Source organism: Jaculus jaculus, chromosome 5 (assembly GCF_020740685.1).
Source record: "Jaculus jaculus isolate mJacJac1 chromosome 5, mJacJac1.mat.Y.cur, whole genome shotgun sequence".
NCBI classification, from domain to species: Eukaryota; Metazoa; Chordata; class Mammalia; order Rodentia; family Dipodidae; genus Jaculus; species Jaculus jaculus.
Genome location: NC_059106.1, coordinates 69,091,681 through 69,234,583, shown reverse-complemented (window position 1 = coordinate 69,234,583; position 142,903 = coordinate 69,091,681). Strand labels below are relative to the sequence as shown.

Here is a 142,903-nt window from a genome sequence, read left to right as displayed (position 1 = left end):
AGCTTGATGGACTATTCTGGTCAGAGATGAAAGACCTGAATGCAGTAAAAACTATGGACTGAGAGGTTTGGCTTACGAGGGTGAGAAAGAGCTTTGCTTGGACTGGGATGGCAGTTTTGTGGGAAACTTGTTATTATGCCCATGTCTTGAGAAGCTGTGCAGGGATGCTTTGCGTAGAAATGAAATGGTGTGAGCAGAAGGCTATGGCACAGAAAAAAAAAAAAAAATCTTTAGGTAAACTGCTGCCCATTCAGCTGCAACTGAGAGATTACAACCTTTGAGATTAGCCCAGGTGACCTGTAGTGGGGCAACAGGAAGAATGTAGACTCTTTTGAAGGGGCCTGAGTGCTCAAGGAGCGTCCTGTTCTTCAAAGTCTGCTTTATTCCCCCCTGGATTAACAATTGGCACCCTACCTGGTATTGTGGAGTATAAGAAATGCAGGAAAGAGAGGGTCATTGAGTTTGCAACATGGTCTTGTGTTTTGGACATGGCCATGGGCAGTGTGAAGCAAGTTTGCTGGATGCCTGCATGGAGACCCAATGGAGCTGTGAGGATGAACCGTGGTTTGCAATGGAGACCCAGTGGAGATGCCAGGACCTCGAGATGGCTGCTAAGTAGCTGCCGGCCCCAAAGAAGTTTTCCAGGACAGTGAGTAGCCTGGCTGGAGGGACGGAAATGGAACTCCAGAGACTTGTTGCTGGTTAGAATTATTGGACTTGGAGATTTGTCACTGGCTAGAGTTGTTGGACTTGGAGCTACAGAGTTTGATGTTTGCCTTGGTTGTTTTAAATCTTGTATTGGTTGAATATTTTTTTGCTATGCCTAATGCCATATTTTGCAGTGTGGATGTTTATTCTGTGCCATGATGGGTTTGGGGGGATTTGGGGGTATTATGGCTCAGTTGAAAGACCTTGGACTATGGGGAGGTATAAATATCATTGGAACTGATTAAAAACTATGGGGACTTTTAAAGTTGGACTGAATGCAGTGTTTTATATCATGTATAGATATCAGTTTATGGAATCCAGGGGTGGAATGTGGTGGTTTGATGCGGGTGACCCCATAAACTTTGGCGTTCTGAATGCTAGGTTCCCAGATGATGGAGATTTGGGAATTAATGTCTCCTGGAGGGAGTGTATTGTTGGGGGCGGGCTTATGGGTGTTATATCCAGTTTCCCCTTGAAAGTGTTTGGCACACTCTCCTGTTGCTATTGTCCACCTTGTATTGGCCAGGGGGTGATGTCTACCCTCTGCTCATGCCATTGTGGAGCTTCCCCTCAAGTCTGTAAGCCAAAATAAACCTCTTTTTCCCAAGCTCCTCTTGGCTGGGTGATTTCACCAGCAATGCACACCAGACTACAACACTCTGCAAGCTGCTTCTGACATAAAATCCAAAAAATAATGAGTGAACCCTAGTCAAAACACTATATTAGGCTCCCTTTCTGCCTCCACTGCCACCATGGCACCCATGAAAAAGCTGTGGTGAAGGGGGGCAAAACAAAGAAGCAGGTTCTGAAGTTTGCCCTCGACTGCACCCACCCTGTAGACGATGGAATCATGGATGCTGCCAACTTCGAGCAGTTCTTCCAAGAGAATCAAAATGAACAGAAAGGCTGGGAACCTTGGTGGAAGGACTGTATTAACCATCAAGAGGAGCAAGGGCAAGATCACTATAACATCTGAGGTACCTTTTTTCCAAAAGGTATTTGAAATATCTCACCCAAATCGTAGATCATTGCTAGAAAATTTTCAGTGCCAGGGATGGGATACCTCCCAGTGAGTTGTTGGCCAGGGAGCTCCCAGATGCCCCCAAAACATTATAGGTTATTGCCGAGGCCCTTGGTTTCCCACCAGGAATCGATGGTAAGACCCTATTGCTGAAGACTCCACATATGTGGGCTGCAAGGCCACTGAGAAATCCTGCTGGAACTGAGCTGATAAGCTCCTCCATGTAGACTAGCTGACAGAAAGCTGGAAGAAGCCATTCTACGTGCAGTTCAATGGGAGAAAGAGATACCACCAGTGAAATACTTAACAGTGGACACTGCACGCCTTATGATTGGCCAGCCATGCCAAATGAGCCAACGGGTGCAACAGTGGCATGTCTGTCATGGTGGAAACCAACTGCCCTCCAATTGGACTGGAGGCCCACTCCCAAGGGAGGGAATACATCCCTGATACTGAAAACTTAAAACAGGGGTTGTCATGAGCCCTAGGGGTGTAACATCTGCTGATGTCTGGATAAGTGTATATACTATGCTTATCAAACTGCCCAGTAAGCACTTCTCTTAATATTCATACCCTTATATTAATGCTACTCTCACTTTGGGTAGAGAATCTTCTCTTTTCAGATGGCAGTGACCTTGGGACGACTCAGAAGGTATCATGGTGCTGCTGGAAAGAAGTGACTAGAGTACCGAGTAACATCTCGATCACACCTTCCAAGGTGGCGGAAAGAATGTAAGAGCCAAAGGAAGGGTAGGACTCCTTACAACATGCTCCCTCCAGACACAAAATAGCCTGGATATCCATGACCTCATAGTGCCTGACACTACCTACACAAGACCATCAAAAGAGGAGGGAAAGATCACGATATCAAAATAAAGAGACTTGAGATGGGGAGGGGATATGATGGAGAATGGAATTTCAAAGAGGAAAAAGGGGGGAGGGTGGGTATTACCATGGGACATTTGTTATAATCATGGAAAATGTTTTAAAAAATTGAGAAAAAATAAAAAATAAAATAAAAATATTTGAAGAATAGTTACATGTAGTTGCTAACAGCAAAGTGAGTTATGAATTGTGTTACTTCCAGATTAATCAGGATGAAGAAGAGGAGGAAGATGAGGATTAAAACAATAGTCTGGAATTTTTTTTATGAATTCATGAATAAAAGTTAGAAAAAAACCCCACTATCTTAGCCAGTGTTGTGGGGCACACCTTTAATCCCAGCACTAGGGAGGCAGAGGTAGGATGACTGCTGTGAGTTCATGGCCACCCTGAAACTACACAGAGAATTCCACATTAGCCTGGCCTAGAGTGAGACCCTATCTTGAAAACCAACCAAACAAAAAAAATTTTAAAACCTACAATCCTGACCAAAAGACAGAGCCAACCTGGCTTGGCACAGGATTTTGCCAAGTGTGGGCACACCATCTCATTGAGGGAAATGAACCAGGGAAGGGGGTAAGGTGATGTTCCGGAGAACATCCAAAGGAAAAGTTTCCTTAACCAGAAGAAAAACAAGTGACCCTCATGCTCCTTGGTGCCCGTTACAACCATTCTCTCATGAGCTTCTATCACTGTCAACCTGTCCAGAGGTCATTTCTCTGACAATGCAGTAAGGCTAGTCCTAGTATCATTCCTGTAGTTAGGACTGAGAGCTCATTGGACAGAGATGTGAGAAGCCAAAGAGAACTCAGACCTACTGCTGCTAGGTCATTCTAAAATTAAACATGACTTTCACCAAACTGAATCTCATGCTATCATATTTAATAACTTGCTAGCATTTATTGAATTTTATGTGAACCTAGAAGTACACTGAGTTTCTCTTTACCCCCTATTTTTTTTTTTTTTCTTTTTTTGAGATAGGGTCTTGCTTTAGCTCAGGCTGATCTGGAATTTACTATGTAGTCTCAGGGTGGCCTCAAGCTCATGGGGATCCTCCTACCTCTGCCTCCCAAGTGCTGGGATTAAAGGCGTGCACCACCACGCCTGGCTCACCCCCTATTTTTTGAGACAGGGTTTCGTGTAGCCCAGCCTGGTCTCAAACTATGTCATCTTGCTATGTTACCTTGATCTTCTGATCCTCCTGCCTCCACCTCCCAAGTACTAAGATTAATAGTATATATACTACTACACTCAGTTTATGCAGTGCTGGGGATTGAACCCAGGGCTGCCTACATGCTAGGCAAGCACTCTGTCAACTGAAAAATATTCCAGTAGGCTGAGCTCTTTGCATGAATATGTTCTTTACTCCACAGTATTTTTTAAAGGATGTTTAAGCAACAGACAATGACTTTGCTTCATTGGGAGAGAGGCTAACTGCAGGAATTCTGACTGGTCTTACTTATGTCAAGTTGTGATATAACAAGATTCTGTAGACTTGCTCCATGCTAGCTAAATTTTAGAATTCAAAAGCTTGCATGGTTTGTGTTAACAGCCAGAACTCTACCTCCCCACAGCTGCCATGTACTCAAGTCATTATCCTACAATCTGAGAAGACAGATTTAGGATTAATAATTTATTACCTTCCTGTACTGCAGTGTAGTTAAGAATATAGGACAGTTTGGCAGGAGAAAGTTCCTGATGAAGGCTCACTGCTGTAAAATACACTCCATTAGTCATCTACCTTAAATTAGGTGCCCAATACTTACAAGAGGAGAGGGGTATGATGCCACCTAAAAGGTCTCCCAAAAGTGCTTTCCCCTGAAGAGCAGTTCAAACTATATCATTTTCTTTAAAAAAAAAAAAAATATTTGCAAGCAGAGAGAGAGAGAGAGAGAGAGAGAAGGGAAACAGAGAAAATGGGTGTGCCAGGGCCTCTAGCCACTGCAAACAAACTCCAGATGCATGTATCTCCTTGTGCATCTGGCTTTATGTGAGTACCAGGGAATCAAACCTGAGTCCTTTTGGCTTTGCTGGCAAACATCTTAACCACTAAGCAATCTCTCTAGCCCAAAGCCCAAATTATATTATTTTGTTTGTTTGTTTTGCTTTCTGAGGTAGGGTCTCACTCTGGCTCAGGCTGACCTGGAATTCACTATGTAATTTCAGGGTAGCCTCAAATTTACAGTGATCCTCCTACCTCTGCTTCCCACGTGCTGGGACTAAAGGTGTACACTACCAGCTCAAGCTATATCATTTTCTTAAAGAAAATAGGATACTACTTCATATGACCAGTGTAAGAGGAGCTACAGACCACAGAAAGCAGCAGAAAGGATAAAGAGGGAAGTGGGGTCAAGGGTCACAAGTGCTTTCTGGCACTTGTGTCAGGTGTCATGGATGCCACAGGTACTATGGACACTTACCGGAGCTCATGAATGCAAGCAGGAATGAGAACAAAAGAGAATGGCTGAGCTGGAGAGAGAGCTTAGCAGTTAAAGCACATGCCTGCAAAGGCTAAGGAGTACCCACATAAGCCAGGTGCACAAGGTGGTGAATGCTTCTAGAGTTCGTTTGCAGGGGTTAGAGTGCAAGGCATGCCCATTCTTTCTCCTCCTTCCTCTCTCAAATAAATAAATAAATAAACTTAGAAAAAAAAAAAAAAAGGAATGGCAACTAGTGAGGACAAGCCTTCGTGCTAAGTCTGGAACCAGCTGCTGTCTTTGTGGGTTCTGAAAGTGATAACTCACCTCTCCATCCAGAGTTGGCAACACTGTAGTCAGAGATGATGGAAACCAAAGTCTCACTTTGGTACTCTGTGATGGTGCCAAGGGTGACTAAAGAACAGGGCAGAGATGTGTGATCACAACTGTCCTTTCTTCTATTTTCCATGGCAGGTAAAGTTACCCAATTGGGAAAATTCAGGCTGTCCTGGCCAGGGAAGACCAGCTAGAGCATGGCAGGGCAAGAACACATGCAAATCCTCAAAACTGACCACTTCACACAATAGAATTCGTTTCTAACCTCATGAGTCAGAAAAATATCACTTCCATTTGCGGAGTGAATCAGACAGAGAAAAGGTAAAGAACAGAAGAAAGGTTATGTACCACGTACTCTTCCCTCCTAGGACATGAAGTGCCCACAAAATGGGTTTAGATTGAAAAATAGAACAGAAAACAATAGCTCTCCCAGACATATATATCCCAAGGTGGTTACTCCCACTTGTTACCTACTATGTGCTAGATACCACAGCTTTATTTTTCAGGAAGTTTTGTGGAGCAGATAGACACAAACTCAAAAAACCACAGTAAGGGCTGGAGAGATGGCTTAGTGGTTAAGACACTTGCCTGTGAAGCCTGAAGATCCAGGTTCGATTCTCCAGGTTTGATTCTCCAGGTCCCACGTAAGCCAGATGCACATGGTGGTGCAAGCATCTGGAGTTTGTCTGCAGTGACTAGAGGCCCTGGCATGTACCACCAACCCCCCTTTGTCTGTCTCTCTCTCTCAAATAAAAAATAAATCAGAAAAAAAAACACAGTAAGCTTCTCTTTTCAGATGGCAGTGACCTTGGGATGACTCAGAAGGCATCATGATGCTGAGAAGTGACAGAGGAATGCTCAGCACTGAAATATCTCTATCACACCTTCCAAGGTTCAGGGTCCATTGTGGAAGAGGTAGTAGAAAGAATGTAAGAGCCAAAGGAAGGGTAGGAATCCTTACAATGTGCTCCTCCAGACACAAAATGGGCTGGATACCCATGGCCTCACAGTGTCTGATACTACCTACACAAAACCATCATAATAGGAGGAAAAGATGATAACATCAAAATAAAAGAGACTGACTGAGAGGGGGAGGGGATATGATAGAGAGTGAGTTTCAAAGGGGAAAGTGGAGGAGGGAAGAAATTACCATGGGTTATTGTTTACAATTATGGAAGTTGTCAATAAAAAAATTAATTAAAATTTAAAACCACAGTAGACTTATTCTCCTAGTCACCATAAGCAACCATCCAACCAAACAGAATATACAAAACTTTTTTTTTTTCCTTTTTGGTTTTTCAAGGTAGGGTCCCACTCTAGCCCAGGCTGACCTGGAATTCACTATGGAGTCTCAGGGTAGCCTTGAACTCACAGAGATCCTCCTACCTCCCCAAGTGCTGGGATTAAAGGCGTGCACCACCATGCCCAGCTTTTTTTGTTGCTTTTTGAGGTAGGGCCTCACTCTAGCCCAGGCTGACCTGGAATTCACTCTGTAATCTCAGGGTGGCCTCGAACTCATGGCAATCCTCCTACCTCTGCCTCCCAAGTGCTGGGATTAAAGGCACCACCACGCCTGGCTACCATCTGACATTTTAAAAAACATTTTATTTATTTATTTGATAGAGAAAAAGAGGCAGAGAGGGAGGGAGAGAGAGCAAGTGAGAGAGAGTGAGAGAGCATGCCAGGACATCTACCCATTGCAAATGAACTCCAGATGCATGGGCCACCTTGTTCATCTGGCTTATGTGGGTCCTGGAGAATTGAACTGGGATCCTTTGGCTTTGTGGGAAAATGCCTTAACCACTAAGCCATCTGACATTTCTTTAGCTGCTACAGGAGTAAGAGGGAAACAGAATAACTGGAGGTCAAGCATTGCTTGGGGTAGGAGGTAGAAGCATGTAGGACTCTGAACCTGCCAGAGTGAAGAAACCTCATGAGCACCAATCGCTAGGGGAGACACCACAGAGACCTTGCCTAAGGGGTAGGATCTACCCTCACGCTCTCCTCTCAAAGCCTAAACTTTACACAGCATCACACAGTGCACAACAGAGAGGTGTGCAGACATCATGGGCATGTAACAAAGGAGCTCAGACCAGAGGCTTCAGAGCAACCAGAAAGGAGCTTCTGTTTCCATGATGCAGACAACATCAGGCAGAGTGGTAATGACACATGCCACAGAACAAAGCATGAAAACATGGCATGAATGGTGAAGTTTGGGTATGGAGGTGGAAAAGAAATAGAAAATGACTCAGATTTCTACCTCAGAATATGGGTGGGGATAGTCTTTTTATGTTTACAGGGAATAAAGGAAAAGAAATGAGCAAAAGCTCTGGCTTCCGTTTTGACACATTAACTCAAGAATAGCTATGAGACATTCAGGTAGAGAGGTGTGACATGCAGATGGCTAGGTGGTTTATTACTCGGGAACAGTGAGTGGGAATGAATGAAACTACCCAGGGAGCACATACAAGAGTAGGACAAGAAAGATTTGAAACAGAACACTGGAAAACAAAATGTTTAAGAGACAAGCTGAGGAGTGAGGGAACAATAATTAGAAGAGTACATTGGTTAGGAGAAGAACAAGATAAGCTTAGCGAACTTAAGAGAAGTGTGGACATGTTCCTAAGAAGACAGAGGTATCAAAAGAAGCACAGATTTTTGTTTGTTTTTTTGAGGTCAGCTCTCACTCTAGCCCAGGGTGACCTGGAATTCAATCACAGTTGTAATTTCAGGGTGGCCTCGAACTCACAGAGATCCTCCTGCCTCTGTCTCCCGAGTGCTGGGATCAAAGGTGTGTACCACCATGCCCAACTACAGATTTTAAGTAAGGTAATATATGAAAGTCTTCAACTAGAAAGTCATTGTCACTTTAGCAAAACCCAAAGTTTGTTGGGCATGATGGCATACATCTTTAATCCCAATACTTGAATTGGAATTAGTAAATAATTGAAAAAATGAAACTGAACATGGGAGAGCATGCCTGCAATCCTGGCACTCAGGAGGTATAGGCAGGAAAAGGAGAAGTTCAGGGTCTTCCTTGGGTATACAGCAACTTCAGGCCACCCTGTGCTATATAAGACCCTGTCTCCAAAAGAAGAAAAAACAAACAAACAAACAAAAAACAAAACACCAGGCATGATGACTCAGGTCCATAATCCCAGCACTCAGTAGGCTGAGGTATGAGGATAGCTATGAGTTCAAGGTCAGCCTGGGCTACAGGAGACTCTGCCTCAAAAGGAAGGTGAGGGGAAGGGAGGAAGAGAGGAGAGGAAAGGAGAGGAAGGGAGAGGAGGGGGGGAGGGGAGGGGAGGGGAGAGGGAGGGGGAGGGGAGGGGAGGGGAGGGGAGAGGGGAAGGGAGAGGAGAGGAGAGAAAAGGAAAAGAAAGAACGGAGTAAGAAACTGCTATCCATCTGGTTGTTTCCACATTCCTTCTCATTCACTGTGGTTATTTTGTCTATCTCTGCAAACTAGATATATACTAGGTCCAAAACAAGTTCCATTTCTTCCATGAAGCCTTCCTTGATTTCCTAGCTTTCAGGAACTTACTGTACTACAAAAATAAAAAATAACAAAACAAGGGTTGGTGATGTGAGAGATCCTGGGTTTCATCCTCAGCACTGAAACAAAAAAGAGAAGCAAGCAGGGCGTGGTGGCGCACGCCTTTAATCCTTGCACTCGGGAGGCAGAGGTAGGAGGATCACTGTAAGTTTGAGGCCACCCTGAGACTACATAGTGAATTCCAGGTAAGCCTGGGCTAGTATGAGACCCTACCTTGCAAAACCAAAAAGAAGAGGAGGAGGAGAAGGAGGAGGAGGAAGAAGAAGAAAATGAAAGACGTGTTCATACAAAATCTTGTATACAAATATTCAGAGCACCATTACTTATAATAGTCAGAAAGTAGAAACACCCCATCCTCTCCCAATTGATGAGTAGAGGAATAAAATATAGCATATCCACATATTAGAATACTCTTCAACTATAAGTGAAGGAAATACTGATACTGATACAACATAGATAAACTCTGAAGATACTATACTTAGTAAAAGAAGCCAGACACAGAAGAAATGATTCCCTTCACATGAATGTACAAATTAAGCAAATCTAGTCAGTAGATTAGTAGTTCCCAGATGGGGAGTGAGGCAAAGGGAACAAAACTAATGAGTTAAAGAAAATGACTTATAAATAAATAATAGTATTTCTCGATTAAAACAAATAGCCTCCTCTTTCTACACAACACCTGAATTCTACAACTTACTTAGGCCTACATCTGCTGTTCTGAGTGACATTATTCTCCTCAGTAAAAGAGATTTCTTAAAAACAGATGGACTGTTTCACTAGCTTCCTAGCTAATCTCTAGCCCTCCCCTTTCTTCCTCCTACCATTTCCACCATTATCATTCTTTTATACTCCAGTAAAATGATATAGAAATCTAATAATATTACCAAATAATATTACCAAAATTAATACAAAACCAATACAGTATATTTAATGGCAGTTATTTTTAGAAAGACAATCAGTTTATGGGAGGGGAAAAGGGATGGTAGTGGGAGGAGATTATGATCATGGCATATTTTTTATATTTATAAAAGTTGTCAATATTTTTTTTTGTTTTTGTTTTCTCGAGGTAAGGTCTCACTCTAGCCCAGGCTGACCTGAAATTCACTATGTAGTTCTGAGCTGGCCTTGAACTCAGAGATCCTCCTACCTCTCTGTCTCCTGAGTATTGGGATTAAAGAGAGAAGTTTATTTAGCACCCTGCAAAGAGAGCAGCAGGCCAGGCAGTGACAGGCCAACTGTCTGGTTTTAAACAGTTAGCGTATTTGACTAGAAGTTGTGCACAGACAGGTCACAGGGACATGAAAGGAAAACATCACCAGATCTCTGGTTAGAATCTGCCTCTATATGACGTGGTGAAGGAGAAAAGTCAGAATAAGAATAAAGAGATTGTTGGGCTGGAGAGATGGCTTAGCAGTTAAGCACTTGCCTGTGAAGCCTAAGGACCCTGGTTCAAGGCTTGATTCCCCAGGACCCACGTTAGCCAGATGCACAAGGGGGCGCACACGTCTGGAGTTCGTTTTCAGTGGCTGGAGGCCCTGGAGTGCCCATTCTCTCCCTCTCTATCTGCCTCTTTCTCTCAAATAAATAAATAAAAAATAAAAAATAAAATAAAATAAAAAGAATAAAGAGATTGCATTCCAAGGAGAAGAGAGGACGAGCCTGGGGAAGTAGGAACAACATGCAGGATAGCTGGCCATGTAGAGAAAGGGACAGGCAGCAAGGCAGCCAAGCCCCACCCACCTGTAGCTGTGCAGCTCTGCAAGGGGGGACAGGAGCAGAAGCCACATGCAAACAGTGACACTCGGCCAGGTCAGTCTCTGATCCAGAAAAAAAGTGGAGAGGGAATGCAAGTCGATTTATCAAGCAAATCAAGGCCCCAAACAGCCCAGTATTGCTGTTCTGATAATAGATAAGTAGACTTAATACCAAAATTAGTCAGATGAGATAAAGCAGCCACTCCATGTTAATAAATGGAACGATCCACTCAAAGATATAAAAACTGTAAACATGGGGAGCACCAGACATTGGGGATCCCCATATCATAAAATAAGCACTAATGGACACAAAAGGACAGACAGGTCTGATACAATAATGGTGCGTGTAGTGCATTGACTATAAAATGTCCCCCATCACCTCATGTGTTTATGATTAAGCCTCATACTTAATTCCAGCTGGAGTAGCCTTTATGAGGTGAAGCCTTGCTGGAAGTGTGTCCTTGGGAGGTGGGCCTTGGGATTTTTAGAGCCCAGTTGCACTTGCCAGTGCTAGCTAGCTTATTCCCTCTACTTCCTTCCTGTCATTGTGGAGATGTGATACCCAGCTGTCTGTTTCTGCTATGCTTTCCCCACCATGATGAAACTTCTCAAAACTAACCAGAAATAAACTCTTTCCTTCCATAAGATACCTTCTGTCTAGGTATTCTGTCCCAGCCACAAGAAGGTAACTGCTACAGAAAATTGGTAAACCTAAGTGGCTTTTGGTCTTTTGCAGAATTATGGAAAGATTTGGAGCTATGGACTAAAGCTTTGCAGTGCTATGAGCAGAAGTTAATAGACCATTCTGGTGAGTCCAAAATGCAGAAACAAGTGTGGATTGTGGGGGCTTGGCTTATGATGTTTCAGAGGTAAAAATAATAATAATAATAATAATAATAATAATAATAATAATAATTTCATTAGGAACTGGGCTAGAGGAAATCTGTGTAATAATTTGGCAAGGAAGATGTCTGCATTCTGTCCCAGTCCTGAGAAATTGAGCAAAGTTAAATGTAAAAATAATGGACTAATGTGTTGGTGGAAGAAAATACAGAGAAGTATATGGAAAATATAAGGTTGAAAAAATATACATTGGGTTGAAAAAAAAAAAGGCTGGAGAGATGGTTTAGTGGTTAAGGCACTTACCTGCAAAGCCTAAGGACCTATGTTCAACTCTCCAGGCCCCACGTAAGCCGGATGCACAAGCTGACACAAGCGCACAAGGTTGCACATGCACACAAGGGGGCGCACGTCTGGAGTTCAATTACAGTGGCTGGACGCCCTGGTACGCCAATTTTCTCTCTCTCATAAAAAAAGGCCAATCTGTTAGGCTTGCCTCAAAATATATATATAGGGGCTGGAGAGATGGCTTAGCGGTTAAGGCATTTGCCTGTAAAGCCAAAGGACCCAGGTTCGATTCCTCAGGACCCACATAAACCAGATGACCAAAGGAATATGCATCTGGAGTTCATTTGCAGTGGCTACAGGCCCTGGAGCGCTCATACGTTCTCTGTTTCACCTCTCTCTCTCTCTCTCTCCTTGCAAATAGATAGATAGATAGATAGATAGATAGATAGATAGATAGATAGATAGATAGATAAAAAGTTGGGCATGGTGGCTCACGCCTTTAATCCCAGCACTCGGGAGGCAGAGGTAGGAGGATTGCCATGAGTTCAAGGCCACCCTGAGATGACAGAGTTAATTCCAGGTCAGCCTGGACCAGAGTGAGACCCTACCTCGAAAAACCAAAAAATATATATACATATATATATATATATACATATATACATATATATATATATATATATATATATATATATATATATATATGAGAGAGAGAGAGAGACACAGAGGGGGGAGAGAGAGAGAGAGAAGCCTGGTGAGATGACTCAGTGATTAAGGCACTTGCCTGTGAAGCCTAAGGATCCAGGTTCAATTTCCCAGACCCACATAAGCCAAATGTACAAGGTGGTACATACATCTAGCATTCATTTGCAGTGGATAAAGGCCCTGGCACGCCCATTCTCACTCACACTCTCTCCTCCCTCCTTCTGTCTTGTCTGTATCACTCAGATTGCAAACAAATAAAATAAGTTTAAAAGATATAGGAAATAGTCATGACGTGAACATAATTCTGGGTTTGGCTGATAAGGTGGGTGATGAGAGGCTGTGCTCATGTTCCTGTAAGGAGGTCCTATGAGGCCGCTGTGTGAAGCTGAGAAGAGGAACGATAGGTTACAGTGAAGAGTCAAGTAGTTGGAAATGCCAGGACTTATGGTGGAATGGCCACCAAAGAAAGGTGGGTTCTGCCCAGGAAGTAAGCAGCACAGATGGAGTGGTTGAGTTGCCAAAGCTTTTTGGAGCACAGTTGATTTTGTCACTAGTTCCAAGTGCCAGACACAGAGCTGTAGGATTTGATGTTTGCTCTACTGGCTTTCCATCTTGCATTGGTCCATTCTTTCTTTGCTATATTCTTATTCATCCTTTATGAAATAAGAATGTTCACTCTGTGCCATTATGTGTTGGAAGGATATAACTTGTTTCTTTGTGGTGGTACTGGGGACTGAACCTGGGGCCTCGTGCATGCTAGGCAAACACTCTACTACTGAGCTATCACCCCAGCCCTATCTTGTGTTTTGATTTTATAGGGCTCACAGTTGCAGACTGTCTTGAGTCTCAGATGCAACTTTGGACTTTTGTACAGTGTTGGGACTGGTACAGTGTTGTGGACTTTTAAAGTTGGACTGAATGTATTTTGAATCATGGGATGGCCATGAATCTATGGGGCCCTGGAACAGAAGGTGATAATTTGAATTTAAATGTCCCCCATTGCCTCATTTGTTGGTGATTAAGAAACCTTGAAGTTGCCAGCTGTGGTGGCGCACACCTTTAATCCCTGCACTTGGGAGGCAGAGGTAGGTAGATTGCTGTGAGTTCGAGGCCACCCTGAGATTACATGAGTTCCAGGTCAGCCTGGGCTAGAGTGAGACCCTACCTTGAAAAAAAAAAAAAAGAAAAGAAAGAAAGAAAGAAGGAAACTTTGAAGTTAATCAGCACCACAGATCAAGTGGACTTAACAGACTTTTGCAGCATGTTTCATCCAATAGTTAAGAAATAGAAAAATCTTCTCAAGAATGGAACTTTCTCTAAAATAGGCCATAAAAAGTCTCTCTCTCTTTCTTTGTAAACATTTTTGTTCTTAGGTTATTTTTAAAATATATTTATTTAATTTATTTATTGTTTATTTGAATGCAAGTATAAACATATCAGGGCCTCTTGCCACTGCAAACAAACTCCAGATACATGTGCTACACTGTGCATCTGGCTTTAAATGGGTACTGGGAAATTGAACCCAGGCCAGCCGACCTTGCTAACAAGCGCCTGTAACTGCTGAGCCATTTCCCAAGCCTAGTTTGTTTGTTTTGTTTTTAATATTTTTATTTATTTATTTATTTGAGAGAGAGAGGAAAGAGAATGGATGCACCAGGACCTCCAGCCACTGCAAATGAAATCCAGATGCATGTAACCCCTTGTGCATCTGGCTTACATGGGTTCTTGAACTGGAGAATCAAGCCTTGAACTGGGGTCCTTAGGCTTCACAGGCAAGTGCTTAACCACTAAGCCGTCTCTCCAGCTCATTGTTTTGTTTTTTGAGGTAGGGTCTCATTCTAGCCCAGGCTGACCTGGAATTCACTATGTAGTCTTTGGCTGGCGTCAAAGTCACAGCAATTCTCCTACCTCTGCCCCCCCTGTGGTGGGATTAACAGACTGGCATATCCATATATATATGAATACATACATACATATATATATATTAGGCAAGAGAGAGAACTGGGATGCCAGGACCTCAGCTACTGAAATCAAACTCCACACATGTATTCCCCCTTGTGTGCACATGTGACCTTGCACACTTATGTTACTTTGTGTGTCTGGCTTACATGGAACCTGGAGAGTTGAACATGAGTCCTTAGGCTTCGTAGGCAAGAGCCTTAACTGCTAAACCATCTTTCCAGCCCTTCGTTTTTTGAAGCAGGGTCTCACGCTCACCCTGGTTGACCTGAAACTCATTCTGTAACCAGTGACATACGTATAATAAAATGTCATAATGAAATATATTATTTTGTACACTAAAATAATTAATAAACATTTTATTACTTCATATTTGCTTTTTAGTTGATTCCTTTAAATTTTTGTCTTGGGCATTCATACAATGTTGTTTGACACAGTGTGTAAATACATACATATATCCACACATATATGAGCACATCTTCAACTTTTTCTGGACTGTAGTGAATAATCAAGAAAATTTGAGCAAGGTATGGTGGCTTATGCCTATAATCTTAGCATTTGGGAGACTGAGGCAGGAGGACTGTCCTGGGCTACACAGTGAGTTCCAGGCTGTCTCAAAAGCACCAGAAGACAAGAGCTCAGTGGTAGAGCACTTGCCTAACTTGCCACAAGGCCCTGGGATTCATCACCACCACTGCCAAAGAAAAGAAGAAGAGGGAAAAAGAAAATTTTGAGCCAAGCCTAGTTATATAAGCAACAGGTACTCAAGGGTTGCAAATTCAAGGACTGCCTGGGCTACAAAGCAGAAAATGTATAGACTATCTCCCTAAAAAGATCAAAACTGAGCTGGGTGTGGTGGCACATACCTTTAATCCCAGCACTTGGGAGGCAGAGGTAGGAGGATTGCCGTGAGTTCAAGGCTACTCTGAGACTACAAAGTAAATTCCAGGTCAGCCTGAGATACAGTGAGACCCTACTTTGGAAAAAAAAAAAATAAAAACTGAGGCTCCTTAGTAGGGCCAACAAGATTCTTTGTAACCTGACCACTACCTCCCTCCATGACCTGCCCTTCCAGCTTGGCTCTTCCTAGTTGAGCAGCACTGAAGGGTGTGGAGTTCTATCTACATCTCAGGCCATTCCATACTCTGTGCCTTTGCTCTTGCATTCCTATTGCCTGGGACGAGTTTCTGAATCCTTCAAGTCCAACTTTCAAAACTGCTTCTCTAGAAAAGGTTCCCCAGATCTCTCCTGCACCTCTATGCTAAGCATGTCTTCTCAAACTCCAAGAGCACTCTGCCTGCATCCATTATTTTTTCACTACCATATAATGTATTTATTTATCTAGTTTCCTCATAAAACTGGACATTGTTCTAGGGCAGGGGTTGTGTTGTACACGTGTTCATTATCCTCTTGCCTTGCCCAGAGTCCTAGTAAGTTCTCTAAGAATGGTTCGAAGTTGACTAATCTCTTTCTATACCCTAAATACTTATTAACCAACTGTATAATCTCCTTCCCAGAAGGTCAAGAAGTTTATTTCCAGAGCCAATTATTAGCTTTAGTGTTATATTAGCCTCTTTTTTAGGATTCCAGTGCCAATTAGGTTCTTGCAGTTCCCAAACACACACAGCTCCTCAAATGTTTCACTTGTTCTTGGATATGCTAATGTATTTAGGATTTTAGTTCCATCTGTTGGCTTCAGAGGCATGTGTTTCCTTCAGGTGCCTTGGTAAACATCTGCTCTAATTATGTTGACTTTACAGTTTAATCCTAAAAGGATAATTCCCTTATTGATAAATGTACTATTAAGTCAACAAATATTTTATGGTACAGCTATGTGTCAAATCCTTGTACCTAAAAAAAAAAATTCCTGTACTTGCTTAGAATACCAAGGATAAGCGAAAAGACAAGATTCTTGCTATCAAAAAGTTGGTGAGGGGGCTGGAGAGATGGCTTAGCGGTTAAGTGCTTGCCTGTGAAGCCTAAGGACCCCGGTTCGAGGCTCGGTTCCCCAGGTCCCACGTTAGCCAGATGCACAAGGGGGCGCACACGTCTGGAGTTTGTTTGCAGAGGCTGGAAGCCCTGGAGCGCCCATTCTCTCTCTCTCCCGCTATCTGTTGCTCTCAAATAAATAAATAAAAAATTTAAAAAAAAAGTTGGTGAGGGCTAGAGAGCTAGCTTAGCAGTTAAGACACTTGCCTGCAAAGCCTGATGACCTGGGTTTGATTCCCATGTAAACCACATGCGCAAAGTGGCACATGCATCTAAAGTTCATTTGTAGTGGCTGGAGGCCCTGGCATGCCCATTCTGTCTGTCTGTCTCTCTCTCTTCTATCTCTTGCTACTTGCAAATAAATACACAAATAAATTTTATATAATTTTTTAAGTTGATAAATTACTGCAGGAAATTTCTAAGTTCTTAGAGTCATCTCACATTTTCAAACTATTTAATAGTAAAGTTATACAGATAAATAGTGACTAAATGGCTCATAAGGAAGACAGGGTGTCTTCTATCAGACAAATTATAATCACTGCTTTTTTTTTTTTCTTTTTTGGTTTTTTTCAAGGTAGGGTCTCACTCTAGGCCAGGCTGACCTGGAATTCACTACGGAGTCTCAGGGTGGCCTCAAACTCACAGTGATCTGATCCTCCTACTTCTGCTTCCCGAGTGCTGGGATTAAAGGTATGCGCCACCAAGCCTAGCAATCACTGCTTTTTAGCACTGGGTTTTGCTCACTTATCTTAAAAGTAGAAAAGAAAATGTAACCAACTAGATGTATAACAGTATACACCCAGGTCTCTACTAAATATGGAGTTAACTGGTAAGTGATAACTAGGAATGGGGATAACTGAAGACTTTCCTCATTTTGGTTAGTTTCCTAGGAATAATACAGAATAATTCAGAAGCTACATGACAACACAAACAAGAATGTATTTTGAGCTGGGCATCTTGGCACTTGGGAGGCAGAGGTAGGAGAATCGCTATGAGTTGGAGGCCAGCCTGAGACTACATAGTAAATTCCAGGTCAGCATAGGCTAGAGCGAAACACTACCTCAATAACAACCACCACAAAAAAGAACGTATTTTGTCAGAAAAAACAAACAAACAAACACATAAGCTCAGGTAAAAATGGAATGAACCTAAGTAGATAAATACTGACTTGGGGTACCACAAATAGGTTTCACTGCTATTATTTTGTTGTTTAATAGGTGCTGTCCTGCTAATTTAAATAAAAAAGGAAGTTATCCAAAAATACTAAGAGAAAAATCTAGAAAACACAGAAGAATATGGAAATCATAATAGCTACTGCCCAAAATATATAAAGGTATGTTTCTTATTTTAGGTTGCTTTATATGATATCTATTCATTTCTATTACTATGGTACTTCCATTTTTATTTTTTTCTACTTCTATTACTATGGTACTATGGTACCACAGTAAATATGCAACTATTCTTTTTATATTTTTTTGTTGTTTTTTTCAAGGTAGGGTCTCACTCTAGCCCAGGCTGACCTGGAATTCACTATGTAATCTCAGGGTGGCCTCAAACTTATGGTGATCCTCCTACCTCTGCCTCCCAAATGCTGGGATTAAAGGTGTGTACCACCATGCCCAGCTTTTAAAAGGATTTCTAAAGAATATTTTATTGATTGATTGATTTATTTGAGAAAGAGAGGGGGCAAAGAGAGAGAAAATGGACATGTCAGGGCCTCTAGCCACTGCAAATGAACTCTGGACACATGAGCCACCTTGTGCATCTGGCTTATATGGATACTGGGGAATTAAATTTGGGTCCTTAAGAGTTTGCAGGCAAATGCTTTAGCCACTAAGCCATCTCTCCACCCTTATACTTTTTTATTTCTTTTTTTTGTTTGTTTGTTTAAAGAGAGAAAGAGGGAGAGAGAGAGAATACGTGTGCCAGGGCCTCAACCATTGCAAACAAACTCCAGATGCATGCAGCACTTTGTGCATCTGGCTATATGTGGATACTGGGGAATCAAACCAACGTTATTAGGCATTGCTGGCAAGTGCCTTAGCCACTGAGCCATCTCACCAGGCCCCCTACAGTTTTTTAAAAATTTTTATTTATATGCAAGTAGAGAGAGAGAGACTGGGTACACCGGGTCTTCTAGCAACTGCAAACTCCAGATGCATGTTCCACTTTGTGCATCTGGCTTTATGTGGGCACTGGGAAACTGAACTGGGGTTTCTAGGCTTTTCAGGCAAGTGCCTTAACTATTGAGCCATCTCTCCAGCCCAATACACTTTTTGTTTTGTTTTTTCCAGGTAGGTTCTCACTCTGATCCAGGCCGACGTGGAATTAACCATTTAGTCTCATGGTGGCCTCAAACTCACAGCAATCCTCCTACCTCTGCCTCCTGAGTGCTGGGATTACAGGTGCGCACCACCATACCCAGCTCTAGTACACTTTTAAAATAAATATTTTATTTATTTATTAAAGAGAGAGAATGGGTGTGCCAGGCCCTCCAGTCACTACAAATGAACTCCAGACATACATGTCACCTTGTGCATCTGGCTTTCATGGGTACTGGGGAACTGAACCTGGGTAACTGCTAAGCCATCTCTCCAGTCTCCCAATGCACTTTTTTTTTTTTTTTCCTATCAGTATGTTGCCTTTCTAAAAAACTGATGTTATCAGGCATGATGGCTCACACCTTAATTCCAGCACTTGGAATTCCAGCACTGAGGTAGAAGGATCACAGTGAATTTGAAACTAGCTAGCCTGGACTACAAAGTCAGTTCCAGGTCGTCCTAGTTTAGAGTGAGATTCGGCCTCAACAAAACAAAGCAAAAGAAAACACAATTGAAGCTGGGTGTGGTGGCACATGCCTTTAATCCCAGCGCTTGAAGGCAGAGATAGGATTGCATGAGTTTGAGGTCAGCCTGAACTAGAATGAAACCCTACCTCAAAAACAAGCAAACCTCTCACATAGTTGATATTAAAGAGTCCCAATGCCTTACCCCTACATGTATGCCATGCGTTGCTTGATGTTCCACAGTTTGAATGCACATTGCTTCTGATTTTATTTCTTCTAAACTATTCAAAAATTGAAATGATCCAATCTAAATCCACCAAAATTACTCCTGACAACACCACCTTAACATCTACATACACATACATCTCGTGGGAATGTTGTTTTTAACCACCAAGCCCAAAGGGTACTAAAGGCATGGCCAGGGAGCTCACCAGGCATTATTGACATATACAAAAACACTCAGAATTGCTTTTGCCTCCTATTGTACTTTGAATACTTCTAAGAGATAGCTCCATATCATAGTTTTGGGTGAACACAATTGTCTTTGGCCCTCCAAAAAAGACATAAGCCTAGGCTAGGTGTGGTGGCGCACACCTTTAATCCCAGCACTCCGAAGGCAGAAGTAGGAAGATTGCTGTGAGTTCAAAACTACACAGTGAATTCCAGGTCAGCCTGAGCTACAGTGAGACCCTACCTCAAAAACAATAATAACAACAAAAACAACAAACCCTAAGACTAGGGTAATGGCTCAGTCAGTACAGCCCTTGCCACTAAGCATAGGACCTAAATGCAGATACTCAAAACCCACATAAAAATGCCAGACTTGGGCTGGAGGGAAGGCTTAGCGGTTAAGGCACTTGCCTGTGAAGCCTGAGGATCCAGGTTCAATTCTCCAGGTCCCACATAAACCAGATGCACATGGTGGCACATGCATCTGGAGTTCATTTGCAGTGGCAAGAGGCCCTGACATGCCTATTCTCACTCTTTCTCTCTCTCTCTCTGTCAAATAATTAAAAAAAAAAATCTTTAAAATGGGGCTGGAGGGATGGCTTAGTGGTTAAGGCGTTTGCCTGCAAAGCCAAAGGACCTTGGTTCAATTCCCCAGTACCCACGTAATCCAGATGCACAAGGGGGCGCACACATCTGGAGTTCTTTTGCAGTGGCTGGAGGCCCTGGTGCACCCCCCCTCTCTGGATCTCTCTCTCTAATAAATAAAAATAAAGTTTTAAAAAAATCTTTAAAATAAATAATTTTTTTAAAAATGCCAGACTTGGTGATGTGCACAAACAATCCCAGTGCTGAGGGCAGAGACGGGAGTCTTGGGGTTCAATGGCTGGTGAGACTAGCCAAATTAGTAAGCTCCAGGCTCAGTGAGAGACCTTGATTTAGAGACTAGGATGCAGAGTGATTAAGGAAGATACTCAACAGCAACCTTTGGCCCTCCACATGCAACTGCACTAACACATGTGCCCACACACATGAACATGCATACATACGTGCACAGACACAAGACACATACACACATACAAAAATTGCATAAACTATTTGTTTTAGGGTTATCATAAAAATCAGATGAGAAGGTATGCAATGCTTCTAGCCAGAAACCTGGTATATACTTGGTATATTTCAGAAAAACAAAAGTGATTTTCTTAATTTAATAGTATTAAATCATTCAATTATTTAATTCAAATTCTCTTACAAGAAATGTTGCCCAGAAATAGTCAACAAAGCATTTGGATCAGCTTTCTATCAACTGCAATTTCCTCCATTATAATCATGCAATCACCAATCACCGCTGTGAGACAACAGCCTCAGAGCTGATGCTACTAAAATTGCTAAACACAGTAATAACTTGGTTTTCAGGATCATGACCACCAATTGTTTTAGGAAAGTAGCAGAAATCTTTTTAAGTGCCAGAGGCTAATGCACTATCCCTAACAGTGGTCTTTCTACAGTGGAAGGCTTTGGTCACTGTCCACAATGAGGGCATACACCAAAATCTTTCTCAAATTGCTATTTTCCCATACTCCCTACTTTGAAAGGAAACATCAACAAAAGAACTGAAGGAAAAATAAGGACAAAAGACAGAATGGGTATTTTGACATTTAGCCTTCTTAGCATTGATTCCTGGCAAGAGACTCTAGCTGGGTGAAATATTCTTGAGGAAGAAAGCATACTCTATAAAATGAAAATATAATCTATCAACACAGCTTTCTATACAAGAAAAGAAAAGAAATACATCCTTTCTGCCAGTGTAAATTCCCCTAGGAAGGGAAAGGAAGTATCATTCACTAAGCAGGTATGTTCAGAGAGCTGTATTACATGCTTTTATTATTTTACTTCTCAAGACAACCTTAGAAATAAGTCTTAGCCTTACTCAAAGACATTAAGTAAGGCAGGTGTGGCAACACACAACTTTGATCCCAGCTCCCAGGAGCCTGAGACAGTAGACTCATGATTAAGGCCAGCTGGAGCTACATAACGAGACCCTGCCCCCCCAAAAAAAGAGGGAGGGAGGGAAGGAGAAAGGGATAGGCAGAGGGGATGAGGAAATGGCTCACTGAGGAACTTCAGTTTGACTCCCAGCACCAACATAAGAAGCCTGTAACCCTGGCACTGAGTGGGGCAGAGGCACGACTGTTGGAGTTCACTGGTCAGCCAATCTAACTGAAAAATGACACAAGCTCCAGGCTCACTGAGAGACTCTGTCTCAAGAAAATCAGGTGGAAGAGCAATAGAGGAGGACATCAGACATCTTTCTCTGGCTTCAGCACATGTGTGCGCGTGCGCGTGCACACACACACACACACACACACACACACACACACACACACACAAAACAGAAGATATTAGGAAATATACCCAAGGTCCCAGTCATTAAGTGAAATGAACCAAGATCTGTTCAAATTCAAAAACTTTTCCTTGTCAATATATCTTTACAAAAAATATATATCTCAAAATGACCGTACCAGTTCTACAAAATCTCAAATGATTTTACCAACTCCAAAAATACAATTTAAATCTTGATTCCAAAACAAAACAAACCCAACTAAACGTCCACCAAGAGGATGATGACAGTTTGTCAGTCAGCAGATCACCTTTCTGCCTCCTGGGAGTCTTTAAAACAAACAGAGGGAGTTAAATCTATAAGAAAATGGTACCTGTTGTCAGCCACAGAGCACTGAAGCAGAAGCAAATAGAAAACAGGTACAAGCTTCTCAACTGTCTCACTGATGTCTGCCAACAAGATCCTGAGAGAATCCAGGAAGCAGGACTTGGCTTGACTCCCAGTCTCTTCTCCATGGCCTTCCAGAGAGATGGAACCAGTACACTAGAAAGACAGAAAGAAATTATATGCCAAGTAATTAATAATTGATTCCTGGAAATGTAGAATGCTAGAAAATGTGACAGATTGGGAGAAAGAGAAATTTCAAGTTTGTCTTTCAGTGCTCATCCCTGCCAGTAAATTTTAAAGCTGAATTTTGACATAGCCTGTAATTATCAGTATAACAACACAGCAAGAGATATAAAATGCATCCACTGTTAAGAGCGAAACATTTTTATATTCCACTATTGTCTAATCTAACAGTAAATCATCAGTGTGACAGAATGGCAAGAGCACCAACCTGGGGGGAAAAAGTAATACTTTTAGTTATCAATTCCAGTTCTACTAGCACCTTTGACCAAACCCATTTTCTTATCTATGCAGATTGGACTTCCTTTAACTACATTAACCAAGAGCATTTTCTGGTCCCCTGTTGCTATAAATTTCCAATGTTATTCAGACAGGGCACTGGTCCAGTTTGCAAATATTCCTGCCACTACTTCTTTACAAATCCACCCTGTTTACCCTTCTACATACACTCTTCCTGGTCATTCATAATTCCTGGCTTAAATTTAGTGTATACGTTATGCACTGTGCTGGCTACTCTAGGTTTGAGTGGCTATACCCTTTCTTTTTTATTTTTTTCTATTTTTCAACACAGGGTTTCACTCTAGTCCAGGCTGGCCTTGAACTCATGGTGATCTTTTTATCTCAACCTCCAGAATGCTGGAATGAAAGGCATGAGCCACCAGACTAAGGTCCTAAATCGGGGGGTGGGGGGGCACGACACTGATTTTTAAAAAGCTTCTTCACACTTAAATAAATAAATTTTGAAAACGGTATGAGAGTTGACAAAATCCTGAAGAAGCAATTCAAGTATCTGTTGGCTGGGCACAGTGTTTCTTACTTGAAGTTCCAGCTACTTTGGGAAGCTAAGGAAGAGGACTGCAAAGGCCAGCCTGAGCAAAATACTGAGACACACCCTCAACAAAAACATCTTCCATTTGGGCTGGAGAAATGGCACAATGGTTAAGGTGCTTGCCTTCAGGGCCTAATGACTGGAGTTCAATTCTACAGGACCCACACATGGAGTCAGATGCACAAAGTGGCACATGCATCTGGAGTCCATTTACAGTGGCTGCAGGCCCTGGTACAACTGTTCATATTCTCTCTCACTTCTTCTCTCTGCTTGCAAATATATAAAAATAAAAATAGGGCTAGAGAAATGGCTTAGCAGTTAAGGCGTTTGTCTGCAAAGCCAAAGGACCCAGGTTTGAGTCCCTAGGACCCTAGTAAGCCAGATGCACAGGTGGTACATGCGTCTGGAGTTTGCAGCAGCTGAAGGCCCTGGTGTGACCATTCTCTCTCTCTCTCAAATTAAAACAAAACAAAACAAAACAAAACAAAAACTTCCTTAGTATGTACCTGTCATCCACATATGGCAAGTGGCACAGAGTGACACCCTTAACCTTCACCTCCAGGTGGCATATAGGGAGCCAGTACCACATGAGTTAGCTTCCAATACTAAAGCCAGGAAACAACCAGATACATACATACCACTGCAAAACTGAGGAACTAGAGAGATGACTTAGTGGTTAAAGGCATTTTCCTGAGAAGCCTAAGGACCCAAGTTTGATTTCCCAGAACCCACTTAAACCAGATGCTTATGGTAGCACATGTCTGGAGTTCATTTGCAGTGGCTAGAGGCCCTGGTGTTCCCATTCTCTCTCTCTCTCTCTCTCTTGAATAAATAAATAAGGGCTGGAGGAATGGCTTAGCAGTTAAGGTGCATGCCTGCAAAGCCAAAGGATCCAGGTTTGATTCCTCAGGACCCACGCAAGCCATATGCACAGGGTGGTACATGTGTCTGGTGTTCATTTGCAGTGGCTGGAGGCTCTGGTGCACCCATTCTCTTTCCTCTCACACTCTCTCTCCTTCTCTCTGTCAAATAAATATGAAATATTTAAAACAAATTAAAAAATATTTTTTTAAACTGGGGTGCTGCATATGCCAGAAAAGGCTTTCACTGAGCTACAGGCATCTGAAAGACTTTATCTTTCTTATTCCTTTTCATCTATTCCTATTTCTAGTTGTTTTGTAATTACGTTAGAGGGTTGGGGGGCAAAAAGGAGGTGTGAGGGCCACAAACATCTTCAGATTATGAAATGGAGTCTAAGAAAGTATGCCAAGAAAGTTCTCCAGCCTTCCAGGATGGAATGTAGAATGTATGTGAGTGTGTGTGTGTATCTTACCCAACACATTTCTGCCTACCACAAAAGGATTTAAAATGCAAGGTGACTCAATACCTGTCATCAATATCCTGGCAGGTGGGTGGGAAAAGCAGAAAAGAAATGAATAGGCTTTGAAAACAGGAGTAATAAACACCATTGGACTAGCGAGCTGATTAGAAGTGCCATGTCTTACAAAGCGTGCTCATGAGAGGCAAGGCTAATTTCATTTTCAGTCCCAACCAGTCATTCTGCTAAAACCTACAATTGCCTGTAGGCACAAATCCCTGGTAGGGTCCAGTTAAATGCTTGCTGACCAGAGGAACAACAAAACATCACTAAGATCCAGGGGTTTGTTATCAAATCAAGGGGTAACAACCCAGGGAGAGAACACACACCCCCACAGTACTTGACAAATGAAAATCTAGAAAAGCTCCCTATAGTTCTGGCATTTAGGGCGTTACAAGTACACCCGAAATAAAAGCACTCTGTGTTGTAGCAGCTGTTCAGACAGAGCAGGGGGTAATGTTTACTTAGTACTTCAGGTCGATGGGGGATGGATCATAGTTCAGTCTGTCAACTACATACGTGGAACTCCATTTATGTACACAGCGATAAGATATGTTTGAATAATGACAGAGCCCGTCTATTCAGCGGGTGTGAGTAAACCAAGAATAAAGCTTTAAGGTTGGGGTGGGGAGAGGGAGTCTTAGATACTCGGGAAAGTTACAGAACAGACTGCCATGAATAGCTTTGCTTATATTTGCAGACACTGTTTTCCAAATAGCTGGAAAGACGAACAGATTGTTCCAGGAGGTCGTCTTTCCAATTTGTTCCTAGTTTCCAGTCTGTTAATCACAAGAAAGCACAAGGAGACTGGCTAACACGCTTCATGAACAGCAATCCCATGGTCGGCTGGGGCACAGACCACCAGGAGGTGAGGGAAGGCAAAGCATTCCCGAGTTTTGTTTTTGTTTTTGTTTTTTTTTCTATTTTAGCTTCCTTCGGTTCGCCTTAGCGATCACGGGAAGCCACCGCAGGACCCGCTAAAGAGGCATGGTTTTTCAAAATTCCGAAATGTGGCAGGTTTCCGTCCACGTGCCCGCCCCCGCCCCGCCCCCTCCACCCCTCTGCTGTTATCAACTCTTTTCTCTCGGTGGCGAGATCCACCGCACCGGCAGCAGCTGAGGGCGAGGCTGCAGAGGTCGAGGATGTCAGGAGGACGGCAGCACACGGTCTGTCTGTCTGTCTGTCTGTCGCTTTGCCAAGGGAAGGAAGGGAGTTTGCCTGACCGGACCCGGGACCCAAAAAGAAAACAGGTTTCAGTCTCTGGGAATCGAGCTCCGCACCTGCAAGGCCAGACGCAGCTGACTACCCCGGCCGAGCCAGGAGCTTCCAACCTCCGGGGTGCCAACACCCCTGTCGGCGCACCCCCCAACAAGGCATCGTCCGTCCCTCCTGCGGCCCCCTCTCCCCCGAGCTCATGGTCCTCGGGCCTCGGCCGTCAGAGCCTCCCCGGCCACCTTACCGGGGGCTCAGGGCCACATAGCGGGGCCCCAGCTCTCGGCGGACTCCGCCTCCTCCCGGTCCATGGGCCCTGGGCGGGGGATAGAGGGGGACGGGGGTCCCACCTACTGTCCCCCCCCTCTCTCCCCTCGCGCAGTGGACGAGGAAGTGCAAGAACATTTAAGTGTTCGCTTCCCACCCGGACAGCTCCCTCTTGCCTCAGCCTCCCTGGACAGCGACCGCGGCCGGAAACGCCACCTTCCCCTCCCACCTCCCCGGGGCGCGACCCGGAAGCACATTCTTCACGCTCATCAAGCCCGCCCGCGCCCCCGCCCCCCAATCCGGAAGCGCAGTCCCAGCCGCGAGGTCCCCAGGGAGGAGGAGCGGAGCTGACAGTAGACCTACGCACAAGCCAAGAAGGCGTCTGGGCCTCTCAAGCCTTCCGCCTCGTGCCCTCGCGGGCCGCTCTGCCCACTAAGCTTCCTTGGGCACGAGCCTCACGCCCCGCACTCCGGCTGGACCCACAAGGAAAATGGCCGCAGCGGCTACACGCCCTCCCTACGGTTTAGCGCCCTGGCGTGTCATTGGCCAGAGCCCCGAGTGAAGTCGCCGCGGATTGGTCGAGAGCCATGCGTGGGTGGGGGTGGAGCTGCAGCAACCTGGAGCCAAGAGTGGGCAACGCGGCGGCGTGAGCAGCGGCCCCAGGCTCGCGGAGCATCGCGCCCAGAGAAGACTTCGCAGCTCGGGGGCCGCAGCCTGGTGAGCTCAGCCCTCCCCCCCCAACATACACTTCAGGTCCTTCCCTGCATCCCAGCCGGAGCCTCTCCGAGCCGGCGCTGATCGATGCTGACTTATCCCCTGGGACCCTATCGCGACTCCATCGTGCCATATCGCGACACCATCGTGCTCTGTCGAGACTCCCATTTTGTCACAGCCCTTTTTCAATATTTATATAGTTTTTAAATTTTGCCCTGTCATCTTTGGGGGGGCCTTCTCCCCTCCATGTCGTGATTTTGCTGTGATCTCTTCCGTGACATCACCGCGCCATCGTGAAGTGTGATCTCATCGTCGCCCTGTCGTGACTTCATCAATGTCGTGTTGTGACCTGGCCGCGGTGGGACAGGTGGTGACCGCCAGGATCCCTTCTTCCCCTTCTCATCTCCCCATCTCAGCAGCTCTGCTTCGATTATCCGGTTTTTGCATTCTCTGTTATCCCGGGAGCTACTTGACCCCTTCTTGCCTCTCTAGCCCACTGCCGGCACTCAGGCTGGTAGTGGGACGGGGAGGGCGAGGACAGGGAGCCCAAGGGGTTAATTCTGCTGCTGCTGCTGCTGCTGCCGCCGCCGCCGCCGCCGCCGCCGCCGCCGCCGCCGCTGCCGCTGCTTTTGCAGCCTCTACACGAGGGAGGGGAAGGAGAGAAGGCAAGGAGTCTGCGGGGGCGACTGAGAGCCTTGGCTGGAGGGGTGGGGTCCTCAAGAGGGTCTTCCAAAGCCTTCCCTGGTGAGCTTGTCCTCCCACTTCTGCTGAGGCTTATGTTCTCCCTCTTCTGAAGAAGAGAGGGCAAAGGAAGCCTAGGATGCCCTTTTCTCCCTTGGCAGCCCGAGAGTCCGGATAATCGAACTTCACCCATGTATGTTTCCATTCCTCCCTGTCTGTCCTCACCACTCCTGCCCCATGTGCTGAGCAGCAGGGCCAGCCCCCTCACACCTCTAGATTAGTGAGGAGAGCTGTCCAGCTAAACCGCAGGATGCATGGTCCTGTTCTCCCACTTTTCTGGAGGTGACCTTGGACTAGGGTCCCTTCATCCCAAAAGATTTCCAAGTCCAGCCTCTTAAAGGGGCTCCCCCAAGGGAGGTCAGTTACGAGGAAGCCACCCTTCCAAATCCTCCCTCCCCTCCTTCTGTGCTAACCCCTCCCTCCATCCTCCACTTCCACCCCCGCCCCCGCCCCCGCCCCTCCTCTGCAGAGGGATGCTCAGTCCCTCTTGTGTTCACAGTTGGGCAAGGCGGGCATCATGGCCTCGGATTGTGAGCCAGCTCTGAACCAGGCAGAGAGCCGAAACCCCACCCTGGAGCGCTACCTGGGAGCCCTCCGTGAGGCCAAGAATGACAGCGAGCAGTTTGCAGCCCTGCTGCTAGTAAGGAACTGGCTGATAATTGGGGGTTGGAAACTGCTGGGTGGTTGGGTCCCTAAAAGGAATGTGGGGGTCATCAAGTCCTCAAAGATATCTAGTGCTGACAACCCTGTAGGCACCAAAAAGGCCCTAATATCTCTCTAGCTTTGTATCCTTTATGCTTCCCTGGGAATAGGGGCAAGAGGAGAAGAATGGGGGTGAATAAGGCTGTGGCACTGGGGCTGTGGAGGAGGCTGCCTGGGTTTGCTTTCTGGGGCGTCCCAGAGCAGATGGGAGCTGACTCATGTGGTAACAGCAGCAGGTTGTAACTAGTGCAGAGTACTTGAGGGCTGGGTGCTTTTTTTTTTTTTTTTTCCTGCGACCCAAGAGAGTAGCAAGCCTGGAAGTGACTGAGGAAGGGGCTTAGGAGATGGCCAGGATGGCAGCAGGTAAGTTAAAAGTAAGGGAGCTGGGTCAGGTCTTAGCCCTGTTTGGAGGAACTCAAGCTGGGGACAGCAGAGCAGAAGCTGCAGTGCTGGGGGGGGGGGGCTGGTGTGTGGGGGGTAAGGGGAGGAGGGAGTACAGCTTGTTTGCCATGGTAACAGGGAGAAGGCTCTGGAGTCAAGGGCTCACACTGCAGCAGAGGAGGTGTTTAGGTGAAATGTAAGGGGAAATGTTTTGACATACAGAAAGGCAAGACACAGGAGCCACTTCCCATGAGAAGGTGGCGGAAATGGATCAGAGACTTCTCTAGAGACGAGCAGTTTAGAAAAGGACCCTGAATCCTTGGGGGTTTTGACACCAAGTTCTAAGCCCCTTCCATCCCAGGTTGTGGGCATCTAGATTAGATATCAGGAAGAACTTCTCAACTGGCCAGGTGACCAACTGTCCAAATGAGTGGTTGAGGAGGACGGGACCTCCCTTCCCCAGGGTAATCATAGATAAGAGGGATCCCAGAGGTCACACGTGTCTGTCAAGGAGAAAGAAGGAGCTGGAAGAAATGACCCCAGAGTGAGTCCTGTTGCATAACCTGTTCCTTCTGGTCCTCGATGCCCAGGGTGCAGGGAAGGGACAGACTTTGCCACCTTTTCCTTTCATCCTGCTAATAGCACATTACCCCTCCCCCCCATAGGTGACCAAGGCAGTCAAAGCAGGTGACATCGATGCCAAAACTCGGAGGCGGATCTTTGATGCTGTTGGCTTCACTTTTCCCAATCGTCTCCTGACCACCAAGGAGGCACCTGATGGCTGCCCTGACCATGTTCTCCGGGCCCTGGGTGTGGCCTTGCTGGCTTGTTTCTGCAGCGACCCTGAACTGGCCACCCATCCCCAGGTCCTGAACAAGATCCCCATCCTTAGCACCTTCCTTACAGCCCGGGGAGACCCTGACGATGCTGCCCGCCGCTCCATGATCGATGACACCTACCAGTGCCTGACGGCGGTAGCAGGCACACCTCGTGGGCCCCGGCACCTCATTGCCGGTGGCACAGTGTCTGCTTTGTGCCAGGCATACCTGGGTCATGGCTATGGCTTTGACCAGGCCCTGGCGCTCCTGGTGGGGCTGCTGGCTGCTGCAGAGACGCAGTGCTGGAAGGAGGCGGAGCCCGACCTCCTTGCTGTCTTGCGGGGCCTCAGCGAGGATTTCCAGAAAGCCGAGGATGCCAGCAAGTTTGAGCTCTGCCAGCTGCTGCCCCTTTTTCTCCCCCCAGCCACTGTGCCCCCTGAATGCTACCGGGATCTACAGGCTGGGCTGGCACGCATACTAGGAAGCAAGTTGAGCTCCTGGCAGCGCAACCCTGCCCTGAAGCTGGCAGCCCGTCTGGCTCACGCCTGCGGCTCCGACTGGATACCAGTGGGCAGCTCCGGGAGCAAGTTCCTGGCCCTGCTGGTGAATCTGGCATGTGTGGAGGTGCGGCTGGCCCTGGAGGAGACTGGCACCGAGGTGAAGGAGGATGTGGTGACCGCCTGTTATGCCCTCATGGAGTTGGGGATCCAGGAGTGTACCCGCTGTGAGCAGTCACTACTTAAGGAGCCTCAGAAAGTACAGCTCGTGAGCATCATGAAAGAGGCCATTGGCGCAGTCATCCACTACTTGCTGCAGGTGAGCGTCCAGCGATCCCCAGAGGGGCCCCGGTGGTGGTGATGGGGTTAGCCAGTGCAGTAGCTGGGAAAAGCGTAACGGGAGACAGACAGCATGTGAACTCAGGCTGCTGCTGCAGCAAGCACTCCAGGAGTAGTGTGTGGCCGAGCTTCCCTTTCTCACCCTCCCTCTTTGGGCCTCCACACGAGCACCATACCACACACCATATGTGCACTCCTATCACAGCACGCACACACACACACACACACACATACAACACAGTAACCACCCACTCGCACACACTGTGCAGTACACACGTACTACACGCCACACACAAAGTTGGAAGCAGGCTGCTCCGCTCACTCTGCAGCATTGCCTTACATATATACGCACACAAACTGGCACGGTGCCTGCGCCCTGGCCTCTGTACGGGTTTGGCTGAATCTGTGTTGCTCCACCACCCTCTCCAGTTCCTATCTGAAGGCCGCCTCTCCTGTCCCACAGGGATTTAGACATGACTCGTTTCTTTAATGGCTCGCTCTGGCCACTGAACTCACCAGCTACATATTCAGCAAACCATGCCAAGTTCTGCTGTTATCTTCCTGATTCAACACCAAAGGACATTCCCCTCTATTTACATGGCATACCTGCTCTTACCCCAGTTCAGAGCCTCTGTAGAGGAATGCTACTTAACTGTAGATCTGTAGGAGTCCCTTGGTCCCCTGGCTACCAGGGAGCTGAAGAGTTGGGGGACTATGGCTTGACTCTCAGTGAGTGCCAGGCATGCTGTCTGAGATCCATTCAACTTAGTATCAGGCCCTGTGCGGTGTGTCCCATCCGTGTGCTAGGTTCTGGGTAGAATAAGGCTTAGTGCCCACCTTTGAAGGGTTCACAGGCCAGAATTCCCTTTGAGTTGTGTTATCCCCAGACTGGCCAACAGGCTGGAGAAGCAGAGAAGGGTTTCTGGTCCTGCACCACTTCAGTGGGGTCCTGTGGCAACAGGTGGGGCCAGAGAAGCAGAAGGAGCCCTTTGTGTTTGCCTCGGTGCGGATCCTGGGTGCCTGGCTGGCTGAAGAGACTTCATCCCTGCGTAAGGAGGTGTGCCAACTGCTGCCCTTCCTCGTTCGCTATGCCAAGACCCTCTACGAGGAGGCTGAGGAGGCCAATGACCTTTCACAGCAGGTGGCCACTTTGGCCATCTCTCCCACCACTCCAGGGTCCACCTGGCCCGGGGATGCTCTCCGGTGAGTGTGTAGCTATAGGCTGTCCAGCTAGACCATTCCTAAGAAATGAGTTGCCAGGAGTTGTGGCTTATGACTGTACTTTCAGCACTCAAGAGGCTGAGGCAAGAGATCATGAGTTGAAGGCCAGCTTGGGCTACATGGTGAGTACCAGTCATCAAGGGCTATAAATAGCAAGACCCTGTTTCAAAAAAGAAAGAGACAGTAAAAAGAAAAATGAAAAAGGGGCCGGGCATGGTGGCACGTACCTTTAATCCCAGCACTTGGGAGGCAGAGGTAGGTGGATCACCATGAGTTTGAGGCCACCCTGAGGCTACATTGTGAATTCCAGGTCAGCCTGGACTAGAAAAACCAAAAAAGAAAGAAAAAGAGAGAAAGGGTCACTCAGGGATACACTGTCTTCCTCAAATGAGATTGTCTGGCTCCATGTTTGGGCTGTGAGAGCCCTCATGATTGTTGCTGTTTGTTTTGGGCGGTTGGTCCCCATAGGGCTGCTTCATTGTCATGGATTACTTAACCATCTCCAGTTTTATTTATTTATTTATTTATTTTGCTTTTCAAGGTGAGGGTCTCACTTTGGTCCAGGCTGACCTGGAATTCACTATGTAGTGTCAGGATGGCCTTGAACTCACGACGATCCTCCTACCTCTGCCTCCCAAGTGCTGGGATTAAGGATGTGCAACACCATGCCAGGCCAAGTTTTTCAATAAAAAAAAAACTTAGGATGACTGAGCTTCTTGCCACAAGCCAAATGTTTTTCCATACCAGAACAAACTCATTTGGTCCACATAGCAAATCTGACCAAAAAAAAACTTCTTTCTTCCATGTTTTAAAGATGAGAAAAATAGCTGGGTTTGGTGGCTCACAGTCTGTAATCTCAGTTTAGGCAGGAGAATTGTTGCAAGTTTGAGGTCAATCTGGGTGACAAAGTGAGACCTTGTGTAAAAAACAACACAAAACAAAACAAGCAAACAAAAAAAAAACCATAAAGGGCATGAGGCTCAAAGAGGTTAAATTAGACCTTCTTGTCATTACACTGTGTGGCAAATCCTGAGCTCAAGACTGTGTGATTCCAAAGCTAGTCTTTTTCTGCAGTCCTTATAAAGATATGTCCTCCCCTACTCCTACTTTTTTTTTTTTTTTTTTTTTTTTTTTTTTGGTTTTCCGAGGTAGGTTGACCTGGAATTTACTCTGTAGTCTCAGGGTGGCCTCGAACTCACAGCAGTCCTCCTACCTCTGCCTCCTGAGAGCTGGGATTAAAGGCGTGCGCCACCACGCCCAGCTTTCCTACTTTTTCTTTTTTTGAGGTAGGGTCTCACTCTAGTCCAGGCTGACCTGGAATTCACTATGGAGTCTCAGGGTGGCCTCGAACTCATAGTGATCCTCCTACCTCTGCCTCCCAAGTGCTGAGATTACCACCACGCATGGCAAGAGAAGACATTTTTCGTGCCTTCATTTCTCCCAGCCCCACATACATCTGTCTTTCCCACATCCCCAGGCTGCTCCTGCCTGGCTGGTGCCACCTGACAGTTGAGGATGGACCTCGGGAGATCCTGATCAAGGAAGGAGCGCCCTCACTTCTGTGCAAGTACTTCCTGCAGCAGTGGGAGCTCACATCCCCTGGGCACGACACCTCGGTGCTGCCCGACAGCGTGGAGATCGGCTTGCAGACCTGCTGCCACATCTTCCTCAACCTGGTGGTCACTGCACCAGGGCTGATCAAGTGAGGGGCTTGGGAAAGGTTGGGAGGAGACCTAAGGAGCACAGGACTCTGCCCCATTATACCAAATCTCAACTCTTCCTTTGCTTCCTAACATCTGTAGGTTTCTTTTAGTGTTGGAGTGAAAGGGTTTTCAGAGTAGACAGAGCCAGTCCCACTCAAGGATTGGGCATATCTAGACCCTTCCCTGCCCAGTTCATGCCCATCTGCTCCAGCCATAACTCAGCTCTGCTAGTTGGCGTCTAACCCATCCCAGATGCTAGGCTTGAGACTCAAAGTTAACACTTCACCCTGCTGCCAAACCCTGGCCTGTCTGGATAAGTCGGAAGCCCCCGAAGCCAGATTTTCCAAAGGGCATGTTGTAGGCCACTAACTTCTCTCTGCCTGCCCTATCTACCCCTTCTTTCTCATCAGGCGGGACGCCTGCTTCACATCTCTTATGAACACACTGATGGCATCACTGCCCTCGCTAGTGCAGCAGCAAGGAAGGCTACTTCTGGCTGCCAATGTGGCCACCCTGGGCCTCCTCATGGCCAGACTCCTTAGCACCTCTCCAGGTAAGCCCTCGGGGCCCAAGCCTCCTAGGGGAACATAGAAGGCCAGGGTGGACCTATTGTATTCAGAGCCCAAGGTTCCCATTTTCAAAACATGGTTTTGCAGAATTTTCCAGTCTAGAGGAAATCTCTACGGTATTGTCTCTATCCGCTACCCCCTCTCTTCTTCCCAAGATGATAACATTCTCTCCTTTTGAAGACTTTTAAGGCAAAGTCTGGTGGGTGTGCAGTACAGGCCTGCTCAAAGGCACAAGCATAGGCACCTGGAATCCCTGGCAGCCAGGGCCTCTGAATCCAGTGTTGGCAAGGTAGAGCCGCCCCCATGGGGCGTTGAGTCAGAAACCTGACTTCCTCCATTGAGGTTTTAACCGCCCAGCGCCTCACACTCTCCATTGACAGCCGTCAACCCTGCCTCTCGGTACATTCTCCCCACCCTGCTGCTGACTATGTGCCCCCTCCAGCCCCTGGCAGCCCTCATTGTCTCCCACTTTGGCTGTGGGTGTCTGCTTGGGTCCCTCTGTCCCCGCCTATTGGGTCCCATCTGTCAGGTTGGAGGAACTGAGCAGATGCCTGGGAACAGGGTGTAACATGCCCGTACCCTCAGCTGCCTCTATTTTCTTTTCTGTGTGGGGATCCTAGCAGAGTATCCTGCTGTGGCAAGGGGAGCATGTTTCTGTGGGCCAGAAGCCCTTTTAGCCTACAAGTAGAGCCACTATGCAATGGTCCCAGTGCTGGCTCACCTACAAATGCCACCACCTTGAGTGAATAGTTTCCTGGAGAGCTCCCTGTGTAGCAAGTATGCCAAAGCTGGGTCACTGCGAACTTTTCTCTCTGGCGCCCTCTTCTGGCCTAGGAACCCAAGTCTGCATCTTCATTTTCAGCCTGGTGAAGGGCTCCCCACCACTAGCTGCTAGGGTCTCTGTTGTGAACTTTTTTTTTTTTTCCAAGGTAGGATCTCCCTCTAGTCCAGACTGATCTGGAATTCATTATGTGGTCTCAGGCTGGCCTTGAACTCACAGCGATCCTCCTACCTCTGCCTCCCAAGTGTTGGGATTAAATGTGTATGCACCACACCCAGCTGCTGTGAAAACTTTCTCTCACATCTGACATGGTGATGGAATGGACCAAGATTTTTAAAATATTTTTATTTATTTGCAAGCAAAGGGAGAGCAAGAATGTGGGTGCACCATGGCCCCCTGCCACTGCAAAGGAACTCCAGATGGATATGCTACTTTGTGCATCTGGGGCTTTTTTTTTTGTTTGCTTGTTTTTTGAGGTAGGGTCTCACTCTTAGCCCAGGCTGACCTGGAACTCACTCTGTAGTTTCAGGATGGCCTCAAGCTCATGGCGATCCTCCTACCTCTGTCTCCCAAGTACTAGGATTAAAGGAGTGCACCACCACGCCTGGCTTTTGCATCTGGTTTTATCTGGCTACTAGAGAATTGAACCCAGGCCATCAGGCTTTGCAAGCAAGTGCCTTTAACCACTGAGCCATCTCTCCAGCCCCCCTCTCCCTTCCCCTCCCATGTACCAGGATTATTTAATTCACAACAAATTGCTCAAATTAGGACACTAGTGGCCCCTTTTTACTACGAGGAAGCAGACCCGACAAAGTTAACTACCCAAGGTCAAACAGACATGTCAAAGACAGGAGCCTGAACTCAGGCAGTTTGAATCCCAGGAAGTTTCTGCTTTCTGAGCACGTCCTCCCAGGAGGGACTGTGAGGGGCCGGCTCAGCGCTGGCCCGTCTGATTCATGCCACTGCTCTCTCTGTTCTTTCCAGCTCTTCAGGGAACCCCAGCTTCACGAGGTTTCTTTGCTGCTGCCATCCTCTTCTTGTCACAGTCCCATGTGGCGCGGCCCACCTCTGGCTCCGACCAGGCAGTGCTGGCCCTGTCCCCTGACTATGAGGGCATCTGGGCTGACCTGCAGGAGCTCTGGTTCCTGGGCATGCAGGCCTTCACGGGCTGTGTGCCACTGCTGCCCTGGCTGGCCCCTGCCGCCCTGCGCTCCCGCTGGCCACAGGAGCTGCTACAGCTGCTTGGCAGTGTCAGCCCCAACTCCGTCAAGCCTGAAATGGTGGCCGCCTACCAGGGTGTCTTGGTGGAGTTGGCCCGTGCCAACCGGCTGTGCCGGGAGGCCATGAGGCTGCAGGCTGGTGAGGAAACGGCCAGCCATTACCGCATGGCTGCCTTAGAGCAGTGCCTGTCAGAGCCCTGAGGGGCATCCACTGGGGACAGACCTGGGGGCAGGCAGCGAGGGAAGAAGGGAGGAGGCATCTTCCCTGAAGCCCCCAAACTGGACCCCTTCCTCAGACTTCCCCCACAAACACCCCAGCTTTCTGGCTTTCCTGAGGGCAAAGGGCATGGTGCCCACCTCTCAAGTGTAAGGAGCAGCGTCCCACCTCCCAGCCCCCACAGGGGTAGGGGTAGGCTTGGAAATCACCATGGTTGGCCCCGCCAGGCCGGGGAATGTTGGAGTAGCCCCCAGGGAGGGGGGCAGCAGGTGTCATTATACCCAGTGTCTGGCTCCCCGACAGGAGGGAGGCCCCAGGGTAGGACAGGGCTGGCAGGCACTGACTGCCTCAGCCCGTGGGCCCTGCCGGCCAGGGCGTGGCCTTCCCTAGACTGTGGTGCCCCTTCTGGCTCCCCCAGGTCCACGCCCTTTAAATTGGCCATTCAGCTCTTGCCCTTGTGCAGAGAGCAGGCTCAGGCCATTGACATCGCAGTTCTTCCTTTCAACCTCAGTGACCCAGGGTCTGAGCTGCCCCCGTCCTTCAAGGGCATCCTGGAGCAGACAGGCCATAGGGGGGGGTGGGGAACCTCCTTCCACCTGAGCTTCCTCGAGGAGACCCAAGAGCCCTTAGGTTTGGGTCTCTTAAGCTTTTGTGTCATGTTGCAGCAGAGTGACAGTGGGAGTTGGGGTGGGTATTTATTTTGCTTATTATCCTTGCTTGGTCACCTGAGCATCTGATCCCTTTCCCCTAGTGCCACCTGGCCTGGCTGGAGCCAGGAGCAGGAGGTCACACCGCCCCAGAATCCGCATGTTTCCCCAGTGACTGCACCCTACCGCCACCACGGTGCCTGGCTTCACCTCCCCCTCCCTCCCCTCTATGACTCCTCTCTGCAGCGAGATGCGACTGGCAGCTCCAGCAGGGACCTTTCTTCAGAACCCACACACCCGATCCCTCGCTACCCCCACCCAGCCTCCCCCAGTGTGTTCTGTGACCGCCAAGTTCAAAGCTGTGCACATGTGGACACTCAATAAATGTTCATTGGTGATGAGGAGACTCCTGTGTGATCTGCCCTGCACCTGCCCTCTGCTTTCTAGGTTCCATTCTCACTACTGTGCTGATTGCAGCCTTCTAAACACGCTTCAGAAATGTTACCCCATTCGGCCCTTCAGAAGGGACCTGGATTCTGATTACACACATAGCTTTAGGTGCACCCTGTGCCTAGTAAGTTTGTAGACCCTAGATGCTTGGACTAGCTGGGGCTCAGGAGATAATGAATAATGTCCCCTCCCTTCTCAGCAACATGTTACCAACAGCCTCTGCTTCATCCTACAACTGTTTTTTTAGAGGGTGATGTGTTTGAAGGTAGAGTCTCCATCTGTAGCCCCATGGCCTCAAACTCATGGCAGTCTTCCTACCTCTGCTTCCCAAGTATTGGGATTAAAGGCATGTGCCACCACATCCAGCTAGATGACTGGAATTTTATTTATTTTCGTTTATAAGACCCCTTCCCCTGAGGTAGGGTCTGTCTGTAGCCTAGGCTGACCTGGAACTCATTCTGTAGTCCCATGCTGGCCTCTAACCCACAGTGACCCTTCTACCTCTACCTCCTGAGTGTAGGGATTAAAGACATGTGCCACCAAACCCAGCTACCTTACAACTTTTAAAGAGGCCAGAAATCCTAATTTTTATTGGAAATTGAATGTTGCATTCTCCCCGCCCCCCAATAGGTTACTATTGGACTAACAAAACATGCTTTCAGGCTACCAGTTGATCTCTGTCCTGTCAAATAAGGGGAAGGACCTGTGTGCCTCAGTAGAGTCGAGCCAAGCACCCTCTTGCTTGGTGCTGTGCGTGGAGACAGGATCATTGTTGGGGCTCCATGACCAACCAGTCCAGCCAAAAAATGGGGTTCTCCAGGTGCAGTGAGAGACCCTAACCCGGAAAAATACAGCAGAAGAGCAACAGAGGACACGCAATGGCTTCCCCTGATCTCCGCATGTGTGCACATGCACTTACACATGTACACACTGCACACACACACCACATAGTACACCAAAACATAAATAAGACAGCCGGGCGTGTTGGTGCACGCCTTTAATCCCAGCACTCAGGAGTCAGAGGTCGGAGGATCGCTGTGAGTTTGAGGCCACCCTGAGATTACATAGTGAATTCTAGGTCAGCCTGGGCTAGAGTGAGATCCTACCTCGAGAATCCAAAATAAGTAAGACATGGAAGCATGTCTTAGAAGATGAGGTCACACTACATCATAGTGTACAGTGCTCAGGAGCTTAAATATGGATACGTGCTGAAGGAACGATTTTGAGCATATTAGAATGGAATCCAGTTTGCATTTTACGAAGTGACAGCTGAAGCCAGGTGTGGTGGCACATACCTGTGACCCTAACCCCAGCACTCAGGAGGCTGAATGAAAGTTCAGAGCCAGCTTGGGCTACATATCAAGACCCTGACTGAGGCAAGGAGCACAGAGAGGAAGTGATTCTGAACTTAGCCAGTGGCAATGAGAATGGAGACGGTACGGACTGGAGTTGCGTAAAAGAACTTGAAGGCTAATTGGAAGTGAGGAGGGACAGAGAAAGGGGAGCCAGGGATGATCTAGATTCGTGACTGGGGTCACTGCATGGATAATGGGACCCCCTCTGCCGTGGGAGACACCCCGAGGAAAGTAGTCTTGGAAAGGGCTTTCCGTGCTTCCTGTGGCACATCTGTGAGGTAGTTGCTTCCCATCGTCCGGAGCTTGCAGAGAAGTCTGAAAGGCTGACACGTTTTGAGCTGTCAGTGTTGAAGCATCTCAGAGTCATGGGAATCACAGATCAATCATGTGGAGAAGTGGAAAGAAAAGAGGAGGGCCCAGCTGGGCCTGATGGCGTACACCTTTAATCCCAGCACTCAGGAGACTGAGGCAGGATCACTGAGATCGAGGCCAGCCTGAGAGACTACATAGTGAGTTCCAGGTCGGCCTGGGCTAGAAACCCTACTTGGCTGGGAGGGGGAGGAGAGGAGCAAGTGACGCCTGCCCATGGTCCCTTGTCGCTGAGTTCTTCCTCAAGCAACGAGAGCGCCTAACCTGGAAAGACCTGGTAATACAAGGCAGACTGAATTCTGCGCCTCCGTCGGAGTATAGTGAAAGAGTTCTGGCTTCCAGAGTGGGGAAGAGAGCTAGGCTTAACTTGCTTAGACCGCGTTTGGTTCCTGGGTGATTCAGCTGAGGAGGAAAGGTGAGCTCTGAACTGCAGTTGCGAGCTCGCACCACCAGGTGGAGCCCCGGCATCTTCCTGTGCCAAATTCCCCCTCCCACACCACAGCAGGTGGCTGTCAAGGCTGGGAGGCTGAGGGTGGCAGCCCAGTTCCCATATAACGTGGGAACACAGGCTCAGTTGTTGAGGAGAGAGGAGAAAAGGTGAGCCTAGGAAAAGAGCAACATGCCAAGCGCGTCACGGAGAGTCCATGTACGCGTGAGTACACGTGTCAGTGTGTTTCCCAGGGGCGTCTGAATATGCATCCCTGTGCACACCCCAGGCCTCCATGTGTGTGCATGTATCTCAGAGCAGGCAATGAGATTTCCCGGCCCGCAGGCTTCAGAAGGTGAAGGGTCCATGGTCCCTGAAACAGAACGGGTTTCAGAGTCCCAAACCACGAGACTTTGTAGCTCTAGGGAGCTGCGGCAGACCATGGCTCCCCAGCAGACAGCAAAATCGCTCGTTTTCAGATGATCACCTTAGATGTTGCCTGGGTTCTATGTGCAACTACCCAGGAGCGTGTCTTAAGGATCCTTGAGACTGGGGAACTTGTAGTTATCCATTCATTCATCATTGATTTAATAGGCACTCACTGGCCACACACCAAGGGAAGTGCTAGATACATCTTTCCATTTCTCCTGTAGACTTTTCTGTTTTCTCACAAAATGGGAAAGGAAAGTTAGTCACAACTGCAAACAATCTGGAATGCCAGCTAGAGTGAGTTTTTTTTTTTTTTTTTTTTTTTAATTTTTCAAGGTAGGGTCTCACTGTGGCCCAGGCTGACCTGGAATTCACTATGTAGTCTCAGGGTGGCCCCAAACTCATGGTGATCCTCCTACCTCTGCCTCCCGAGTACTGGGATTAAAGGCGTGCGCCACCACGCCTGGCTAGAGTGAGTTTTAAAAAATATTTTATTTATTTATTCGCAAGCAGGGACAGTGAGAGTATGGGCACGGCAGAGACTAGCCACTGCAAACTCCAGACTCATGTGCCACTTTGTGTTTCTGGCCTATGTGGATAGTGGGGAATCAAAGCCAGATTGTTAGGCTTTGCAGGCTAGCACCCGAACTGCTGAGCCATCTCTCAAGCCCTAGAATAAGTTGTTTGTTTTTTCCTTAGAATGGGCCAGGCCATGGGAATGCATCCCAGAAGCATTTTCAGCAGGGGAGACACATCGTCCACCCATCCCTATTGCTGAATGGAATTGGATGTGGATGACAAGAGATGGGAAGTCAGAATGCCACTTAAGAGATTCTTACCATGTCCTACACTGTGGCTCCCAAACTTTTGTGTGCTCTGGGTCACTTTAAGGATTAATAAAACAGATCAGGCCAGGTATAGTGGTTCATGCCTTCAATCTAGCACTCAGGAAGCTGAGGTAGGAGGATCGCTGTGAGTTCGAGGCCAGCCTGAGAATACAGAGTGAATTCCAGGTCAGCCTGGGCTGGAGTGAGGCTCTACCTTGAAAAACTAAAATAAATAAATAAATAAATAAATAAATAAATAAAAACAGATTGCTGGCCTCTGTGCCACAGTTGCTGACTCGGTAGCCCAAGATAGAGTTCAAGAACTGGCACTTCTACAGGTTTCCAGATGCTGTTGGTGATGATGGTCCAAGGACCACACTTTGAGCCCTTCAGGTCTATGGAGAAAGCATAAGGCAGTTTCAGGCTCTGAGAGAAACATTCCATGCACTTTCCTGGGTGCCTGCCTCAAGTCTCTTCCATGCAGGCCACATGTAAGGATAATAAATGACAATACTGCTACATGCCTGTAACTTCAGCTCCTGGGATAATGAGGCAGAGGGATCATGAGTTCAATGCCAACCTGCTACATGATGAAACCCTGTGTCAAAATGAATGAATTAATAAATAATTCAATAAATAAATGTTATCACTCTGAAGATTGGCTGGTGCAGGTAGGAAGAATGGCAAGTTTTTTCTTTTTTTTTTAATTTTTATTAACATTTTCCATGATTATAAAATATATCCCATGGTAATTCCCTCCCTCCCCACCCCCAGCAAATTTTTTCTTTAATATTTTTAAATTTTTATTTATTTGAGAGAGAGAGAGAGAGAAAATGGGCACACCAGGGCCTCTAGCCACTGCAAATGAACTCTGGATGCATGTGCCACCTTGTGCATCTGGCTTTACATGGGTACTGGGATACCAAACCCAGGTCCCTAGGCTTCACAGGCCTTAACTGTTAATCCCTATCTCCAGCCCCCTTTTAATGTTTTTATTTATTTGCAAGCACAAAGAGAAAGAAAGAGAGAGAAGGGAAGGGGAGAAGAGCAATTGATGCACCAGGGCCTCTTGCAAACAAACTCTAGATGTATGTACCACTTTGTGCATCTGGCTGTACACGAATACTGGAGAACTGAACCTGGGCCTGCAGGCTTTGCAAGTAAGCACCTTTAACCACTGAGCCATCTCCCCAGCTCAGACTGGCAAATTTTGAACTTGATGGGTATGGTGTCAGTTATGGGAGTAAAGGCCCAGGAGAAGTAAATGGGAGTCGGCAGGGTGAAGGAGATATTGGGTCCAGTTTCAACTTACAGACTTGTATGGCTGCAAGATGTCTGAAGGAAACATCTTTGCTGGCAGTTGCCTGTAGGGTTCTGGATCTCCTTTAATCCCAGCACTCAGGAGGTAGTGGTAGGAGGACCACCATGAGTTCAAGGCCACTCTGAGAGTACATAGTGAATTCCAGGTCAGCCAGGGCTTGAGCAAGATCCTACCTTGAAAAAACAAAAACAAGGAAAAAAAAAAAAAAAGAATTATAGATAAGGACTGGAGAGATGGCTTAGTGGTTAAGGTGTTTCATCTGCAAAGCTCAAGGACCCAGGATCAATCCCCCAGTATCCACAAAAGCCAGATGTGCAGGGTGGCACTTGCTTCTGGAGTTTGCAGTAGCTTGAAGCCCTGGTGCACTCCTCCCTCCCCCGCATCTACATCTTTCTCTCTCTCACACACACAAATAAATAAACAAAATATAAATGACTCTTTTAAAAAAGAATTATAGATGAGATGACACATTGGGAGATAACAACAGACAGTGATTAGACTTGAGAGGGAATGAACTTGCATGTGGAGAATGTTGACAGGAAGAAAGGGCAGAAGCTGCTTCTCTGAGAATGAACACTTGACATTAAGGATGGGAAAGAGGAGAAAAGACAGAATCAAAGGGAAATAGAGGAGGAGAGTCAAGAAAGGGAGCATTGAAGTCGGGGGTGGTGGTGCACACCTTTAATCTCAGGACTCAAGAGGCAGAGGTAGGAATGAGCACTATGAGTTCAAGGCCACCCTGAAAATACATAGTGAATTCCAGATCAGTCAAAGCTAGAGGGAGACCCTACCTCAAAAAAACAAAACAAAACACAGAAAATGGGCCTAGAAAAATGGCTTAGCGTTAAGGCACTTGCCTGTGCAGCCTAAGAACCTGAGTTTGATTCTCCAGAACCCACATAAGCCAGATAAACAAGGTGGTGCATACTTCTGGAATTCATTTGCAGTGGCTAGAACGCTGAAGTGCTGGGATTAAAGGTGTGCGCCACCACGCCTGGCTCTATCTATGTATTTTTTTTAAAGAAAGGGAGCATGTAGCAGCCAAAAAGATGTGTGTTTGCAGAAGTTTGCCAGCCCGGGTTCAATTCTCCAGCACCTACATAAAAGTGCTTGTGGGCCAGACTCATTTGTGGTTGCAGGAGAGTCTGTCTCAAGGAAAGTGGAGCACAGAAAACAATGGCCTCTATGCACATGCACTGCAACCCCCCTCCCCACCAGCGCATATAAAATTAAAAAGGTCTTGAAGCTGTAGGAGAAGAAGAGTGAGGAAACCCAAGGAAGCCAGCAGACCGGCAGCTCACCCTGCAACTCCAAGCCCATTGGAAGCACAAGTGAATCCTCAGAAGTGGACATGGGCTCCACCCCCCTCCTGGCTTCCAGATTTTTCCTACCAGCTTTCCTGCTGTGTACTGACATCGATCCTGGAGCTTGATTTCAGATGTCTCCTAGCTGAAGCTGGGTATAGGAGGAGGAGGGGAATCACTGCGGGCTCACATACATACGCGTGTACAAACTCACACTGACGCACTGCAGGCCTCGCGGCACAGCTGCCTTGATTGGCTTCACTTGCCATCCTAGCTGCAGGTTCCAGGTCTAGAAGGTTCTCAATGATGAAGTCTTTTTTATTTTTTTCTTTTTAAAGTAGGGCTTCACCCTAGCTCAGGCTGACCTCGAACTCATGGTGATCCACCCATCTCTGCCTTCCAAGTGCTGGAATTAAAGGCATGTGCCACCATGCCCAACTTCAGTGATGAATTCTTGATTGCTAGCCTCCCTCTTTCTTCACAGCCACCCAGGAAGACCACTATACCAGCCATGTGCCTTCTGGAATAACCACTTAGAACCACATATTCTTTAAAAAAAAAAAAAAAAAAAAAAACTTTATTTTTTATTTATTTATTTTAGAGAGAGAGAGAGAGACAGAGACAAAGACAGAGAGAATGGGTACGCCGGGGCCTCCAGCCACTGCAAACAAATTCCAGATGCATGTGCCCCTTGAGCATCTGGCTTACGTGGGTCCTAGAGAATTGAACCGGTATCCTTTGGCTTTGCAGGCAAACGCCTTAACCGCTAAGCCATCTCTCCAGCCCCAGAACCACATATTCTGTGGGTTCGTAGTGTCACCTTCATGCCCAGGTCTTCTCGTTTGTCTTAGTTATCCTTACCTTCTCATCCAGTCCTCCCCTAAAAAGGGCTCTAATTCGCTTCCCTCTTCACTTTTGTGTTGTCGCTGCTGCAGAAACTGAGATGGGAGAGGAAAAGGACTTGTGCAGAATCACACGGTCACTCAGGGACAGGACTATGTTCCACACAGGAGCTCAAGACTGAGAAGGCCAGTGATCCTAAGCACAGAAAGGGCTGGACGTGGATGACCCTGGCACAGCCATTTAATTAGCTGTTCGACTGCTGGCAAAACATTTCACCCACCTTTCTGTGCCACCTCCCTCCCCTGAGCATGAAGGTGATAAGGGTGAGTTAAGATAACTGAATCCTCACATTCTGTGATAAATGTTTACTGTGATGATTTCTCCTGTTATTGAACTTTTTTTTTTCCCCTCTGTGGAATGTCTTTCTTCTGCTTTCTAACTCCCATTGTCCTCAACATTTCTCTCATGCACCTGTCTTGAATCCCCATCTCTGCTTCTCAAGGGATGAAGGTTGACTTTTGGAAAAAGGAAGGGTGGGTTGGGTGTGGTGGTGCACGTCTTTAAGCCCAGCATTCAGGAGGCTGAGATAGGAGGATTGCTGTAAGTTTGAGGTCAACCTGGTCCTAGAGTGAGCTCCAGGTCAGCTTGGGCTATAGTGAGACCCTGACTCAATAAATAAATAAAGGAAAGAGAGAGAGAAAGATAGCAAGATGGATGGAAAGAAGGAAGGGAGGGAGGAAAGAAGAGAGGAAGGAAAGAAGGGAGGGTACTTGCCGGTAGATTGGAACAGGCTTGACAACCAGCCAGTACCCACTACAGGAACACACAAACACACAGCCGTGCCTGTGAGTAACCCTGTCCATGTGAGTTACGTGCAGACTCATTCAGTAGTCTCCCAGTGTCACAGACTCACAGCCAGCCCAGGCCCCTGTGGCTTCATAAACATTTTAGGCCCTTCTAGGATGAAGCTCATGCCAGTCTTTAACTCTCTCTGGCCAGCTCATGTCTCTAATTTCCTCAGACCCTGGCTCGGCATAGGAGGTTACCAGCCTCCGAAGCTAGTGAGAAGTGGGCACCTTCAGAGGGTTCTTGACCCAGAATCATCAGGAGAGGCAGCAACCAAATCCCCATACAGCACACACTCCCACTGACACCAGGGTGCACATGAACTTGCCAACTTCTTCCCCGTTCATGATTGCGCACCTCATCTCTCAAGTGAGGGGAGGTGAGCAGAGAAACCACTGATACCCATTTTACAGGTGAGGAAGCTGATTCCAAGGGATAAGGGGGGGGGGGGGGCTTTGCTTGAAGTCGAAGATGCTTAGACCCTAGCAAACATAGGTGCCTGTTCCCCCAGCTTCAAGCTTCCAGCCCAACAAGTGGCTTGGATCAATCAGCAGGAGTCGAATTGTCGCGGCTCTTCTCACCTCACCTTGTCCCACCAGAGCCACGCCTCCCTTTCGTCCGCCTCTTGCGGGGGGGGGGGGAGAGAGAATGGCCTTAGCTTGTCTCTTTAATGCGCGCCCCCAGAGGCTCGGCGCGCCCCCGCCACTATAACTGGAGTGCATGGAGCCGGCTGCGCTCAGAGGGAGAAGGGCGGCCGCTGGGTCCGCGTCCCCTGACTTTTCCAAGTGCGACCGCCCGTCCTCCAGGAACCCACTCGGGCGCATCCGCCCCCGAGATACCGCACGCCCGCTGGACCCCGCGCTGGGTGACCCCTGCAGGGTGTGTGGACTCCGCGCTCCGGTTCCTGCCGTCGGGCGAGGGCTGCGCCGCGGCTGCCGGGGAGCCCCGCACCGCCCGCCCCATGCTGGTGCACACCTACCCCGCCATGGTGAGTGGTCCCGGTCCCGGGGCGCTCGGTCGGCCACGTCGGACTTCTGGGGCTTAGAGGGCTTAGATCGAGGACGCCTGGGTGCTGGACCTTCTGAGCGCCCGGCCCCGGTGCCAACGAAATCTCGGTGCCAAGGGGCCGCAGGACACCGGCTGACCGCGCGGTGGCCGGGGCCGGGTGGGTGCAGTCCGCGGCTCCTGCGCCCACGGGTCGTTGGGTGACGCTGGGTCCCTCCGTCCCCCGCAGGCGACGGGGACGGCCACCAGACCCTCCCTCGGGGCTCCTCCTCCGAGGCGCTTTGGGCTGCGGGTGGGCGGCCTAACGCGCCCCTGTTTTTCCCCAGGAGCGCCCCGACGGGCTAGGCGCAGCGGCCGGAGGGACCCGCCTGTCGTCTCTGCCCCAGGCGGCCTACGGGCCGGCGCCGCCGCTGTGCCACACGCCGGCCGCCACCGCCGCGGCGGACTTCCAGCCGCCCTACTTCCCGCCGCCCTACCCGCAGCCGCCGCTGCCCTATGGCCAGGCGCCCGACGCCGCCGCCGCGTTCCCGCACCTGGCCGCGGACCCGTACGGCGGCCTGGCGCCCCTGGCGCAACCGCAGCCTCCGCAGGCCGCCTGGGCCGCGCCCCGCGCCGCCGCCCGCGCCCACGACGAGCCTCCCGGCTTGCTGGCGCCGCCCGCCCGAGCTCTGGGCCTCGACCCGCGCCGGGACTACGCGGCCGCCGTGCCCCGGCTCCTGCACAGCCTGGCCGACGGCGCACACGGCCTGGCCGACGCGCCTCTCGGCCTGCCTGGCCTGGCCGCTCCGCCCGGCCTGGAGGATCTGCAGGTGAGACTTGAGGGGTCACCCATGGGCCCGGTGACTTGGCACCCTAACTAGAAGATATATATATATATATACACACACACACACACACACACACACACATATACATACATACATACATACATACATTATATAGTATATAATTGATATATATAATCAAACACAAGCCAGGCATGGCAGCTCACGCCTTTAATCTCAGCACTCGATAGGATTGCTTCGAGTTCGAAGTCAACCTGGGACTACAGAGTGAGCTCCAGATCATCCTGGGCTAGTGTGAGACCCTACCTCAAAAAAAAAAAAAGGGGGGGGTGGTGGTTGTGGTGGTAGTGGTTGGAAAGATGGTTTACCGGTTAAGGCTCTTGCCTGCCAAGCCTAAGGACTTAGGGTTCGACTCCCCGGAACCCACGTAAGCCAGATACACACGGTGGCGCATGTGTCTGGAGTTCGTTTCCAGAGGCTGGAGGCCTTAGCGCGCTCGTTTTCCCTCTCTCTCCCTCACTCTCTGTGTCATAAATAAATAAATAATTTATACATATAGACAAACACTGGAACCCACTTTTCCTCCCAGCCCACCACGCCCCTTGGGTAAGGTGCAGGCCATTGAAGGGGCCTGGAACTGAATAGGTGCGCGCTGCTGGGGTGACAGCAACTTTCAGCGCAGAACCGAATCGCTTCTCACCTCTTTCCCAACCCCCGGTGTGACTCAGCCACGTGGGGATCCACGCCCAGTCCCGGCTGCTGGGACAGCCTGGCCTGGGTTAAGGGAGTCCGGGTACTTGCTTGAGGCAAGCTGAGCACCTACGGCCCCCGGCTCCCGCTCGGCCGCAGATGGTGCGGAGCTTGGGCGACTCCGGCTCCTGCCCGTCGCTGCCCCAGGTGGCGGGGGTGCGCGCAGGGCGGAGCCGACCAGGACCTGGGACAGAGCCGGGCTTGGGGCTAAGTGAGCACGCACCCTCACCACCGTCCTCTCCTCCTTGCAGGCCATGGATGAGCCGGGGATGAGCCTCCTGGATCAATCCGTGATCAAGAAAGGTAAGGAGTGACGGGCTTACTGCCAGAGCAGAGACGGGGACAGACGGTGTGCACGCTCCTGGGCGCGCAGTCCCATTTTCTTCCACCCGTGCCCTGCGCAGTGACCACCGGACACCCTTTGTCGCCCCGGAAAACGACGGGTAGCGGCGGCTGTGGGCTCAGCCAGTTGCTGGTGGGCAGTAGCACTGGCTCGGTGGTTTTGCTTCTGCAGTCGGGGACACCTGAGGTGGGCTACAGCGAGGCTGAGCTAGGCTGTCTACAAGGAGGAGCCGGGCTTCTCCTCGCCTAGGGGGTGAGCGCTCGGGTTGATCTGGAGTTAATTTGCAGAATGAGTTAAAACCGCTTCCCTGTTTCCTAAGAAGTGGGAAGGAGAGTGCTTTCCCCACACACTTCCACTTTTCCGAACTTTAACATTTTGGAGCCTGGCAGGCGCTTTCTGCCTCATCCTTCCCAGCAGAGCCTTGGGGGCCTTCCACCACCACCGCCGCCACTACCCTATACACACGCCCAGGGGGATTTTCTTTCAGCAGGAGCCTCTGGCAGCATTTCGGGTTAGAAGAGCCATCGTGTGATAGGCCCTGTGCTGCCCGGCCAGCCTCCCTTCTCCTGGGTGTCTGTGTGTCTGAGCTCAGGGCCCTGTTCGTGTCTCCGTTTCTCTTCTAGGCGTCAGCATTTCTTGGTGCATGTCTTTGTAAGTTTGTGCTTTGCCTCTGTGTATGCTAGGGTATGTTGTTTTCTGTGTGTGGGTGTTCCGCTGTGTGCCTAGAGGTTCCCGGTTGTGCCCTGAAATTTGTCCTTTGGTATCTGATGATTTCTAACCATATGAGGGCCCCCTCCCTATGTTTTGAAGGTGTGTCTTTATGCATTAATAAAAGCCAGGGGTGTGAGACTTTGAGCCCTGAGGACCAAGTTCTGGCCATGCCAGGGAAAGGTGAGAAAGACAGACAGACAGGGACACCCTTTAAGGGGCCTAGACCTTCAGCAATCTTCTGGGGGGGGGTATCAGCACCCAGAGGAATTCAGAGGCACACAAGAGTTTATGATGGCCCCAGGCAGGTACAGGTCCTACAGGATTTGCCTGGAGCGGTCTTTCCTAAGAATCGAAGTCAAGCCCAGGCTCTGCTTGTCCATAGGTTCTCAGGGGAGGCTTTGTGATGCATGGGGCTGGATTCCCCGGAACTACAGTTGTGTAGCTCAGAGTTGGCTGGACCTGGAGTGTATGAGAGGGAATGAAAGGACAGGGTTTCAGGAACTTGGGGGTGTGTGTGGCCTCCAGGAATTCTGGCACCAGAGGCTACGGGTATAGAGAGGATGCTGGAAACTGCACTGTGTACCCCACCTCACCCCACCCCATCCATACATTTTCTAGAAGCATCTTTGTTGTTTTAGTGGACAGCTCAGGTCTTAAACCTCATAGGAACAGGAACTGGGTCGGCAAGAACCTGCCACTGGGCTTGATCCACGGTCCAGTGGATAGTGGAGCATTGTGTAAGCCCCCAATACCTGGCTCACCCCAGGCTCAAGGGCAGGGAACCCAGGTTCATTTACTCCCTAGGAAAGCCAAGATTTTAGGAAGGGTCTAAGGGATGCTCAAGTACAAAGATCTGCTGTTGGCCTGATGAGTATCTTAACCTCAACCCAGCCAGGTGACAGGATGCCAGGAGAGAGGGTCAACGCCTCCCCCCAAGGCACAGCCAGCTCCAGGCCCCCGTCGTCCACCCTGAGCTCAGCCATGGTGGCAAGGCAGGCAACCGGGCTAGAGCCCTGTGCCCTGGAGCCTTGAAGCTCAGCTTAACCGGAAGTTTTCACCCGGCTCTTGGTGGTCACAGCTGGACTCAGTCTCACCCGAGCCCCTTAGATCGCCATCAGGACCGCGGGTTAGCACACTCGTCCCTTGGGATTGCATAGGGTCGTTTACCGGAGCCCCCTGACCATGTTAGGGGAGGCTGGAATGCCACTTCGCCCCGGGCGGGCTCGGGCTCTCCGTTGCAGAAAATAGCCGCGGCGGGCGCGAGGGGTGGCTGCCTCCCTCGCTGGGGGCTTGAGGTCCTGAGGTAGAAACCGAGGCAGCCCTAGCGCCCATCCTCTTCCTTCCTGGGGGTGCTCGATCTCTCATCAGGGCTGGGGAGAGCGGAGCCTGGACCGGGTACCACATTCTTCTCAGACTCCAGGCATTTGCCCAGCAGGGACTCCCGCTCCACCACACCCTTTTTAGGTCGGCTTCTTGCAGCCACCTTGTGGGCCCGGGTTGGGGTGTGGAGTGGGAGGTGGGCAGATAGGGAGGGCGGCAGAAAGGGAAGTGTGCGAGCCTTCCATTTTCTTTTCTTTCTTTTTTTTTTTTTAATATATTTTATTTACTTATTTGAGAGAGAGAGAGAGAATGGGCACGCCAGGGCTTCCAGCCACTACAAACAAACTCCAGATGCATGGGCCCCCTTGTGCCTCTGGCTTATGTGGGTCCTGGAGAGTCGAACCGGGATCCTTTGGCTTTGCAGGCAAACGCCTTAACTGCTAAGCCATCTCTCCAGCCCGAGCCTTCCATTTTCTGCCCACATCTGACTCCTCCAGTTTTGCAAGGATGTCCCAGAGACGCAGAAAGCAGGCGGGATTGGAAGAGGGATGGAGCTGCCCATAATTTCCTGCGGAGAAGGGTGGAGTGGAGAAGACGGGAATGTCTGTCTATACAGGACTCCTTAGGAGTGCACCGGACGACCCGCCCAGCCCAAGGTTAGGAGGCTTCCTAAAGGAACACAGTTTGAACCGCATTTCTTGAATGTTTAGTGGGTTCAATGATGAACGCTGGTTTTTAAGTCTGAGTGCACTGGGACAGGGTGTAGAACGGGCCCAGCTGCCTCACCATGCTAGGCATAGCTTGCACCAACGCCTTCCCTGTGGAAAACTCAGAGAGGAAAAAAGATTGAAAACGTGTGTGGGTGTCATGTTAGACAGTCGCAGCTGGAGGGGAGTGGTTTGGGAATGGGTCTTGAGATACATCCTCCTCATCTCCCGTCTCTCGAGGAGGATGGCTGGTGGCCTACATAGGGCTGGGAACTCCCTCTGGGCGGATACAGGGCCTGGATCACAGGGGTTCTCCAGGGATGGCTGTAAACAGTCTCCCCTCTCCTTTGCTCTTTTTGGCTCTGGGGAAAGCTGCAAGGCAGATAGGAGGGGCTCAGTTTTCAAATGCACTGCAGGCAACCCAGCCCTGTGAGGTGAGTGAGACACTCTGGTTCTGAGACAGAGTTTAGGAGTGAGCCAAAAACCTCAGCAACCAAGAAAAGTAGTATATTAATGTTATTTTAAAAATTAAAAATAATGCAGCCAAGCGAGCGTGGTGGCGCACACCTTTAATCCCAGCATTTGGGAGGCAGAGGTAGGAGGATTGCCATGAGTTTGAGGCCACCCTGAGAGTACAATTCCAGGTCAGCCTGGGCTAGAGTGAGACCCTACCTCGAAAAACAACAAAATAATAAATAAATAAATAAATATAAAAATAAATAAATAAATAAATAAATAAAATGCAAAAAGATTGCTTGGCATAATGGTGTAGGCCTTTAATCCCAGCACTTTGGGAGGCAGAGGTAGGAGGATCACTGTGAGTTGAAGGCCAGCTGGGGACTACAGAGTACAGATCAGCCTGAGCTAGAGTGAGACCTTATCTCAAAACAAACAAACAAAAAAAGTGCAAAATGATGATGAGCTATCAATTTTATATAAAGACAGGATCTAACTCAGCACTTCCATAACTTTCTCTCTCTCGCGTCCCAGGATACTGTCCATCCCCAAAGGCAGAACCATTGTCCATGCGGAAAGACAGTGAGAGCCACGGAGTGCTTGGAGCCAAGGACTGAAGGATAGGAGTCTATCTAAAAGCAACAGTGGTGGCTGATGAGAAAAGCAGGTTCCACTGGGACACTTAAGACTCAAGAGAGCTGGAAGGAGTATCACTGCCTCACCTGTTTGCCTTCTTCCTGCTACTCCTGTCCCCAGGCTTTGGCCATCAGGACCCTAAAGTCTAGGGAAGCACCAGTATAAGATCTCCTGGTCCTACTGGTTAAAAATGCAGCTAGGAAGCTGGGTGTGGTGGCACATGCCTTTAATCCCAGCACTCAGGAGGCAGAGGTAGGAGGATTGCCATGAGTTTGAGGCCACCCTGAGACTCCGTAGTGAATTCCAGGTCAGCCTGGGCTAGAGTGAGACCCTAGCTCGAAAGACAAAATAAAACAACAACAACAACAAAAAAGCAGCTAGGAGTATGTGGTGCATGTCTATAAATCCTAGCACTGAGGAGGATGAAGTGAGGATTGTAAAGTGAAGTGAGGAGTGTAAAGTGAAGTGAGGAGTGTAAAGTCACAGCATGGGCTACATAGTGAGTTCAAGGACACCCTGTACATACTGAGAACCTGTCTCAGAGAACACAAACAAGATATAGATTTTGGCTTTTTTTAAAAAAATTTTTCTCAGGCTAGTCTTGAACTCAGTGATCTTCCTACCTCAACCTCCTGAGTGATGGCATTAAAGGTGTGTATCACCATGCCCAGCTTGAGATGGGATTTTTTTGTTTGTTTTTTCATGGTTGGGTCTTACTCTAGCTAGGTTCACTATGTAGTATGTAGTATGTTGGCCTGGAACTCATGGTGATTCTCCTGCCCCTGCCTCCCAAGTGCTGGGATTAAAGGCATGCGGAACCATGCCTGGCTAAGGTGTGATTTTTATTTTTATTTTTTTAAATTTTTATTAGCATTTTCCATGATTATAAAAAAAATCCCATGGTAATTCCCTCCCTCCCCCTATTTTTATTTTTTGAGGTAGAGTTTCACTCTAGCCCAGGCTGGCCTGGAATTCATTATGTAGTCTCAGGGTGTCCTCAAACCCACAATACTCCTACCTCTACCTCCCTATTGCTGGGATTAAAGGCATGCACCACCACACCCAGCTGTACATTTATTCAAAATCATTATATTGTGTTTTTACAGAGGGGTGAATTATTTTAGTTATACACCATTTTAGCTCCATAAATTTATTAAAAAATAAAACTTCTTGGGCCATATGTACTTCCAGGGGTTCTCATTCAACAGATGCAAGATGTCCTTAAAAATCACATTTTAAGTGGGTGTGGGGGTGCACACCTTTAATCCCAGCACTCGAGAGGCTGAGTTCTAGGCCACCCTGAGACTACATAATGAATTCTAGGTCAGCCTGGGCTACAGTGGGACCCTACCTTGAAAAAAAAAAAAAGTGCAATTTTATAACCACTATCACAATCCATTTGAGACATGTCTGTCACCATCAAAATTCTTTCATTTCCATTTGTAACTAATCCTCATTTTCACCCCAAGCCTTAGGCAACAACTGATCTGCTTTCATTCCATAAATTTGCATATTATAGGCATGTTATACAAAGAGGATAAGTATATATTTTGCATGTACATTCTTTGTTTTAAGATTTATTTTTATTTATTTATTAGAGACTAGAGTCAGAGATAGAGACAGAGAGAGAGAATGGGCACGCCAGAGCCTCTAGCCATTGCTAACGAACTTCAGATGTACGTGACACCTTGTGTATCTGGCTTACCTGAGATGTGGGTCTTGGGGAATTGAACCTTGGTCCTTTGGGTTTTCAGGCAAGCACCTTTACTGGTAAGCCATCCCTCCAGCTCTTTGTTTTATTTATTTTGTTTTTCATCATAGAGTCTTGCTCTAGCCCAGGCTGACCTGGAATTCACCATGTAGTCTGAAGGTGGCCTCAAACTCATGACCATCCTCTTACTTCTGCCTCCTGAGTCCTGGGATTTAAGGCATGTACCACCCTGAGACTACATAGTGAATTCCAGGAAGCCTGGACTAGAGTGAAACCCTACCTTGAAAAACCAAAACAAAAAAAGAAGGAAAATTAAATATTTTGAGATGGCTTAACGGTTAAGGCTTGCCTATAAAGCCAAAGGATCTAGATTCAACTCCCCAGTACCCACATAAGCTAGATGCACAAGGTGGTGCATGTGTCTGAAGTTTGTTTACAGTGGCTGGAGGCCCTGGCATGCCCACTTTCCTCCTCTCTATCTGGCTCTTTCTCTCAAATAAATAATAAAAAGTCTTTTTTTTTTCATTAACAACTTCCATGATTATAAAAAAATAACCCATGGTAAAAAAAGTCTTTTTTTTAACCTGGGAGTGGTGGTTTAATTCCAGGATTCTGAAAGCAGAGGTAGGATTGCCATGAGTTTGAGAACACCCTAACACTACATAGTAGATTGCAGATCAGCCTGAGCTGGAGTGAGACCCTACCTTGAAAAGAAGCCTACAGACTTGGGAGTGTGCATCTGTCTGACAGGTTCAGTAATTGGCTCTTGTGGCAATTCTGGGTCTTATGAGTATATGAGTGGCTTCTGTGTGTGTATCCTGGACCACAGGAAGGGCACTTCTGCTTCAGGAGTCACTGTAGTGAGGGCTGTCCTGTGAATGTTGAGGCAAACCACAGTGTCACCTGCACCATAGCTTCTTCTCCAGCCAGCCCATCTCCATAATGTTGGACTCCATTCTCATGCCATTTTTTTTTTCAAGGTAGAGTCTCACTCTAGCCCAGGCTGACCTGAAATTTCACTCCGTAGTCTCAGGATGGCCTTGAACTCACAGTGATCCTCCTACCTCTGTCACCATGTCATAACATGAATTTACACTTGGCTGCCACTCTGTTTGCAGGAATGTCATCAGCATTAGAAAGTGCCTGTGTGCGCCCACATTACACACTGAAGGAGGGCACACTATGCCCGTGTGGAGCTGTGGCTGAGGACCCAGTGAGTGCGTATGTGCTCACGTACAGTCTCACCCTCACTGCTGTACCTAAGCCAAAGGCATACTTGTTTTTTAAGATTTATTTTATTTTAATTTATTTATTTGAGAGAGATACATAAATAGGCAGGTAGAGAGAGAGAGAGAGAAAGAGAGAATGGGCACTCCACAGCCACCAGCCACTGCAAACGAACTCCAGATGCATGTCTGGCTTACGTGGGTCCCGGGGAGTCAAACGTGGGTCCTTTGGCTTTGCAGGCAAGTGCTTTAACCACTAAGACACCTCTCCAGCCCCATACTAATTTTTAATAGAGTCACTTTGGTGACACACACTCATGTTTGCACATGCACAAATAGCCTTACACAGCCTTGATCTCCTTAGGGCATCCCAGGCTTTAAATATTATTTATTTCTTTATTTGAGAGAAAGAGGCACACACAGACAAAGAACAGACATGCCAGGGCCTCTAGCCACTGAAAACCAACTCCAAACACGTGTCCCCTTGTGCATCTGGCTTACGTGGATCCTGGGGAATTGAGCCAAGGTCCTTTGGCTTGTCAGGCAAATGCCTTAACTACTAAGCCATTTCTCCAGCCCTATTTTTTTCCAGCCCTATTTTTTTTATTTTTGTTTATTTTTATTTACTTATTTGATAGTGACAGAGTGAGAAAGGGGGGGGGGGAGAATGGGCACGCCAGGGCTTCCAGCCACTGCAAATGAATTCTTTTTTTTTTTTTTTTTTTTTTGAGGTAGGGTCTCACTCTGGCTCAGGCTGACCTGGAATTCACTATGTACTCTCAGGGTGGCCTCGAACTCTCGGTGATCCTCCTACCTCTGCCTCCCAAGTGCTGGGATTAAAGGCCTGTGCCACCACGCCTGGCTGCAAATGAACTCTTTAAAAAAATATTTATTTATTTGAAAGAGAGAGAAAAAGAGGTAGATAAAAAGAGAGAATGGGCATACCAGTGCCTCCAGCCACTGCAAACAAACTCCAGATGCATGCACCCCCTTGTGCATCTGACTTGGGGCCTGGGGAATCGAACCGGGGTCCCATGCAAATGCCTTTAATCACTAAGCCATTTTCCCAACCCTAATTTAAAAAAATATTTTATTTATGTATTTGAGAAAGAGGGAGAGAGAGAGGGAGACAGAGAGAGAATGGTATCCCAGGCTTTATAATAGTTGGATGGAGGAGAAAACTACCTGTTCCTGACATCCCACTAGCTAGGAGTGATGGAGGGAGGATAGTTACTTTGACTTCTTCATCTTTTTTTTTTTTTTTTTTTTGAGGTAGGGTCTCACTAGCTCAGGCTGACCTGGAATTCACTAGTCTCATGGTGGCCTCAAATTAACAGTGATCCTCCTATGCCTCCCCATTAAAGGCATGTACCACCATGCCCAGCTCTACATTTTTTTTGTTTGTTTGCTATTTTTTTTTTTTTTTTCGCAGTAGCATTTCACTCTAGTTCAGGCTGACCTGAAACCCATTCTGTAATGCTAGGCTGACTTCGAACTCATGGTGGTCCTCCTACTTCTTCCTTCTAAATGCCATTGTAAAAATAATCAGCCATGGGCTGGAGTGATGGCTCAGCAGTTAAAGGTGCCTGCTTTCAAAGCCTGGCCTGGGTTTGAGTCTCCAGTACTCATATAAAGCCTGCACAATGTGGCAAGTGTCTGGAGTTCATTTGCAATGGCAGGAGGCCCTGGTGTGCCAAACTCTTTCTCTAGACTGTTGAGTACTTGGAAAGTGACTGCACTGAGTGGATATGGGGTGTAAGTACAAAATGCACATTGAATTTTGAACCCTAAGTACAAAGAAAGAATGAAATATGACTCATTCATTATTATTAGTTTTTATTTATTTAATTTTTTTTGAGGTAGGATCTCACTCTGGCCCAGGCTGACCTGGAATTAACTATGTAGTCTCAGGGTGGCCTCAAACTCACAGTGATTCTTCTACCTCTGCTGGGATTAAAGGAATGTGCCACCATACCTGGTTCATTAATTATTTTTAAAATATTGATTATTGGGACCAGGGGAGATGCATCTGTGGTTAGAGGCACTTGCTTGCAAAGCCTATCCACGTCAGGTTCAGTTCCCCAGTACCCATATGAAGCCAGATTCACAAAGTGGTGCATGTGTCTGAAGTTTGTTTCCAGTGGCAGGAGGCCCTGGTGGGACTATATTCACTCTCTCAAATATATAAATATCTTTAAAAATTATAAAATGTCGATTACATAGTGAAATGATTATGCTTTTGATATATAAGTATAAATATGTTAAGCTATTATATTAATTAAAATTAATCTCAGGACTGGGGGTGTTGTTCAGTTTGTAGAGTACTTGCTTAGCGTGTACAAAGCCCTGAATTCAGCCGGGCATGGTGGCACACACCTTTAATCCCAGCACTTGGGAGGCAGAGGTAGGAGGTTCACTGTGAGTTTGAGGACACCTTGAGACTCTATAGTGAATGCCAGGTCAGCCTGGGCTAGAGTGAAACCCTATCTTGAAAAAAAAAAACAAACCAAATAAAACAAAGCCCTGAGTTCAATCCCCAGCAACACATAAACTAGGCATGGTGGCACACACCTGTGATCCCAGGACCAGAGGGGTGGAGGCAGGAGGGTCAGGAACTCAGGGCCATCCTCAGCTACACAGTGAGTTTGAAGCTAGGCTAGTTACATGAGACCCTGTCAAAAAATATCTCAGCCAGGCGTGGTGGCGCACACCTTTAATCCCAGCACTTGGGAGGCAGAGGTAGGAGAATCGCTGAGTTTGAGGTCACCCTGAGAATGCAGAGTGAATTCCAGGTCAGCCTGAGCTACAGTGAGACCCTACCTTGAAAAACAAACAAAAAAAAATTTAAAAAATCTCAAAAAAACCACCACACATGTGTTTCTACTTTTAAAATTTTATTTATTGAGCAGGCATGGTGGTACATGCCTTTATTCCAGCACTCGGGAGGCAGAGGTAGGAGGATCGCCATGAGTTTGAGGCCACCCTGAGACTACATAGTGAGTTCCAGGTCGGCCTAGACTGAAATGAGACACTACCTTGAAAAACAACAACAACAAAAAGTCTGTGTTTACTTTTTTAAAAATAATATACTTTATTTTTTAATTTGAGAGAGAATAGGTGTGCCAAGTCCTCCAGCCACTGCAAAAGAACTCCATATGTATGCGCCCCCTTGTGCATCTGGCTTACATGGGTCCTGGAGAATCAAACTGGGGTCCTTTGGCTTTGCAGACAAATGCCTTAACCACTAAGCCATCTCTCCAGCCCCAGGGTCATCTTTTTACCTCTTCTTTGTAAAGTTCTTGGCACACAGGTGCTGATCAAGTATTTTCTGAGTATCGGGAAGGCAAAGAGCACTGCCTTGGAGACTGGAGCCCCGGGCTTACTAGCTGTGTGATCTCAGACACAGTTCCACCTCTCCACACCTATAGAATTGGAAATAATAAGGGCATGGCCCTCGTGAGTTGTTCTGCCAGTTTTGAGGAATAACTGGTATGAACAGAACAGTGAGGGCTCAGTAGTTGTTAGCCCAGCCTCCCCACTTGATCCCCACACCCAACACACACAAGGCCTTGTCTTGGCTTTCACTCCCTGAAAGAGAAGGCCAGGGGGCTCCTTTAAAGAGGCAGATGCCTCTCTTCTCCCTTCCCTCTGAAGTGAAGTAGGAAGATAGAGGTTAGACTGTAGAAAATAACTCTTTTGGTGGTGTTATAATTAGCTTCTTTGATTCCCTTCCTTGCCCTTCACAGATACTGAGAGGACATGGAGATGGGTGCTGTGAGGGCACTTTGTTGTCTCCTGGAGTATCCCAGAGTGGCCCAGCAGGAAAGGGATAAGGCTGGAGGCCAACTAGGGCTAGAAACCCCCTGTTCTTCACTGCAATCTGGGTGGGAAGGTGGGATTATAGTGGGAAGGAGCAGATGGGGTCTCTCAGACCCAGATGGACCCTGCCATGGTGACCCAGGAATCCTCCCTCCAACTCAGACCCATTTCTTCACATTCAGTTCTTTCTCAGATGGCACCCAACAGAATGTCAACACCTAGCTGAAGTCAAGATGTTTTCCCAGTTTTTAGAATATTTTATTTATTTACTAGAGAGAAAGAGAGAGAATGGGCACACCAGGGCCTCTAGCCACTGCAAACAAACTCTACCTTATGCTTCTGGCTTATGTGGGTACTGGGGAATCAAACCTAGGTTCTCAGGCTTTGCAGGTAAGCGCCTTAACTACTAAGCCATCTCTCTAGCCCTGAAGCCCAGATTTAAGGAATCAGCTGGGCTTAGGATATGGTGTCAACCTTCAGACAGCTCTGGGTTCAGTGTTGATGCCTATAACTGGCTTGGGCTTGTTACTTTTGCCCCATTGTGCCTCGGTATCTCCCTTTGTACAGCAGGGATAATAGAACCTTCCTCTGGAAGGCGTTGGAATCATTCAATGTACATGGCAGGTGAGTCATCAAGTTGGCTCCACAGCTGGCTGATGCCTGTCCTGTGGTCAGTGGCTCAGTGTCCCCCTTCTCTCTCTTCCCTTGCTTCTGCTCCACAGTCCCTATCCCCTCCAAAGCTGGCAGCCTCTCCGCCCTCTCACTGGCCAAAGACAGCCTGGTTGGCGGCATCACCAACCCCAGTGAGGTCTTCTGCTCCGTGCCTGGCCGGCTCTCGTTGCTCAGCTCAACTTCCAAGTACAAGGTGACCGTGGGGGAGGTGCAGCGGCGACTCTCGCCTCCCGAGTGCCTCAACGCCTCCCTCCTGGGGGGTGTCCTCCGCAGGTAGGAAGGCCAGCCCAGTCCTGCACTGCACCTCATAATGTCAGAGAAGGGATCAGCTTCGCCCCAGACCCCACTCTCCCAGACAGAGCAGAGCCCAATTTGTGCATGCTCTGTTGGCAGGTCTAGGTCCTCAGGAGCTCCCACAAATCTTTGTAACTGGGGTAGGAAAGGGGCAGAGAGGACAAGGCTGGCTCTGGGAAATGGGAATTCCTCCCTGACCCCACTCGCCCTTTCCCCATGGCAGCACAGACTTCGCTGGTATGAGTTTGGGGTGGGAAACATGGTGGGCCATGGTCCCTTTCTTCGCATGCTTTCGTGCCTGAAAAAGGGAAGGGACGGGAAGGCTGGGCGTGGTGGCGCACGCCTTTAATCCCAGCACTCCAGAGGCAGAGGTAGGAGGATCGCCATGAGTATGAGGCTGCCCTAGACTACATAGTGAATTCCAGGTCAGCTTGAGCTAGAGTGAGGCCCTGCCTTGAAAGAAACGGGGGAGGGAATCTGCTTCAGGGCTGTCTGTTTTGATGGTGTGAGGCCTGTGCACGTGCATGTATGTCTGTTAGGGGATGGTCAGGAGTGTTGCATGAGTGTGAGGTCCTGTATTAGTGAGAATGTGTGTCTCTGTGTGTGTGTGCAACAGCATGTGTATCTGCTGCCAGTCATATGTTTACATGTGTGTACACTTGTAGGGGTACCTCCTTATCCCTGGTCTCTTTGAGCATCCTGGAGAGAATTGTGTAAGTCTCTCTCACTGTCCACATACATCTCTGGGATTGTGACTTGGTGTGAACACGTCTCTGTATTCCTGGGTCTCCCTTGGCATTCAAGTCTGTGTGTCTCTCTACTGGTGCATGTGTTTCCATATTCTTGGAGAAACATTCCATGTGGATTCATCTGTGTATATGTGAGTCTGAGTCCGAATGTGTGTGTAGTGTGTCTTCCTGTGTCTCTGTCCATGTCCCTGCATCTCCACATACAGGTTTATATAGATCCCCAGTAAATGTGCCAAAATGTGGAAGAAGGACCCTAAGGTGCTGCCGTAGGCTGTCCCTGCTGTTGAGAGGACTGGGGTGGAATGAGGGACTCCTGGAGCTCGTTCTCACAGACCAAGCTACCCAACCCAGTCTTGACTACAAAATCAGTGAGGTTAGAAAGAGGCTAAGATGTTACTAGAGACCCCAAGGACTTTCCAAGGCCTGACCCAAGCCTCAACAGGGTTTGGTGCCGGCAACAAGACTCTTTGGAATCACTCACTCTATAGACTTCCCTCTTGTCTTCATATTTGTATGCATCTCTCTGTGCACATCAAGGGCCAAGTCCAAGAATGGAGGCCGCTGTCTGCGGGAACGGCTGGAGAAGATTGGGCTCAACCTGCCAGCTGGCCGTCGGAAGGCAGCCAACGTCACGCTACTGACCTCGCTGGTGGAAGGTGAGTGATCCTGGAGCTGAGCATGAGTGTGGGGAGACATGTCATCTGGTGTGACTGTCTCTATGAAGGGATTGTGTCATGTATAGTGAGCATTGCATGGACTCAATGTGTCACATACAGGGAGTATGTATGTATAGTAATGTGTGTACAACTGGTCCATCTGAGTACCCACCATGACTTGAAAATACTTTAAGGGCTAGGGAGATGGCTCAGTGGTTAAGGCACTTGCTTGCAAAGGCTGACAGCCTGGGTTCAATTCCCAAGGACCCATGTAAAGCCAGATCAGATGCACAAAGTGGCACATGTGTCTGGAATTTGTTAGCGGTGGCAGGAGGCCCTGGCACACACTCCCTCTCTTTCTGCTTGCAAATAAACAAAATTTTAAAAAAATATATTTTAAATATTTTATTTTTATTTATTTGACAGAGAGAGGAAGGGAGAGAGACACACACACAGATAGAGAATGAATAGGCATGCCAGGGCCTCCAGCCACTGCAAACTCCAGATGCATGTTCCCCCTTGTGCATCTGGTTAACGTGAGTCCTGGGGAATCAAACCTGGGTCCTTTGGCTTTGCAGGCAAACGCCTTAACTGCTAAGCCATCCCTCCAGCTCAATAAAAGTTTTTTAAAATACGTTAAAAATGGGCTGGATAGGGCTGGAGGATAGCTCAGTGGTTAAAGCACTTGCCTAGTAAACCAAAGGACCTAGGTTCGATTCCCCAGGACCCACATAAGCCAGATAGACAAGGGGGCGCATGTGCCTGGAGTTCATTTGCAGTGTCTGGAGGCCCTGGTGCACCCATTCTCTCTCTTTCTCTGTCAAATAAGAAATAAAACTAACTAACTAAATAAAAAGAATAGTAAAAATGGGCTGGATAGCCAGATGTGGTGGCGCATGCCTTTAATCCCAGCACTTGGGAGGCAGAGGTAGGAGGATTACCATGAGTTCGAGGCCAGCCTGAGACTACATAGTGAATTCCAGGTCAGCCTGGGCTAGAGTGAAACCCTACCTCAAAAAACAAACCAAAAAAAAAAAAAAAAAAGGGTGTGTGTGTGTGGGGTCTTAGTGGCTAAGATGCTTGCCTAAGGACCCATGTTGGACTCTCTAGATCCCACATAAGGCAGATGTGCAAAGGTGATGCAAGTATAAGGTTGCACATGCCCATTAGGTGGCACAAGCATCTGGAGTTCGATTACAGTCGCTGAGGCCCTGGTGTGCCAATTCTCCCTCTTTTTTGTTCTCTTAAAAAATACATTAAAAATTTTGAAGCTAGGCATGGTGACCACACCTTTAATCCAAGAATTTGGGAGGCAGAGGTAGGAGGCCAGCTTGGACTAGAGTTACCTTACCTGGAAAAACCAAAAACAAAATAAAACAAAAAAAATTTGCACCTGTACTGAACATATAGACTTTTTTGGCCATTATTCCTTTATTTTTTGGTTTTTCGAGGTAAGGTCTTGCTTTAGCCCAGGCTGATGTGGAATACATTATGTAGTCTCAGGCCAGCCTTGAACTCACAATGATCCTCCTACCTCTGCCTCCTGAGTGCTGGAATTAAAGGTGTGCACCATCACACCCAGCATCATTATTCCTTAAGCAATACCTCCCCCCCGCCCGCGCTCTCTCTCTCTCTCTCTCTCTCTCTCTCTCTCTATATATATATGTATGTATATGTATATGTATATGTATATGTATATATGTGTGTGTGTATATACACACACACACATATATATACACACACACATAATTAGGTATTATAGGTCATCTAAAAACAATTTAAAGTATATGGGAGGGTGAATGTAGGTTATATGCAAGTATTATGCCCTTTTATGTAAATGACTTTAGCACCACAAATTGGGAATTTGCAGGGGATCCCTGAAGGATCGAGTAGGACAACTGTATAGCTCTTGTGTGTGTGTCCACATATGTGTGCATACACCATAGAGCTACTTGGTGTTTGTGTGTAGGGAGAGGACCAGCCAGTGTTTAGAGGTGGGAAGTTGGTAAACAGATGAGGGAGGTGATAGCCTCCTCCCCTGGAGGTTGGTGGCTTTGGATTCTGGCTCTAGGACATGTTTTTGGCCCAGCCACTGTAGTCCCAAGAGAGAGCAATGGGATTGAGGCTGGAGTTAGGCTAGGCAGACAGGGCATTTTCAGAAGTAGGGTGGGGCAGGGAGTATAAGAGGTTCAAGGCTGGGCTCGAGGCTCCGAGGTACAGCTGACAGTAGTGACATTTCCTCTCTCCCCAGGAGAAGCTGTGCACCTGGCTCGAGACTTTGGCTATGTCTGTGAGACCGAGTTCCCAGCCAAGGCAGCTGCTGAGTACCTGTGTAGACAGCACGCTGACCCCGGGGAACTACACAGCCGCAAGAGCATGCTGCTGGCCGCCAAGTGAGCGGGGGCATGGGGCACAGAAACATGGGTGCAGTGCACCGACAGACGTCAGACCTGGAGGTGTCCAATCCCACTCAAGCACACACATGTACATGTGGCACCATGCATGGGCACAATTAGGCTCCACGCTAAAGTGCACATGGGTACACATGTGGGTGGATTACGCACTGTGTTCATCACACTGATACCTACATGGACACTCCCACAAGTCCTCAACGCACACGTAGACACCACAGTTGTATGCATTAGTACACATGGTGTCCTGTACAGGCTTATAGACCACGTGTGGGTGCTACCCTCACCTACATTGTTCCACGGCACACCAGCCCAGCTCCCAGCATGGGTCTTACTTACACATCTGTGTTGAGCCTTGCCCATCAGCTCTGCTGGTCCTGTGACCTTGCTCAGACCCCACATCATACCTGACCCCTCTGCAGATGCCCTTGCCACCGCCCTCACCACTACTCACATGCTGCCATTTCAACTCCGGTCTTCTCATCTCACTCCCGAGCCTTCAGCTGAGCCAGAGCCTGAGCCTCTGTTCCCTCAGTTGCACATGCTCAGGAATCTTCAATGGCTCTTTGCTACTGCCCTGATTCTCCTACCCTGATTTTCAAGCCAGGTTCTGTGGGATCACCTCAGGGCCTGTTTAACAAACTGCTGTTCCACCAAGATGTACTGTCTTAGTCCCCTTGGGTGGATAAATAACAAAATACCCTAAACAAAGCACCAGTTTTTTTTTTTTTTTTTTTTTTTTTTTTTTAATTTCTCTCAGTTCTGGAGGCTAGTAAGTCCAAAATCAAGATAGCTCCAAAATCAAGATAGCTCCAGTGTCTGGTGAAGGCTTGCTTTCTCACACACAGATATTTGTTGCTGTGTACCTACATGGTAGAAGGAGTCCCTCTCTGGCCTTTTTTATAAGGGCTCTACTCAATGATCTAGCCAGAGGATGTATCATCATTCTTCAGGAAGGAGGATTTCAACATAGGAATTTTGGAAGAATATAAATATTCAACCTGACCATAGTAGACTCATAAAAAAACAAAACAAAACAAAACAAAACAAAAAAAAACCCAAAAAAAACGACAGGGGTTGGTAGAGAGAAGCATCTGCAAACCACCATTCTATAGCCCATTTAGTCCAATTGACCTTCATGGGCTTGGCCTTCTCCTGCCTAGAAGCCCATCTGGTCCCCCCGCTTGACTTGACAGTCTTTCAAAACCACAGCTCTGTTCTTCCACAGGCTTTCCTCCAGGCCCCTAGTTAGCACAGGACCACCAAGACCCATGAGACTAAAAAAACGAGTCCTGGGCACCGGTGGAGCCCAGCATGCTCATGACTCAGCTCTCGCATCATGCGAGTTTGGGTTCCAGGTATATCCGTGATGCTGCCTGGATTCCATAGTGATGTAAAGATGACTGATCTTGTCTGAATCATAGGTAGAATGCACAAATAAATGAACAGCCAGACTGGAGCTGGATGGATTCACTGGGAGATCACTGGACCTGTCTGAGACCAGTATAGCTATGTTGGGAAGATGAAGTAAGGCAATGTGTACAGTGTACTTGGCACAGCACCTCAGCCTCAGTATTTCAGTTATTCAAGGCAGATTTGGAGCTGTTCCTGGTTTCATAGACAAGGCTCTGGGAAGCACTTGGGTTTATGGGGTGGGAGAAAAGGACCAGGGAGATTCCTGGATAAGGTAAGTAGTTAAGCTGCACTTTGTAGGTAAGGACATCCTCAGGGAAACAGATGATAGGGTATTGGTAAATGCTACTTAGAGTTGTATAATGTCAGGTTACTCTATTAACTTTCCCATACTTCTATTTCCTTCCTTCCCTCCCTCTCTCCTTCTTTCTTTTTTGTTTTTTTGAGGTAGTCCAGGCTGACCTGGAATTCACTGTGTAGTCTCAGGGTGGCCTCAAATTCATGATGATTCTCCTGCCTCTGCCTCCCAAGTGCTGGGATTAAAGGTGTGTGCCACTATACTATACTCGGCTTGCTTTCTTTTTTTTTCAAGGTAAGGTCTCACTCTAGCCCAGGCTGACCTGGAATTCACTATGTAATATCAGGCTGGCCTTGAATTTATAGCAATCTCCCTACCTTAGCCTCCCAAGTGCTGGGATTGAAGGCATGCACCACTACACCTGGATTTCTGTTTCCTTTTCTGCAAAATGGGTATAATAATCTGTAGATTGTCATGAGGGTCAAGTAATCGTACAAAGAGCCCTCCAAGAAGTAGGTCCTTCTCTAGACTCAGAGCCTTGTTCTTTAACCTCTGACTCCTCCATCCCCCACCAGGCAGATCTGTAAGGAGTTTGCCGACTTGATGGCTCAGGACCGGTCTCCCCTGGGTAACAGCCGCCCGGCACTCATCCTGGAACCCGGGGTGCAGAGCTGTCTGACACACTTCAGCCTCATCACCCATGGCTTCGGTGGGCCTGCCATCTGCGCTGCCCTCACGGCCTTCCAGAACTATCTGCTGGAGTCACTCAAGGGCCTGGACAAGATGTTTCTAAGCAGTGCAGCAAGTGGGCATAGTGAAACGAAGGCTTCAGAAAAGGATGTTAAGCATCGGAAATAACTGCTTCTCTCGCCCCGGAGATGAGGCCTTGGCTCCTAGGGTGAGCCTGAAAGGACTAAACAGTGTGATTAGAATCAGGCCAGAAAGAGAATGCTTATGCATAAAGCCAGAGCCCTTGGGATCTAGCTGGGAATAAGGGAGGGAGGCGTATCTATGGTGGTCTGCAGTAAGTTAAAGGGGCAGGTATCGGTCTCACATGTGAAGTTTCCTGGCCTTTGCTGAGATGGGCTTGCACAGGAATTGGCATGGCAAAGGCTGGCTCGTGGGGCAGAGTCTTCCCTCTGGGGTGCCTGGGCAGCAGTGAACAACCCAGGGAACCAAGACTCTCTGCTTTTTTACTGATGGCAGGAGGGACACTGTTAACACATCAGAGGTACTACTGAGGAGTTAGTGACCCTCACTCCGATATCTCCTACCCCAGAAAAAGGGTATGGGCAAGAGGTCCCAGTGGGCTCTTTGGATCCTTCTCACTTGGAGAAAAGTGGGCAGAAGAGGTCTATGAGGAGCAAAGAAGAAAAAGCACAAATTACAGAACCTGAATCCAGGCTGCATGTCACAGTCCTGTTGCTATTTATTTATGTATATTGTAATTAAACTTGAAAGTTTAAAAGAGTTTAACATAATTACTTATCCTAATGAGTTGGGATTCATCGCACTGTTTTTTCCTTCATGTACTATGAATTCCTTATGGGCCAGGATAGAGGGGTATGTTTGTTCACAAAGGGCTATGTGTAAGCTAAGGGGGAAGAAAGGTTTATCAGGTACCCCAAGGTCATTGCCAGAATTTTGACTCCGAAGTTGACATATACCTCCTCACCTCAGACTAATTTCTTGCTCTCTTAGCAAAATCTGATTTTGAAGCCCTCACTGTTCTGCAGCTCAGATCTGAATTCTCTTCCTAAGAGTCAGTGGGGAGAGAGACAGGGCATGGGAATTAGAAGGGAGGCTAGCATACTAAAAGGAGGGGAGGCATGTGGGCTTTGCTGAGAAGGGTGCAGATGATGGGCATCTATATGGCTTGTCAGTGTGATTGTGTGTCAAGGGAACACTGTGTGTGCATTCCTGTGTATTACTGGTCCAGTGAGGGAATGTCTGGCTGGGAGGCCCATGCAATATACACTATGTCACTGTGAGCACTGATGACTATGTGAATGTGTACTGGACAAATGTCAATTTATCATTATCTTCTTGAGAATTTTGCTCTTTGGGCATCTTTTCCTTCCTGTACTCTCTCTCCCTTTCTGCCTGTTTACTAAATATTTCGCTAAAGTATATCCTAGGATTTATCTTATAAAACATGAATCCTTTCTTTTTATTTCCTTTGTAAAGTGGTTTTTTTGGTGGTTGTTTTATTGAGGTAGGGTCTCTCTTTTAGCCCAGGGTGACCTGGAACTCTCTGTAGTCCCAGGCCGGCCTCAAATTTAGCGTTTATCTGCCTCTTGAGTGCTGAGATTAAAGGTGCACACCACCATGTCTGGCTGCAGATTTTTTTTTTTCATGGTAGGGTCTCTCTCTGGTCCAGGCTGACCTAGAATTAACTATGTACTCTCAGGGTGGCCTCAAACTCATGGAGATCCCCCTACCTCTGCTTCCTGAGTGCTGGGATTAAAGGCGTGAGCCACCACGCCCGTCCAGTTAATGTTTTGAAAGACTGCGATACATCATACCTTTGTCTTATCCATCTCTTCATTTCCAATGAACATCACAGGCTGGACTCCAGCACCTTGTACCCTAAGGTTCTGCTGTTGCCAGCATGTGGTTAGGACCATTAACACTGCAGAGGAAGCCTAACAGAGAATGCGTGTCACAAGAAGCTACTAGAGGCCATGTTCCATCCTCCACAACAAGACAGTGTTTTAGCTTTTGACTACTTAGGGTTAGCCCCAAGGAAAAAACAAAACTGAGGGAAATTTATATAAAGGTTTCAAGCAGGAGGGAACCAACTGGAAGACCATTCTGAGAAATGTTTAGTTGGGAGTGTTAAAGAATCATTTCCAGTGTTTTCAAACTCCAAGAAACTGATTGAAGACACAACTATTATTTTCCAAAGTACAACCCAGAAGGAAACAGAAAATATCTGAGGGCACAGCACCATGGCTCAACACACACATGTATTCATATGGGTGGAAGAAAAGTTGCATAACGCAATGCTTACCTTGCCAACAGCAGGCATTCGTTCACCTGAAAGTGTGATGTCAGGCTATAGAGATGGATAAGTGGTGAAGGCGCATGCCTGTGATGCCTAAGGACCCATGTAAGCCTGATGCACAAGGTGACGCAAGTGTACAAAGTCGCATATGCACACAAGATGGCGCACACTTCTACAATTCTACTTCAGTGGCTGGAGGCTCTAATAGGCCAATTATCTCTCCTCTCATTAAAAAAAAAAAAAAAAAAAAAAGGGTTAACCTTTAACCCAGCACTCGGGAGGCAGAGGTAGGAGGATCACCCTAAGTTCGAGGCCACCCTGAGACTACACAGTGAATTCCAGGTCAGCCTGGGTTAGAGTGAGACACTACCTTGAAAAACAAAAACAAACAACAAAAAGAGTGATGTCATAAATGTATACTGAGGCCAATTGAACTTTGTGGGACTCTGGACTTTTTGAGATGCAGAAGAGGAAAAGGAAATCAGGGGGCTAAGTTGAGTGAGGAATTATGAGATGCTTTGTATAGGTTTTTTTTTTTTTTAACGTTTTATTTATTTATTTGCATGCCAAGAGAGATAGAGAGAATGGACATGCCAGGGCCTCCAGCTCCAGGCACATGTGCCTCTTTGTGCATCTGGCTTTATGTGGGTAATAAGGAATCAAACCCTGGTTGTTGGGCTTTGCAGGCAAGTGCCGTAATTGTGAGTAATCTCTCAAGCTCCTATTTATATGTTTTACTAAGTCTATTAATTTAAAAAGATTTAAAAGAAGGAATGAAGAACTAGCAAGCAAGAAACTGAAAGGGCAGGTGTGACAGTGTAACACCTTTAGTCCCAGCACTCGGAAGGCAGAGGTAGGAGGATCACCATGAGTTTAAGGCCACCCTGAGACTACATAGTGAATTCCAGGTCAGCCTGGGCTAGAGCAAGACCCTACCTTGAAAAAAAGAAAAAAGAAAAAAGAAAAAAAAGAAAGAAAGAAACTGAAAGAATCATATGGGAAAGAAAATGGGCATGAAACAGAATATAGGTCTGTCAGCTGCTAAGGATATTCAGAGGGTGGGGAGAGACCATCCTGGCAAAAATATAACCCTCCCTCCAGTTAGTTCCCTTCTGAGGTGATGTTAGGTAAACTAAGACTCAAACCAGAAAGCTCAATTTATCTATATCCAGCTTTATTCTGAATTAACCATCTATCAAGAGTGCACACCAAAAGAGTAGAAAAAATTAAAGGAGCCCATCAAAAAAGTTCCCTGGTAAGTGGGAAAGGACATTGCGTTAGGAAGCCCGTTTAGAGAAGGAAATGTTATCCATGTCGTGGATGCCGTTTTTGTCAATGATGCGAACACTGAAGGTTGGCAGGTTCAGGATGAAGCGCTTCTGGAGCTGCAGACAGGAAAGCAGTCAGTCAGCAAACATATACTGAGTAGTAAGCACACAGTGCGTTCTAATCTAGGCTAAGTTCAAGTATAAAAATCTATGCTTCTGTGAAACTGATATTCTCTTGGGGAAAGCTGGTACTAGGTCACTGAATGTCCAGACAGTATCTGGATGGTGAATGGAAGGTAGAGCACATGACCTGGACATGCAGCTCGAAGCATGTCTCCAATGTTCTTATCCCCATCATCTCCTACCAACCTGGCTGATAATCACAGATTTCTCCCTTGAAATTTTGTACAGGTAGTAAGTTAGTTAATAAGGACTGGTCTAGGACCAAAGGACACTCCTACACTCAACAGTTTACTCCAGTCACATACTCACATTAGAAGCACCAGGCGTGGGTTGTCTACAATTTTGGAAGTTATCAATAAATAAAATATATGGGATGGAGAGATAGCTTAGTGGTTAAGCGCTTGCCTGTGAAGCCTAAGGACCCCGGTTTGAGGCTTGGTTCCCCAGGACCCACGTTAGCCAGATGGACAAGGGGGTGCACACATCTGGAGTTTGTTCACAGTGGCTAGAGGCCCTGGAACTCCCATTCTCTCTCTCTCTCTCTGCCTCTTTCTCTGTCTGTTGTTCTCAAATAAATAAAAATAATTTTAAAAAATATGTATGGGGCTGGAGAGATGGCTTAGCGGTTAACGCATTTGCCTGCAATGCCAAAGGACCCAGGTTTGATTCCCCAGGACCCATGTTAGCCAGATGCACAAGGGGGCACACACATCTGGAGTTCATTTACAGTAGCTGGAGGCCCTGATGCACCCATTCTTTCTCTCTTCCTCTTTATCTCTGTCAAATAAATAAATAAAAATATTTTAAAAATATATATATATTTAAAACAAGGACCAGGTGAATGTGTTATGTGTGCAGTTGCAAGGAAGGTGGAAAGAATGTGCATAGACATACTTGGAATGGACTATAGTGTGGAAGTGGATAGCCTCAGTAACCTGTCTAGAGATTATTGAGGAGCATAGCTGAGAAATTTTTGTTTCTCTGCTACCCTTCCTCCCTTTCTGGACACGTCCCTTTGAGCCACAGGGAGATGATAGAGGCCCTCCATCAGCTCCCTTAGGAATCTGTCCTTCTCCCCAGGCTCACCCGTGCTCCCTTCATATTTGCCATCTCCTCTGTAGCCAAGGACTAGGCAGGAACAGAGTCCTTTCTGGGTGATGACTCATGACTAGTACCAAGCTCCAGGATCAAAGGTGACAATAAGGGAAGTAAGGATTTCTTAAATGTTTCTCTTTAGGATGATCTCATGGGAACAAAGTCCCATGAACACTTGATATTTCAGTAGCTCCTTCCTGGCTGGCCACTGTAGTTATATGTGAATAATATGGCCTCTGGGCTGAATAACCAAGAAAAGGTCATGGGCTGATTCTTAGTGTGTTTTAGATAGGGGATTTACAAAGAAGAGGATGGTGGGGGGGAATGGGACAGTGTGGTCTGAAAATGACAAGCTTCTGAAAGAGGCAAACTGATCTTAATGCTATTCATTGCTCCACCTGCTCTCATCCTCTTTGCTCTCAGCAGACCAGAACTTGACTTAAGTCAAGCTCATTCTTTGGCTGCCAGAAGAGTCAAAGAATGAAAAAGCCTAATGAGACAGCTTTTGGTCACCTCATCCTACACTCCTAACTGGAGTGGGTAGGGTCTGGGTTCTTGGCCTTGCAAAGCAGAGGCTGCTCTCCACTTCTGTACAAAGCTTGCTACTTGGCCTTCTGAATGCACTGTTAAGGAGGTGGACAGTTGGGCTTCGCAGATGACAGAACAAATATGGAGTCCAAAGCACTAGCTCTTATAGTAGGGCCCCAATTATCACCTGTAGTTAAATCACCTGGAACTGTCAATGAAAATAGGGTCTCTCAGTGATTAACAGTGGACTCAGAATTGGGGGCTGGGACAGACAGGGAAAATGATCTTTTTTAACAAGTTCCCCCTGATGATTATTATGCACACGAATTTTGAGAGCCACTAGTTTGGATGAACTAGAAAGGAAAGCAATTAAACTGTAAAACTGACACTGATGAGAAGGTGACCCATGAGAAAAGTAAGCCTGTTACCCAAACTCTGTTCTGGCAGCAAATGCACACATGGTCAGTGCGTATTTATTACACCTTCTGGCAAGAACCAGAAAAAGCAACCAATGAACACGAGCAGTATTGGCTAACCAAGAGACAAAACATTCCTTCCAGATCCCATGGGAGCTACTCACCTCCTCCAGACATTTCCTCAGGAGCTCCACTGCCCTCTCCCGTGAGATCGCTAAAAGAGAGAACACAGGGGCCAACCACTCAGTGTGCTGTCAGGAGCCTGACTCAGCAACTTGTCAGGAAATTTCAAACTCCTTCAAGCCCAAGTGTCACATAAACGGAAAAGGCAAAAAAAGGCTTACTTACCTTCTAGCTGGCAACAAACTTATTCCATATGCAATGGAGGGCGCCCCAGACCCAGCACTCCAGCAGCCACAAGCCATTGCAAATTGATTTGCTATACAGAAGGCTAAGCATGACGGAATTCTGCTTCCCCTGGCTAGGACCCGCCTCTGAAGTCCAGTGGTCTGCCTCTCTTTTTCACTGCCCACCCTCTTCAGCCTCCTATAGCCCAGGACTTAAATCAATTCCATCTGCCCGAGCCAGCTGCATATCAGGGAAACAGAGGACAAGGACAGAGTTTAGTCTCACTTTCCCAGCTGGGTCTTAGTTTAACAACAGGAAGAGAATTCATAAGGATGGGACCCAGACTCTTCTGAACAGGACCCAAAGGGGTTGCTGGTGGACATGGCAAACTGGGTTCACACATTATGCGCTTGGGCTACAAGGGCAGTTGGTGGTTACTTTTGGTGGGTGTATCAGCTGTGTGATTGACAGATGTCAAATCAAAAGACAGTTACCAAGAGCCACACTGATTCCTCTCAGGATGCAGCCTGAAGCTCTCACATGGCTGAGATTAAGTGACAGGGCAGTACCAACAAGAAAGGAATATGCCCGATTCTTATGATACTGAAAAGAAGAATGGAATGTAAGGAGAGAAATGGTTATCTGTGCTGCATCTATAGCCTATAAAAGTCAACAATTGCCGGGCGTGGTGGCGCACGCCTTTAATCCCAGCACTCGGGAGGCACAGGTAGGAGGATCGCCCGTCAGTTCAAGGCCACCCTGAGACTCCATAGACAATTCCAGGTCAGCCTGGGCTAGAGTGAGACCCTACCTCGAAAAACAAAACAAAAAACAAAACAAAACAAAAGTCAACAATTCCATGGACTGACTGCCCACAGTGTCTAAGGCCAAGGTCAGAAGACTAGGAGTTAGCCCCACAGCATCCTTCGTCTGAAGCTTTGCCAAGCTGACAGTTCACGGACAAGGAACAGTTCTACTTGCAAAAGGGAGTGGCTCTGAGGAAGTAAGGACTAAAGGCAGGACCTGGGGTGTAGCGTTTAAAAGCTCTGATGTTTAAAAAGAAAAGTCTTTGGCTTTGGAAACCTGTTTATCTGCATAAGTTCAAAACCCATATATAAACCACTTGGTTTACTCACTCATTCTCAATAATCAAGTAGATGCATGAAAAAAGTAACCTTTGTAAGTGAAGAGTTAAGAACCCAATTAAAAATGTTTTATTCAAATTGACATCTACTCTAACACCCTTTTAAGACAAACAAAACCCACCTTGAGACAGGCAACTTCACATGTGGCTGGCAAGAGGTTTATTGCTAAGCTTTTGGAAGACCCTACTGACCCACAAAGAAAGAACAGCCTCTAGAGAGCACCAGAGCACGGTACTTACTCGGTGTGTAGTATCTGTCCAGGATACTGAGAGTTAGGAAGGCACCATAGCCGTGGGCTGCAAAGGGGGCCTTGGCCAAGGCTGCCAGGTAGTCCATGTAGTAGAGTGCTGGCCCCTCGTGCTCATCATAGCCAGCCAGGAGGAGGTTCACATGATATGGGGTCTGCAAAGGAAGATGTGCCAAGTGATGGTGATTAAAGCAGACATTTTTTTCCCAAGGCAAACGGGAGTAGCCTAGCTCTTGAAAAATAAGAAAAAAATATTAGCAGCAACTTACTAAGTTGCAATGAAAATGAAAAAGCAGAGAAATGTCAAGGACTTCCAGTGTGATCACAGGTAAGTACAGGTCAACTTGTTCTCTCTGAACATTAGAATACTTGGTAGAAAAAAAAAGCTGCTTTCTATTTAAGCCTGTGGACGAGAACCTAACAGAAAAGCTCTTCAAAGACAAGACCCAGATATTCTTGTATCCCCCTTCACTACTGAAACCAACAAACACAAGTTTATGTGTCAGGCAAGAGATACGACATCATCCGAATGAACAAACTCAGGAACCTGGAAGTGTAGGGCCTGGGCCAAACTGGGTAACATAGTAAGCCTTGGCTCAGCAAAGAAAGCAAAATAAACTCCAAAACCAAACACTAGTTCAGGCTGGGTGATTTAGACCAAGCCATCAAATGGTAAACTTATATCCTGTAATTCCTGATGAGAGAGAGATAGGACAGAGGAACAGTAGATCTCATATTTTATGTGTTTTTATTTTAAGTGCTGGGACTAAAGGCATGCACCCCACAGCCTGGCTTGTTGATTTTTATTTGTTTGCTTGTTTAAAAATAGTGTCTGGCCAGGCCTGGTGGCATATGCCTTTGACCCCAGCACTTGGGAGGCCAGATGTAGGAGAATCACTGTGAGTTTTAGAGACCTATCTGGGATTACAGAGTGAATTCCAGAGAGAGAGGGAGAGAGAGGGGTAGACAGAAAGAAAGAGAGAATGGGTGCACCAGGGCCTCCAGCCTCTGCAAGCGAACTCCAGATGCATGTGCATCCTTGTGCAACTGGCTTATGTGGGTCCTGGGGAACTGAACTGTGGTCCTTAGGCTTCACAGGCAAAGGCCTTAACTGCTAAGCCATTTCCCCAGCCCTAGATCTCATTTTTTTTTTTAAATTTAAGCTTAGGTGTTAAAAAATTATTTATTTATTTATTTGACAGAGAAAGAGAGAGGGAGTAAGGGGGGGAGAGAGAGAGAGAATGGGCGCACCAGGGCCTCTAGCCACTGCAAACGAACTCGAGATGTATGCGCCCCTTGTGCATCTGGCTAACATGGGTCATAGGGAATCAAACCAGGGTCCTTTGGCTTTTCAGGCAAATGCCTTAACCGCTAAGCCATCCCTCCAGCTCTAGATCTTGTATTTTAATGAAAACCGTTAGACTTTTAAATTCTGGAAGAAAAGTAATGGACGTGCATAATTACAAAGAAACCTGCTCATGGCTGAGCTGAAGATCTGAATGAAATGCTCACATCTTCCTAATAAAACAAGTTTCCAAGCTGGGCATGGTGGTGTATGCCTTTATTCCCAGCACTTGGAAGGCAAAGGTAGGAGGATCACCATAAGTTTGAGGCCACCCTGAGACTACATAGTGAATTCCAGGTCAGCCTCGACTACAGTGAAACCCTACCTTGAAAAACCAACCAACCACATAAACAAACAAGGTTTCCCTAAGATAGCGAAAAACTGCTGCTCATCAAAGGAACAAGTCAAAAATAGCTATAACCCGGGTTTAATAGATGTCCCTTCTACAGGGCGTGGTAGTGCACACCTTTAGTTTGAGCACTTAGGAGGCTGAGGTAGGAGGATCACCATTAGTTCAAGAAAATCCTGAGACTACATCATGAATTCCAGGTCAGCCTGGGCTACAGCAAGACTGAAAAACAAAACAAAACAAAACAAAACAAAAAAGATGGCCCTTCTGTACATTCCCTTGACTAAATCTGCCTTATTTATTTCCACAAATAGATAATTATTTTTCTGGACACCAGCTAGGCCACTTAGAACACTGAACTTAATGTGTCGCCCCCTGCCCCCCGGCAACAATGGTGGGACTGCCATTTTGCATGGCTTCCTTTTTGTTTGCTTGGGCTGGACAGATGGTTCAGTGGTTAAGGCACCTGCCTGCAAAACCTAACAATCCAGGTTTGATTCCCCAGTACCCACGTAAAGTCAGATACACAAAGTGATGCATGCAACTGTAGTTTGCAGTGGCTAGAGGCCCTCGTGCACTCATTCTCTTTTGGTCTTCCTCTGTCTCTCTCTGCTTGCAAATATAAATAAATATTAAAAGCCTATTTTCGGGATAGAGAGATGGCTCAGTGGTTAAGGTGTTTGCCTGTAAAGCCTAAGGACCCATGTTCAACTTTCCAAGTCAGATGCACAAAGGCGAGATAAGCCCAAGGTTGCACATGCCCACTAGGTGGTGCAAGTGTCTGGGGTTCAACTTCAGTGGCTGAGGCCTTGGCACACCAATTCTCTCTGTCTCTGTCTCTCTCTATTAAAAAAAAAAGTCTATTTAGGGGGCTAGAGAGATTGCTTAGTGGTTAAGGCACTTGCCTGCGAAGCATAAGGGCTCAGGCTCAATTCCCCAGTACCCATATAAACCAGATGCACAAGGTAGCACATGCATCTGGAATTCATTTACAGTGGCTGGAGGCCCTGGCACATCTATTCTCTCTCTCTCTTTCTCTCTGCTTGTATCTCAACCCCTCCATCAAATAAATGAATAAGTATATTAAAAAATAAAGGCTATTTATTTGTAGCATGTGTTTCTGCTGTTATATTTGCTTCAGTGGGCAGCAGGCTGGCCTTGCCTGTGGTTATGTGCTCATCCCTGCATTTACATATGTATTCAATTAAATGAGACTATTTTGGAACATGAGGTAGTAATGACTAACAGTCCTAAAATGACATTCCAAATTCTTTGACCATAACACAGGCACTTGGTAGCTTGAAGAAACTCATGTTAAAAGCCTACTTGAATATATACTTACTTGGAAGTCTATTTACCCAGCTATGCTATGTAGGAAGAATTCCTAACATCTCTCCAAAACTTTTATGGAGCCCTGACTGCTAAATAAGTTTTTATGTGTGGAATAGGATGACAGACCATCTCACAAGATTGAATTGGTTAGCAGTAGTTGAGATTTCTGAGAAAATACCTGTATGCCTCTCACATCTCCCAGTGAGATGTGCTGACCTCTGCAATTCTGTCATGTTTGGGACTATCTTCTCAGTAAGCCTTGCCTTGTTAAGATTATTAAACCCTGCCGGGCATGGTGGCGCACGCCTTTAATCCCAGCACTCAGGAGGCAGAGGTGGGAGGATTGCTGTGAGTTCGAGGCCACCCTAAGACTCCATAGTGAATTCCAGGTCAGCCTGGGCTACAGTGAGACCCTACCTCGAAAAACCAAAAAAAAAAAAAAAAAAAAAAAAAGGAAGGAGGGAGGAAGAGAGGGGAGAAAGAAGAAAACGGGAAAAGAAATTTACCTGGAAGAAGTCCCAAACTGTATAATGACACTGTCTAAGTCTCTAGTATATTATCTTTTTCTGTCTATTGTTTTTTTTTTTTACAAGCTAGTGCCTTTAACCATTGAGAAATCTCTCCAGCCCTCCTTTATTTTTATAAAATTTTCATTTATTATTTGAATGAGATAGATAAAATAGGGGTGCCACAGTCTCTTGCTACTACAAATGAACTTTATTCTAGACAGATGCACTACTTGATGCATCTGGCTTTATGTGGGTACTAGGGAACTGTACCTAGGCTGGCAGACTTTGCAAGCAAGTGCCTCTAACCGTTGAGCCATCTCCTCAGCCCAATAATTTTACACTTTAAAGAACATCAAAGTCCTATTTAGATTAACTGAAGAGTAAAAATATGTAACCAAGGGGCTAGAAAGATGGCTCAGTGGCTAAAGGCACTTGCATGTAAAGCCTAATAGCTTGGGTTCAATTCCCCAGTACCCTCATAAACCAGATGTACCAAGTGGTGCATGCATCTAAAGTCTATTTGCAGTGGCAGGAGGCTCTGATGCCCATTCTCTTTCTCCAATAAATACTGAATACGTAAATGAAAACAGAACTGCAAAATCTGATACACAGAATAACTTGGTGTTCTTACAGTTAAAATTAGGAGAGGGGTAGGAGAAAAGGAGCAGGAAGACAAATAGCAAAGGGCTTCTAAATTGATTTTTCTTCCCCAAGAGAGTAATAGTTTCTTGCCATGTGTGCTGGTGCAACATCTTTAATCTCAGCACTCAGGAGGCAGAGGCAGGAAGACTGGTGTGAGTTCTAGGCCAGCCTGGGCTAGAGTGAGACCCTACCTTGAAAAAAATGAGAGACACAATAATTGTTTCTTACCTATCAAAACAAGATAATCTTTTAGACAATATCCCATGGTAACCCCCCCCCCACACTTTCCCTTTGCAACTCCACTCTTCTTCACACCCATTTCCCCTCTCAATCAGCCTCTCTTTTATTTTGTCATCATAGTTTCCTCCTATTATGATGGTCTTGTGTAGGTAGTGTCAAGCACTGCAAGGACATGGATACCCAGGCCATTTTGTGTCTGGAGGAGTATGTTGTAAGGAATTCTACAAGATAATCTTTTTTTTTTTTTTTTTTTTGGTTTTTCAAGGTAGGGTCTCACTCTAGCTCAGGCTGACCTGGAATTCACTATGTAGTCTCAGGGTGGCCTCAAACTCACAGTCATCCTCCTACCTCTGCCTCTCAAGTACTGGGATTAAAGGCATGTGCCATCATGCCCAGCTCAAGATAATCTTTTTGTTAAGAAGATAATTCAACTCCTTCCAACTCAGTGGCCAGAGCACACAATGCATAGCTAACCAAAACAATTTTACCAAGTCACATGGTATACTAGTGATCTGCATAGACACCCAAAGAAGCCTCAGTCAGCAGAACCCATATATATTCTTTTTTTTTTTAATTTTTTTTAAAATTTATTTATTTGAGAGCGACAGACACAGAGAGAAAGACAGAGGGAGAGAGAGAGAATGGGCGCGCCAGGGCTTCCAGCCTCTGCAAACGAACTCCAGACGCGTGCGCCCCCTTGTGCATCTGGCTAACGTGGGACCTGGGGAAATGAGCCTCGAACCGGGGTCCTTAGGCTTCACAGGCAAGCGCTTAACCGCTAAGCCATCTCTCCAGCCCTATATATTCTTTTTCTAGTGAGGCTCTTATCCAGTGTAAGATTAAATGCTTTACAAGAGTTCATGCTACTTAAAAGCCACTACCAAAAATTTTACATGAAATCCTATGGAAACAATTCCAGAAGCAACTGCACTGCTTGCCTATATAACATTTATATCTATATCTATCTATTTATGACATCATTTATTTATGTTGAGGCATATAATACATATACTCACTGAAGTTAGTATTAAGAAACTACTATTGGTAGTACAGAAGGTAACTCACAAATATTGTGTGACTTTGTGTTACCAACTTTCAGATGTGTGAGATCCTTAAGCATAAATAAATGGCGTTATCTAGACTAATTAAGTCAATACATCTGTGTAACTTGTTTCTAAATACTTCTGACAATGCTCCGTCAAAGACCTCTGCCTCAAAATAGTTTTGTTAAAGTTTCAAATAAACTTCTCTATACTGTCATTCTCTTATTCCACCAGGAATTGTGAAATTCAAGGTGACAAAGCCATAGACACAGGTTTTTTGACTTCTATTTCTTCATATTCTGGATTTATTAGTATTTTACTAGAATGAGATTAGGTTTGAAGATATTTAATTTTGTGTTAATCTAAGTAGAAGGTATTTTAAGTCAGTTTATAGCTATAAAGGTCTACAATTATATTCCCTTCCCTTTCCTTCTTTAAAAAAAATTATTATTATGGTTTTTCAAGGTAGTGTTATGCTCTAGCCCAGGCTTACCTGGAATTCACTGTGTAGTCTCAGGGTGGCCTTGAACTCATGGCAACCCTCCTACCTCTGCCTCCCAATTGCTAGGATTAAAGGTGTGTACCACCAAATCCAGCTTTATTCTTTCTTTCTTTCTTTCTTTTTTTTTTTTGTTAATTTTTTTGTTCATTTTTTATTTTATTTATTTGAGAGCGACAGACATAGAGAGAAAGACAGATAGAGGGAGAGAGAGAGAATGGGCGCGCCAGGGCTTCCAGCCTCTGCAAACGAACTCCAGACGCGTGCGCCCTCTTGTGCATCTGGCTAACGTGGGACCTGGGGAACTGAGCCTCGAACCGGGGTCCTTAGGCTTCACAGGCAAGCGCTTAACCACTAAGCCATCTCTCCAGCCCAATTCTTTCTTTCTTTCTTTGCAAATAGAGAGAGATGGAAGAAAGAAACAGAGTATGGGCATGCCAGGGCCTTCAGCCACTGCAAATGAACTCCAGACACATGTGCCACTTTGTGCACCTGGCTTTACGTGGGTACTAAGGAATTGAAACAGGTCATTAGGTTTGCCTTAACTACTATACCATCTCTCCAGCTCCAACTTAAATTTTTTTTAAAATTTTTATTTGAGAGTGGGGGGAAGGGAGGGAGAGACACACACACCAGAGAATGAATGGGTGGGCCAAAGCCTCTAACCACTGCAAACAAACTCCAGATGCATGAACCACCATGCACATCTGGCTTACATGTATACTGAGGAATGAAACCTGGGTCCTTAGGACTTGCAGGCAGGTGCTTGAACCACTAAGTAATCTCTCCAGTCCTCTCCCCCTTCCCCAATCTTTTTGAGGCAGGGTCTAATCCTAATCTGGACTGGCCATGAACTCCAGGTGACTGTTCTATCTCAGCTTCCTGGGTGCTGAGAATAAAGGATTAAGCCACCATGCCAGGTTAATTTTAAGCTATTTTTATAGCATATCCAGGCGTGACTGTGGTGTGGTTAGGAAAAAAAAATAGTATGTAGAAAATACAGCCCACCTATTCAAATATTTATGCTAAATACGAACTCTATGAAGGTAGGACCATGTCTGGCTTATTCAATGGCATGAAAGTATATAGGCTAAATAAACATTTATTAAATGAACAAATGCTACCAATCATACCACAGAGCATTTCACACATTTTAATACATTATGTGGTTAACGGCTTGTATTGTAAAAAAGGATAAAGAAAAGCACTAAACCAAAGTCACAATGTAATGTCTGAGGAGTGGCTCCCGGTTAAGTCAACAGTGTGTCATCTACATAAAATACATACTGTTGTTGGATGCTTCTTTTTCAATCTCTCATTAGACCTGAGTTGCTAAGGAGAGAAGAGCAGGATGCAGGTCAGGTATTTAGAATCAAAGAGGAAACGGAATAGCACAAATACACACCTGGAAGAAACAGCTAGACAATGCATCAAGAATAATAGCATATGTACTATGTTACATGTCACATAACCCATCTGGATTTTAGCATTCTCATTTAAAATATGGGAGGATGGCAAGCACAAAAAGACTGCATTGAGGGTTCAGAAATAATGGCATGTAAACAGCAAGTACCTAAAACATAGCAAAGGACTTTATTAATTATTACTATATGAGAAAAATAAAGCAGCCATGAAATAAATACTGTAATTGGGTAAAGCTCAACTATTCGTGGCACTGAGAAATAAGACAGACTCCTTACATGTGTCTTTATAAAGGGATGTTAATAAAATTGCCCAGTATACTTCCTGGAATATGGTAGCAAAGTTGGAAATGATTTTCCCAGTCTCTCCTTTCTAAGATTCTTTTAATTAATTTATTTATTTTTCCTAGGATTCTTAACATGGCATTTACTGTCATAGGCAATCTATTAGGCCCTTACATCATGTGTATATTTTTAAACATTTTATTTTTATTTATTTGAGGGAGAGATATATACAGAAATAGGCAGGTAGACAGAGAATGGGCACGCCAGGGCTTCCAGCCACTGCAAACGAACTCCAGACAAGTGCGCCCCCTTGTGCATCTGGCTAACGTGGGTCCTGGGGAATCGAGCCTTGAACCGGGGTCCTTCGGCTTCACAGGCAAGCGCTTAACCGCTAAACCATCTCTCCAGCCCTCATCATATTTAAATCATGGTTAATTCATCCTAGGTACCCAGAAAAGGCCTACACACAACATTCACATTTGGAAACTAAATTAACATGTATAAATTACCTTCATGTTCTCCCCTTACAGATATGTCCATCTTATTTTTTAATTTTAATTTTAATTTTTGGTTTTTCGAGGTAGGGTCTCACACTAGCCCAGGATGACCTGGAATTCACTATGTAGTCTCAGGGTGGCCTTGAACTCACAGCCAACATCCTACTTCTGCCTCCTTAGTGCTGGGTTTAAAGGTGTGCGCCATCATGCCTGCTGGCCTCAAATTACTGATTGTCCTGCCTCTGTCTCTGCAGCAATTTCCTACCAGTGAGTGCTACCACAATTGGCTTTAAGCATTACCTTCTAGATTCATCGGTTTCCTTCTTTCCTATGGACAGCATTACATGTGAGACTCAACCTAACTATTGTGGAGAAATGCAAATAACCATAATGACAGAACTATCAAGAATGCTCCGTCCTGGGCTGGAGGAATGGCACGGCAGGGAAGGCACTTGCCTGTGAAGCCTAAGGACCCAGGTTTGATCCCCCAGGACCCACTTAAGCTAGATACACAAGGTGGTGCTCGCATCTGGAGTTCATTTGCAATGGCTGCAGGCCCTGGCACACCCATTCTCTCTCTCTAACCCCCTTCTCTGCAAATAAATAAATAATAAAATATTTGTTTAAAAAAGGATGCTCCATCTTTTTGGCTTAGTGGTTAAGGAATTTGCTTGAAAATGCTAAAGGATTTATTGCTGCTCAATTTATAATAGCTGGGAAATGGAACAGCCTAGATGTCCATCAACAGATGAGTGGATAATGAAGATGTGGCACATTTATACAATGGAGTTCTACTCAGCGGTAAAGAAAAATGAAGTTATGAAATTTGCAGAAAAATGGATGGACCTGGAAAGTATTATACTAAGTGAGGTAACCCAGACCCAGAAAGCCAAGCGCCACATGTTCTCTCTCATATGTGGATCCTAGCTACAAATGACTGTGGGCTTCTGCGTGAGAATGAAAATACTTAGTAGCAGAGGCCAGTAAGTTAAAAAGGAGACCTAAAGGGTAGAGAAAGGAAGAGGGGAGGATACTTAATAGGTTGATATTGTATATATGTAATTACAATGATTGTAATGGGGAGGTAATATGATGGAGAATGGAATTTCAAACGGGAAAGTGTGGGGGTGGGGAGGGAGGGAATTACCATGGGATATATTTTATAATCATGGAAAATGTTAATAAAAATTAAAAAAGAAAAAAAAAAAAAAGAAAATGCTAAAGGACCCAGGTTCATTTCCCCAGGACCCACCTGAGGCAGATGCACAAGGTGGTGCATTTGTCTTGAGCTCATTTGCAGTGGCTGGAGGTCCTGATGCACCCACTCTCTCTCTTTCTCTATCTGCCCCTCTCTCCCAAATAAATAAAAGTATATAAAAAAATCTTCCATCTTTTAAAAGTAACCTCTTTTCTATACAAGGGATAAGACAAACAGCTGTTTTATATGTCCAAATGTCTTCCACAGCAAAGGCAAAGACTGAACAGCATATATTCTTGAACTAATGAGCCCAAACATTTAGTAAGGTATTCTCTACCTAGTGATTTGAGGATTGCCATCAATGGTTTGCAATACCAGCATGCTTTCTTTTCATCTTGTGTATGCACGTGCCTTGTAAGGTGTATGCATGTGGAGCCAGAGGAGAATGTCAGGTGGTCCAGTGTCCTCCCCTGTTTGCTCACCTGCCTGTTTCCTTGAAACAAGAGTTTCTCAATCAATCCAGAGCTACCACTGCATGCTTACTTCTCTCTCTCTCTCTCTTTTTTTTTGAGGTAGGGTTTCATTCTAGTCCAAGCTGACCTGGAATTCACTATGTAGTCTCAGGGTGGCCTCAATCTCACAGTGACCCTCTTACCTCTGCTACCTGAGTGCTGGGATTAAGGGTGTGCACCACCCACCCATTCTTTTGCTCTCTCTTTCTCTGCGGCTTTCAAATAAATAAATAAAAATAAACAAAAACAAAATAGGCATGCGCCACCATGCCCAGCTTTGACATTTTTTTTTTTAATTTATTTATTTGAGAGTGACAGACACAGAGAGAAAGACAGATAGAGGGGGAGAGAGTGAATGGCACGCCAGGGCTTCCAGCCTCCGCAAACGAACTCCAGACGCGTGCGGCCCCTTGTGCATCTAGCTAACGCGGGACCTGGGGAACCGAGCCTCGAACCGGGGTCCTTAGGCTTCACAGGCAAGCGCTTAACCGCTAAGCCATCTCTCCAGCCCCATTTTTTTTTTTTGAAACAGGGTCTCACTATATATACCCCGGGCTGGTCCAGAACGCCCTATGCAGATCAAGATGGACTTGAATGTGCAGTGATTCTCCTGCCTCTGCCTCATGAGTGCTGGGAGTTATGGACATGCACCACCATGCTCAGCTAAAAAATTCTGCCTCCTACTACATGTATGTATGTGGATTAGACAAATATTTTTCCCTCCCTTAACAAATACATGATATGAGCTTATTTATAAAGTGCAGAGCTTTAAATTACTGAGACTTCTAAGGTTTAGGTGCATGGGAAGTGTTCAGTGCAATGACAGGTACACAGTAATGATACAGCCTGGCCATTATCACCACCATCACCACTTATAGGATCTGCAGGCACTGTTAACAGATTTGACTAGATAATAAAAACATCAAGATGTTATCACAGAGAGCTAATAAAATTATTCACTTTTATTATGGTTGCCAAAAGAATAAAATGTAAGCTGGGATGTTAGCCAATAAGTGTCTCTCTTCCTTCTTCCTGTGATTGTAATGGAACACATATCCCCGGGTCCCTGAGCCCCTGCAGAGCTTAGTTCCACTTTTTATTTGTGTGTTTGTTTGAGGTAGGGTTTCATTCTATTCCAGGCTGACCTGGGATTCACTATGTACTCTCAGGATGGCCTTGAACTCATGGCGATCCTCCTACCTCTGCCTCCCGAGTGCTGGGATTAAAGGTGTGCACCACCACACCCGGCTTAGTTCTACTTTTGACTCTGGTACATTTAGGGGTGGTGAGTATACATGGCACAGAGAGAAACTCTGCTTAAGTTGGCTGAAGCATCTCCATCCTTTCAACTCCTGTGCATACAATTCCTTGGATATTTCCTCTATCAAAGAAAAAGAAACACTGCTGTGATTAAGGGCAATATAAAATTCCATAAATTTTACAGCTAAAGAGAACAGTTGTGACAAATACACTGAAACAACAAAATCAGCGACAGAGCCTAGGCGGTGACAAGCAGCGGTGTGACATCTGGCGGAAGCCAAAGTCACAGCAAGGGGGAGAGAGGTGGGCGTGAGGAAGCATCCCGCCGAGCGTGGACACGGAAAAGGAGAGGAATTGACAGTCTTCCTTTGGAGCTAGGCCAGCCTTTGCCACCTCTAATTGAATAAGAGACATTGCTATGGGTGCAGTGCCTTGAAGAATGGTGCAATTTCTTTTGGATTGTGTTGCACCTTGGCATGCGAAGCAGTGTGGGGGCATACTTCCATTACTGGTGGGTCCGTAATGAAGGAGGTGCCAGACCACCAATGGGACAAATGAGTTAGTTCAGAGATGAGTGTTTTAATCAATAATTCTAAATTTGCTCAACAGAAACTGGATTTTAAAAAGCACAGTGTGCTTGCTATATTCCCTCACCCCTTGTTTGCAGTGCTGAGAATCAAATCAGGGCACACACACTAATAAACCCATGCTTTTGCACTGAGTTCTACCTCCAGCCTCATGCCTGCTATTTCTTTCAGTCTAGCAAATTGTCAAGGCTGCCTAACAGCCTATCACTGGTACTAAGAATATTTCACAAAAATGCAATTTATAAAGTTAGAAGGGATCTGTGAGCTCAACTGGCTTATCCAGCATCCCTTTTATACATATAGGCTTAATGCTCAAAGAGAAGACAGTGTAATTAGTATCAGAATCAGGACCAGAATTTAGCTTCCCAAATACAGTCTTACATGCTTTTCCAAGAAGCCTTTCTGCCTCCACAAAATGGAAATTAGTGTAAAAATATGATTCATTATGGTAATGTTAGCTTCATACTCAAATACTTCACAAAGTACTATTTTGCATGCCCGCATCTATTGTTCTATTTCACTTATCACATTATATATGAACAATAGCTTAGCTTTAAAAAAACAGGTTTAATGCCCTAATTATGATTTGCATGCAATACCTGTGGTACTATTCAATAAATATCTGAGGATAGATACCCAATACCTTCACTGTTTTGTCACTGTTCATATTGCAATTTCATTAATACATAAAATGGCTCAATTATTATTTTCCTACACTATTGTTCTGAACTCTGATCAGGAGCTTTTCAATAACTAACAATTTATTAGCTTTGGATGGTTTTGGTAATGTAACTAAAATTAATTACAGACTTTTGTAGCTGAAAGAAAATTCATTATTTCAAACATTTTTAAAATTCAGCAACTTCTAATTATTGTGACCTAAGTATGCTTCATACCTCTAAGAGTACGGTCCCCTATCTCTAAGCAATATGGAATCTTTCCCTTGACTTTAAATTTCCTGGTTAAGACAAGATCTCACTCTGTAGCTAGCTCAGATTAGCCTCCCAATTTTCAGCAATTCTTCTACCTCAGCCCCCTAGGCACAGGGTTATAGGCATGGGTACCACTTTTGGCCGATAGATTCCTTTCTAAGGAAACCCATGTATAGATAGATTCAATCACTTCTAGCCTTAAGTACAAAAGGATAGTTTATAAAAATGCTTCAAACAAATCCTGTAAGAATTTCCTGGGGGCTACAAGATGGGAAATTTATGAAATGGGCAGATGCTCCAACAACCTAATTTCTGCATTTGGGATGTGAATATATTCAGTAATTGTTTAATAAGCATTTACTATCTGAGAAGCATTATGTCAGGTGATCAAGATGGAAGTCTTATTCTAGAAGGCATTCCCAAGGTAAACATAAGTAGGAAACAGTATGTGAAATACAGAGAGACAGCTGTTGGGAAAGTACTTTACTTGCAAGCATGAGGACCTGAGTTCAATCAAGAACCCATGTTAAAACAAAACAAAACAAAGCTGGGTGTGCTTGTAATCCTGAGCTAAGGTGGTGGAAGTGGGCTTCCGGGACTCTCTGGCCAGCTAGTCTAATCTGATTAAGCAAGTTCCACGCCAGTGAGACACTTCAAAAAGAAAAAAAAGGGATGCTGAGGAGATAGCTTAATGGTTAAAAGCTGTACTCAAGTAGCACACAAACCTGTTATCCCAACATGCCTAGAGCAAGGGAAGGCAGAGCCAAGAGAATACCCAAGCTTAGCAAGAGAACCCCCTATCAGGGCTGGGAAGATGGCTCAGTGGTTAAAGGCACTTACTTGCAAAGCCTAAGGCCTGAGGTTCAATTCTCAAGTTGCCCACATACGCCAGACACAAAGTGGTACAAACATCTAGTGTTTGTTTGCAGCAGCAAGAGACCCTGGTGCATCCACCCTCCTACACACACACACACGCATGCACACTCACATGAGCACCATGCACATACATACACACATACATATATTATTTTTAAAAGACCCTATCGCAAAGCATAAAAGTGGAGGGTGGGGCTGGAGAGATGGTTCAGAAGTTAAGGGGCTTGCCTGCAAAGCCTAATGGCCTAGGTTTAATTACCCACATAAAGCCAGATGCACTGAGTGGCACACACGTCTGGAGTTTGTTTGCAATGACTAGAGGCCCTGGCACACCCACTCTCTGTCTCTCTTTGCCTGCAAAAACAAAAACAAAAATCAACCCCCAAACAAAACCACAAGACAGTCAACTGCTAAATATTTGCTGGGAGTTGGGATAGAACACTTGCCTAACATGTGTAAAGCCCTGGGTTCAACTCCCAGCACCTCAAAACAAAAACAAAAACTAACAGCATCTACAGTTCTCATACTCTATCTGTAATGTGAGGGGCAGTACTGTATATATGTCATAGTTGTAAGGAATTAAAGTGCTCACCTGTGTAAAAGTTCCCAGAAGAATTATTAGTAGGTATTCCACAAATCTGAATTTTAGGAGCCAAAAACAGTTAAGAATTTTGTAGATGTCAATTTAAAAAATATATTTTAAATCCAGATGCATGCACCACCATGTCTTATGTGGGTACTGGAGAGTTGAACCTAGGTCCATAGGCTTCACAGGCAGGCACCTTAACTGCTAAGCCATCTCTCCACTCCAGGATGTCAATTTCTAAGAAAAGTGAATTTTAAAGTCCACCATACAAAAAAATGCTAAAATTTTTATCAGTTTTATTTCTTGAAAGCCATAACTGGCTCCAAATTTGGTGGTTTTGCTATTCAAAGTTATAACCTTGGGCTGGAGAGATGGCTTAGTGGTTAAGGTACTTGCCTGCAAAGCCTGCCTAAGAACTCATGTTCGAATCTCCAGGTCCCACATAAACCAGATGCATAGTGATGTAAGCATGCAATGTTGCACATGTGCACAAGGGGCACATGTGTCCAGAATTTGCAGAGGCTGAAGGTCCTGGCATGCCCATTCTCACTCTCTCATGATCAAATAAATAAAAGAAAAAAAAGAAAGATGGTTTAGGGGTTAAGGCGCTTGCCTGCAAAGTCAAAGGACCAAAGTTCAATTCCCCAGGACCCAATAAACCAGATGCAGAAGGGGCACATGCATCTGGAGTTTATTTGCAGTGGCTAGAGGCCCTGGCACACCCATTCTCTCTGTTTGTCTCCCCTCTATCTCTCTGCTTGCAAATAAATAAATAAAAGTTGTAAAAAAAAAAAGTTATAACTTTGAGATGCTTGCCTATGAAGCCTAAGGACCCAGGTTCAATTCTCCAGGACCCACGTAAGCCAGATGCACATGGTGGTACACATATCTGGAGTTTGTTTACAGTGTGGAGGCCCTGGTGTGCCCATTCTCTCTATTTGCCTCTTCCTCTCTCTCAAATACAGAAATAAATTTTTTTTAAAAAAGTTGTAACCTATTGCATTTAGAAGTTTAGAAATTTAATGAATTGAAATGCAACGTGGCACAGATGCCTTATTATACCAACCAGTTAACACAGTATTTGTTTTCTGCATTAATTTTACTTGCTAATCAAAAATACTGCTTTCTCCCAAATAACATCAGAATAAAATTGCTGACTGTGCAATGGCAAAACCAACAGCATGTTTTCTACAAAGGTGCACTTGAATTCTTTTTCTCATGAGCTGCAGCTTCTAGGGAAGATGTAACCGTGTGTGGGTGGACACACACCTTTCATCTCAGTCACTTGTAGGCAGAGGTAGGAGGAGTCACCGTGAAATCTCAAGGGCACCCTGGGCTAACTACATGAAACCCTACCTTAGGGGAAAAGAAGAAAGAAAGAAAATGAAGATTAAGAAACGTTAACAACTATAAGACAAGAATAATAAAGAAATGCCAGAAACAGAAATAAAGAAGAAAGAATAGACATAATAGAGAAAGAAGTTAAGAGTAAGAAGAAGAAGGCCTAAGAAAAAGCGAGGGACGGGAGGGCAGGCGAGGGTGGGATGGGAAGAAGGAAGGAAGGGACAAGAAGACGGAACGAAGCAAGATAATGGTAAGATTACTTTAACTTTACACAATTCTTCTCAAATCCTCCAAATATAGAAAAGCAATGCTACTGCCAAAAGATTATCAACAAACAAAAAAAACTGCATGTTAAACTGTTCACAGGAAGCAAGCATGCCAGTGAACATGAATACTGAACCTTACAGCTGACTCATCTCTCATTAACTACTAAGATGGTCTTCTGGAAAAGAACATTTAGAGCAACATACAAATGTATATATTTCCAGATGTCTACAATGTGTACACAGGACAACAGAACTACTGAGGGGGAAAAAAAGCCTATTTAGAAAGCCCCTATTAATACCTCAGAGCCAACATAGTTATTTGTTTAGTTACAGTAGATATGAGAGCTCTCAAGTCTAGGTCTTCCTGCTTTCTTCTCCAAATGCTCTATCGAAGAACAGCCAATAAACAAATCTGGTCTGGCTATGCTACCTCCTCTTAGCCAACAGGTTTCCAAAAGTTCCACAGAGCCAGATATGGTAGTGTACACCACTCTGGAGGCAGAGGTAGAAGGACTGCTGAGAGTTTGAGGCTAGTCAAGGACTAGAAAGTGAGTTACAGGTCAACCTGGGCTACAGTGAGAGCTTACGTTGGCGGGGGGGAAGTTCCACAGCTTTTATGATAATTTTTTCTTCAGTCTTTAACACATGAACTACCTCTTGAGTTTCAATCTCTTATGATTCCTCTAAAACTCTGAGTCTTATTTAACAAACCATTTATAGATTATAGACTTTATATAAATAGTATAGATCATATATTTAGTTTTCAATCAGTAGAACCGTAGTTTGTCTCATGCACCCCATTAGCTAAAACAAAAAAAGGAGGAGTAAGAAGCTCAGAGGGCTGTGTGCTCCTGCCCTGCACTCACACGCCCTGGTCTGGCCTCCACTCCAGTTTTCCTTCTGCTTCATCTTCGTCTTTAGAACTCGGGTTAGACTGTTCCCAGAGCACCTTGTGTACATGGGTGTCTTAGCACTTATCACTCTGCAGTGCAATTAACTGTTTGCATCTCCATTCCCCATCTGAAAACACAAGCGGATCTGTGCACCTGTTTCCTCAGCCCCAAGGACAATGCAGATTTGCTCAATGAATGGCTATTAGCAACTACACAGCATCTAAACTGTAAGCCACACCTCTTTAGAGGCATCAGGAAGTGGAGTGTGGGATTCTGGCAGAACATGTCATGTATTCAGAGATTTTTCTACCCTTTCCCTTCCTTTTAAAAATTCATCTGATTAATACTCTTTGCTCTATTGTGAGCATTTTTTTTTTCCTGTTTTTCTGAGGTAGGGTCTCACTCTAGCCCAGGCTGACCTGGAATTCACTATGTAGTTTCAAAGTGGCCTGGAACTCACAGCAATCCTCCTACCTCTGCCTCCTGAGTGCTGGGATGAAAGGCGTGTGCCACACCTGGCAAATTGTGAATATTTTTTCTTTTCAGTTTTAACTGAAAAATTATGTTATAAAGGCCTAGAGAGCTGGCTCATTAGTTGAAGGCACTTGACTGCAAAGCCTTCTAACCCAGGTTCAACTCCCCATCTACCTACATAAAGCCAGGCAGGCATTCAATTGCAGCAACAAATGACCCTGGTCCCCACACATGTACACAAATAAAAAAAAAAGTTTTTTTTTTTTTTTTTTTTTAAGTAGGGCTGAGAGCCAAGCGTGGCAGAGTACACCTTTAATCCCAGCCCTCTGGAGGCAGGGGTAGGAGAATCGCAGTGAGTTTGAAACCACCCTGAGACTACACAGTGAATTCCAGGTCAGCCTGGGCTAGGGTGAGACCCTATCTTGAAACCCACCGCCCCCCCCCAAAAAAATTAGGGGTGAGCTGTGTGTAGTGGTGCACATCTTTAATACCAGCACTTGGGAAGCAGATATAGGAAGATCACCATGGATTTGAGGCCATCCTGAGACGACATAGTGAATTCTAGGTCAGCCTGAGCTAGAGTAAGATCCTACCATGAAAAACCAAAAAACAAAAAAAGACAACAACCTAGGGCTGGAGAGATGGCTTAGTGGTTAAGATGGTTGCTTGTGAAACCTAAGGACTCAGGTTTGATTTCCCAGTACCCATGTAAGCCAGATGTACAAGTTGGTGCATCTGTCTGGAGTTTATTTGCAGTGGCATGCCCATTCTCTCTCTCTCAAATAAATCAAATGCTCAAAAATTGTATTATGAACCGGGTGTGGTGGAGCACACCTTTAATCCCAGAACTTGGGAGGCAGAAGTAAGAGGATCACCATGAGTTCAAGGCTAGCCTGAGACTACATAGTGAATTTCAGGTTAGCCTGGACTAGAGTGAAACCTTACCTCTAAAAACAACAACAGCAACAAGAAAAAATTGTATTATGATTCCCTGGCCTTTTAGCCTTCCCCCTTTGTTTTTAATGAGTAAAAGTACATAAAATAGGTGTACAGTTTAATGAAAATGATACAAATAACTACTTCCCAGGTCAAGAAATAGAACAGCCAACACTTCCTCCACTGAAATGCCTTTCTCACTGTCCACATGTTTTCGGAACTAAAGAAAGTTTCAGTCTTTAGTACTTAACTTCCTAAGGCTGCGTGAGCCTAAGTAATAAAATGAAGCATCCTAGTGGGGCATGGAGGCACTCAGGAGGTGAACAGAGGAAGATCCTTGTGAGTTGAAGACCAGCGTGGGACTGCAGAGTGAGTTCCAGGTTAGCCTGGGCTAAAGCAAGACCCCTCCTCAAAAAACCAAAACCAAAAGAAGCTGAGTATGGGGCATATTCACAATAATGCCTACCCAAACTAGGACACTAAGTTTAAAGTGAAAGCTAGGGGTAAATCTGTATTTCTTTTTCTTTTTTTTTTCTTTTTTCAAGTTTTTCAAGGTATGTTCTCCCTGTAGTCCAGGCTGACCTGGAATTCACAATGGAGTCTCAGGGTGGCCTCAAACTCACGGCAATCCTCCTACCTCTGCCTCCCAAGTGCTGGGATTAAAGGCGCGCAACCCCACGCCTGGCTGTAAATCTGTATTTCTAATGGTCAATATTTCAAAAATAAAAGCACATCCAACTAAGCATCCTACTGCTCTGGGCTTAAATCAAACCTTCATAGGAAGCTAAATAATTTTTAAGATTTAAGTTTTAAAAATATAAAACTAACCCAATTATCTATATTGTTTCATATCCACTATGCATATGAAAGGTGTTTTGGGTGAAAAGTTTGCATTATGGGATTGCACAATTCCAGCCATCCAACAGGCTTATTGCATTCAAGCAGAATAGGGGTTCTCTGTGCTCACAGCAGGCATCCAACAGGGTAGCACATACATGCTCTCTGAGTGAGAAAGCAACACCTTCTCACATACAACCCCCTGGAGAGAGATGGGGGGGGGAGGACTTTGCACCTGCAAACTCCTAACTCTATCAGCACCAGGGCTGGGAAAAACACCACATAATTTTTAAAAGAAAAGGGGAAAGGTTTCTTAATAAGCCAATAGCTTCAAAGATGTCTTCTCAAGACATTTTTTCTTGGAAGACTACTAAGTGTAATGACCCCACAGCTGCTTTTTGTCTTCTTAATGCACTTAGTCAAGGCCTAATGACTGCATAAGCAAACTGCTTAAAAGGGCAGCTGTCAGACTTTTTTATTTCTTATGGTAGAAAAACACTGTAAGCACAAAGTGTTGTCATATTAATTAAGGCATCTCAACCTTAAGGCACATCTGTCCCTGGACTTTTGGATAATCAAAATGACCACTAAAAATAGAGCAGCAGTATCTCCAATGGGGCGGACATGAGCCACCCCAATCCTAAGAGACTCCTGTGAGATATGCTTTGCAGCACTTGAATATCCATCTAAATGTTGCCATACAGTTCCACTTTTTACTTCATGCCCTACTGAAGCTAGGAGGCAAGGCAATGAACACACATGACTTTGGGTCCATACTGAAAATCCTATTAGATGTCAGGCTGACTGAGGTATAATGGGAGGAAAACTGCTCTCCACTAGCAGAAAACTGCTACTGGCACCAAAGTCCAGAAGTTGATTAGCATCTTGAATTCTTTTTTCTTCTCAATTTCCCTATCACCAAAAGTAAGCCAGCTCTGTCTGTCAAGATGCCCACGCTGTGTGGCAGTGGTGTCAAAGGCTGCCATTTGCTCCAAGGCACTGCCATCTGCAGCGGCACAACATTTTGTCTCCGGAAAATAAACACATCTGCCTTTGCCAGTGTCCTCCCACTGTGCCGCCCATCTGGAGCAGGTGAGCTGGAGGCAAGCCTGGGCATGGGCAGGACAGGGTTGAGCAGGGGAGACAAGGCCTCCAGGGACCTGGTACACAGAGGAAGAAGGCAGTGCTGCATCATGTCACATCCTGCTAACCACATTTGCCAAAAGCATGTGAAATTACCCTTGTTAGTGATACTTTAATCACACATAACGTTTAGGGGATAAGACCTGTAAAGTCAAGGTTTCACCTGGCCCATCTGTTCACCAGGTCCCATGACATCAATAAATAAATGATGTCTTTGTGCCAGCCATCTAAGGTATGAAGAGAATAACTCCAGTGCAGAATAAATGGCTCAAAGCAACAGGATTCTTTAGGATACAAGTACACTATACACACCTAGTACTACCCAAACCAAACACAGGCTGAGTACTGGGACAAAGCCCTGTCCACTGATGAAAATGACTAATACCAAAACTCTTTCCTGTTTCTTTCTCTTTTATTGAAAAAAAAAAAAAAATTCAAGTCCTGACATCAGACCATTATGTGTATGTGTACTTTCTCAGTGCTAGAGTTAAACCCAGGGCCTTGCTAAGCATAAACTCTACTGATTAGCCAACACCAGACCTTTAAATCATGCTGGTTGGGCCCAATATTTTAAACTAGCTCGTAGTAGGGCTTATGCTAAGTCTCCAAGAGCAGGGCTCTTTTAAACTATGTACTCATTTTAAACTAAAGTGGGAAGACAATGATGAGCCACTTCTTCAATAAAACATTACTTACTGGGCTAGAGATGGCTTAGTGGTTAAGGTACTTGTCTGCAAAGCTTAAGGACCCTGGTTTCCTAGTACCTATGCAAGTTAAATGCACAAGGTGGTACAACCATCTGGAGTTCGACTGTAATAGTTAGAGGCCCTGGCATGCCCATTCTCAGTCTATCTCTCTCAAATATATAAATTAAAAAAAAATTAAAAATTACTTGTAGGGCTGGAGAGATGGCTTAGTGGTTAAGGTGCTTGTCTGTGAAGCCTGAGAACCCAGGTTCCCTAGTAGCATGTAAGTCACATGCACAAGGTGGTTCATGTATCTGGAGTCTGTTTGCAGCAGCTGAAGACCCCAGAGCACCCATTCCCTGCCCTTTCTCTCTCTCTCAAATAAATGAAACTTTTAAAAAATGGAAATGGTGAATGTAACAGATAATTTTTAGACACTGAGATGGGATATGCCAAAAGTGCTATAATTCATTTTAAGGAATAAATAGGTCCATTATTCATCCTCCTGTTTCTAAAGCCTATTAGCCAGACATAAGAATTTATGTATGTAGGGCTGGAGAAATGGCTCAATTTTTAAGACATTTGTTTGTAGAACTTAATGACTCGAGTTCAATTCCCTGGTACCCACATAAAGCCAGATACACAAAGTGATGCATGCATCTGAAGTCTGTTTGCAGCAGCTACAGGCCCTGGTGTACCCAATCTGTCTCTCTTCTATCTCTATCAGCTTGCATATAAATAAATAAAAATTTATGTAGGCCTTGACTGAGTGCAAACTAAGTCATTACAAAAATTTCTAAATAATCCTGTTAAATATCCAAATAGCAGTTCTTTAAAGATGGAATCATTTAAGAAACACACTTTTCCAGGGTGCTTTAAATGAATACATGTGATGGTGCATGCCTACAATCCTAGTACTCAAGAAGCTGAGGCAGGAGGCCACAAGTCTAGGGCCAGCCTAGACTACACAGAAAGACCATGACTCAAAATACCTAAAGCTAAACAAACGCTGGAGCACTAGATACAAAGCTCAATGATAAAGTACACAGGTGCATGGCTTTGCTCCAAATTCCTTCACCAAAACCAAAGAAACACAGTTTATTTCTCACTCAGGAAAAACCCAGGAGATGCTTTCTTGGAACTTATTTTAAAACTTAAATTCAAATTTTTAAATGTTTTTATTTATTTGAGAGAGAGAGAGAGAGGAAGAGGCAGATATAGAGAAATAATGGGTGCGCTGGAGCCTCCAGTCATTGCAAACGAACTCCACACACAAGCACCACCTTGTGCATCTGGCTTATATGGGTACTGGGGAATCAAACCTGTTTCCTTAGTCTTTGCAGGCAAGTGCCTTAACTGCTAACCCACCTCTCCAGCCCTAAATTAAATTTTGTATTTAATTTGAATTTAAACAGCCCTTTATAATTCATGGCAACCACACAAACTGGGTAGACCTAGAACAAATCTTAACATGTAATAGATATTCAATATTAGTTTATTTCAATTTTCCCTATCAATACTAGCAATGTATTATATCTCCCACTTAAATATAGACCAGTTTAGTTAGGGCCTAGAGAGATGGCTCAGCAGTAAAAGGTGCTTGCTTGCAAAGCCTGTCGACATGGGATTGATTTCCAAATGCCCATGTAAAACCAGATTCACAAAGTGGTGCACACATCTGGAGTCTGCTTGCACTGGCAAGAGGCCTGGTGTGCCCATACTACCCCCCCCAATAAATAAATAAATATATTTTTTAAAGCAATACAAAGTCATGCATGGTGGCACACGACTTTTCATTTGTTTTTCAAGGTAGGGTCTCACTCTAGCCCAGGTTGACCTAGATTTCACTATGTAGTCTCAGGCTGGCCTCAAACTCACAGTGATCTTCCTATCTCAGCCTCCTGAGTGCTGGGATTAAAGGTGTGAGCCACCATGTCTGGCTGGCACACACCTTTAATCCACACCTTTAATCCCAGCACACAGAAGGCTAAAATAGAAGAATGGCCCTGAGATCAAGGCCAGCTGGGGCTACAGAGTAAGTTCCAGGTAAGCCTGGGCTAGAGTAAGACCCTACCTCGAAACAACACGAGGAAAAAAAAAAAAGCAGAATAGAGAATTCTCTGCAGAGGGCTGGAGAAATGGCTTACTGGTTAAGGCACTTGCCTGCAAAGACAAAAGACTCAGGTTCAGTTCCCCAGGACCTACGTAAGCCAGCTGTACAAGGGGACACACGCATCTGTAGATCATTTGCAGCGGCTAGAGGCCCTAGTGCACCCATTCTTTCTCTCTTTCTCCCTGCCTATTTCTCTCTCTCTCAAATAAATAAAGAAAAAAAAATTCTCTGCAGAAAACTAAGTACTACTGGTTATTTAATCAAAAAACAATAGTAGCATAAAAACAAAAATCATTTATGAATCATGATGGGTTATGTGCTACATAAAGAGTTTCATATCATTACTTCATTTAATCTGTATGAGTCTATGAAGTATTATTATTTCATTAAGTAAGAAATTAAGTATAGAATTTATCCAAAGACATATAACTAGAAAATATTCAACTCTGGTGGTCTAATTCCAAGGACTGCTCTCAACCACAAAGCTAAATTGCCTGTACATTAATGATCCAGTTTACCTAAGATTCATAAATACTCTGTGGTACATGTCCACTCAACCGAATAACACACACACATACACACACACATGCAGTAACTGAAAATCAAATAATCTGAGCTATAAACAAAGTTATATATGGAAATTAGCTAACCCAAAATAAATGTCATATGTCAAATGATACCACCATGTAAGTACACCAAATGAAGTTACTTTGTATTAGAAAGACATAAAACTAATATTACTTCTCATTCTCCAGAATAAAGTACAAATTCGTATTTTAGAACTAACAATCAATTCAGATAAGGGAAGAGGGGAACAAAGCTTGGACCCACAGTGGAAGCACAAGGCAGATGTAAGCAATATTTACTAGAGCCCCTGGTCACTTTCTACAAGGGATATTTATTTGTTAAAACATCAAACATTTCTGCTAGCAGAAGATTAACTGGATTCACTGCATTTGCATGAAGTACATTCCCACTCTTATCTCAATTCTGAAAGCAGCTTAACTCATTTAATGTCTACAGCATTTAACAACAGTTTATTATGCCCAAAGCTGGAATTCTTATTCCAGTTTTGCCTGATAAATCAGAGGAACATTGTAGACAAGAAGCCATGGCACACTTCTTGTTGACTATCACAACTACAAGAACTTCTGGGTGGTTGGAAAACTAATATCTGACCCTTATACCTCTCCGAAATTAAATGAGAAAAGATGTGGCTTAGTCAATAACGTGCTGGCTGTGTAAGCGTGAAGACCTGAATTTGGATCTCCAGAACCCACATAAAAAGTGGGCATAGGGGCTGGAGAGATAGCTTAGTGCTTAGGTGCTTGCCTGAAAAGCCAAAGGACCCAGGCTCAACTCTCCAGGACCGACGTATGCCAGATGCACAAGGAGGCACATGCATCTGGAGTTTGTTTGCAGTGGCTAGAGGCTTTGGAGTGCACTCTCTCTCTGTCCCTGCTTATTTCTGTATCTCTCTCCCCCAAATAAATAAATAAAAATAAAAATATTTTTTAAAAAAAGTGGACATGGGCTGGAGAGATGGCTTAGCAAGGTGTTTGCCCGAAAAGCCAAAGGAGCTAGGTATGATTTCCCAGGACCCATGTAAGACAGATGCAGGAGGTGGCACATGTGTCTGGAGTTCATTTATAGCAGCTGAAGGTCCTGGTGTGCACATTCTTTCTTTCTCTGAAATAAATAGCTTAAAAAAAAAAGGCATGATGGTACACACCTATACCAGTACTGGAGAGGTTGAGACAAAAGGACCCCAGGCTTGTTGGCCAGCTAGTCTAAGCCAAATTGATGAGCTACGGGTTCTTAAAAATACCTTGTTTAAACAATAAAGGTGGAAAGGAACTAAGAATGACAACTGATAGTGACCTCTAGCCTCCTCACATACCCATGTTCATGTATGTCTGCGCACACATGGGCATACCCCACACATACAAACATAGATACTGCATACCACACACACATAAAAACTCAGAGAGAGAGACAGGGAGGGAGGGAGGGAAGGAGGGAGGGAGAGATACCACTGACTTTTCACCCAGATGAAAGCAATGTATAAAAATTTGCCTCCTTCTCCTAGTCCATCATGTCTCTAGCTTCTTTTCAAATTTCATGATCAATGTGACCGTAAATTTTGGTCAAAGCTAGCATTGAAAGATGATGCTATTGGCTGAGACATATTTTGTCTTTCCAGTGTTAAGCACTGGAAAATAGACTGCTTTAAAGATCTACAGTAAGTCACTTTATAAAAATGCAATGCTTACGGCCGGGCAAGGTGATGGACACCTTTAATCTCACCACTGGGAAGGCAGAGGCAGGAGGATCACCATGAGTTTGAGGCCAGCCTGAGATTACATAGTGCATTTAGATGAAATGCAACTCAACTTAAATAGGTGAAACCAAAATATGAAGGACACTGGTGTTCTAGAACTACTACCGAAGAACTGGGGAACCAATCTTAAGGCCAGAATCGTATTACAATACTATTATTGTAGCTCTGACCTGCTACACACCCTGAAGTAGTCCTTTTGCCATCTTACACCCTTTTCTATATCAGCAAGAGAATCAACTGTCTCAGTGGAATATGGAGAAGATTAAATTATTAAGCAAAATGCTTTGGGCAAAAGTCATATGAATGTTAAATATTATGATTTACAAGCAGTCATTTTCCTAGCACTCCTGTGGGGTTGGGAAGTTATCTTGAGTTCATAGATGAGTAAATAGGCACAGGGGGTAAGGTCACATGGTAAGGCTCTATTTATTTATTCCCTGTGGGAGGGACTACTATATACCCTCAGCAATCCTAAGAACTTCCTTGGCACATCCTACACAATATTTAATGCATTCATCCTTAGATCAATTTTGCATCTTTTAACACAAAACTGAGTTAGCTCTACAATACAGTAAGGCCAGAGCAAGTGAGGAATAATTCCTTGTGCTTTGACAAGGTCATAGAAAGATTCATACAAATAATCTTTTTTTAAAAGTTTTCTAAATTTTTATTTAATTTTTTAAATTAAAAAAAAATTTTTTTTGTTTTTTTCGAGGTAGAGTCTCACTATGGTCCAGGCTGACCTGGAATTCACTATGTAGTCTCAGGGTAGCCTCAAATTACCAGCAATCCTCCTACTTCTGCCTCCTGAGTGCTGGGATTAAAGACATGCACCACCATGCCTGGCTTAAATTTTACTTTAAGATAGGGTCTCATTCTAGCCCACACTGATGTGTTCGCTATGTAGTCTCAGGCTGGCCTCAAATGCACAGCAATCCTACCACCTCTGTCTGTAGAGTGCTGGGATTAAAGGTGTATGCCATTACACCCGGCCTAAAAAAGACCTTAAGAATAAAACAGGGTCTCACTGTGTACACCCAGGTGCCTTAGCCTTCTAAGTGCTGAAATTATAGGCAGACTCTACCAGGCAACAGTACCCAAAGAAAAATAAATTTAAAGGGACTAAATCATGCATGAATAGCAAAGGGTAGAACTCATTCAGGAAAGCTCAAACGAGTAGCCATACTGCCCATGTCTAACAGGACTACATAAGCAGCACAGATGTGCCTGCACTACTGAAAGCTGCTAGCTCTTTTGCTTACCCGGCTCCGAAGACAGTCAGCCAAGTTTCGCCGTGTGAAATTAGCTGCTGCTGTGGGAGACAATTCATATCCTGGTGGGAAAGATAAAGAGTCATACTTCAGTGAAGCAGATAACAACCTCCACCCACCCCAAATCATTTCACTATGTCTTTTCGTTATTTTTTTTCTTTACAGAGTTTCACTGCAAACCAGTCTGGCCTCAAACACTGAGATCACCCTGCATCTGCCTAACAAGTGCTGGGATTACAGATGTGTACCACACTATTGCATATTAATATGTTTGTGTGTGTGCAGATGTGTACACATGTGTAGTGAGGTCAGAGGACAGCCTTGGTGTTGTCCTTACGAACACTGTCTACCTTTTTGGTAGACAGGGTCTCTCATTAGACTGGAGCTTCCATTAGGCTAAACTGGCTAGAGCAAGTCCCAGATCCTCCAGTCTCTCCATCTCCCCAGCACTGCGATTATAGGCACACGACACAATATATAGTATTTTCCTTCAGCATTTTTTACATGGGTACTGAAGATTAAACTTAGATCCTCATGCTTGCAAGACAAGCATTTTACCAAGTGAGCTATCTTTTCAGTCCCACCTGCGGCTATTCATTGTTTTCTTTTTAAGGATTATTATTTATTTATTTATTAGAGACAGAGGGGGGTGGGAGGGAAAGAGAGAGAATGGGCATGCCAGGGCCTCCAGCCACTGCAAACGAACTCCAGACGCATGGGCCACCATGTGCATCTGGCTTACATGGGACCTGGAGAATCGAACTTGGGTCCTTAGGCTTCACAGGCAAGCACCTTAACTGCTAAGCCATCTCTCCAGCCCCACCTGCGGCTTTTTTTTTTTTTTTTTTTTTTTAAGGTAGGGTCTCATTCTAGTTCAGGCTGACCTGGAATTCACTATGTAGTCTCAGTGTGGCCTTGAACTCATGGTGATCTTCCTACCCCTGCCTCCCGAGTGCTGGGATTAACAGTGTGTGCCACCATGCCTGGCTTTTACCTGTGGCTATTCTGAAGGCTACTTTTTTGGTTAAGTGTTTAATTTTTATTTATTTATTTATTTATTTGAAGGAGACAGAAAGAGTGTGTGTGTGAAAAAGAGGCAGATAGAAAGGGGGTGTGTCAGACCCTCCAGCAGCTGCAAATGAACTGTAGACACATGTGCCACTTTGTGCATCTGGTTTATGTGGCTCTTGGGGAGTTGAACCTGGGTCCTTTGACTTTGCCAGTAGATGCCTTAACCACTAAGCCATCTCTCCAGTCCTTAAGGGTTTTCTTTTTATATATTTACTTATTTGAGAGAAAGAGGCAGAGAGAGAGAGAGAAAAAGAGAGGGAGGGAGGGAGGGAGGGAAAAAAGGAAGGAGGGAGGGAGGAAAGGAGAGACACAGAAGGGGTGCACCCGGGCCTCTAGCCACTGCAAACGAATTCCAGACACATGCTCCACCTTGTGCATCTGGTCCTAAGGAATTGAACCTGGGTCCTTTGGCCTTGCAGGCAAGTGCTTTAACTGCTAAGCCATCTCTCCAGCCTGCTTAAAAAAAAATTTTTTTTGAGGCAAGGTCTCAGTAGCTTAGGCAGGCTTTAACTTCTGCCTCCACCTCTCAAGTTCTAGGATATAGATAGGTGCTACTATGCCAGGCAAGGCCATTATCTTTTGCAAATTCGAAGTAGGTAACATACACAGACTAACAGGTACAATCCTACTTCTAGTCCCTATCCTCATGTAATGACCATGAAACAGTTGGTTAGTACTGACAGCAATTCCTAGCCAGAAACAGAATGAGAGTAATTATTCTGTGGTGAAATCTAATTAACAGGCTTGCTTAAGCTATTTATTCATTAATACACTGTAGTTTCCTCTGTAGAAGGCAAGTTAATATAAGGACACAGGTATTGAAAACAGAAAAAAGGGCTTGAGAAGTGGCTTAGCAGCTAAGGTACTTGCCTGCAAAGTCAAAAGAACTCAGGTTCAATTCCCCAGGACCCACATAAACCAGATGAACAAGGTGACACATGCGTCTGAAGTTTGTTTGCAGTGGCTAGAGGACCTGGAAACCATTCTCTTTTGGTCTCTGTCTCTCTTAAATAAATAAATAAAAAAATTTTTAAAAATTTTGTTTATTTATTTATTTGAGAGCAACAGACAGAGAGAGAAAGAGGCAGAGAGAGAGAGAGAGAGAGAGAGAGAGAGAGAGAATGGGTATGCCAGGGCTTCCAGCCACTGCAAACGAAATCCAGATGCGTGTGCCCCCTTGTGCATCTGGCTAACGTGGTTCCTGGGAAATTGAGCCTCGAACCAGGTTCCTTAGGCTTCACAGGCAAGCACTTAACTGCTTAGCCATCTCTCCAGCCCAATAAAAAACATTTTTTCAAGAAAGAAAACAAAAACAGAAGATGTCTTTTTTTTTTTTTTATTTTAAAAAGGAAGGCAGGGGGAGAAAGGCTACAAGTTAGGAAAGCCTTAGTGATACTTTAAAAAATGTAACTTAAATCCAGGCATGATAGCACATGCCTTTAATACCAGCACTGGGGAGAGGTAGGAGGACCACCATAAGTTCAAGGCCACCCTGAGACTACATAGTGAATTCCAAGTCAGCCTGGACTAGAGTGAAACCCTACTTCAAAAAAAAAAAAAAGAGGGGAGAGGGAGAGGGTATGAGAGATGGCTTAGTGGTTAAGGTGCTTGCCTGAAAAGCCAAAGGACCCAGGTTTGACTCCCCAGTACTCACGTAAGCCAAATGCACAAGGGAGTGCATGCATCTGGAGTTTGTTAGCAATAGCTGGAGGCCCTAGCATGCCCATTCTCTCTCCCCTGCTTATTTCTCTCTCAAATAAATAAAGAAAAATAAAACATTTTAAAAAAAAGAGAAAGAAAAAAAACAGTGGGTAATTCAGTGGACCCACATGGAGACACACAATACTGTGGTTTAACTATTTTCTATAACATTTAAAACACAACTGTTAGATGGAGTGAGATTTAGATTATAATTCAAATACACAGTCACTGAATAGCTACTATGTTTCAGGATCTATGCTGGGTGTTTTCATATGTACTGGGCCGGCTGTTTTTACATGTATTATTAAATTTTGCCAGGTGTGGTGGTGCAGGCCTTTAATCTCAGTACTTGGCAGGCAGAGGTAGGTGGATCACTGTGTGTACCAGGCTACCCTGAAACTACACAGTGAATTCCAGGTCAGCCTGGGCTACAGAGTGAGACCCTACCTCAAAAACCCAAAAAGAATCAAAAAACTCTCATGCTCAAGTCCACTAGTATGTAACAGTTAATATTGGAAGCAACCAAACAAATAAGAATCCTTTTCAATTCTTTGTCAGCCCCTAGACACCATTAAGGATTTGACAGTTTTTATAAATATACTAAAACTGGATTTATTTATTTATTTAAGAGAAAGAGGGGGAGGGAGAGAGAGAGAGAACAAGAGAGAGAATGGGCATGCCAAGGCCTCCAGCCACTGCAAACCAACTCCAGACTTGTGCACCCCCTTGTGCATCTGGCTTACATGGGCCCAGGAGAGTCAAACTGGGATCCTTTGGCTTTGCAGGCAAACTCCTTAACTGCTAAGCCATCTCTCCAGCCTAAATCTGGACTTCTGAATATAGACATTCCTCTTTCTCTCCATTATTTTGCTCAGCTTCTTTCTCCCCCTCACCCCTGCCCCTTTCTAGAGACTGAACCCAGGACCTGGCACATGTTAGGCAAGTGCTCCAACACTGTCAACATCCCAGCTTAGCTCAATTCTGTAACATGTGTAAGAACTACCACAGAAATCTGGCTGCACCTACAAACTGTACTTAACAGTTAATTTCTTTTTTGTGAAGGGAAGGGGTGGCTTCTGAAGCAGGGTCTCATCTAGCCCAGGCTAGAATGCACTCTGTAGTCCTAGGCTGGCCTCAAATTCATGACAATCCTTCCACCTGACCTCCAAGTGCTGGGATTAAAGGCATGTACTACCACACTCGGCTGTCACAATTTTTCTTTTCTGCACTAACTTTAGTCCCTAAAACCCATGTAACAAGTAATTCCTCCTATTCTTGCTCAAGCACCCCCTGTCCCAGGACAGCTGATGAAACAGTGCAATCCTACTGCACTTCAGAAGTATTATCAGCACCCTTCACACTAAACATACTTAACCCTAAGTACCATGTGCTTTAGGTTCCTGAATAGCAAGGACTGAGTCTTGTTCATCTATGCCTTTTCTGTAGTGTTACGTGCACTCCTTAACATAGATGAAACCCTGAAAAAATATTTATGTAAGTGAATGATAATGCTAAATGCATTGCCAAAAGACCCATCTAGTGATTTTACATATATAATTCTAATCAAATTAAATTAAACTGAAACTACATTCTATAGATAGTTAAGAGTTTATTTGCAGCTGGTGGAAGCCCTGGTACGCCCATTCTGTCTGTCTTCTCTCTCTCTCTGCTTACAAATAAATAAATTTAAAATTATATAGATAAATTACATAAGGAAAATGTGGTTTTTTTTTTTTAAGATAGGATTTCAGGGCTGGAGTATATAGCCTAGGGGTTGAGGGATGGCTTAGTGGTTAAGGTGCTTGCCTGCAAAGCCCAAGGACCCAGGTTCGATTCCCCAGGACCTACATAAGCCAGATACACAAGGTGACACATATATCTGGAGTTCATCTGCAGCAATTAGAGGCCCTGGTATACCTATACTCTTCCTATTTGCCTCTTTCTCTCTCTCAAATAAATAAAAATAAATATATAGGGCTGAAAAATGGCTTAGCGGTTAAGGTGCTTGCCTTCAAAGCCCAAGGACCCATGTTCGACTTTCCAGATCCCACGTAAGCCAGAAGCACAAAGTGACACAAGGTGCACATGTGCAGAAGGTGGTGCCCCATCTGGAGTTTGACTGCAGTGGCTGGAAGCCCTGGTCTGCCAATTCTCATTCTCAAAGAAAAAAAGAGGTTGACACCTTTAATCCCAGCACTCGGGAGTCAGTGGTAGGAGGATTGCTATAAATTCAAGGACACACTGAGACTACAAAGTGAATTCCAGGTCAGCCTGAGCTACAGTGAGACCCTACCTCAAAAAAAAAAAAAAAAAAAAAAAGAAAGATTTAAGAAATAAAAGCAAAGTGAGCTGGGAAGTAACTGACTATAAGTAAGGCTATCTCTACCACAGCACCACTACCAGCTTTGCCAACAGAAAGCTAGTGGTTAGCACTGCTCAACAGGGAAGCTTGCCACATAGAAGGCCATTAACCATGACCCCAGACCCAACCCACAAAATATCCCATGAAGCTCCTAGCTATCTGTCTTTCTAAACAGGAACTACCAGAGACATATAAGGTAGAAAGGAACCTTTTAAGGCACAATATGGCATAATTACACAGAGCTTTGGTTTACAAAGCATTTTCAGATGTGTTATTCATTACTATAAATATAGCCCCATTTTAAAGATGAGGAAAATAAAAGCCTAGAGAGGATAAATGACAGAACACACAGGGAATAGTAAAGCTAGGTTTTACTTAGGTCTTCTAGCTAAGATTCAGATAGACTCTACATTCTCTGAAATAGCTAACACTTAAAAATCTGGCATTACCACTGAGGGGAGGAGAGGGGAAAAGAGCAGAGGGGAAAGGAGGAAGTTCATTCGCAGTGGGTAGAAGCCTTGGTGAATTCTAAATAAATAAATCATAAAAAAAGAAGAAATTGGGGCTGGAGAGATGGCTTAGTGGTTAGGTGCTTGCCTGTGAAGCCTAAGGATGCTGGTTCGAAGCTCCATTCACCAGGGCCCACATTAGCCAGATGCATGGGGGGGGGGTTGCACATGTCTGGAGTTTGTTTGCAGTGGCTGGAGGCCCTGGCATGCCCATTCTCTCTCTCTCTCTATCTGCCTCTTTCTCTCTGTCACTCTCAAATAAATAAATTAAAATAAACAAAAAAATTTTAAAAAAAGAAGAAATTGCTTTAAGTCTATGGATCATATTTACAGAGTATTACCATATTAAGAGTTTGTGCGCTTTGTGAACAGATGTTTCTTTTTTGAACTTTAGTTGTTTTTTTAAAAATTATTTATTTATTTGTTTGTTTGTAGGGGGGGAGGGAGACAGACAGAATGGGCATGCCAGGGCTAGCCACAGCAAATGAGCTCCAGATGCATGTGCTCCCTTGTGCACCTGGTTTACGTGGGTACTGGGGAATTGAAACTTCGACTTTGCAGGCAAGTGCCATAACCACTAAGCCATCGTTCCAGAACCAGATCCTTAGTTTTTTTTAAACAGTATTTTGCAGCTTTTGACAGAGAACTTGCCTCAAAATAAAATAAACATTAGTCAATGGTTACAGGCTAAATTACAACCTCTAAAAATCTTTTTGTTGAAGTCTTAACCCCCAGGACTTCAGAGTGTGACTGTATTTGGAAATAGTCTTTTTTAAAAAAAATTTTTTTGTTTTGTTTTTATTTATTTGACAGAAAGAGGCAGAAAGAGAGGGAAAGAAAGAGAGGAAGACAATGGGCATGCCAGGGCTTCCAGCCACTGCAATCGAACTCCAGATGCATGCACCACCTTGTGCATCTGGCTTACCTGGGTCCTGGGGGATTGAACTGAGGTCCTTTGGCTTTGCAGGCAAGCCCCTAACCACTAAGCAATCTCTCCAGCTCTGATTTTTGTTTTTCAAGGAAGGGTTTCACTCTCTCACTGTGGCCCAGGCTGACCTGGAATGTGGTCTCAGGGTGGCCTCGAACTCACAGTGATCCTCCTACTTCTGTCTCCCAAGTGCTGGCATTAAAGGCCTGCAGAACAGGTGGAGTCAAGTGGCCCAAGGAACACCTTAACCAGAGCATCTGTGGCCTAGGCATGAATGGCGTGCCATGCTCCTCGAAAGCACTTTGAAATAGACACCCTATATGGAGTTGCCCCTTCTCTGTGGCAGCTTATATTCACTCCTGTAGTTATGAAGTGTGATGTCATGCAAGTTACCAAGAAGCATGCAGGAGACAGTCTGTAAAGAGACAATTAAGTCACCACCAGGCATGATGTCACACACCTTTAATACCAGCACTCGGGAGGCACAGGTAGGAGGATATCTGTGAGTTTGAGGCCACCCTGAGAATGCAGAGTGAATTCCAGGTCAACCTGGGCTAGAATGAGAACCTACCTCAAAAAACCAAAAAAAAAAAAAAAAAAAAAAGACAAATCAAAAAAAGTAATGAGATTGGATACTAATCCACTATGACTAGTGCCCTTCTTAAAAGGAAATTTAGTCACAGTACAGACAGCTCACATGAAGGCAAGGGGTGAAGATGATGGTTGGCAAACCAAAGAGAAAGGCCTTGGAAGAAATCAATCCTCTGACAATTGACCTCAGACTTCTAGCCTTAAGAAGCATGAGAAAATGTTGTTAATGTTGTTTAAACCACCCAGTCTGTGGTACTTTATTATGGCAGCCCCAGAAAACTAATGCAACTGCCAAAGCTACACTTTTAAGTCTTACCCACCATTCCTCATTTTATATAGTTGCACGTTTTTCTGGATATATTCTGCAAACTGTACAGTGTCTCCAGCCTCTCCAACACATAGCAGTAAGATTTTTTCACTCATCTTAAACATCTTGTCATGATCTGCTCAAAGAAAAAATAAATTCATATTAGAAATTGCCTTCACAGAAATTAATAGCTATATGATATATGGGTGTGTGTGTGTATATATATAGAACCATATACAGGTCTATTAGTTACCATATTGAATAATGGACCCATATAAATCCTTATAACACCCATACACTATGTCTCTTTCTCACTCTCAATAAATTACTAAGCCAGGCATGGTGGTACACGCCTTTAATTGCAGCACTCAGGAGGCAGAGGTAAGAGGATTGCTGTGAGTTCGAGGCCACCCTGAGACTGCATAGTGAATTCCAGGTCAGCCTGAGCTAGAGTGAGACCCTACCTTGAACAACAACAACAACAACATAACAACAAATTACTAAACACCAAAAGGTTATTTATTTATTTGGGGGGGGGGTTCGGAGAATGGGCATGCCAGGGTCTCTAGCCACTGCAAACAAACTCCAGATGCATGCACCTCCTTCTGCATCTGGCTTACATGGGTACTGGGGAATCGAACCTGGATCCTCAGTCTTCGAAGGCAAATGCCTTAACTGCAACTGCTACCCATCACTCCAGCCCACCAAACAATTTTAATAGGCAACAGTATTAGTTTCTCTTATAATCCAGGTTAAACCATATTTTATTTCATTAACATCAATTTCAGTTTAAAACTACATATGAAAGCTGACTATTTAAATACAATGGGGGGGGGAGGGCTGGAGAGATGGTTTAGTGGTTAAGGTGCTTGCCTGCAAAGACTAAGGACCCAGGTTTAATTCCCCAGTACCCATGTAAACCAAATGCACAAGGTGGCACATGTATCTGGAGTTCGTTTGCAGTGGCTACAGGCCCTGGCACCCCTGCTCTTTCTCTCTCTGCCTCCCTGTCTCTCTCCACCAAATAAACAAAATATAAATACAATTTGGGGCTGGGGATGTAACTCAGTCATAAAGTATATATATGCTTAGCATGTGCATGGCCATGGGTTCAATCTCCAGCACTTCAGTCAGTCAATCAATCAATCAATGATTTAAGAGAATTTATGCAAGGAATGGAAGAAATAGAACAATGGAGAAAACTGAAAGCATCCAGACAATGGTGATTATCTTCAGGCTCATAAATAAAAAGTTATGAAATGTTTCCACAAATATGTTACTTCACTTGATCTTATCCCAAAGGCTGAGCATCATAAATGTTATATAAAATTATATATGCACATTTTTATACAAATAAAAGCATATTTGAAAAGGATGGAGTCTACAGTTAAAATTAAGGGACTATCTCAAGAAAGAGAAAAATCAGCTGAGAAAACAAATCTCTTCATAAAGTAAAACAACTGTATTTCCAAAACAAGAGAAAATTAGTTGCCAAAGAAAAAAATTCCAATGAATATATTGCAACAGTAAGCTATCTAAGTTCTTCACAAAAATCATAATGCTCTAAATTTATCTAGCTGAACCAGACTCATTCAGATTAGATAGATAAATAAATACTCAGGTTGTAATTATTGCCTGAGGAGGAAAACTCCATATTTAGTCTGTAGCTTCAGAAAGAGCATAAATCTTCCTATCTTCTCCCACTTTCACTTTCCATTTTTCATATAGTGCTGAATAATCTTCCCTGGAAGACATGTTTCCTGTATGAAAGCTTTTGAAATGTCAAAATCCCTTAATAGGATTTAAAGAACAAATGCAACTATCAAATACTTTACAAGTGTTAGAGAGTTGTAGATAGCAGTAAAGATTCTTAGACTTGGGGAAAAAAAATCCACATAAAATGTGCCCATAGATAATGTCAAATTATCTTCAAACTCCCAAACATACAATTTTATATGTTATACAGGCAAAAAGAGATTCAAAGGCTGTAAGTTTGCCAAGCTGTTCATAAAAGAAACACCCCCACCCAGTGTAGTTTAGGCCAGTCGTGGTGGCGCACATCTTTAATCCCAGCACTTGGGAGGCAGAGGTAGGAGGATTGCCTTGAGTTCAAGGCCAAGGCCACCCTGAGACTACAGAGTGAATTCCAGGTCAGCCTTACTTAGCTAGAGAGAGACCCTACCTCGAAAAATAAAAATAATAAATAAATATATAAAAGAAGTTCTTGTCAATAGTAAGAACATGGGCAATTTTTATTTTTTCTTTCTGCTTATCCATATTTCCTAAATCTCTAAATGTAACATGCATCATTTTGCAGTGGTGGCGGTTAGGTAGGGTCTCACTCTAGCCCAGGCTAACCTGGGATTCACTATGTAGTCTCAGGGTGGCCTCGAACTCAGAGCAACCCTCCTACCTCTGCTTGCTGAGTGCTGGGATTAAAGATGTGCACCACCACGTCCAGCAACATGCATCATTTCTGTAAGAAAACATTATTTTGGGATATAGCTTAGTGGTAGAGTATTTGACTATAAAAACCATTTAATAAGTTTGCATTAGTTTGTTATAAAAAGCTGTTCTTTTTCTACTGGGAGATGAATTCACAAACTCGTGTCACTTTTCAGAAGAAAATCTAAGATTCTGAACAGTAAACTGTTAAATTCTGAAATCTTAAGGCTTATTTTTTTTTTTAAGTTTCTCTAACCCAGGCTGACCTGGAACTCACTCTGTAGTTCCAGGCAGGCCTTAAACTCACAGTGATCCTCCTACCTCTGCCTCTACCACCCACTGAGTAGTGAATGATAATTAAAAAAAAAGAGAGAGAGAGAGAGATGATAGTTACTTGTAGCCCTGAATTGTACAAGAAACTTCCCAGATTTATAAACACAAATAAACAAGAAAATGAACATCACTGTATAATGCTCTGTAAATCCAAAAGGACCAGAACCCACCAGACTTCAGTTCTGGTCTGGACCCAGTACTCTGAACATGGGCAAATCATTGCCTCTCTCAGCTTCAGTTATCAAACGTGTAAAATGGTGACAATATCACTTACCACTGCCTAACTCACAGGTAAGGAAAGACTAATGAATTCTATACAGGCACAATACCATTATACTTAGTGTTAATGTAGTTTGGATTATGCATGTTCTAGAAATTCAGAACAGCGAGAGTTCTGTGTGGGTTAGAGAAATCTGAGTAATTTAAAAGGAATCCTGGCCAGGAGTGGTGGCACATGCCTTTAGTCCCAGCACTTGGGAGGCAGAGGAAGGAGGATCACTGTGAGGTTGAGGCCAGCCTAGGACTACTGAGTGAGTGGCAGATCAGTTTGAGCAAGAGTAAGACCCTACCTCCAAAAGAAAAAAAAAAAAAAAAGTAAGAGTTTTAGAATTGTCCAAAAGAAATTGTATAGAAGCTGGGCATAGTGGCACAAGCCTTTAATCCCAGCACTCGAGAGGCAGAGGTAGGTGGATTGCTGTGAGTTCGAGGCCACCCTGAGACTTCGTAGTAAGACTACATAGTGAATTCCAGGTCAGCCTGGGCTAGAGTGAACTACTTGAAAAACCAAACAAAAAAAAAAAAAAAAAAAAAAAGAAAAAGAAAAAGAAAGAAAGAAATTATGTAGAATAGCTAAAAATGCTGAAAAGTAGTAATTTTGGAGGACTCATTTTCTCCAAGTATGAAATGTAAATACTTTTTTGTTGGCTATGTATCTGTGACTTGCCTTGTATTCACTGTGTAGCCCAGCCTCCAAAAGTACTGGAATTACGGGTATGCACCACCACAATACTGAAAATACCTCAAAAGCATGCTACTTTGGGAACTATTTTGACACTGTGAGGAGACACTTCCAAAATTTACCTGCTTACTAAAGTTAATTGGTACAACTTGGTTTAGTTGTATAGTATCTGATATTTTGACCTCAAGCTCATGGTGATCCTCTTACCTCTACCTCCTGAGTGCTGGGATTAAAGGTGTGTGCCACCATGCCCAGCTTCTGAAATCATTTAAAAACTAACCTAATGTATGTGTGTGTGTATATATATATATATATTAAAAAAAATAAAAAACCCTAATCTACTAGTAAAATGTTTCTTTTATCATAAAATCACTTTGTAGTATTTCTTTCATTCTTTCTTTCTTTCTTCATTTGATTTTGAGGTAGGGTCTCACTCTAGCCCAGGCTGACCTGAAACTTACCCTGTAGTCTCAGGGTGGCCTTAAACTCCTGCAATGCTCCTACCTCTGCCTCCAGAGTGCTGGGATTAAAGACATGTGCTACCACACCCAGCTGTACTATTTATTTTTTTTTTGTTTTTGTTTTGTTTTGTTTTTCAAGGTAGGGTTTCACTTTAGCCCATGTTGACTTGGAACTCACTATGCAGTCACAGGGTGGAACTCATGGCAATCCTACTGCCTCCTGAGCGCTGGGATTAAAGGTGTGCACCACTGTGGCCAGTCCTGCTGTCCTTTTTTTTTTTTTTTTTTTTTTTTTTTGAGAAAGAGTCTCACTACATAGACCAGGCTGGTCTCCAACTAGTAATCCTCTTAACTTTGCCTCCCCACTTGGTGCTGGCATTTGCAGGCGTATGTCAACACAACTGGCCCTCCTTGCTCTCTTAATATCTTGCTCTTTCTATGGATTATGTGTCATAGGTTGTATCCCCTACAACAACTGGAAGTACTGTGTGCAAAGGGGTGAAGGCACACTCTACTTTTCAAGGTGATGAAACAGAACTAAAAAGGCACTGACTTGGTAACGGCTCCACTACTTAATGCTGAATGAAAATCACTTTCTTGTCAAAGGACTTACTCTCAAAACAAATGTACTCCTTTGGCAACGGCTTTGCAAACAGAACTTCTGCAAACTAATTATGAAATTTCATAAAGTAATTTCCACTGGAGGAACAGTTCATACCACAGACATTTGACTGGTGGTCCTCCTAAGGAAAGAACAGAACTCGAAGTCCTGCAGGGTTCTTGTATTCTCCCAGGTGGGCATCACAGTCTTGACAATCAAATAGATGCCTTGCCTTTTTCTTTACAGAAGGAGTAGAGGACACACTATCTCTCTCTCTCCCTCTCTCTCTGTTCAATGCTTTAGGAAAATCCTGATGTGGTAATCTTTCTATCCTTGAATCCGGGATAAGCTGCCATTTGCCCTCAAAGCTTTCCCTAGTCTCTCCAACCAGAATCTCTTCTTACTCTTCATTGCTTAAAAGCAAGTCTCTTTCTCTCCTTTACCTCAAAAGCTTGGCTGTACTTGTCTTATGACATATCACTTTCAGGCTTGTGTTATAATTATCGGTATATATATATCTCTGAATTTATTGAATTGTTAACTTCTTTTCAAATACTAGCTACCTCATATTTGCATCCTCTTAGCACCTAGCACTGTGAAATCCACAGAGGTGTCCCAAACCTGTCAAGTGAACTTGAACTCATCTGAGACAGAGCCTTAAAGACTTTTCAAACAGAAACACGTTTATGATCAATCATAGAAAGACATCCTTAAATTCTGCAGGCTAATAGGCAAAACCTTTTTGAAATTATGTCCTGAATACTCACTGTAGAGATGCAGTATCATACAGCAGTTATGATTAAAAAAAGACCTCAGGCTACAAAAAGGTTCTTGTTTTTGTTTTTCCATGCTAAAGATAGAACCCTAGGCCGTTCACATAGGAGGCAAGTACTCTCCCGTTGAGCTGTCTCCCAGTCCCAAGGTGCGCAGTAGTGAACTTGGGTTGACACTTGTACAATTGAGAAAGTTTTGTAAACTCTGTGCCTGCAGCTAATATTTGCAAAGTGGGGACATAGCACTACTTATGTCAAAAACTTTAATGAATTAATAAAAATAGTTTAACATGCACTTGACATGTAGGTGCTTAATATTATTGAGTATTTGTCCAATGCTAAACATTTCATAACTAGTTCACTCAAGTTCTGAGTGGAGTATTACTCATCTAACATCGGAGCTCTGCAAAATAACTTGTGCAAAGTCACAAAGCAAGTGGAATCCCTAATTGCATTAAGTATTTAGACATAAGGAAACCATTCTTCAGCTAGTCAAAGATCGGAGTTGAGCACCTCCGGAAGACAGGGTAAGCGAAAGGGTCCTAGTGTCTCTCCCCAAGATGCCACCTTAAGCCTCCCTCAAACTTGAACTCTTTACAAACGATGACAGCACCTTACCCGAGGGTTGGAGGTCTAAGGAGTCTGGTGCCAGGCTGGCGCTTCAACTCAGAAAGCTGAATTCCACCCCCCCCACCCCGCCTTAGGTAATTCACCGAAGCCAGAAGCACTTGACGAAGGCCAGAGCAGAGAGGACGGAGGACTGAATGCCAGGGGGCTCGGCTTGCCACACAGCCTTGCTGGACCTAAAGACTTTAAGTGCGGGGGTGGGGCGCTCCCCGTCCCGGACAACCCTGGGTCTCACCGCACACCTCGCGAAGACCCTCCGCTGCCCCCGCACCCAGGCCCGGCGGGCCGCCCCCTGCTTCCTCTCACCGTCCTTCATCTGGACAATATTGCTGGCGGCCACGCGGTCGGAGGCGACAAGGACATAGTCGGGGCCCTGGATGCCGATCAGGTACTCCATGGTGACGGGAAGCGGGAGGCTGCGGAGTCGGCGCGGGGAAAGGCTGGCCGGCTGCTCGGCCTCACCAGTGAGACAGCACACCGGAACGGAGCCCGGCGCGACGCACGCCGCGCGGCCGCCGGCGCGCTCTGATGACGTCAAAGTGTCGCGAGAGGTTAGGGGTGCTGCACGTTGCTCGGTAGGCTGATCCAATGTTTTGTTTTATTTTATTTATTTGTTTATTCATTCGTTCGTTCATTCATTCATTTATTTATTTATTTTCGTTTTTCGAGGTCTAGTGCAGGCAGACCTGGAATTCACAGTGTAGTCTCAGGGTGGCCTCGAACCCACGGAGGTCCTCCTACCCCAGCCTCCCAAGTGCTGTGATTAAAGGCGTTACGCCACCAAGCCCGACCAATGTTTTTTTTTTTTTATTTTTTAATATTTATTTACTTGCGCGAGAGAAAGGCAGATAGAGAATGGACGCGCCAGTGCCTCTAGCCACTGGCAAATACCCGCGCGCCACCTTGTGCATCTGGCTTTATTGTGGGTACTGGGGGATCGAACCTGGGGCCTTTGGCTTTGCTGGCAAGCGCCAACCACAGTCCAGTTTGTCCCTGCAGTTTACTTACCTATGCAACGGCCAGTTTCTTTCCTTCCTTTCTCCCTCCCTTTTCTCTTTCGTTCTTTCCTTCTTCCTCTCTCTCCTCCCTTCTTCCATTCTTTTTTTTTTTCTCTTCCTCTCACCCCTTTTCTTCCTTTTTTCTCTTTTCTTTCTTTTTCTTGCTTCCTTTTTCTTATTTATCTTTTTTGAGGCTAACCTGGAACTCGCTCTGTAGCCCAGGCTGGCCTCCAACTCTGGCCCAGCTCTCCAGATTGTTTATCTACAAATTACAATTTTTAAATACCTATGAAAATAAAATCATGCACTGATTTGTAGGTGCCAAAGCAGTTCCTCAAGCATGTTTCCCTTCATTGCTTGGTAATATCTTGCTGGAATCCTTTCCCTGCAGCCCAGATTGGAGAAACATAAATATGAGAGTTCTGTTCACATCCTTAACAAAAAAGCTATGGGTTAAAGACAAGGATGAAGAAGACCCTCATCATGTGAACAATACTGAAGAAAAAGACATTTTAGTTATTACTGGAAGAGACACACATTTCTGATCGTGGCAGTGAATCCAGAAGCAGTACAGGAAAGGATTTGACATATTTGACTGCATAAATTACAAGTCTCTGTTTGGCGAGCTTTCTGATGCCAAGCAAACAAGTTGGAAATGTTTAAATGTAATGAAATAGATCATATCTGGAATTTAAAAGGTCATTACCAAACTGGGCACATTTAGAACAAGCCTGTAGTCCCAAGTTACTTACTTGGGAGACTGAGGCAGAAGGATCACTTGATCCTTCTGATCGAGCTCAAGCATTAGAGATCATCTTGGGGGGTGGTGTTGGGGAGTAAGTTTTGTGGCCCCACTAATCCAGAGGCTGAGGCAGGAAGATAACTGTGTGTTTGAGACCAGTCCAGCACTACACAATGAGTTCCGGAACAGCCTGAGCTACAGAATGACACCTTATCTCAGACTACCAAACAGGGAGAAGGATTAGAACTTGCAATGGCCTTCTCTTTTTCTTTTTGAGACAGAGTCTCTATGTAGCTCAGGCTGACCTCAAGCTCCTGGCCCTACCGCATCAGCGTCAGGCTGGCATTGCAGTTCTGGGATTACCACAACAGGCATACATAAAATTCTTAGGGCAATTTTGGGCACTATGGAAATTAGTATAGAGGTTTCTCAAAAAAAAAAAAAAAAAATAGAATGAGCAGGCTGGAGAGTTGGCTTAGCGGTTAAGGCATTTTTCTGCAACACCTTGACAACCTGGGTTCCATTCCCCAGTACCTAAATAAAACCAGATGCAAACTGGGCACATGCATTTGGAGTTCATTTACAGTGGCTAGAGGCCCTTCATTCATTCTCTCTGCTTGAAATAAATACTTTTGAATTTTTATTTGTTTATTTGAGAGAGAAAGTATGGGTGCACCAGGTCCTCTAGCCACTGTAAATAAATTCCAAACACATGCACCACCTTGTGCATCTGGCTTACATGGGTCCTGGGAATTGAACCTGGGTCCTTTGGCTTTGCTGCAAGTGCCTTAACTGCTAAGCCAGCTCTCCAACCCAAAATATTGTTTTAAAAAATTGAATGAGCCAGGTATAATGACGCATGCCTGTGGCAATTGGATTGCTGCCAGTTTGAGTGAGGCTAGCCTAGTGTACATAGTAAATTCCGGCTAATAATGAGAGAGAGACAGAGGGGAAGGGGGCAGTAGAGAAGAGGACAGAGAGAAAAAGAGAAGAAATAGAGAAAGAAAAATGAAGGGACAGAAAGGAAGGAAGAGAAGTTGAGAGGGAAAGAGGGGAGACTAGAACTATAATATGACCCTGCTATACCAAATACCCCTTTCTGGACATATGCAAAATAGGCATGGTGGCACACACCCTTAATCCCAGCACTTGAGAGGTTGCCATGAGATCAAGGCCACCCTGAAACTACATAGTGGGTTCCAGGTAGGCCTGGGCTAGAGTGAGAACCTGCCTCACACACAAAAAAAAAAGTCGAGAGATATGGACTCAGTCGAGAGGCTCATCAATAAATGAATGGATAAAAAAATGTGGTATAGGGCTGGGGAGATGGTTTACAGTTAAGGCATTTGTCTGCAAAGCCAAAGGACCCCAGTTTAATTCCCTAGGGCCCACATAAGGCAGATGCACAAAGTTGCATATGTGTTGGGAGTTTGTAATGGCTGGAGGCCCTGGTGCACCCATTATCTCCTCTCTCTGTCTCTCTGTCTCTCTTTCTCCCTCTTTCTTAAATAAATAAATAAAAAATTTTAATGCGGTGTAGAGCCTGGTGGCGCACACCTTTAATCCCAGCACTTGGGAGGCAGAGGTAGGAGGATCGCTGTGAGTTCAAGGCCACCCTGAGACTACATAGTGAGTTCCAAGTCAGCCTGAGCTAGAGTGACCCTACCTTGAAAAACCAAAAGAGAAAAATATGTGGTATATACACACAATGGAGTTTTATTCAAACAAAAGAAGAATTAAATTTGTCATTTGCAGGAAAATGGACAGAACTGGAGAGCACATTAAGTGATATGGGCCAATATCACAAAAACAAAGTATCAAAAAATTTTTTCCATATGTGGAATCCGGTTGAAAGGGGAATGAAAGTAAAAGGACTGCCGAGGTCCAGCCTCCGCGGGGATGTAGAACTCTAAGGGGTGTGTGGAGTCCGCGTTGTGAGGAAGTGATTTGGACCAGTAGTTCAGGTGAAGCACACTGGACGCAGAGCAAAACTCTGATTATTTATATATTTACAATGCATTATGTTTTTTGTAAGCAAGACATAGTAACTTATTCATGTAACTTCTATTCTCTCAGAAATCTTACACAATATTCTTCTTGGTTTCCCCTGCTTCTGCTTAACTCATGAATCTCTTGTCCCATAGACATTTAAAAAAATTTTTATTGACAATTTCCATAATTGTTAACAATATCCTTCCCCCCATTTTCCCCTTTGAAACTCCACTTTCCATCACATCCCCTCCCCCTCTCAATCAGTCTCTCTTTTATTTTGATGTCATCATCTTTTCCTCCTATTACAAAGTCTTGTGTAGGTGGTGCCAGGCACTGTGAGGTCATGGATAGCCAGGCCATTTTGTGTCTGTCCCATAGACTTTCTGATAACATCTTAAATAAGAAAGTCAAGGATTGCAAGCTGGGTAATATCTTACCCAGGCTCATGGAAACTAGCCGAGAGTCCTGGCAGGCAGCTCTTGTGGTTGTAAGGTGATAGACATTTTTGACCTTAGAAAGGGCTGTGTTAGCCACTCTCTACATAATACTATCTTGCAGCCTGAATAACAGTATGATTCTCTATTTCTAATCCAGCACTGACTTAATTGTCTCTCTATGACCTTTATTTATTTATTTACTTATTTTGGTTTTTTGAGGTTTTCTGAGGTAGTGTCTCACCCTGGCCCAGGCTGATCTGGAATTCACTGTGTAGTCTCAGGGTGGCCTCGAACTCACAGCGATCCTCCTACCTCTGCCTCCCGAGTGCTGGGATTAAAGGCATGCGCCACCACGCCCGGCCCTTCTATGACCTTTATTTGTTGCTCCATTTTACAGTTTGGTCCTAACCTTGCAAGTCTGTCCATAATTTCCATCCTTCCTCCATTAATATATGCCCCTGTATCTGGTAAAGGTTGATCTATCCAACCAGTGTTTTTCACTGATGTCTTTCCTTTAGGAGCCCACCAATCTCTATTGTTAATTCTGAAAGATTTTTTTTTTTTTTTTTACTTTTTCTCCCTAGCATTTCATGCTCCTTTCCTAGTAAGTCATCTGTAGGTTCACAAAATGTGCCCATTAATTCCTGTAATCATCTCAACAACAAGAATTTTCTTGTAAGTATGTTTCTTGGGAAAATTGGTAAGGCATGTAGCATTGTGAGGACCATGTCTCATTAGGTGAAATATACATGTGTGTTGAGAAACTGTTCATTCAAACCAGTTGGAGTTTCAGGATCAATAATCTGTTTAAACATTACAGCCTCAGAAATTTCTGCAGAAAAAGTCTTCCTGTTTAGTCATTGGTGACTATATAAACACATCTGAATTGGATTCCTTATTACTACTGAGAAGGGGAGAATGAAAGCAAAAATAAGCAACAGTACACTTATTATAATTCCAAAAAATTCCAAGAAAGAGATAGCAGTAGCGCAGACTGTCAGGCAGCAGGCATTTAGGAGGTCCCTGAAAGACCTCCTGGCTTTGCCAAGGGAAGTCTCAGATTCCGCAATTTTGCAAGATGGAGTCTCATCAGTACCATGCTCCAGAGCCGACTGCTGCAGCTTCATGACCACCGCCAGAGCACTATTGGGATGTGGGAAGAGGAGAATAAGAAAGGGTAATAGAGGGCTGGAGAAATGGCTTAGCAGTCAAGTTGCTTTCCTGCAAAGCCTAAGAACCCAGGTTCAATTCCTCAGTACCCATGTAAACCAGATGCACAGGGTGGCACACATGTGTCTGGAGTTCATTTGCAGTGGCTAGAGGCCCTGGAATGCCCATTCTGTCTGTCATTCGTTCCCTCCTTCCCTCCCTCTCTCTCAAATAAATAAAATTATTTTTTAAAAAAGAAGCTGGGTGTGGTGGCACAGGCCTTTAATCCTAGCACTTGGGAGGCCGAGGTAGTAGGATCGTTGTGAGTTTGAAGCCACACTGAGACTACATAGTGAATTCCAGCTCAGCTTGAACTAGAGTGAGACCCTACCTCAGAAAACCAAAAAAAGAAAGAAAGAAAAGAAAGGGTAAGAGAAAAATGAATATGATTAAACAGTAAGTATAAAATATAATGAAACTCATTACTTTGTACACTTAATAGATCCTAATAGGTGATCCTGATAAGTTCTGGAGAGATGGCTTAGTGGTTAAGGAGCTTGCCTGCAAAGCCTAAGGACTTAGGTTTGATTCCTCAGGACTCACGTAAAGCCAGATGCACATGTGTCTGGAGTTCATTTGCAGTGGCTAGAGGCCCTGGCATGCTCGCTCTCTCTCTCTCTCTCTCTCTCTCTCTCTCTCTCACTTGCTCTTGCTCTTTTACTCTGCCTCTTTCTCTCAAATATATATATATATATATTTATACATAATATATATTATATATAATATAATTATAATATATAATTATATATATTATATAATATATAATTATAAATATATATATATTCTAACAAAAAAATTTAAGTGTAAGTCAGGCATAGTGGCTCACACACTCAATCCCAGAACTCAGGTGTCTGAAGTACAAGGATTACTGTGAGTTTGAGGCCAGTCTGAGTGAGACCTTGCCTCAAAACAAACAAACAGAATTTTAAATGTTTAGGACTTGGGGTGTAGCTCAGTGATAGAATGCTTGTCTAGCATACTCAAGACCCTTCATTGCACTAGTCACCACAGAATAAAAAAATAAATAAAAATAAAGGCTGGAGAGATGGCTTTTGTGGTTAAGGCACTTGTCTACAAAGCCAAAAGACCTGAGTTCAATTCCCTAGTACCCATGTAAAGCCAGATGCACAAGGTGGCACATGCATCTGAAAGTCTCTTCCAGGTCTCTGCTTATAAAGGGACATAGAGCCTGGGGAGTGTGGGGCAGTCAAACTATCCATCATGGGATGGCTGTCAGGGCACATGAGGTCATTAAGTCAACCATCTATTTATTTATTTATTTATTATTTATTTATTTATTTTTTCTGAATGCGAGATTGGGTTTATTTTGAATTCACAGCTGAGGTAGGGAATGGCTGAATGAAAGCTGGAGACAATGAGCCACTGTATATTGGTAGTTTTTTTTTTTTTTTTTTACAAAAGTTTATTGTAATGTACACCAGACCCCAAGACAACACTTCATTCTAGTTACAGGTGGCAAAAGATGTTAACAATGACAGGAAATCCAGATGTTTAAATAGGAATGAATAAAAGGTACCATCTTCTCAGGACTATGGAACAGTTTACTTTTTGCCAGATTTCTTAATTCCACCTGTGGCCAGGGGTCCCTTCCCCACGGCCTTCGCTTTCAGCTTCTTGAGTTTCTTCTGTTCCTCCTCTGTTTCTGCTTGAAAGCCTTATCCTCCTCATCCATCTCCTTGGTCTGCTTCTTGGGCTGTTTCAGGGGCTTTTTCTTGCCACCTTCGTGGCCCGACATGGCGCCAGCCGCCCCTTCTCCAGTGCGAAGTCAACCATCTTTACGAACACAGCTACATCCATCATCCAGAAGGATTCTTTTCTCACATATCACTAGGGAAACCCATTCTCTCTCTCTCCGTCTGTGTCTCTTTTTTTTCTCTCTCTCTCTCTCAACACATACATAGTGCATGTTTTTGTATGTTTAAGTTGCAAAAACATATATAAAGCGTGCATACAGCTGGGCATGGTGGTGCATACCTTTAATCCCAGCACTTGGGAGGCAGAGGTAAGAGGATTGCTATGAGTTAGAGGCCACCTTGATACTATACAGTGAATTCCAGGTCAACCTGTGCTAGAACAAGACTCTGCCTCAGAAAACAAACAAATAAAAAACCCCACACATACAAATAATGGAGAAATGAACAGTTAGGGCTGGAAAGATGGCTTAGCAGTTAAGGCACTTGCCTGTGAAGCCTAAGGATCCAGGTTCAATTCTCCAGGTCCCACGTAGGCCAGATGCACACCATGACACATGCATTTGGAGTTTGTTTGCAGTGGCTAGAGGTCCTTACATACCCATTCTCTCTCTCTCCCTCCCTCTGTCCCCCTATATCTAATAAATAAATAAGTAAAACATTTAAAATTTATTTAAAAAAAGAAATGAACAGTGAAATATCTCTCCTTCTTTTCACCAAAGGTAATTGTTTATATTCTTATAGACCTTTTTCTCTACATAACAACATTTATTTCATTCATTCATTTGCTCATTCATATGCAAAAGCTGCAAAACTCTACATTGGAAGCTCTACAGTTTTCTTTTTCTTTTTTTGCATGTGTGTGTATGTGGTGTGTGTGCATGATTATATATGTGGATGCCCAAATGAGTGTGGTTGTAGGTACATGCATGTGTGTGTGTGTGCTAGAGGTCAATGTTGGGTGTCTTCCTCAATTACTTTCAATTTTTTTCCTTTATTTTATTTATTTGAGAGTGAGAAAGGGGTAAAGAAAGAGAGGAGAAGAGAATGGGTGCACCAGGACCTCTTACATGGGTACTGGGGACTCGAATTTGACTCCTTAGCCTTAGCAGGCAAGCACCTTAACTGCTAAGGCATTTCTCCAGTCCTGTCTTATTTTTTTTGTTTATTTTTATTTATTTATTTATTTGAAAGTGACAGACAGACAGAGAGAAAGAGGCAGATGGAGAGAGAGGATGGCGCACCACTGCAAACAAATTCCAGATGCGTGCGCCCCCTTGTGCACTGGCTAACATAGGTCATGGGGAATTGAGCCTTGAACCAGGGTCCTCAGGCTTCACAAGCAAGCACTTAACTGCTAAGCCATCTCCCCAGCCCCTGCCTTATTTTTGAGGAAGGGTCTTTCACTGAACCCAGAGCTCACCAATTCAGCTAGACAAGCTAACCAGAAAACCCTGAATATTCTCCTAAATTCTGGACAACAGCCATATACCACCATGCTGGCATTTATATATGGGTGCTGGAGATCTGAACCCAGACCCTTATGTTTTCACATCAAGCACTTTATACACTGATCCATCTCCCCAACCTTAGCAACCCCCCTTACCTCAGCCTCTCAAGTGCTGGGATCCAGGTGGGCACCACCATGCTTAGCTTAGATTTGACAGTCTTTTAAGCTGGCTGTTTCCTCTTCCTCTCCAGGAATTTTTATTTATTTATTAATTAATTATTTATTTATTGGACAGAGGGAAAGAGAGACAGAGAGAGGCAGATAGAAAGAATGGGCACATGCCAGGGCCTCTGGCCTTTGCAAATGAACTCCATATGCATGTGCCACCTTGTGCATCTGGCTTATGTGGGTAGTGGAGAATCAAGCCTGGGTCCTTAAGCTTCACAGGCAAGTGCCTTAACCATTAAGCCATCTCTCCAGTCCCCCTCTCCAAGAGTTTTGAAAGCCCCTGTAGCTGAGTAACTAGAGCTATGCTAACTTCCTTTTAGTTTAAAAGAAAATGCTTTTTAAGACCTAAATTGTGTTATCTCAAGAATCACAGAGAACCTCTCATCCAATTTAATTTGTAGAACTATAACATCTTAGAAGTAGAAAAAGTCAGGGATATGGTACGGTTATGGCCATGCACAATAACCTTACTACACCAAACCAGTCCCCAAAATGGTATCAAGAACCACAGTCAGGGCTGGAGAGATGGCTCAGCTGTTAAAGGCTCTTTCTTGCAATGCCTGATGGCCTGGGTTCAATTCCTCACTACCCACATAAATCCAGATGCATGAAGTGGCACATGCATCCAGTTTGTTTGCAGTGGCAGGAGGCCCTGGCACACCCATACACACACTCTGTCTCCCTTCTCCCCTCCCACTCCACCTCTTCTGTCTCTCTCAAGTATTTTTCGAAAAGCACCCGGCCAGGCCAGGCATGGTGCATGCCTTTAATCACAGAGGTAGGAGGATTGCCATGAGTTCGTGGCCTACCTGAGACTACAAAGTGAATTCCAGATTCTCCTGGGCTAGAGCAAGACCATACCTAAAAAACAAAAGAAAAAAAAAGAAAAAAAGAAAAAGAAAAAAATGGCTAATGAGACCTATGATGCATGAAGTTGTGTAACTACAGATAAGAGCATGTGGGAGAAAGTCCATTATACAAAAGCCAAAGGGCTTATGCTAAGGAAGTGTACTATCCCTAATGAATTATCTTGTTTCTGCTGCTGCATAGAAAATACTGTAGTCAACTGGACATAATGGTACATGCCTATAATTCCAAGAAGTAGGAGGTGGAGTCTGAAAGATCAAGGTGAACATCAGCTACATGGTAAGTTCAAGGCCAGCCTAGATGACCTATATCAAACCGAAAAGCAAAAGGAAGAGGGATGTGGAAAGGCGCTGGAGTTTTGACACATACCTATAATCCCAGCACTTGGGAAGCTGAGGTGGGAGGAGTCAGCTGAAGGCCATCCTGGAGCTGCAAAGGGAGTCCCAGGACAGCCAAGGCTAGAGTGAGACCCTATCTTGGGAGAGAACAAAAAAAAAAAAAAGAAAAAAGAAAAGTGGCATAGCGTCTGGGTTTGTAGCAACAAGAAGCCCAATGTGCCTCTACAAACACATGGACTACTCCAGCGCGCATGTTCGCACCCCTCCCCCCACAAATCCAATGAGTCAACCAAACTGAATTAAAAAAACCCAAAATAACAAAACAAACAAAAAATGAGAAAACCACAAAAAAAGGGAGAGAAGGAAGGAATTGCAATCCACAAGATGTGAATCTTTTAAGGGAGGTAGGCCCCAAGTGTCCGAGAGACAATATTTTGCCAAGAAGGGCAAAAAGAAAGGTCTGGAGACCAGCAATGTCGAGGTCATGAATTTATGTTTTAAGGCTACTAAGATCCTATTGGAGCCCAAGGAGATTAAACCCAAAATGTCAAATCTTGTCAGCCATAAGTTTGGTCAACTTGCCACCACCTTCACCCAAAACATGGGAATAGTGCTCATGCCCACACTGTCAAGAGTCTCAGGTTGTGCAGGCCAATCATGAAGGCTAAGGCTCAGACCAAGGCCCAAGCTGTGGTCCCAGCTCCAGCTCGATTCCAGGGTTTCAAAGGTATCCAGCTTCCCTCAAAGGCTCCAGAGTCAAGGCCTCTGTCAGCCAATGTGTGAACAGAAGGACTCAGGTGCACCTGGGCTGCAAGAGGATGTCAAATTTTATGCTTGAGGACTCAAAGAGTCATCATGGGTTCCCACATAGACTAGAGCTTACAAGATCAGGTAAAAGACCCCTGTCCTAAACTGGGCATGGTGGCGCACGCCCTTAATCCCAGCACTCTGGAGGCAGAGGTAGAAGGATCACCGTGAGTTCAAGGCCACCCTGAGACTACATAGTGAATTTCAGGTCAGCTTGGGCCAGAGTGAGACCCTACCTCGAGAAACCAAAAAAAAAAAAAAAAAAAAAAAGACTCTGTCCTGTGCCCTAACGAGTTCATTAGATCCAGATAGATACTCAAGGGTTGGATTTCTTTCTTTTCTTTTCTTTTTTTTTTTTTGAGTCAGGGCCTCACTATGTAGTCCAGGCTGGACTTGGACCCACAGTCCTCTTGCCTAAGGCTTCTAAGTGCTGAGATTACAGATGTAATTCCCAGTGTGGGTTCTTACATGTATAATTACAGTAGGCATGCTTAATAGTGAGGTAGAGCCCTCCCGTAAAAGCCTTGGCCTCTAGACTAAAAGATAATGTAGCAGAAAAGGCCAACTAGAATCCACAATCTTTCTATGAAAAAAAAAAAAAAAATCAATAGAAGGCCAGCCACATCCAAGGGCCTTGTTGCAGGGCGGGTTTTGGTTACCAGTTCCACAGAAACATTTATTTGACACCTTCCAAGGTTGGTGCTTAACCTCTATGACCTCTTTGCTCTGGGAACGCAGTCAGTGTATAGGATGGAAGAGCCTTTAAAAAAACTGCTCACTGGTGCCGGGCATGGTGGCGCACGCCTTTAATCCCAGCACTCGGGAGGCAGAGGTAGGAGGATCGCCGTGAGTTCGAGGCCACCCTGAGACTACATAGTGAATTCCAGGTCAGCCTGAGCCAGAGTGAGACCCTACCTCAAAAAAAACAAAAACAAACAAACAACAACAACAAAAAAAACCCTGCTCACTGGCAGTTTGGGGCATCGGGAAGCCAGGGACCTGGCAAACCTTTGTCATTTACTCTGTCCATGCACTGAATGAGAAATAGACTTCAAAGACTGTTTCATCTGTGTGCAGTTGCAGCAGCGTTTGTCCTTTCTCTACAATAACTTTTTTGTGCCTTAGGAGTGTCTTTTAAGGCAAGATCTTGAGAGTCTCCCTGAATCATTCCCTAGATAGAATTATATCTCTTAAGGCCAAGAATGGCTACAGCCATGGACCATGAAGAACAAAAAGACCTTTTTACAGTTAAAGGAGAGAACCATTTCTGGGAGCAGGATTCCATCTCACAATAACACAGTTCTTGCAAGAGAGAACTCAGCAGACAGAACTCAGGAAGCTGTCCTATGAGGACACCTGGACCTCGTGAAGCTTTTATTCAGCTCCAGGAATGTTGCTGTGGGTGGCTCAAGCCACAATGGCATACCAAGGAACAGATTTAGACCTGATGGTGATGCAACGGTTCCTGAACATTCTTTTTTTTTAAAAAAAAAAAAAAACTTTACTTTTATGTATTTATTTATTTGAGAGAAAGAGAGAGGGAGAGAGAGAATGGGCATGCCAGGGCCTCTAGCCACTGCAAACGAACTCCAGATGCATGTGCCCCCTTGTGCATCTGGCTTATATAGGTCCTGGGGAATCAACCAGAGGTCCTTTGGCCTCGCAGGCAAATGCCTTAACCGCTAAGCCATCTCTCCAGCCCCCTGAACATTCTTCCTAGGGAATGATAGGCCTGGGTGCAGGCACACCATCCAGAGACTGTGATTGTGCTGGAGAACCTGGAAAAGGAGCTTGATGAATCCCAAAAGCAGGTCCAGGACAGTTCAGAAAATGAGGACATACTGGATGAATTAGCCTGCTTGGAAAAGATGCATGAGTCACTAACTGCTCAGCTTGATCCAAAGCAGGCCCCACCAGAGCAGGACTCTGGGAATGGTGGTAAATCCAGGACCAGGAATGAAATGCAACCCCCAGAAGGAAGATGTGCCCATAGACATGGAAGTCCTTGGGGGTATAAACAATAGACCAAAGATATCCCTCTGTACCCTGAACCCAAAGGTAGTTTTGAAAGTGAGGGCAAAATGGAATGGCTGCCGAGTGAAGGAAGGCAGTGTAAGCCTGCTGAATGCGGAAGGAGTAACAGTGGCAGCAACAACGGTAGGCAGAGCTTACTAAGCCCAAGAGAAATCACACAGGGGAGAAGCCTTACAAATGTGATGAGTGTGGGAAAGCTGTCATTCAGTCCTCACATGTTTTTTTTAAATTATTTTGTTTATTTTTATTTATTTATTTATATGAGAGTGACAGAAAGAAAGAAGCGGGGGGGGGGGAGTGGGCACACCAGGGCCTCCAGCCACTGCAAACGAACTCCAAATGCATGTGCCACCTTGTGCATCTGGCTTACGTGGGTCCTGGGGAATCGAGCCTCGGACTGGGGTCCTTAGGCTACACAGGCAAGTGCTTAACCGCTAAGCCATCTCTCCAGCCCCAATCCTCACATCTTAAAAAAATATATTTATTTGAGAGAGAAAGGAGGAGAGAGAGAGAGAATGGGTACACCAGGGCCTCCAGCCACTGCAAAGGAACTCCAGACGCATGTGCCACCTTGTTCATCTGGTTTAGGTGGGCCCTGGGGAACTGAACCTCTGTCCTTTGGCTTCGCAGGCAAACACCTTAACTGATAAGCCATCTCTCCAGCCCCAATACTCATATCTTGTTCAACACTATATAGCGCATATTGGAGTGGAGCCCTATAAGTGTAGAGAATGTGGGAGAGATTTTGGTGGGCTCATAATTTTTACTGAATGTCAGAGAAGCCACACAGGTAAAAAGCCCTATCACTGTGATGAGTATGGAAAGTACTTTTATATGACTAGATGCCAAAGAATTCATACAACAAATAAGCCATACTAAAAAGATAAATGTAGGAGGCTGGGAAGATGGCTCAGCAGCTAAGCACACTTGCCCCGTGAGCATTGGGGCTCCCGCTGAGTTCGACTTCCCATACAAACCGCTGAGCGTGGCCACGCCTGCCTGTAACCTTGGTCCAGTGGATAGCAGAGACTAGAAAATAGCTGGGGCTCATTGCTTAACCAGTGTCACAGAACAGCAGCCCTGAGCTCAGGAATAAACTCTGTCTTAAGGGAACACTGACGAGTGACTAGAAGAGTGTGCCTGATGTTCTCTCCTGGTCTGCACACAAGAGCCTGTATCTGTCCACAAGACCACATATACTACACGCATGCCAAAATAAGTAGTAAAAGTTCTTTAGTACTAAAGAAAAAAAGTGGACTGGAGAGATGGCTAGTGGTTAAGGCATTTGCCTATAAAGCCTAAGGACCCAGGTTCAAACTCCTCAGAACCCACGTAAGCCAGATGCACAAGGTGGCACATGCATCTGGGGTTGGTTTGCAGTGACTGGGGGTCCTGGCGTGCCCATTCTGTCTCTCTCTCAAATAAATAAATAAAAATAAAATATAAAAAATATATCAATAGAAGCTGTCCAAAATGAAACAAAAAAGAAAAAAGACTGGAAAAAGCAGGGTATTACTGAGATGTACATTAAGTGTCCTAATGTAGTATAACTAAGTCCTCAAAAGGTGACAGAACCTTTGCTCTAATTAATAATAAACCAGCACTCAAGAGGGAGAGGTAGTCTGGGGAGATGGCTCAACATAGCAAGGAGGTGGACCTGAATTCAGATTCCCAGAACCCATGTTAAAAAAAAAAAAAGCTGAGTGCAGTGATGCATACCTGTAATCCTAGTTCTGGGATGTGGAGACAGGAGGAGCCCTAGGGCTTACTAGCCACCAATCAAGCTGAATTGGTGACATCTGGGTTCAGTGGAAGACCTTGTAAATAAGTGAAGCTGGGTATGGAGGCACATACCCTTAATCCCAGCACTCGGGAGGTGGAGGCTGTGAGCTGGAGACTATAAAGTCCAGGTAAACTGAGGCTAGGCAAGATCCTACCTCGAAAAACCAAAATGAATGAATGAATGAAAATATTAAGGGGGAGAACAATTGAAGAAGACAGTGTTGACCTCAGATCTCCACACATGCACCTTCCCCCACATGCCTGCATGAATACATACATGTAGACACCTAATACACACATGGGACACAGGCAGGAGGATTACATGAATACTGCATGAATACACACATGTAGATACGTAATACACACAGGGCACAGGCAGGAGGATTGTGAGTTGGATATCAGCCTAGGCTACATGGCAAGACCTGTCTTGGAAAAAAAAATTGTGAAAAGTTTATAAATTGGAAAAAATTGTGAAAAGTTTACAAATTGGAACTGGGCATAAAACATGACTGTATAATCCCAGTACTTGGAAGGTGGAGGTAAGAGGACCAGAAGTTTAAGCCTAGCCTGAATTACTTGTGATTCTATGTAAAAAAAAAAAAAAAAGGGTTTCCAAATCTGATAAGAAATATAAACCCGGGGCTGGAGAGATGGCTTAGCGGTTAAGTGCTTGCCTGTGAAGCCTAAGGACCCTGGTTCGAGGCTCAGTTCCCCAGGTCCCACGTTAGCCAGATGCACAAGGGGGCGCACGCGTCTGGAGTTCGTTTGCAGCGGCTGGAAGCCCTGGCGCGCCCATTCCATCTCTCTCCCTCTATCTGTCTTTCTCTCTGTGTCTGTCACTCTCAAATAAATAAATAAAAAATAAAAAAAAAAGAAATATAAACTTACATATCCAAGAATTTAGATAAACCCTAAACACAGAAATAAGGATTGACCTACACTGACCCACACCACATATTGCATATAGCCAGCAATAAAAAGAAAATCAAATCTTCAAAGAAAACAGAGAAAAAAAAGCTACATTGTGTACAGAGAACCAAATATATCAATGACATCAGACTTATTGTCAGAAAGAAGAAAATCCTGGACACAGCCTAAAATATCTTTAAAATGTTGGATGTAGCATATGAGCAGGAGACAGCGAGAAAGAGGTAGACAGAAAGAGAGTGAGTATGGATGTGCCAGGGCCTTCTGCTATTGCAAACAAACTCCAGATGCATGCTTCATTGTGCATCTGGCTTTATGTGGGTACTAGGGAATCAAGCTTTGCCTTCAATTTTCAATGTCTCCTTCAGAACTGTATATTGTTTCTGTTTGAAATAAATTACTGCAACATTAAGGTGATCCTCCTACCTTTACCTCCCAAGAGCTGGGATTAAAGGTGTGCAACACCACACCCATCTTAAATAATTTATTTTATTTATTTATTAGCAAGCAGAGAGAAATAGAAACAGACAGAGAGAAAAGGCAGGGCCTCCAAGCTACTACGAATGAACTCCAGACGCATGTACCACTTTGTGCATCTGGCTTTATGTGGGTACTGGGGAATCAAACCTAGGTCAATAAGCTTTGCAGGTAAGCGCCTTCACCACTGAGCCATCAAATAAGTTTGTTTTGTTTTGTTTTTCAAGGTAGGGTTTCACTTTGGCTCAGGCTGACCTGGAACTCACTCTGTAGTCTCAGGGTGGCCTTGAACTCACAGTGAGTGCTGGGATTAAAGGTATGTGCCACCATGCCTGGCTCAAATAAAGTTGTTAAAAAGATATTTACCATCACAAGCGAACTATTGCAAATGTAGCCAGGTAATATCTACCATTGCATCCCTGTCTGGGGGCAGAATAAGGCAATCTTGGGTACATCGTTTGGAGCACTGATCTAATAATAATACATTATTTTCCATATCATTCAAGAAGGAAAGTCTGAAGCAGTTTGCATTCACATGGAATAAACAACAGTACACATGAATGGTATTGCCTCCAGGTCATATTAATTCTCCTGCAATAACTAGACCAGTCTCCTGCAGCATCCAATTTCTTAACCAGAAACCAAATCAATCCAACTAAGTGAAGTGTGGACTTCCCAAGACATGTCAGATTGCTGAAAACAAGAGAGTAGATAAATACACTGATATTCGTAGAAACCTGATGCTTCCCCCACCCAAATAACTGTTGGTAAAGGTCAAGAGCCATAATTAAACATATGCTCTAGAAGCTAAAAGCAGCCTTCTAGCAGGTCTCCAGACCAGTAGGCTGCTGTGTCTTAAGTTCTTAGGGAAGACCTTATCTCACAAATTTATGAAGCATTTCAAAGATCATATTATAGGTGCACAAAACCTGGCTCCTACAGCTGGGCATGAATGTGCTTACCTTTAATCTCAGCACTCAGGAGGAGTGCTGTAAAGTCGAGCTCCCCCACCCCCAGAACTACAGAATGAGCTTCAGGTCAGCTGGACCTATCTCAAAATAAATAAATAAATAAATAAATAAATCTGCCTCTTAACTTCATATCGTATCTAGATTAACACAGGTGAAATGGAGTAACTTCTATCTAAGCTAAAAGAGAACACATCCTATCTAAGGTAGGTTCAAGGAGCTGTTTGAAATATCAGTCAGGAACATGGCTCAGTGAATAAAGTGCTTTCCACACAAGTATGAGGACCAGAGTTCAGAATCCCCAGCCCCCACTTAAATTCTGGGTAGGGGTGGCAACCAGACCATAATCCTAGTGCTGGGGAGGTGGAAACAGGGAATGCCTGCGGCAAGATGGCTAGGCAAACCAGGGAATTGATGAGCTCTGGGTTCACTTGAGAGACCCTGCTTCAGTAAATGATGTGGAAAGTGATCGAGGAAAATACTGGATGTCAATCTTTGACTTCTGCATGCATGTTCACACATATGCACATGTACCCACACACACTACACACATGTGCACCTGCACACCACACATGCATATATACATGTAAAAAAGAAAAAGAAGTATTAGGCCTGCAAAATTTGAGCCATGTTTCCAGAGTGCCTTCAAAATACTTTTTGCCTTTCCGTTTATTCTTATTTTTTGCACAGTGGCTTGATGTCTACTATTTAGGTCTCATTTGCATCTACACAGCCCCTGCCTTGTTGGATGGTTCAATATATGACTCAAAAACAAAAACCAAGGAGGAGGGGTGCTGGAGAGATGGCTTAGCAGTTAAGGTGTTTGCCTGCAAAGCCAAAGGACCCTGGTTCAATTCCCCAGGACTCACATAAGTCAGATGCACAAGGGGGTGCACATGTCTGGAGTTCGTTCACAGTGGCTAGAGGCCCTGGTGTACCCATTCTCTGTCTTTCTCTCTCTCCTCCTCTTTCTCTGTTAAATAAATAAACCAAGGAGGAGGAGCTGTAAAAAATGGCTTAGCAGTTAAGGCACTTGCTGTGAAACCTTAGGACCCATGTTCGACTCTTCAGATCCCACATAATCCAGATGCACAAGGTGATACAAACATGCAAGGTCACACATGTGAATAAGGTGATGTATGCACATGGAGTTCCATTACAGTGTCTGGAGGTCCTAGTGCACCAATTCACTCCCCCTCCTCTCTCTCGCATAAAAGAAGGCCAGTCTGTTGAGCTTACTTCAAATAAATAAATAAATAAATAAATAAATAAATACATACATACATACATACATACATACATACATACATACATACATACCAAGGGGGGCAGGCATGATGGTGCATGCCCTTAAGCCCAGCACTTGGGAGGCTGAGGTAGGAGGATGAGTTCCCATCTACCCCAAGACTACATAGTGAATTCCAGGTCAGCCTGGACTAGAGCAAGCCTCTACCTCAAAAAAACAAACAAAAGTGGAGCTGAGGGATGGCTCAGTGGTAACATGCTTGCCACTCACACTTGAGGGTCTGAGTTTGGACCCCCAGCACCCACGTCAAATCTGGGTGTGGTGGCGGATGCCCGTAATCCTAGTGCTGTGGAGGTGGAGACGGGGTCCCTGAGCCTTGCTGGTTAGCTCTTTAGCTAAATCAACAAGTTCCAGGTTCAGTGAGAGAACCTGTCTCAAAAAATAAGATGGGGCTGGAGAGATGGCTTAGTGGTTAAGGTGCTTGCCTGCAAACCCTAAGGACCCATGTTTGACTGTCCAGATCCCACATAAGCCAAGTGCACAAAGGTGAGGCAAGCATAAGGTTGCACATGCCTCCCAGGTGGTGGATGCATCTGGAGTTTGAGTGCAGTGGTTGAGGCCCTGGCATGCCAATTCTGTCTCTGTTTTTGTCTCTCTCTCTCTCTAAAAATAAAATAAAATAAATTAAAAAAAAAATAAGGTGGAGGGCTGGAGAGATGGCTTAGCGGTTAAGCGCTTGCCTGTGAAGCCTAAGGACCCCGGTTCGAGGCTCAGTTCCCCAGGTCCCACGTTAGCCAGATGCACAAGGGGGCGCACGTGTCTGGAGTTTGTTTGCAGAGGCTGGAAGCCCTGGCGCGCCCATTCTCTCTCTCTCCCTCTATCTGTCTTTCTCTCTATGTCTGTCGCTCTCAAATAAATAAATTAAAAAAAATTAAAAAAAATAAGGTGGAGCTGGAGAAATGGCTTAGTGGTTAAACGCTTGCCTATGAAGCCTAAGAACCCTGGTTCAAGGCTCGATTCCCCAGGACCCACCTTAGCCAGATGCACAAGGGGGCGCACGCGTCTGGAGTTTGTTTGCAGTGGCTGGAAGCCCTGGCGCGCCCACTCTCCCCTCTCTCTCTCTCTCTCTCTCTTCCTCCCTCCCTCTTTCTCTCTCTGTCTGTCACTCTCAAATGAATAAATAAAAATAAACTAAAAAATTTTAAAAAATAGGGTGGAAGCCTAGCATGGTTTAATCCCAGCACAGTTTCACACAGGATTAAATCACCTTTAATCCCAGCACTCAGGAGGCAGAGGTAGGAGAACTGTTACGAGTTCGAGGCCAGCATGAGATTACATAGTGAACTCTAGGTCAGCCTGAGATAGAGCAAGCCCTTACCTCAAAAAATTCACCCCCGAAGCCAACAACAACAAATAAGGTGGAGGGCTAGAGAGATGGCTCAGTGGTAAGTGCACTTCCTGAACAAAACATGAGGACCTGAGACTCTTGAGTTCAAATCTCTATTTTTGTTTGTTTATTTATGAGCAGAGAGAGAGGGAAAATGGGTGCTCCAGGGCCTCTTGCCACTGCTTGCACAACTGCACACATGTGCACCCATATGTACAAACACCACAGACACATACCAACAAAGAAAAATAAATAATTAAAAAGCAAACATGGAGGCTGGGGAGATGGGTCAATGGTTAAGGGTGCTTGTTTGCAAAGCCTGTTGGCCCAGGTTCAGTTCCCCAGCAACCATGGTGGCACAAATATCTGGCATCCATTTGTAACAGCAAGAGCTCTTGATGCACTGCTTCTTACCACACGTACATGCATGCAAATAAATGAAAGAATATTTTTTTTAAAAAGGGCTCGAGAGATGGCTTAGTGGTTAAGGTGCTTGCCTGCAAAGCGAAAGGATCCAAATTCAACTCCCCAGGACCTACTTAAGCCAGATGCACAAGGGGGCACACACATCTGGAGTACCTTTGCAGTGGCTGGAGGCTCTGGTGTGCCCATTCTCTCTCTCTACCTGCCTATTTCTGTATCTCTCTCTCTCTCAAATAAATAAAAATAAAATGTTTTTTTAAAAAAAGAAAAAGAAAAACCAGGGCTGAAGAGATGGCTCAGTAGGTAAGGTACTTGCCTGTGAAGCCTAACGACCCAGGTTTGATTTCTCAGTGCCCACATAAAGCCAGATGCACAAGGTGGCACATGTACTGGAGTTTGTCTGCAGTGACTAGAAGCCCTGGTGTGCCCATTCTCTCTTTCTCTCTGCTTGCAAATAAATAAAAATATATTAAAAAACAAAAACAAGGGCTGGAATGATGGCTTAGCAGTTATGGCGCTTGCTTACAAAGCCAAAGGATCCAGGTTCAATTCCCCAGGACACACATAAGCCAGATATGGTCTGGCTTGCACAAGGTGGTGCATGAATCTGGAGTTCATTTGCAGTGGCTGGAGGCCCTGGTGTACCATTCTTTCTATCTCTCTGTCTCAAATAAATAAATAAGTAAATTTCAAAAAAAACAAAAGCAAATAAAAAAAAATTTTAAAGGGCTGGAGAGATGGCTTAGTGGTTAAGGTGCTTGCCTGCAAAGCCTAAGGTCTCAGTTCAGATTCCCCAGTACCCACATAAGCCAGATGCACAAGGTGGCGCATGCATCTGGAGTTCGTTTCCAGTGGCTAGAGGCTCTGGCATGCCCATTCTCCCTCTCCCCCTCTCTCTCTGTCTCTGTTTCTCTCTCTCCTTCTCCCTCTCTCTGTCTCTAATAAATAAATAAATAAATAAATAAATAAATAAATAAAAATACACCAGAAAAAATATTAAAAAAAAAAAAAACAAGGTCTGGAGAGATGGCTTAGCAGTTAAGGCACTTGCCTGCGAAGGCTAAGGATTCATGTTTGAATCTGCAGGTCCCACATAAGCCAGATGCACAATGATGCAAGTGCGCAATGTTGCACATGTGCACAAGAGGCATATGCATGTGAAGTTCATTTGCAGCGGCTGAAGGCCCTGGCATGCCCATTCTCTCCCTCTCTCTCTGTCTCTCTCTCTCTGCCTCTGTCTTTCAAATAAAAAAAAAAGTAAAAATAGGATAAGCTCATTTTGATTGACAAACAGCCTCTCCAAATGAAACTTCATCTTCAAGGAAAATAAATAATAGAATTTATTGATAAATATAGCATTAATGATAAATATCTGGTTAATTTTTTCTGTTGGCCTTGATTCATTGTATGTCAAAAAGGTAAACTAAGAATTGAAAATTTCCCCCATTCATGAGAAGGCTGACTGTCTTTTGAGGCCATGGAATCAAGCCAGAGTCTGTTCAAAACCCATCTAGTCAACAAATGAGAGTTATCTACTCTTGCTCACAAACCAGTTCTAAAACTTTTACTCGTTCAACAACAAACACCAGCAAACATGCTTTTGCAAGCCAATTAACAGTCCACAATCCAAGGAACACACTTCTGAATGCCAAGCAACAGCCTCACCTTAGTAATCACACTTGTATGTGCTTTTTTTTGTTTTTGTTTTGGGGTTTTTTGAGGCAGGGTCTCGCTCTAGCCCAGGCTGACCTGGAATTCACTATGTAGTCTCAGCTTGGCATTGAACTCACAGAGATCCTGCTACCTCTGTCTCCTAAAAGCTGGGACCACCACGCCCAGCTTACTATACTTGTAAAGATTGTATCAACCCATTCATGCCTCTGAAAACCCACCCATCCCTGAATTCCATGCTGCGCCCAAACTCTAAGATCAGTCGTACGCTCTTGAAGAACTGTGCCAACCAGCAAACCCTTAAGTAAGCAATCAATTAAGCTTTGTAGTTTTGCTTTTAGATATTGAGTGGTGGTCTCAAACAGTGACATGTGAAAGATTGCTAGTTTTGAGTGTATCAGAGCAAGGAAGGGCTCTGCAGGAGCAGCAGTCTGGAACATTAACAACCCAGCCATTTGGGCCATTTGACCCAGCTGATCACATGCTGCTAGAAAGAGAGGAAAACAGGCTGGGGTGATGACTCAGTGGCTAAAGGCACTTGCTCGCAAAGCCTGATGACCCTGGTTCGATTCCCCAGTACCTGCACAAAGTGGTTAAAAATTTTTTTTTCCCAGATGTGGTGGCACACACCTTTTGATCCCAGCACTCAAGAGGCAAAGGTAGGAGGATTTCTGTGAGTTCAAGGCCAGCCTGGGACTACAGAGTGAGTGCTAGGTCAGCCTGGGGTGAGGTCCTTAGGCTTCGCAGGCAAGCACCTTAACCACTAAGCCATCTCTCCTGCCCCCCAATTTTTTTTAAAGAAAATATGGCAGAGGTAGGAGGACCATTGTGAGTTCAAAACCAGCCTTTGGTCTACAGAGTGAGTGTCAGGTCAGCCTGGGCTAGAGTGAGAACTTACCTTGAAAAAAAAATTCAAAAAATAGAGAAAATGCTATACAAAACTGTTGATCTATAATGACAAAGTTGTATTCTATCCTGATGGAAATCACCTGTCTGACCACTAGAAATTAGAGGACCATGTAGCAAACAGAAGTGTTTGTGCAGCCGGGCATGGTGGCACACGCCTTTAATCCCAGCACTCGGGAGGCAGAGGTAGGAGGATCGCTGTGAGTTTGAGGCCACCCTGAGACTCCATAGTGAACTGCAGGTCAGCCTGGGCTACAGTGAGACCCTACCTTGAAAAACCAAAAAAATAAAAAAAAAAAGAAGTGTTTGTGCATGCTTTTATATAATCCCAGCACTTGGGGATAGAGCAAGATGATCACAAATTCAAGGCCAGCCTTGGCTACATAGCAAGTTCTAGGCCTGCTAGGACTACATGGACACCATCTCAACAAAAATGACCATTTGGGGCTGGAGAAATGGCTTAATGGTTAAGGTGATTGCCTGTGAAGCCTAAAGACCCAGGTTCAATTCTTCATGTCCCATGTAAGCTATATGCACATAGTGGCACATGCATCTGGAGGTCCTGGCACACCCATCCTCTTTCTCTCTCTCTCTCTAATAAAAATAAATAAATCTGCTGGGCGTGGTGGCGCACGCCTTTAATCCCAGCACTCGAGGGGCAGAGGTAGGAGGATCTCCGAGAGTTCGAGGCCACCCTGAGACTACATAGTAAATTCCAGGTCAGCCTGAGCCAGACTGAGACCCTACCTCGAAAAACCAAAATAAAAAAATAAATAAAAAAAAAAATAAATCAGATATTTTGTTTTTGTTTTTTGAGGTAGGGTCTCATTCCAGCCCAGGCTGACCTAGAATTCACTCAGTAGTCTCAGGGTGGCCTTAGAACTCATGATGATTATCCTACCTCTGCCTCCCAAGTGTTGGGATTAAGGGTACAAGCTACCACGCCTGGCTTGAAAAAAAAATTTTTAATGACCATTTGGGGCTGGGCACATGGCTCAGAGGTTAAAGGTACTTGCTTGCAAAGCCTGCCAGTATGGGTTTGATTCCCCATTACTCGCAGAAAGCCAGATGCACAAAGAGGTGCATGTGCTGGAGTTCATTTGTAGTGGTGATAGGCCTGGCATGTCATCCTCTCTTTACTCTCTTCCTATCTCTGTCTCTTTCTCCCTCAAATAAATACAGTGAATAAACTTTTTTTTTTTTTTTTTTTAATGGCCATGTTGGGCTGGAGAGATGGCTTAGCATTTAAGGCGCTTGCCTGCAAAGCCAAAGGACCCAGGTTTGATTCCCCAGAGCCCACATAAGCCAGATGCACAAAGTGGTGCATGCTTCCAGAGTTCATTTGCAGCAGCTGGAGCTGGCACACCCATTCTCTCTCTCTCAAATAAATGAATAAAAATAAAATGACCATGTTTTTTTCACCTTTCCATTTGGGTAGGGTTCTGTTAAACACATTAGATCATAATGTCAAGTGGACCAAACAGTAATTCCTCACAAAACAGCAATGGTATATCTGCCAGGCATGGTGGTGCACACCTTTAATCCCAGCACTGGGGAGGCAGAGGTAGGAGGATCACTGTGAGTTCAAAGCCAGCCTGAGACTAGAGAGAAATTGGTATATCTGGGATCAAGTTCAAGCAGGTCCAGAGGGCACAAGTAAGCTGCACCAACAATTTGGTAATGATAACTAATCCTAATCACCACCAGAAGGTAGGACTGCTGCTACATTATGTAAGTAAAGAAGAAGATGCTTGGAGCTGCTGTGATCCCCTGGGAAACTGCTTCACTCCCATGCCTAGGTGAAGTGTTAATGGGTAATTTTAGCAACCATGGCCTGATTAAGGTCTGCTAGCCAGGAGACCAAGTTCCTTAAAAAGTGAGGATTTGAGCCAAGTCACCAGGAAAACCAAAAGAGCCCAGCGTGGTGGCACACACCTTTAATCCCAGCACTCGGGTGGCAGAGGTAGAAGATTGCCATGAGCTCGAGGCCACCCTGAGACTCCATAGTGAATTCCAGGTCAGCCTGGGCTACTGTGAGACCCTACCTCACAAAAAAAAAAAAAGGGGGGGGGGGAAAGCCAAAAGGGAGAATGATGTAAAATGGGTAGAGGAAGAGGAAAATGATGTGTATCCAGTATGGTTCAGAATCAAAAGTAGCCCAGGCTTCATTTCATTCTCAGGAAAGTTTTCTCAGAAACTGTGACCAACCGGGATCCATGAGTAGCTGTTCTTAGACAGAGTAAATTGAATATGAGAAGCAGCTGGAGCTGTTGATACAAAGGGTAGGCTGCAGTGGGTCTATTAATGCACATTACCCCCTGGCTATGTTGACAACTCACAGCTGCCCTCCTTCTGGAAAATTGTCTCTTTCACCTGTGAAGCGGCATTTCACTTTGGTCAATAACTAATTGACATAAGAGACTGACATACAGGAGACGACTCTCTTGTTTCCAGGAGGAGCTAATTCTGTGGTTGCCTTTGAATACCAGAGCTTCCTTATAGAATCAGCTTAAAAAATTTTTTTTTTTTAGGCTGGAGAGATGGTTTAGTGGTTAAAGTGCTTGTCTGCAAAGGACCCAGGTTCAATTCCCCAGTGCCCACGGAAGCAAGCTGTACAAGGTGGCGCATGCATCTGGAGTTCGTTTGTAGTGGCCAGAGGCCCTGGCATGCCCATTCTCTCTCTCTCTCCCTGTCTCTCTGCCTCTTTCTTTCTCTCCATCTCTTAAATAAATAAATAAAATATTTTAAAAATTATTAACAAAGTATATATTTTGTTTATTGGAGAGACAGAGAGAGACACATAGAGACTGAATGGACAAGCCAGGGCCTCCAGCCACTGCAAATGAATGCCAGATGCATGTACCACCTTGTGCATCTAGCCTATGTGGGTCCTGGAGAATGAAACCTGGGTCCTTAGGCTTCACAGACAAGTGCCTTAACCACTAAGCCATAGCTCTAGTCCTTTTGCCAGCTTTTTTTTTTTGGGAGGGGGGTTAATATAGGGTTTCTCTCTGCTCCAGGCTGACCTGGAATTCACTACGTAGTCTCAGGGTAGCCTTGAACTCACTACCTCTGCCTCCCGAGTTCTGGGATTAAAGGCATGCACCACGACATCTGGCATATTGCCAGCTTTTAATATTTTCTTTTTATTTACTTAACAGAGAGAGAGAATGGGCTCACCAGAGCCTCCAGCCACTGCAGATGAACTCCAGACACATGCATCCCCTTGTGCATCTGGCTAACAAGGGTCCTGGGGAATCAAACCTGGGTTCTTTGGCTTTGCAGGCAAACACCTTAACCGCTAAGCCATCCCTCCAGCCCTGCCAGCTTTTTTTTTTTTTTTAAATATTTTATTTTATTCGCTTAAGAGAGAGAGAGAAGCAGATAGAGACAGAAAGAATGGGTGTGCCAGGACCTTCAGCTATTGCAAACAAACTCCAGACACATACACAACCTTGTGCATGTGGCTTACATGGGCCCTGCCTGCCAGCTTTTAATTAGCTGACTCATCCTGCTGTTTTACATCCTTCCTCCAGAAATCACTCCCCCAATGAGTCCCTCAAATAAGAATCCCTATTGCAGACTGTATTTTTGGGAAACTAAGTTCAAGCCAGTACATATTGTTCTGATTTTTTAAAATTAATTTATTTATTTGAGAGCAACAGACACAGAGAGAAAGACAGGTAGAGGGAGAGAGAGAGAATGGGCACGCCAGGACTTCCAGCCACTGCAAACGAACTCCAGACGCGTGCGCCCCCTTGTGCATCTGGCTAACGTGGGACCTGGGGAACCGAGCCTCGAACCAGGGTCCTTAGGCTTCACAGGCAAGCGCTTAACCGCTAAGCCATCTCTCCAGCCCTGATTTTTTTTTTTTAACTTAGCCTGGTGTGGTGGCACACGCCTTTAATCCCAGCAAGACAGAGGTAGGTGGATCACCATGAGTTTGAAACCACCCTGAGTCTACATAGTGAATTCCAGGTCAGCTAGAGCTAGAGTGCAACCGTACCTCAAAAAACTAAAAGAAGGGCTGAAGAGATGGCTTAGCAGTTAAGCGCTTGCCTGTGAAGCCTAAGGACCCCGGTTTGAGGCTCGATTCCCCAGGACCCACGTTAGCCAGATGCACAAGGGGGCACACACATCTGGAGTTTGTTTGCAGAGGCTGGAAGCCCTGGCACGCCCATTCTCTATCTCTCTGCCTCTTCCTCTATCTGTCGCTGTCAAATAAATAAATAAAAGTAAACAAAAAAATTAAAGAAAACTAAAAGAAAATTTTCTTTTACTTTATATGACTGTGTGTGTGTGCACGCGCACATGTGCGTGCACTTGTGTATATGTGCACACGTGCTTGGGAATTAAATCAGGGCCAACAAGCTTTGCAGGTAGGTCCCCCCACTTGTTTTATATTTATTTATTTATTTATTTTGAGGTAGGGTCTCACTCTAGCCCAGGCTGACCTGGAATTCACTATGTAGTGTCAGGGTGGCCTCGAACTCACAGCGATCCTCCTACCTCTGCCTCCGGAGTGCTGGGATTAAAGACGTGCGTCACCACACCTGGCCAGAATTTTTTTTTAAATAACTTTAGGGAGAGGTACATCTCCCACAATTTTCTTCTGAAATTGAATTTCTTGCTCTTCCTAGTGAGGACTAATATTTGTGTAAAATAGAAAATGGTGCTACTTCTTTTGCATAGAGCAGGAGAGTAAACTATAGAGGCATATGTTTTCTTGTCGTAGGGTTTCTGGCTTTCTGGCAGCTGTATTTTGAGCAAGGTACCCAGTCCGTTGCCAGATGTAGGCCAGCTCTTCTAAAGCAACGTGCAGCTTGGCAGAAAGCAGTCATGTTCTGGAACCAGGGATAATGAGTGGTCACCCTCCTCCAGACGCTTTGCTGCTCTTGCCTCGTCTGCTTCTGCCAGGATAACCAGTGTGCCTGGCCCCCTCTGTCTGGATCCTCGGTGATACCAGCTTCTCTCTTTGCCCTTGTTTCATAGGCTGGTCCTGATGTTCAATTTCTGCTTCTTCATCAGTTGTGCCTGCCTTCATCTCTTCACAACATCTGACCTCTTTTTCCTTTTTTTCTACATTTTTCTTTATTTCTATTTTTTTTTCATTTTCCCTTATTGTAAGTAGTTTTATTTATTTATTTTCAAGCAGAGAGACAGAAAGAAAACAGACCCACCAGGACCTCTTCCCACTGCAAATGAACTCCAGGTACAGGCGGCACTTAGTGCACCTGATTTTATGTGGGTACTGAGCCATCTTCCCGGTCCCTTTTTCTTCAGTTTTCAATGCTGGAGACTGAATTCAGAGCCTCACACAGGCTAGGGAAAGTCTCTACCACTAAGCCACATCCCCAGCCCCTTGCTCTTCCCTCTTTGATTACATCTGACAGATTCTAACTGCCTCTCTGGCCTTGACCTTATTATACTCACTTTTCCTAAGCACTGTCTTTCATGATCACATCAGTTGTCCTACTTAGTCTCCACAGTACTTCCAAGGTTGTCCACATGGGTGGAGTAAAGATTTCAAGATCATATATATATATGTACACACACACACATATATATATGTATGTATGTATTTTTTGAGGTTAGGTTTTACTTTAGCTCAAGCTGACCTGGAACTCACCATGTAGTTTCAGGGTGGCCTCAAACTCACAGTGATCCTCCTATCTCTGCCTTCCAAGTGCTAGACTTAAAGATGTGAACCACCACACCCGGCTTATTTTTTAAAATTAATTAATTTTTTTATTAACAACTTCCATAATTGTAAACAATATCTCATGGTAATGCCCTCCCTCCCTCCACTTTCCCTTTGAAACTCCACTCTCCATCATATCCCCTCGCTCTCTCAATCAGTCTCTCTTTTATTTTGATGTCATGATCTTTTCCTCCTCTTATGATGGTCTTGTGTAGGTAGTGGCAGGTACTGTGAGGTCATGGATATCCAGGCCATTTTGTGTCTGGAGGAGCACATTGTAAGAAGTCCTACCCTTCCTTTGGCTCTTATATTCTTTCTGCCACATCTTCCGCAGTGGACCCTGAGCCTTGGAAGGTGTGATAGAGATATTTCAGTGCTGAGCACTCCTGTCACTTCTTCTCAGCACCATGATGCCTTCTGAGTCATCCCAAGATCACCGCCATCTGAAAAGAGAAGGTTCTCTACCAAAAGTGAGAGTAGCATTAATATATGGATATGAACATTAAGAGAAGTGCTTATTGTGCAATTTGGTGAGCATAGTATATACATTTAGCCAGACAGCAGCAGACATTACACCCCTAGGGCCATGACTACCTCTGTTTTAGGTTTACAGTACCAGGGATATATTCCCTTCCATGGAGCAGGCCTCCAGTCCAATTAGAAGGCAGTTTGGTTTCCACCATGACAGACATGCCACTATTGCACCCGTTGGCTCATTTGGCCTGGCTGGCAAAATGTAAAGCTTGCAGATACTGTTGAGTATCTTTAGTGGTGATTTCTCTCTCTCCCATTGAACTGCATGCAGAATGGCTTCTTCCAGCTTTCTGTCAGCTGGTCTACATGGAGGAGGTTATCAGCTCAGTTCCAGCAGGATTTCTCAGTGACCTTACAGCCCAAGTATGTGGAGTCTTCAACAATAGGGTCTTACCATCTATTCCTGGTGGGAAACCAAGGGCCTCAGCAATGGTCTGTAATGTTTTGGGGGCATCAGAGAACTCCCTAGCCAACAATTCACTAGAAGGTATCCCATCCCTGGCACTGAAAAATTTCTAGTAACAATCTATGGCTCCAGGGTGTTCCATTGTACAAAAAAGTAGGTTTCCATATGACTTATTTATATCCTCTAAGATTTTTAAAAGTTTTTTGTTTTATATTTATTTATTTATATGAAAGTGACAGACAGAGAAAGAGGGAGAAAGAGAGAGAGAGAGAGAGAGAGAGAGAGAGAGAGAGAGAGAGAAAATGGGCATGCCAGG

At 44.9% G+C, this 142,903-nt stretch overlaps 4 protein-coding genes and 2 pseudogenes across 10 annotated transcripts in view; 3 read left to right on the top strand and 3 right to left on the bottom strand.

The window, feature by feature from the left end:
- The window catches only part of LOC105944537, a 21,233-nt pseudogene extending 18,378 nt beyond the window's left edge, over nt 1-2,855 (top strand).
- The window catches only part of Kiaa0319l (KIAA0319 like), a 142,546-nt gene extending 115,821 nt beyond the window's left edge, over nt 1-26,725 (bottom strand). For 2 of the 4 annotated variants that reach the window (XM_045150721.1, XM_045150722.1), the window contains exons 1-2: nt 26,322-26,558; nt 22,402-22,571 (exon numbers count right to left, since the gene is read on the bottom strand). In XM_045150721.1, the coding sequence (XP_045006656.1) occupies nt 22,402-22,571; nt 26,322-26,479 (328 nt within the window). In that variant the 5' untranslated portion in view covers nt 26,480-26,558. Of the gene's footprint in view, nt 1-22,401; nt 22,572-26,142; nt 26,228-26,321; nt 26,559-26,708 lie in introns of those variants that run through there. The other 2 variants (XM_045150723.1, XM_045150724.1) reach the window with 2 other exon arrangements.
- On the top strand, nt 26,652-37,289 carry Ncdn (neurochondrin). Of its 3 annotated transcripts, XM_004665233.3 has the most exons (8): nt 26,652-27,058; nt 27,355-27,422; nt 28,296-28,436; nt 29,545-30,513; nt 31,495-31,736; nt 33,232-33,456; nt 33,868-34,010; nt 35,792-37,289. In XM_004665233.3, exons 2-8 carry the CDS (start codon nt 27,390-27,392, stop codon nt 36,226-36,228), a joined length of 2,190 nt encoding a protein of 729 aa, XP_004665290.1. In that variant the 5' UTR covers nt 26,652-27,058; nt 27,355-27,389; the 3' UTR covers nt 36,229-37,289. The 3 variants fall into 3 exon arrangements, with proteins under 3 accessions (XP_004665290.1, XP_004665291.1, XP_045006660.1); XM_004665234.3 differs by lacking the exon at nt 27,355-27,422 and having other exon boundaries at nt 26,653-27,058; XM_045150725.1 differs by lacking the exons at nt 26,652-27,058; nt 27,355-27,422 and adding an exon at nt 27,698-27,720.
- An 8,734-nt stretch (nt 37,290-46,023) lies between these two features.
- Nucleotides 46,024-66,994, top strand: Tfap2e (transcription factor AP-2 epsilon). The gene is made up of 7 exons (XM_045150669.1): nt 46,024-46,050; nt 46,394-46,876; nt 47,854-47,905; nt 59,254-59,476; nt 60,784-60,902; nt 63,154-63,295; nt 65,600-66,994. Exons 1-7 carry the CDS (start codon nt 46,024-46,026, stop codon nt 65,880-65,882), a joined length of 1,329 nt encoding a protein of 442 aa, XP_045006604.1. The 3' UTR covers nt 65,883-66,994.
- Nucleotides 66,995-69,184: 2,190 nt separating this feature from the next.
- Nucleotides 69,185-113,848, bottom strand: Psmb2 (proteasome 20S subunit beta 2). Of its 2 annotated transcripts, XM_004665231.2 has the most exons (6): nt 113,652-113,848; nt 107,161-107,283; nt 99,670-99,740; nt 73,254-73,416; nt 71,686-71,735; nt 69,185-69,416 (listed from the first exon to the last, which is right to left on the bottom strand). In XM_004665231.2, the coding sequence occupies exons 1-6, from the start codon at nt 113,740-113,742 to the stop codon at nt 69,309-69,311; spliced, it is 606 nt and encodes a 201-aa protein (XP_004665288.1). In that variant the 5' UTR covers nt 113,743-113,848; the 3' UTR covers nt 69,185-69,308. The 2 variants fall into 2 exon arrangements, with proteins under 2 accessions (XP_004665288.1, XP_045006231.1); XM_045150296.1 differs by lacking the exon at nt 107,161-107,283.
- A 6,424-nt stretch (nt 113,849-120,272) lies between these two features.
- LOC123460911 lies at nt 120,273-120,479 on the bottom strand (annotated as a pseudogene).
- Between the last annotated feature and the right edge of the window lie 22,424 nt (nt 120,480-142,903).

Excerpts from the sequence above, each read along its gene's own strand:
- Tfap2e (XM_045150669.1), top strand. The coding sequence starts at position 46,024 with ATGCTGGTGCACACCTACCCCGCCATG. Across the intron at positions 47,906-59,253 it reads TCAATCCGTGATCAAGAAAG|TCCCTATCCCCTCCAAAGCT; the intron begins GTAAGGAGTGAC and ends TCTGCTCCACAG. Across the intron at positions 60,903-63,153 it reads ACTGACCTCGCTGGTGGAAG|GAGAAGCTGTGCACCTGGCT; the intron begins GTGAGTGATCCT and ends CTCTCTCCCCAG.
- Ncdn (XM_004665233.3), top strand. The coding sequence starts at position 27,390 with ATGTCGTGTTGTGACCTGGCCGCGGTGGGACAG. Across the intron at positions 30,514-31,494 it reads TCATCCACTACTTGCTGCAG|GTGGGGCCAGAGAAGCAGAA; the intron begins GTGAGCGTCCAG and ends CTGTGGCAACAG. Across the intron at positions 33,457-33,867 it reads ACTGCACCAGGGCTGATCAA|GCGGGACGCCTGCTTCACAT; the intron begins GTGAGGGGCTTG and ends CTTTCTCATCAG.
- Psmb2 (XM_004665231.2), bottom strand. The coding sequence starts at position 113,742 with ATGGAGTACCTGATCGGCATCCAGGGCCCCGACTATGTCCTTGTCGCC. Across the intron at positions 73,417-99,669 it reads CTGACTGTCTTCGGAGCCGG|ACCCCATATCATGTGAACCT; the intron begins GTAAGCAAAAGA and ends CTTCCTTTGCAG. Across the intron at positions 69,417-71,685 it reads TGAGGAAATGTCTGGAGGAG|CTCCAGAAGCGCTTCATCCT; the intron begins GTGAGTAGCTCC and ends TCCTGTCTGCAG.